Below are 121,896 nucleotides of genomic sequence, written 5' to 3'. Positions count from 1 at the left end.
CTTCCCTTCCCACTCTTCTGTGTGTTTATTGTCCATGCTACAATATTTTAGTATTTTAATATTTTTAATTCTGTAGCATAACTGATAGAGCATGTAATTTCTTCAATTTCCCTTCGGGATCAATAAAGTCTTATCTATGTAAATTAAAAAAAAACATTTTAATAATGCTATACACACATATACTGAATTAACATCAAGTAGCAAACTCTAAATAATACTTTAAACGTAAGGACTAAGATTTTTAAAAATCAACATTCAATTAAAAATATATATATTTTATTCAGAACAAAGGGCTAGCAGCTCAACATTTTGAGATCAGCACTCAATTGTCTTTTTTTGACCAATTTCTTTTTTATTTATTAATAAGGGACATATATACAATGCAAAATATAAACACAATACATAAAAAGAGCTCCATTTATTTCCCCAATAACACATTCCCAACAAACAGCACTCTTAAAATTATCATGAAACCAAGCAATTGAGCTTTTAGACAAACTTAGATTCTGAGTCCTCTTCTCCTTCAGGAGGTGAAGGCCTGTGTTGAACACTGTTAATGATTAAGAGAAATGATAAAAACAGGTGCATATCTCTTGTAACCACAGTTTATTGGCACACATAATGAGAAAGCATACATAAAATACATCAGAAATGACACAAAGACATTTTGCTAGTATTTTACATGTTGTGCTGAACAATATTAATACGAAGATGAAACAAATTCTGAAATTTGTTAGTTTCCTTACAAATGTTCACATAAATACACAAAGATAAAAAAGAAGAAAGACAGCTGATTCTCTTTTATTTGCAAAAATATCAAACATGGAATTAATGACAATACTGATAAGGACTAATAAAACATCAGATTCAAATCAGGTACGATAAAAAAACACAAAAGCCTTTATATGCAGCTGTCTTGTAAGTAATGAGTGCCATGGCTTTAAAAATGTCTGGATCATTAGCTTATTTACAAAGCTTCAACCCTTTTATCAGTGGTCCCAAACTGAAGGTCAGAACCTCTCATTATTTATAGGTTTAAAATGGACAGGATTCAAGGAAAGTCACTTGTTTATCTCTTTAAAACAAAAATATTTCACAATTACCTCTTTTCAAATACCTGTCTTCTTGTTTGCGCTACAGAAAATGGATAGAAGCGACTCAAAGACGCAAGCTCAATGTGCTTTGAACGAGTGGCAAGGAGCTGAATTGGCTGGGCAATCATACTGATCTGGTGAGGTGCTGCAACTAGCAATACTCTTATTCATTGATAGCTGAGACAGGTGTGATGAGGGGGAGATGCAGGTATTTGATGAGGTGTAGTTAAGAGCAGAGTCATGCTATAGTGCTACCTGAAATTGCAGACAGGACAGAAACAGACTAGGATTCAAGGACTGTGGAACAGCTCTTAGCCTGGCTATACACTGGGTTGGCTGTTATGAGGGACACAATAAATTACGTTTAAAAACCTGCAATGTATTTGAGGACAAGGCCAGACTCACATGGGCAGTCTTCTGAAGAGCACTATCCAAGTGATTATTAAGTATATCAATGACACTAACAAAAACATTTGGAAAATAATCACATGTTCCCGTGATTTCTCTGGGTTCATTCACATGAACATGTTGCAAAACTAAACAACATTCATTGTGAATATCAGAATCCAAATCCAAAACATTAGTTTAAAAACAAACAAATATTAGAATTTGGCATCACTATCAGATTCTTTTGCTATAAAATCATACGTACAGATCACTAATGGGAAAAACTAAAAAACAAGAAACTAAAAACAATTCAAGCTTGCTTTCTGAAACTGGGCTTTTAACCAGTATCAGTTTGGGAAACTGTGTTTGAAGACTGATTTACAAAGAAAAACAGTTTACAAAGGAACCTTTCAAACTGTCGGATGACCAAAGATGCTGACATTATGTTTGTTTTACAGTGCTCTCGTATGATTACTTGATACTTACAAGGTCAAAATCATAGTAAAATACTGCTGTGTGTATTGGAGAGGAGTGGGACAGAAACAAAATAAACTAATGTTGAATTAAATGTAAAAACAAAATACAAAGAAGTTTCTAATAAATCCACGAGTGTCACAATGTAGTTAGTTAAAAACGTAATCCAGTAAGATGAATGCAGTAAAACTGGAAGCACGTTGTCAAAGAAAATAATCAAGAAATCCTCTTTTTCCTTTACAAAATAAACACGATCCTAGCTTAAAAATGAGAAACTGTTAAAAATTTGATTTTCTGTACTGTGTAATAAACCTCTGAATGGAATACTATGAGATCAACATTCTTAAACATTTTTACCCTTTATTGTGAGGTCCTTTCTAATATTCCTGTTAAAAAAGACTCTGAAAGAATTGAAGATACTGTATAGCCACACTAACCTGCAGTAGCAAATGAGCTACACCCAAGAGCAAGACGATGGTATTAGATGAGCATGTGTGTGCTGGACTTACCACAAAACTCCTGTGGCCGCTGGTTTGTTCAGACTCCAAAGTCCTGCCTTCAGATACAAGACTCCCAGCTGGGGTACAGTACAGTAAGTACAGGGGGGAAAGTACTGTACTTCTATTTTCCAGCTAATTAAATTAAACAGTTTGTTGAGTGGCATGTAAAAATGTGTATTTATAATATGTATACTGCAGTCCCTTTTTAAATTTTCAGCATTACAAGGAAATGAATTTATTTGTAAAATCTTTAAGAAGCCTTGTAACACCATGTACAGCGCAAAACGTGACACCCAGTACAGTGTGTTGTCAGAATTCAGAGCGGCCCTGGCAGTAAAGGCCACCAGTGGCCGAGGTTCAAGGTGACTCTACTGGGAGGGCTGGGGAGCTGTGCTTTCTGGCTTGCTGTCCTGGGTATTGGGTGGCTTGCTGTTCCAGGGGCTGTTATTGCCCAGCGCGGGGGAGTTATTGAAGTCTTCCTCGTCATCGATACCGTTGGCGGCATCGTACTGGGTGTTCTCCAGCCTCGTGATGAGTCGCTCGTCTTCGTCCCCGAACTCCCCGCCCATGAGTGTGGGCTCTCCCACCACCATCACGTCCTGCCAACACAGTCAGGCACACGGGTCAGTTTGCTCTCGTAACAAGCCCTTGGCCACCTCCAGCACCCTTGGCCCTGGTGTGAGTGTGTGTGCTTTGTGATGCACTGGTGTCCTGTCCAGGGGGACCCACTGCTGCCTGGTTAGGCTCTGTCTTCCCCATGACCCTGTACACTGGATAAAGCAGGTTATGAAAATGATCTTGAATAAGTACTATGCTGGATTATTAGACTGGGTGTACATGAATAACACAAGCACTTGTATTAGCTGTCTTCGGTAATTGCACTGCCTTGTACTACATAATATTACCTGCTACACTTGCTCTCTTCTTATTCGAATTTCTTGCTGTCAACAGTTTCTAAACAAGATTACTTGTTCCTTCCAGGTTAACAAATATTTTTTCATCATACAGTAGATGGGGTGGCTCTGTTGCAACAGCACATTGCAGACTACAAAATCACCCCGTGTACAGTGGTTTTTACTGGGCTGCCTCTGAAGCCTGCAATACCTCAGTTTCCATGCCAACCTAATAGCTTAATGCAATGGCCTGTAGCAGACTTTTACTCTGCTGTTGTGTGTGGCTATTTTTTCTGATGTGGCTGAGAGGCCAGTGATAGCTTAGCTAAGACAGATTTAAACCCGCTCTTCGAGACTGGAAGTCTTGTGAACACCCCTGATTTAAGGTACAGCTTGTAACTGTTCGTTTTATGCTTCCATGTTTTACTTTCAATGACTGAACATAAAATGAAGTTACTGCTTTTCTCTTGAATGTCTTGATCAAGTTTGAACAACACGAAAATGGGTGGGAGTGCTTTTACAATATTAAGGATGACTTAATCTGTGTGTTCTTCGTGATTTAATAAGTGGAAGAATGATACAGAAACTATAAATGGTGCAAAAAGGCCTAGAAAGATTTATGCTTGGAAGTGTAATAAATACACAGAAGAAGAGACAGATAAAGAAATATCCCGTCAGAGCACAAAATACAGCATTATTACAAGAGTGAAGACATTAAAAATATCAAAGAGGCAGATGCACAGCAAAATAAAAATCCCAGAAGAGAGGGATTCCACAGAGACCTCCTATGATATCATATAATAGTCTGAAGCTAATAACATTTCCTGAGAAAACTGGATAAAACATATTATAGATACAAGATTGAAGAACAATCTTGGGGGTGCCTTCATAACATTCTGTCTATCGCCTTCATCCAATGATGGATGAATAAAAAGTGAAGATGGCGAGGATGTGAAATATGTAAATAGTTTGATAACAAATGTCATGGATCCAGGTTACGTGAAATTTGTATACTTTTTAATACCTACTGTATGTACAGTATACCTACAGTATGTCAACCCACTGATATCCAGAGATGAAATAATATGATAAACTCATAGTATGGAAATATTCAGGCAGACTCATGCAGTTTGTAAAACTATACAGTTCTTGTAAGTGGTTTCAATGCATAGCACAAAGGTATAGCGTACTATATACAGTATAGTACTATTGCAACAGGTTCCAAATTGTGTGATTATTTTTCTTTTTAAATCGCCTCAACCTCCTTATCTACCCATCTATTATCAACAAGCCACTCATCCTGCTGAGGGCTGAAGCCAGATGAGACAGAGACAGCGTACACAGGCGCACTGCTCTCCCCCTGGACAGGAGGCCAGGCCACTGCAGGGTCACAGGGAAGGGGACAGTTCAGAGGTGGGGAGGCCTATCACATCTAGCCAGCGTGTCCTCGCAAGGTGGGAGGAAACTGAATCAACTGGTAAATACCCCCGTGAACACAGGGAGACCACGTGAACCCCACATCGGGGTTCAAGGCCTAAGGCTAGAATTAAACCCCGAAACTCAGAGTCTCGAGGAAGGCGTGCTCCGCCCCAGTGCCGCCCAGGTCCAGCCAGGGAAGGAGAAAGAATCCGCACAATTTCTCAAAACACGTCCTGTACGCTCACCGTACAACACGGCAAGCGTACAGGCACCCAGCAAATTGTACTACCACTGGGGAAAGGTTGATTTATCACATTTCTGGTCCCAGCCAAGGTCCGATATTTACATATCCCAGGCAACAAATTTCAGGGCTCAGCGTGTATTCTGAATGAGAGCACTAACTGACCGACACACTCAATTCCTCAGGCCCAACTCTTTTTTTTTGGTCAGGATTTCATAAGATTACTGAAGAAAAAAACTAAGTGGTTTCAATTTTTCCTACTGATGCTAAATTTAATTGTAAGATAAACAGAGCTACTGGATTATGTGAAATCTGTAAGACATATTTAACTGGCAATTAAATCTGTATCAGCTTTCTTTTTAAAAATTCCTCCTTAATGTGCTTTGTGGCTGGTGATGTATTCAATTTCTGTAATTTTTTTTAAGCAAACACGTTTACTCAAGATCGGTGTCAGGACCAAAGGAAAAGTGCGACCTGAGTACTGCCAACAGGCACTTGTTCTGCTTTGTGTCACCCATTGCATCCTGGGACAGGATGGCACTGCCATCTAAGAAATGAAACAGGGGCTAAATAGAAAACACTTCACTGATCATTTGTCTCGACTTGGTATGAAAGCGCTCAATTCCCCAAGCTCTCTTTGCTGGAAGAAATGTAGAACAAGTTTGTTTATCCAAGACGGTAGATCCTTCTCCCTGTTAGCAAGCCAGCAAATCCCCCAGCCACCACCAATACACTTGACGTTCTGCTACTTAATTATGGTAATTAATTTAGGTAAGGTTTTCACTAAATAACAATATACACACTGATTTGACAATTTGCATAGCTAATTAAGTCATTAGCAAAAACCTGCTGATTGCCAACAAGCCCTGAATTTGCCATCTGTTATTGTACGGTGTCTTGTCACCTACCCCAGTAAAGAAACTCTGAGCCAATCTGTGCAGAAAATATACCAATCTGTCCAGCTGGTGTTGTGAGCTAGGAAGATTGAGAGTACTAATTACAATTAAATTGATAATGCTTACTATTCATCTCATTAGCAACTGCCTGTAAGTAAACAGCAACATGAATTCACATTCAAATGATCACTTTACTAGTAAAAGTGTCAAGTTGGCACAAATGATACAATATCCCTTGCAATCTTCCATACTACAAAAAGTGTGTCATTCGTACTGAATTGTTTGAAAGAGGAAACTATGTTTACTCAGAGCACGTCTTTATTTTTAAACATTTTACGTATCACTGACGCGATTTTGGAACTGAATGCAAAATCCCTTTCAATGTGTATGAGTAGAGATTACCAGTAGAGGTCAGTGTTGCATGAGCAATATAATTCCTATCCCCATCAACATCATGCGGGGCTGCTATTGTGTTATTGAAATCACGTAGGCCTGCATTCAGCTGCAAAAGTACAACTTCTCTGACAAGACCACTAGACGTGCGACATGTGTACTCAGTGTGTTACTCTGTCTGCAATCAGGACATGTGTCAACACTTGAAGAGGGGGTGTGAATGCTGTTACAGGCTGTGATTTTACAAAATAAATATGACAATGAGTAATGGCTGAAACCTCATGGCCCTCAAGGGATCCTGACTGCAGGAGCTATACAGTCTCTTGGAAAAGTACAGACAATGAGGGACCAAGCCCTGTTGTTTTCTAACTTTATAAAGGATCCTGATGGTGTTAATATTTAAATAGAAAATAAAAAAAACAAAATATTTTTCATGCACATATCTCTGAGTTCAACACACATTTCAGCTGAAATCTCATGCTTTTAATGTATAAATCTGCAAACTGAACACAAAGTATATCCCTATAAAGAAGGATTACGAATCCCGATATCTCTTCATTGAAGTTAATTTACATGCATAACTGGGAAAAGAAGGATATAACAACACAGAGTATTTCAATATGTGACAAGACCACAGCAGATCACATCTACACAGACTGCAAGTCTAGTGTTTTTTTTTTGCCATGGGTGAGAATTAAGAAAGGAAGGAGAAAAAAAAATCACCTGATGAAAATACTAAGGAGGCGATGGAAGTTCTGCTGTCTCTGAATTCATTCCCACAACGATATCACAAGACATGATAAAACTTTCTTTTTTTTCATCCGCTCTTCAATGTGGAGGAATGCTCACCGAAATCATGTTCCTTGGAATGTTTATATGCAACCGCATGGAGGCAAAAAACTAAGTTTTTTTGAGACTTTATCTTAATGTAAATCTTAGACTAAATTCCATGTATGTTGCCTAAGGACAGAAAACAGTTTGTAGACAGTAAGCCTCCACTGCTATTAGTTTTCAACTCGCAAGTGTGTCGAATTCAATGAAGAAAAGATAAATACATTTAAGTGTGGTGCTTTGAGATAACACTTTGAAATTAAGAGTTCATAGCACAGTTATTATTGCAATTAAGCCGAGTTAAACATTAAAAATTAACAAGGAACAACAGAGGTTAATTCCCACTTTGACAAAAAAATAATGTTTTTGTCCAATTTTTGTCACAGTCAAATATAAAAAACGAATATATATATATGCAAACTTAAAGTTAACTGTTCATGAAAAGCGACTGGAATTCAACTAGTATCATGTCAGTAATGCAGCTGTGTTTTGAAAGCTTTATTTCACAGCTGTCGTTGTGCACCTCTGAGCAGCCAGCCACCAAGACAGACCCTGTAGATACTTCCAAACTGAAGAAACCGGCCCAGCAGCCCACCGTGTGCCTGCAGGGGTCAGGCTAGAAGAGAAGAGAGGATGCTTACAGGTACCTGACTGGAGAGGCTGAAGTTACTGGCCGGGCTCCGCTTCTTGCTGTTGCTGTTGGCATTGTTGCCCACGCTGCTGTTGGAAGCGCTGCTGGCCGAGTTCTTCCGTTTTCTCCTCTTTGTTGTTGTTTGTCTTGTTGGTTCGGCTAAAGAAAGACCGAGAGGGAAAATAAAACCATGCAGTCATGCAGCAGCAAGAGCCAGTACAGCTGGGCTTCCAAAGTCACGGCAGGTCTGGATTGACATACAGTATAACAATAGAGACGTCAGTGTGATAAAATCATTGCGTTTGGACGGTAAACATAGGTATTATCCCACTGTAATTATTCACATAGTTAACACAGCCTCCTCTCGTATGTACTGTACATGTGTACAGAAGTAGTATTTTAACATCTCCCCAGACATGCACTAGTAAGAATGAACAGTTAGTTCAACGTTTTAACATAAATGCTCAAAAACAGAAAGCTAAAAGAAAAATAAAGAATTTTGAATGTTATACTTTATTATTCTTTTCAAGCACCATTCCACCCATTCATTTAGCAGTGTGTCTTCCTATTGCTTCTGAATGTTTTTAAGTGGAAGAACAACATGTTTGGTATCCTGTTCTTAGTCGCAGTTGGCCTCATTTATGAATAGCTTTCTGATCCGGTATCGCTGTGGACTTGCAGGACTTATGAACTGTTCAGAAATGAGCATTTTGATTTAATGTGTGATAGATTAACGAATAAAGAATAGAGTGAAATATTTCACTCACACAGATATAGCCACAGAGAGAATAATTTTCATTTAAATATTAAATAATAAATTATGGAAATATCAGATAACGATTGAGCATTCATGATGTAATCCATAACCTTCCCTATGTGACTGAAAGTAGTTCCACTGAGATCAGACTGTTGGTATTACACTTTGGATTAGAAGATGAAAAAGTACCTTTTTTGTGATTTGTAGGGAAAATTTCCGTTTTGAAGTTCTGTGGATGTCCTGCTGAAATCGGAGCCAGAGGGAATTTTATTTATTAAAGTAATTAATGTCCATTAAACTGTGCAACACACAAAGATCTGCATTATGACAACTGATAAAAATGAAGATGAAACTAAACTTTAAATTGAGACCAATACATTTTTTAAATGTTGCAGTGTCCATAACTGAAGTTATTTGATCAATTCTGCAAAAGACATTTCAAGTGGATGATTTAAATTAAATTTTTAAAGCCTAACATTTTATAAGAAATACCTCTTATTAAGTGAACATAGTTAAGCTAAAATTATTACTATGATGATAACTGATACTAGGCTGAAACAATGTTAGGGTGGTCCAGTCAAAAACTTTCATTTATTTGCCAGATGGAAAAATGTTTAAGTCTGAATGCTAATTATTTTTATGCCTGAATGTTAATTGGTAAACATTTAATCCACAGATGAAACAGGATTTCTCTGTAACCATACAATAATATTTAATAATTACAGAACAAACTAAGAAGTTTGTTTTCAGAATTATAAGAAAGATAAATATTTGTAGTTCTTACTAATCACACCAAGGGAGATGTTTTGAAATCTTCTGAATGACAGACACAAAACCAGGAACCTATTTTATTTATGTAACCAAAAACATAAAATTATACTAGTTTATTAATACTGTTTATTTCCATATAGTATTATGAAATCCATGTCTGTTTAACAATTTATGTTTCACATTACAAGACATCTACTGTACAAATACATCTAAACAAGCAAACAAAACAGTGCACAGCCTTGTAAATTAAAGAAATATATCTATAAAATATTCCTGTAAAATCCCTACATAAAAGAATTGTGAGAAATCTATTCTTATATCATTCTAAGAAAAGAGTAGGATTTCCATGTCTTTGTTTGAAGTTATCAGCAACAGATTCCTGTTTCCTTCCTCACAAAAACAGAAATGTTCCAGTTATGAGGTGAATGAAAAGGAACATGCTAAAAAGAAAACAAGACCAAACCAGCCCATGTACTAAAAAATCACAGATGCAACCAATGATGAGAAACAATGTCACAGACACTAACTAATCTGATTTTATTATGATGGAATTTGTGTAATTTAGTTTGTTTCACAAGGAAGGAATATATTTGCACTTTTCAAAGGGTAGAGCAAGCTTATCCTTCCATCCTCTAGCTGTTTAATCCAGTACAGGGTCTGCCGGAGCCTATCCCGGCAAGCAACGGACACAAGGTGGGGTACACTCTGGGTGAGATGCCAGTCAATTGAAGGACACACACAGACGCACACTCATACCAGGCCAATTTTCCCAGATGCCAGTTAGCGTACTAACATGTCTTTAGACTGTGGGACTGTGGGAGGAAATTGAAGCACCTTGAGGAAAGGCATGTGAACACAGGGAGAACATTCAAATTCCACACAGAGAGCACCCCAGCGCTGTGAGACAGCAGTGCCAATCATTGTGCCACCAAGTCACCTGGTAATGCCTATGCAAAATAAAATCAATCTTTGTATACAGTTTTTCAAATGAATTTTTTTTACTCCAAAGAATGAATTAATAATATGTATGCAGTCAGGTCTACTAAAGTATTTCCTCTCCCACTCCATATTATTTTCAAAAACACTTTTAATTGAAAGAAAAAAAATGATAAGTTGCAAGCTGTTACGAATTTGAAGCCAGCATCTATTTTCAACGTCCTCCTTTTCTCTATTTCGATATTTTTGTGTTCAGTGAGTTATTTTTTTCCCAGCACGCACTGCTCTGCTCTTCATGACAGCTTTGTGCTGAAAAACCTCTTCATCTCCCTTGCTGCTTCGAGGACGGCGGGAACTGGGGTGTTTTAATATTTAATGTCTAGAGCTGACTGTGTTTAATGAGGAATCTAACTGCTCCTCACACAAAGTTTCTGCTGTTTTTTTTTTTTCAACAGGACACACATTACACGACGAATCATTTGTCATGATTGAACGGTCAAGCCAAAGATTCAAGATGCATGCCATGCAGGATTTGGGAATGTGGTTTGCAGGGTATGCGCTGAAACAGGTTTGTGCAAGGCAGAGAGCGTTTTTGTGAAAGATTCTTAAATACCTGGAGGAGCCACCATTCTTTGCCACTTCTGGAACAAGCAGGTTTTCAGACAGTCTCGTGGGCTCAGATTGTAGGTTTTGTGCCTGGACATCAGCTCCTGCATAGGCTCCAGTATGACACACAACTGAAAGCCCGTGGAAAAGAAACAATGGTGTTACTTTACAGGATGCACAATATAACAAGCCAATGCTTTACAGACTTTCAAAGCAACCATATACGTGCCCTTTTTAGAAAAGAAAAATCTTTCCATACCAACTGAATAAAGACTGTAGCAAAGCATTTTTATGCCACTGTACGAACATATTAAAGCTAAAATTCAAAAGTTTATTTATTTTTAAATTAATCTGAATTGAGAAGCAAAATAGCTCAAATCAAATAGTAATAAACATAACGAGGGGATTGATAATGTGGCACTGGGGCTAAGGATCTGCGCCTGTGGCTGGAAGGTTGCTGATTCGTATCCCGCAGCCGGCAGAGGAGTCCTACTCCGTTGGGCCCCTGAGCAAGGCCCTTAACCCCAACTGCTCCAGGGGTGCTGTATACATGGCTGACCCTGCGCTCTGACCCCAAGCTTCTCTCCCTGTCTGTGCGTCTGTGTGTCTCATGGAGAGCAAGCTGGGGTATGTGAAAAAACAAATTCCTAATGCAAGAAACTGTATATGGCTAATAAAGTAATCTCACTATAACAGGGTTGCTGGTATAGAAGTAGTTGAATTAGTGAGGCAGGTTGCTTGTCACAAAGTTCTGAAGACTTGTTCCCCCAGGAAGAACAATGTACTGTATTAAAGAAGCCCAAATATGAATTCTTCTGCGACTGGGAAAGTCCATCCTATAACAAAAAATCTTTTTGCAGAAGTGCTGTGTTGCAGAGCAGAAACTACTTCATGTTAACTGTCAATGAGAGCATTAATGTTTTATGCACAATGAAGATAATGCTATCATTACCACGTACAGTATAACTACGTTTCTGAGATGAGAGTAACTAATGCATGTCTGGCAGTTTAACGCCTTACTAGTTTTTTAATTCTGTTCTTGAAATGAATTTGCTCCTAATAGAAAAGCAAAGCTCTGTGCCCAATGGCATTTTCATATGTGTTTACAACAGCTTGTTTAGTAGCTAACTTTTTGGGATGCAAAGAACGTTTAATTAATAGATAAAGGTTTTTCTAATGAGACAATAAAACCTCTTAATGCAAAATGTTCTTTTTTCCATTTTCAAAAAGAATGGAAAAATGTATACAACTTTTGAAAACATATAAACATACTGACCCACTAAAAATGAGCACCCAATTGAAAAAAGAGCAAAATAATGAAGTTAACCTGGAATGTGTCTCATTTGACTTAACGACATTACATCAAAGATTTAAACACTGACTTATGTTTTACTAATTTGGCCAAATTAACCAGTGTCACATCTTTAATTGGCTGATTCATGTTTCTTTTTTAATAAAAACATAAGGTACCAAAATCTCAATTGAATTCAAATAGGAATTTAAGCACCATGTATTTCAAATATTGAGTGATATGATTATATTGGACTTAAAACAGTAATGGACTTAGTTATTAATAAACTAATACAAATGCTGCAGAAAAAAATGAATTTACTTTACTTTACTTCTCTTAATTAATACAAGAATATGAAATACTACTATTTTCTTTACAAAGAGGGTTGTGAAAGTATAGAATAAGCTGCTCAACTTATTTCAATAAATGGCTAGGTGAGATCCTTGAACCAATTAACTTATTCCAACCAAACAGGCTAGATAGATTGAATGGCCTCCTGTCATTTATAACCATTCTTATTTTTATGTTCAATTAAGATTTGAACCTTTATTTAGATTTGAACCTGAACTTTACATCAACTTGAGACGGACACAGCCACATTAAACCAATAAGCCAGTATCTGTATTGTATCAATGCCTACAGCTTACACTACAAAATACCAAGTACAAAAAGTACAATGTTACAGTATATATAGCCCACTGTGTTATGAAGAGCTCAAATTGGTTATTTTCATCTGACTTTATTTACTATGTCTTGCCTTCTTCACCAGACAAAGACATGAATAAAACGAGGACTGCGACTCTTAACAGCTTATCTCTCTGAATCTCTATAACAAATACTGCTAGTCTTCTTACGCCCTGTTAAAGCACTCAAATCTGTTTAGAAACAATACATGCAGAAAAGTGTAAAGCAGCTCTGGCAATACCAGCACCCAAATGTAGATTGTGTATAGTGTCACAGTAATGTTACAGTAATGAAGCCTATATTGTAACATGTGGTAACATGGTTGGGTTCACTGCTACAGAATTTGATATACTGTATGTATGCAAATTATTTAATCTTTTGATATTTCAGTTTTTATTAATGCTGAAATAATTCATAGAAATATTAAGAGGTGTCTGCTATTAAGGGGGTTTATTAAAAGGTAATTGTAATTCCAGTTCCTGTCTGCCATAATCTGTCCAGTTTTCTCATTACATATCGGCCTACAGTATAATAATAATAATTTCATAATTGCTTACACTTATATAGCGCTTTTCTGGACACTCCACTCAAAGCGCTTTACAGGTAATGGGGACTCCCCTCCGCCACCACCAATGTGCAGCATCCACCTGGATGATGCGACAGCAGCCATAGTGTACCAGAACACTCACCACACATCAGCTATCAGTGGGGAGGAGAGCAGAATAATGAAGCCAATTCATAGATGGGGATTATTAGGAGGCCATGATTGGTAAGGGCCAATGGGAAATTTGGCCAGGAAGCAGGGGTTACACACCTACTGTTTTCGTGAAACACCCTGGGATCTTTAATGACTATAGAGAGTCAGGGCCTCGGTTTTACGTCTCATCCGAAGGACGGCACCTGTTTACAGTACAGTGTCCCCGTCACTATACTGGGGCATTAGGACCCACATGGACCGCAGGGTGAGTGCCCCCTGCTGGCCCCACTAACAGCTCTTCCAGCAGCAACCTTAGTTTTTCCCAGGAGGTCTCTTATCCAGGTACTGGTCAGGCTCACACCTGCTTAGCTTCAGTGGGTTGCCAGTTGTGAGTTGCAGGGTGATATGGCTGCTGGCTGTATACCGCCCCCATCTGGAAGTAACTGCTGTGTCTTTATAACCCAGAATCACACCTGCAACACTCGGATCACAGACCATGCAGCTCCCCGTGTCCTGTGCTCGGAGTGAGCAGCTTTACTGGTTGAGTATCTTGGGAGCACATCTTTGTCAAATGCAAACACGAATAACTTGTCAGGTAACTGTTTAGTGTCTTTGCAGGCAGAACAATTTGTTTCCATGCTCATCTTTCAGGCAACTGAAGAGATGACAGCAAGAGGAATACTTTGTAAGACAATTGATTACCCAAAGACATGTTTCAATGTTTCATGAATGTACTTTTCCATTCAAGTAATTCAAATATCAGTGCTATGTTCAAATACACTTGATCAAAATCTGGTTCATAATATTTTGCAATTGACAATAAATTCCAAATCGTACTAATTGGGTAAAATGGCAATTCCTAATTCTGATGATAACACCTAAAATAAACTTAAGGACCTACACCTCAGTGCCCCGCTAAGTAATACACAATGTTTAATGTTAGACGAGTACTCTTCTGTACTCGTAACAGATTAAATGTTAAATGTCTAACAGCTAGAAAAGCCAGTCATAGTGTTTTATGGTGCGGTATTTCCCTGCCATACTAGAATATGCTATTGTTGCAAAGTGGAAGGAATTAGGTCTCTAAAACCCTCCTTCATGATCTCAACGTTGAAAACTCCAAACAGAAACCTCTCCCATGAGTTCACATACTGTATGGAATATCATCGTTCATGAAGCCACAAGCATTTGTGTACAGAGTAGAAACTTGTTGCAGAAAATGCATAACCTCTAAAGAATGTCCTACTGGGATTTGGAAAATCCTCTGGAAAAGGCAAATGCATCACAATCAAGTACACTAAAGCTATTCACAGATATGAAATCACGATATTTTATATATTATTCAGTATACACTAAAATTAATAGCTACAATCGATACACTTTTTAAAAAAAAATATTCTTGCTCCTGAGCTAAGCATTGTAGCTCCAACACAATTCCTGTACTTTTTTTTTACAAAACAAGGTCTATTTTGAGACTGAATTGAAGGAAGCCTGCAGCATTAATAAATGTAAAAGCTTGACAGTACAGTAACATGCCAACCAAAAAGCTTGGCTTGCAGCCAGGAAACTGCCACTCCATTTCAAATCACTGCAAAACACAGAGGAAATAACAGGTTGTGGTTTATTCATTGGCCCAAGTAATTCAAGAAAGATTATATTTTAATGTGACTGCCTTTTTTCCCCCAAAATTGGAATCTAGTGATAATCATTGCAAACATAATGATTTAAAAATATATACACTGAAGTACTATTTTTTTTCTGTAAATTTGTACAGTATGTACTCTTTTGTGTGAGGACAAGTCAAACAAATCACATTCACATAATTCTTTAATAAACACATATCAAAGGCTCCAAAAAAGAGGAGGACATTTGGCCTGTCTAGCCTGTTTAGTTAATAGCTAATGACCTGAAGATCTCATCTAGCTGTTTCTTGAAAGAATCCAGGGTACTGGCTTCAATAACTTGGCTGGTGTAACTTGTTTCGTACTCCAATAAAAATTGGTCTCATGAAAGATAAGGCAGCATTTGGTTCTTCATTTGTGCAATATTATGTTCTTTCCTGTCTTTCCTTGATGAGAAATTCTCAGTTTCCATTTGATCTGACTGATCTTACTGCTTTAACCAGCACGAGAGAAAAAGCTTATCAATAAACCCTCTAAAAAACCTTTCATCTTATGAAACTGCTAAATCCTCTTTTCACTCAATGAAGCTAATGTGATACAGCCACTTAACCTAAGAGAAGAGGGCTCAGTGTGGTCAGTCTTTGCCTGCCAGGTAACAGCTCAGGAGGTATGTTCTTGGCACAGAGATGAAAATTAATCTGAAGGGAAAAAAAGGCAAATCCAGTATTCTCCAAAAATATGCTCTGAGGCTGCACAGAAATTCATGATCCATTCCAGTAAAAATGAATCTCTACAATTTACTAACTGTACCGGTTGTTCTTAATGTCTTTTTTTCCCCATACTCAATTTGTTTCCCTATAGTCCCAGTTTCTATGACAGAATTCAAGTTGTCCAGAGGAGGGTTTATAGAAGATGGACAACAACCTACTGACTAAGATGATGCTGAAAGTACCAGTCACCATTCAAGCGTGATGATGACTTCTGTGTGACTAAATGAAGTAATCAGACCCGAAGTACAGCAAGAGTTAGACAAGTTACCTGAGCAAGATGTCATCTTTGGGACAGCTGTCAGTGATGATTTCTATGGCTTCTAAAACTTCTAAGGCAAGAAGCATATGCAATGTCCATGCTTCAGAATGACAGTATGTTGGCATTCAGTGTTTGGATGTGTGTGTGCAGGGACACACAAGATATTGTGGGGGTGTCTGTGGAGGTGTTAAAAGCTCAGTGGCTGTCAAAGTTTTCCTCATGAAGCTGAACTGCACAATGAAGAACTAGAATGTGTGACATAGCAAATGACCTTATGTCTGTAAAAAGAATGTTTATTTTTTTATGTAAGATTGGAAGGCGGGGTCTGACATAGCAGGTGTAGACATTTGTACCAATTACTCAGGCTCAGTCAGTAGGATACTAATAACTAAGGTATATACTTAAAAATAAGGTGTGAAATAAATATCGTTATAGGATGTGACAGGCATCCTTATGTTATATATATATTACAAAAAAAACAACAACTCAAAAACACTCCTGCAAATTGTGTCAATGAATCTAAAAACTCTTATAATAGCATATTTCTGCTAAAAAAACAATTTTTTTTACACGCTATTACAAGCCCCTGTGCTCATGAGATGCATAATTAGAAAAGAAAAACTACCGATTCTGACAAATTCTCAGGTGTCCTAAGTGTTCCAGGCCTGGCATACAAGTGACAATGCTGTCCGCTTTCATGCATCACATATCTGAGATTTCGGATTTCCAAAGGTCTGGCGATTATACTCCATAAACATTTTTAAGACTCGAACAACTGCTCGCCTCTGGCATTCCTGTAAACAATCCATTTTGAATTCCCATGTCATATGTTTCTAATCTTTTTTTAACATTAAAACAGTCCAGCTGACATCAGAGTTTATGGCTCTGTACTGTGTAGTATTGTATATCACATTTTAGAAACAGGATTCATGTTTCTTATAGCAGAGCAGAAGAAACAGACAATGTGGTACCTTTGTGATAAACAGAAGTCTTCCTTGATTGCAAAAAAGCACTAGGAAAAGACTAGGGGCAGTAAGGTATGGCTGGTTGAAAGAGCCAACGCAGAGAAGGTCCTGAATGGAAGAGATTTTTTGGGAGACATGCTCCACTGGGATCGGATCGGATCATTATCTCAAAATCAGAGTTAGAGATCAAAAGTGTTCTATATACTTTATTAAGCAACACAGGCATTTTGATACACACGCATTTCTTCTACATTGGCTATACCAAGATTTCTGATAGCACTGCCCCTCTTCTCAAAGGCGGCATGCTCTTCAACGTCGAAGACAGGACTAACACAGGGTAACCTACTGCAGCTGCTACTGAAGCCGAGGCTGCTAAAAGCACACTGACCTCCCTGAATATGCGGTTTAGCAAAACCAAGTGATAAAGAATCCCGTGGGATTTCTGGCTTCAGGGCATACTACAAGACTGTGAAGGGTCAATTTTAACATTGCAGTGTGAGGTGAGGTTGTAATTTGATGAAGTTGTCATATTTGTGTGGTCATCCTTTCGCTGCTGCTACAGTATGTGTCATTAATTAAAAAACAGGAGTTCTCCTGTGTATGTGCTTTGCAGATGATTGGAATCAAATAAACTAAGAACTACACATATTTTGTACTTTTTCGGGGGGGGGAAATGTCTGAGACACACAGCTTAAACCTACGTTTTTTTTTTCCTCCATGCTTATAGATTAATGCTATAGATCATATACACTCATTCTGAAAATATACTTTTTCTTGACAGCACATTCCAGTCTTTATATTGTGACTCAAATGTTTATCTGTTTGTTTGTACAGCAAATGTTTCACAAATATACAGACTCAGAAATGTCCATGTTTCAGAATGACAGAATGTTGGTATCTCTTGACTTGGCTCTCTGGGGGGCTTTTGTGATAAACTAATGTCCAATCTAGGCTAATATTTGTTGTGGCTTCTCACATACCCACATTTGAACTAACATTTTGACCAGAGAGCTGTGCCTGCTGTGAATGATGAGAATTAATTGATGAATAATAGGCCTTAAAGTTGTTCCTCTTTATCCCCAAGACAAAGGCTGTGAAAAATTCTTTGTAACTCATGAATATGTATACATTGATGGAATTTGACAATGCTAAGGGAATTGTGCCCTGTTTAAGTTTTGGGTTTCAGTGTGGTGGACTATGTAAATATCATCTAGAGCTATGTAATACAATATGTTAGTTAAGGCTACAAGAAATTATCTGTTTTTCCCACACTGTACAACATGTATAAAGGTCATTACAAGAGACTTTTCACTTATAACAGCAACACATTCATAGTGATATTATTAGGAAAATCTGTTACTGCAAGTATAGCAAGTTGAGCACCAACTAGAGTATTTCTGTTGCTTTTGTTGTAAATCTCACTTCAAGAACTGCACTTGTGTCAAGGATTTTGTCAGTATAAGTGACTGAGAGGGGATCTGTACAGCGCATCAAAGCTGTGGAATTTTCTCATGCAGGTGTGAAAAAACCTATCATGCTCACGTGTCTGCAGCAGACAGAAAGTACATCACATTTTTTAGTGCCCTTATATTCTTATCTTATGCAAGGTGCACCTCATAGATGCCAAACACTTTTGAAACATAGATCAGATAAGAAGAATGCCTGCTGCATCCTGCCATTGCTCTGTGTTACCACAGATTCAAAATGTAGAAACTATAATTCCTCTGCTAGCTCAGCACTAGTGTTGAAAGTCTTGCCTCTGAACAGGTGATGTATTTTATTTGTTCATTTACAAGTATTTGTCCTCTCGCTTCCTCAGCCTAACCTTAGAAGAAATAAAGCACAGATAAAAAATGTCAAAGATCAAGAAAGAAGAACCAAAAAGTATGAGTGGGAACTAATCAAGACCATTGATCTAAGCTCTTGCATTCGAATGAGATTCAATAGCGTTTGGTTACAACTTCTGATCCAACTGACACAGTTTTGGGATATAATTACGGTGTGGTACTCCGCGCCATCCAGGCCCCAGAGAGTTTCCGAAAAAAAATTTCAGAAAGGAGCAAAAAAACACTCATCCTAAACCTGACATGGGCCCCAAAATCCAGCACTGACCTTAAAAATTGTCAAAGTATTGTGTGAATGCTAACCCTCAACCTACCTGTGGAGTCAACTGAGCATTTCTGCAATCTATATCTGAACTTCTCTGGGCATCGGATTTTGACATGTTCCCAAATCAAATGTATGAGTGGGAAACAATGAAGAACACTGATCAAAGCTCCTGCATTTTAATGAGATTCAATAATGTTTGGTCACAACCTTTGATCCGATCGACAGTTTTGGGATGCAATTACCGCACGATGCACAGCGCCATCCAGGCCCCAGAGAGTTTGCCAAAAATTTTTTTTCCAGAGAGATCCAAAAAAACGCTTGTCCAAAACCTGACATAGGCCCCCAAATCCAGCGCTGAGCTTAAAAATTGTCTACCTGTAAGCAACTGAGTTGTCAGTGACAACCAGAGATCAGACACGCCACTCGCTCTTATCAACTTGTCCCACACATGCCAAGTCAGGGACATGGTTGCTTCTGCATGACTAGCAAAGGACTTTCCAGACGCTAAAAACTCTGTTGCAGAAACAATGAACCAGCTATGTGACAGGAACTCCTAACAACAGTTGATAAGTGGCACAGACCAGACTCAGGCTTCCTGTCTTTATACTGGAGGACTCATCCACCCTGGAGCCCAAGAAAACATCGTCAGAATCAGGTGGAGAACATGCGGTGACAATGGGGCGACCACTAGAGGTCACCAACACGGCAGTGAAAAAGTCTTGTTTTTTTTTGTAAATGCCAGTCATTCACAGATAATATTGTAATTGAATGGAAGATCTGCAACTCTTCTAGTCTAATTAACGGAGGTTATACATGCACAAAAGGAAAGTCAGTAGCTCACTTAGGCGTGAAAAGACGAGGGAAATGGTTTGTGGTGTTAACAACACTATGAGTAAACTCTTGTGTATAGATACAGTAGATGGGTGTTTTCATTTGCTAGTGAAAAGACCCATGCGATAAAGTTAGGTTAGGACTCCATCTGGGCTTTCTTAGATATATTTTCTCTATATAAGCAGGTGTCTCAAAAGTAATCCCTGGTTGACTCAGTGTCTTTTGGAGATGTTCTTCGCCATGAGCTCTCAATGTCAATAATTAGACATTGTTGGTGTATTGAAATAACTGCATAGCTGCTCCTCAATATGCTCACCATTATTTCTTATGAAACAGTTCTAAGTAGCTCAGCAATGTACGCTAATCTGACACTGACAGGAATAACACTGTATCACAAGCTCCAACAGTAAGTGTTTTTTTCCCTACAGCAGAGGTCCAATTGGTAACATTTCAGCCAGCACACCTGAATGAGGGCAGTTCTCAAAATTGGTTGATAGCAAATATAGACCCCATTTGACCTTTTTTGACATAAATGAAAATTTACAACTCTGCCTAGAGTAGAAAATGAAGGCAATCAGTGATTAAACACTCAGCTGGAGGAAAAAAAAACAAAGGAATGGGGTTGGGAACTACTGTTTTTTTGTGTGTGAATTGATCCTGAAGCAGGGATTTTCTAGCATTCTAAGAAATGTGGTCAAATGTAGCAGTGCAAGGTATTTTATTTAGTTGGAAAATGAAATAATACTGCCCTATGTACATGTAGCATAATATATTCCAAAAGGTTATTTAACAGGGCTCGGAAATGACTGGAATTTCAGACTGCTGCTTAAGATACAGGAATTTATCTTTGTATCGAGATTGGACTGAATGAATACCAAGGGACACTTACCCTGAGGTAGTTGAGGGTGAAGTTTGTCAGACCCATTCGGGTGATGTTTTTTGACAGCTGCTCTAACACCTGAGGGTCTTGTGCCTGAAGGGAACAACAAAAAATATTCTGAGAAACATCGAAGGGAATAAAAGTCTGCAACAACAAATAATTGTGTCTTCCTTCTGATGACTGTACAGAATAAAAAAAGACTAATGTCTTAGTGAGGGAACACAGACTTTTACTGACTTAATGGAAGTTGTAGAGATGCTACAGTTACTACCTTATCATAAATACCACCTACATAAACTGAGGCTGACTTATCTCGACAAGCTCCATATTAAAGCAAAAATAATTAGCTTTAAAAGGAATACCTTCATAACCTTGTTCTTTTAAATGTATTTTTTAACATTTGGAAAAAAGTTCTACATGCCGTAGATCTCATTTTCGATGAACTATGACAATATGAAAGGCTTCACATCATTCAGGGCACCCTGACATGCATGAAGATTTTTTTTTATTTCAATGGCAAAGAAAATAAAAAAGTCCAGATACAAGTCTAGATACAAAGACATGATTTAACCACATTTATCATGAACTTCTTGTAATACAAAAACAAAGTAGGAATATGATTATATACAATTTAAGATAATTCAATTAATGGAGATACTTAAAGCAATATGCTGAATAATTAATTAAGCATTGCTGAATATTTACATTCTTTTCTCTTTGTGCCCTTCAATTCTTAACATCAAGCTGTACCAAAATAAATGCTAATAAGTTAATTTGAACATGATATAACTTAATTCCTTAATGTAACACATTACTGGACATTGTATCTTGTTTGATTACAAAGATACAGTTGGTTTAATAACACTTCTAACAAATACAGAATTTCATCATATACCAAGACCATGGCAAAGGATTAAAACAGCTCCTGAAAATCGAACATTATTAACTTTAGCGGGCAAATGATATCTAACTCATGTGGGTCACCACAGTTTGGCTAACTATAACAGAGCTTCATCTTTTATAACTTCTAAGCATTATATCGTAGTTGAAGACAAAATGTCTTTGATGGATACAGCTCTACATTTTAAACATCATGCTTTTTGATTTTTTTCTTAATAATGAAAATGAGAAAAAAACGCTTCTGTAAATAAAACAACTTCTGGACAGATACGAATAATGCAGAGAAGAGCAGTATATAAACTTCCCTAGGCTATACTTAGGAGGAATCTGAATCTTCTGATACAGGTACTATACAGTACTGAGAATGAAAAGTAACTAATCCCTTACAACTGCAGCAAAGGCAATAATTTATAACTGGGAACATTCTAAAATCTGTTTTGTAGCATCTGCAATAATATTTTACACAACACAGAAATAATAATTATATTATATTATTATATGTCATCACAGACAGACTATTGCAACACAAGCAGTACATCTATGCGTGCTTTTCACCAGGTTGTTATAGTGAAATGTGTTCCATTCTTATGGTCAAGCCTGAAAAAGCATGCCTGTTTGCTGCCCTCTGAGTCTGAGATGCCACTTGTCTTCAAGTTCAAGTTTATTGTCATTATACTCATCTACAGGTATATGGTATAACGTAATGCTATTTAGTTAGCTCTCAGACGATAAGTAGTACAAAAAACAACAATACAATTGTATAAGAAAAGAAAGACAGAGACAACAGGTGGTGTGCAAAACAACAACAGGTAACAGGTAATGTGCAAAACAACATCAGATGTGCAAAAACATGCATCAACAGAATTAAATAAAGGATAGAAAATTATGGGGAGTGAGCTTCTTGACATGTGAGGTAGAGGTAGATTTCAATGTGTGTTTGAGTTTTTGGTAAGAGAGAAGGCACTGTGAGGTTCAGATCGTAGGTGAGAGAGGCTGGGAGTTTAATAGTTTGATAGTGCGGGGGTAAAAACTGTCTCCAAGTGTGGTAGTCCGGGCCCGAATGCTCCGGTACCGTTTTCCTGATGGTAGAGGGTCATACAGTCTGTAGCTGGGGTGTGTGGGGTCTTTGATGATGCTTAGAGCTTTCCTCAAGCACCATCTGTCATAAATGTCCTGTATGGATGGGAGGTCTTCTAAGCTCATCCCACAAATGTTCAATGTTCAAGTCTGATGGGTAGCAGGGCCCCACTTGTCAGTCTCTCACTTTTCACCCACTGCCTACAGCTCTTAGATCCCCAATGAGCTGAATTTTACATGGCCTTTTAGAGGAGCTCTGGCTGTGATTTCTTCCTTCCTTACTTAAGCAATCCAGGACCACTATCCTAATGTCTCCAGCTGATGACACCCAGAACTTGTCAAAGTTTTGCTCTCTTGCTCTAATTCTTTCCAGGATCACTGATCTCTATCAGGAGCTTCTCAGTTTAGTACCGAGATGAGGCTTCTTTTTTCCCATGTTACTTTCCAGGCTCCACAAGTTTCCCCACTCGTGTTCTCTGCATTGCACGCTGGCCACCATGTTTCTTCTCTTCACAGCTCCTGTGTTCCCTCAAAGATGCTGAGAATCCTTCGTTTTCCTTCTACCACTGCTGAATCAGGGCCAGGTTGTTCCATTCCCTATAAATATTGCTTCCTTCTTCCTTCGGGTGGTCCAGGGCACAGCTTCTCATTTATCACCAGTAGTGCCTCTGTCCCTCAGTGCCTCTCTGGAGTACTGTATATTCATCCCGTCTTCTCTAATAGCACCTCAGAACACCGTCCCACGCTCAGTACTGGAACAGACTTTCCTGTGCCCTCCCTGAGCATTCCTTTACAGACCTCCCAAGTGGCTGTGCACCTGTGACTAATTCCTCATGAGTATTCTTCAATTAATGACAATTCTCACATGTAACGCCACAGCGCTGTTTGAGCACGCTCCTCCTCAGGGAGGTGCTGTTGCCCCCTTGTGGTTCCTACCCAGAACTTCATGGGGCCAACCTGCCACAACATACCAGGCAATAAGCCATCTTAGTCTCGGTACAGAAAATCACACTAGTACCCGAGGGAAACTAATAATAAGCTACAGAAAAACTGAGGTCAACAGAACCATCCATTCTGGAAAGTAATCTGTTTTTTTAGACATGACAAGTAAATAGAAATGAAACATGAGTATACAGTATAGAAACCATAAGCCAACCACGAGTCAAAATCAAAAGTTGGACTTTAACCAGCACTTCCCACTATACTTTGCTCGACATCTGGCTGAATATGGCTCCATCATCAGTTTTTCCAAGTTATGTGACAGAAAACGAGTCTGTCTCAAGGAGTAGCCAAAAAACCTAATTTGCTAAATGATCTGCAGATTATCATGGCTATCAAGCATAAGTACGTCCTCTCAGGCACTGACAGCAGATGTCTCACCCCCTGAGTGAACGCATGCTGGAGAGCCCAGCTGATCTGTGCACTACTATGTCAATTCAAAACCTGCCCCCTGGAGTAGATGTTTATACACACTGATCTCCTGAACAGAAAGAAGCACATATTGCAGCAGATAAAAAAGAACAGGAAAATGAGACTTTGTGCACACATCCAGCTTCACCCAAAACCTCTCTCCATTATAAACAATGTCATTCACTAACGTGTTCAAAGAAATGCTGTTTGTTGCATTATACTTTTGTCAGTTACATCTTTTGAAGTTAACTGAACAATGATTATTCCTGATTAGCACGTTAACAAACCTGTTCTAACAGAGTTATCACAGTCCAAGTCTATACCTACCTGTACATCTCTACACAGAATTCACCTGGAATTCCAGAAAATGCAACATTATTAAGGAGAGGTAAATATCACTACATAAAGCTTTCTACATACAGTAGACTGTACAGTATATACTGTATACATATCTATTATTTACATTTAAAACAAAACATATGCAAAGTATGGGAAGTCTTGGCAGAGATTATGATTCTTTGTTCAGTTTTCAGCATTAGTAAATACTATATATTGCTTAGGAAATTAATTATGTCAATTCTTTATATATTAAAGAAATAAATTTATTGTACTGCTGATAATACAACTGGTGATCTACAATGAAAGTACCTAAGACATTCCAAAACTAAAAATGTGTTATTAAGCAAAATTAAGGGAAATTCATGCAGGTGTTTTCCCCACACTTCAAGAGCATGAAGACTTTGAATTAAATTGTATAATAGGGCACATATTAAAATAGTTCAGGTGGGTAGCTGTGTCAGCATGCGTAGGCTGCAAAGGAACAAGTAATAGGTTTATTCCATGCTGAAAAAAAAGAAGAAAGAAAACACAACGTTTCGGCCGTGGAGCCTTCTTCAGGTGTGAATCTTCTTCAGGTGTGAGGGACCTGAAGAAGGCTCCATGGCCGAAACATTGTGTTTTCTTTCTTCTTTTTTTCAGCATGAAATAAACCTATTACTTGTTCCCCCAGATATTAAAATGTTGTGTTTCCTTACTAAAAGGCTGTTCAAAAACCAGCTGAACTTTTGAAGGCTACAACGAAGAAACCAAAAATCAATATAAACAAAAGACAATAAGAGGGAATGATCACCTCCAGACAGCTGTGAGGTTGTAACTCTGTAGTGGGCTGGGAAGGAGTCAACTACCAAACAAGCTATAAACTAACAGATGCGTCTTATTTGTACTGTAGCAGAGAGTGGCGCTAAACATACTATTACTGTCTCTTGGATATGGTACCTGTTATCCACATAATACCAAGCAAAACCTAGAGATGTTGGCCCTGCACAGAGTGCACATTAATTTACTCTGCTCTAGAAAGGCAGCATCAATGCAGAAATCTCCACTGGGACAAATACCATGATTGTGATCAGATGAATAAACAAAGTGCTTTGCACAAAACTAGGAGCAGAGATTTGTTGCTATGAATTTAAGAAAGCCATATTACTGTGCCTATAACTAGTCTATATCCATTTTAATTCTAGGCTACAAGACAACAGTTTTAACCTTTTGCATTAAAATATATTTGTTTCATTCATCTACATATTCTACCCTACAACTTTAGGATTTAGGAAAGCTGAGGTACTGTATAACCTATCACCTTCACAATCACACACCAAGTTAATTGGCCTCCACCTATGTTAAACAGTGATTTAAGTGATTAAGTAGTGATTCACATGATGTCAGGATAAATCCAGAAGCTGTTATAGCTTCCATCTAATATAAAGTATAAAGTATATTTGTAGGATATTTGTATATCCTGATTCACATGATGTCAGGATAAATCCAGAACCTGTTATAGCTTCTATCTAATATAAAGTATAAAGTATATTTGTACAGCAGCTGCATAAAGGCACATATAAGGGGATTGGTATAAAAAAATCAAAGTCCTTGAATATTCCCTGGAGCATGGTGAGGATGGTAACAAAGAAGTGGAAGGTGTATGGTCTGCCTAGATCACAACCCTGCCACCAGTCCCTCTAAAGAGGATGACCAAGCAAGAAGAAGACACATCAGAGAAGCTACCAGGAGGCCAATGGCAACTTTAATACATTCCAATGGAACCACACATTGTTTGGAAACAAACAATAATCCACTCATTTTTTAGACCAGACAATTGCCAGTTTAATCTCTTCCCCTTGTTGTGATGTTATAATGTATTCTTTGTGCTCCAACTCATTCCTTTCTTTTTCTGTCTCTACTTATTATCCCAAGTATACATCATTTCCACTGTGCTTTAGGCCTTCTGCAGTATATCATTGTTGAATACATTTTACAGGTCTTCAAGCTTTAGCCTTTAGGATTCTTATCCTTATGTTAATACAGGCAACACATTGTGGGTCAAAGACTTTTGAGAGACAAAGCAATCATATGAAATTTTCCATCCCATTTCATTTTAATTTCAGGTATCATCTTATCAGTTTGAGATATCATTTGATCCAAGTATGTACTGAAATTGCTAATGTTTTCAAAATTTATGCAATTTGAGAATGGTAGGTGGTTTAAGCATGTTCAGTTCCCTGAAAATGTCACTTTTTAAGGCTGTGAAAAGCTTTGCAGACATTAAGTGCATCAATGTACATATTTTCAATGGTTTGGTTGATTAAGGTATTAATACAGATGCTGTGTACAGTTTATTAAGGCAAATATGTTCTCATAGTCACTTAATCCTAAGCATAATGAAATCACATATCCACTGGAAGTTTTAATTATTTGTCTTTCTACAGTATTTACAATTGGTTCATCCTCACTACTTGGAGATGTTCCATGCATTTACATCCTCTTCAAAGTATTGCTTGTTTTTCTGGCAGCACAGAGTCCACTTTTCCCTAAAGTTTTTTTCTGAGTACCTTCATGAAAATCCTGAAGGTAATGTGTGGTGAGCTATTTTTTATTATTGTAAGAACTACCAACTACTCAATAAAGAAATATTTTACATGACATAATTGACTGAAAATCTATTTTAATGAAATTACAATACTTTAAAATAATAAGAATTTCCACTTCAAAGCCTGTCAAATCATATTGTGATGATATGCAGCACATTAGACAAAATGTCTTATGTTTAATGGAAAAGTTTTAGAAATTGTGTCAATCTTACAAGACACACCTGACAATATGCAGAAGCAACTCACAACTGAACACAATAACCGTGACAACATTTGGAAAGAATGCTGACTTGAATTTATTTACATAGAGCCACATTACTAAAGCAAACTTACAAACTTCATTCAAAACCAAACATTTGCCAGAGACTTTTTTAACACTCTCAGCTTGCTAGTTAATTAGTGGAGTGTCAGTTTCAAATGCTTGATAAAAAACACCTCAACAAACATTGGACTGATATGAATACAACATATTGCTATTATTATAGAAACAATAATGAAACTCTCCTAATATTACTTTAAAAGCATGATCAAAACATCACACTGCTGGATATTCTCTTGGGAAAGATTTTGATTTTCAATGTTTTCTACTCACATGAACAGTTACTAGAAAGGATTGGGTTGTCAATGGAACAGAATTTATATAGTTTTTTTATGACTCATAAAAATACCTCTCATGAAACTAAAGCTGCAACTTCAGCATCAGAAAACCTCCTCTTTTTTTAATTTCTATACTATATTGGAAATGATTATTGGAACAAAGGAAAAAATATAAATTGCACATTGTAGATTAACATCTTTTGTGAAAAAATGAAATGCTACTCAATGCAGCATTGTGTTGAGATGCTACAATGTCATTTGTTGTAAGGCGACACATCAGAAAGTGCCACACCTCCTCAAGGCCAACATTAGCAGAGTCAGTGATACCATAGTAGAGTTGACTCCCAAGAAGGAAATTTCCCCATGACAAGAATATAGAAAAGAACAAAGTATATGCTGAAGGCTGCTCCTGTTGACAGACTGCTGCCCAGCTTCACATAGTAGTGTTGTGAAGTGGCAAGTGGCTGAGGTGCAAAACCCCAACTCTTCAACTCTCCAGAAGTAATGCGAGATTCATCAGGGGAAATTCTCTACCCGACACCTGACCAGTTGATCACCTCGGGGATCTGATGAATGAGGACAGGAAACAAGGGTAAACAAGGTTCCAAGGATTCCAGGCTAAACAGCTAAATTTAACAAAAATGAAACGTGGCACTCTGAAGCAGAATGATACACACGGTAACTTCAACATCTTTTTAAATAAAACAAGCCCTGTTAAGGTATTCACTTGTACACTTTCTTAAAATCTGGGGGATCTGACCTATTTCAATATATACTGATCGGAAAAAAAAAACGCAACACTTCCTCCTCCACACTTTGGCCCTCCCGTCTGCGTGGAACAGGCTGAAAAGTGACTCATCTGTGAAGAAGACCTGATGCCACTGCTGACGAGTCCATCGCAGCCTCTGTCTGGCCCAAACCAGTCATGTGTGACGTCTAGGCAGTATGAGCATAGGGGCTCTGACAGGTTGCCTTGCTCTAAGGCCAGCAGCATGGAGCCTCACTGTCCTGTCACTGATGTGGGCATTGTCAGCAGTTTCAGCAGCAGTATGGGTGGCAGATCTGAAACGATCTCTCAGATGGACCAGTCTGATGTTTTGGTCCTGCTCTGGTGTGGTCACTCAAGGGCAACCGGATCTTGGACAGTCATCTGTCCTGCCGGTCTGCTGAAACCTTCTCTGCAGTCGGAACACAGTGGAGCGACATACTCCATAGTGTCTGGCAACGCTGGCACATGACACGCCTGCCTACAGCATGCCAATGGCCCTCTCTCTTGCTTCTGGTAACATTTGAGGTATTACTGAATGCACAGAAAACTGGCTAAGTGTGGCCTTGTTTCTTGCAGTGACCTAAGCTATGAATAAAGGCCTTTTTAAAGGTGACCTGATCAGGCACTGTTCCACCTGGACCTCGTTGGATAAAAGTGCACTCAACGAGCTTTTGTGTGGTTGGCAAGCTGCAATGCCTCACTGCACAAGCTGTATTGCTGGTCAGAGGGCTTAAAACAAATGGACAACTTTTTGTGAAAGTATATAAGCTATAACTATAGTATTCTCATTCCAGAAATGTTGTGTTTCTTTTTTCCATCCGTATACATTTGTTCACAATATCATGTGAGCATTTTAAAATAAATAGTATAAAAACTGTATGGAAGCAGTCTGAGAACTATTTAAGACACAGATTGACAGTATTTTGATGAGTTAAACATAAAGACCGCACAGAATAGGGTGATAATCATAGCAATGAAAGAGACAGACAGCATCGCCAGTAGCAGAAGGTCTCCTTAATGCATTAAAGAGTGTGATTCTCATTGCCACTTTTGTCCACCTCACAGAATTGCCTTATTGTTTTTATGTTTGATTATCAAAGTCAATTAGATTTAATTGCTGTTTGATTCAGCAATTTTATATTTTATATTTTTATTGTGCACCTATGCGCTACAATGCTGTAGAAAAAGCCATGTTAAGATGGTGATACTTTCAACACTGAGACACAAATTTTGCTGCACACAAAAGGTACACAAAAAAACACTAGCTTTCACTCCAAGTAAAGAACACAGAGCAACTAAACGTAAACCAACACAGGGAATAATATTTAAAAAAAGAATGGAAATGGAGAAGCATTGCAGAAGCTCCGGAAAAAAAATAGATGTGCACAGCTGACTTTCATACAAGAAAACAATAAAGATCTTGCAGGCAAGTCAGTGAAGGTAGGACTCTTTTACCTACTACCCTCCTCCAGAACTCCATTGTTCATGATGGCTGCTGGCCTTACAGTACAGGTATGTGACATACTGATATTCCTTTTTCAATAGCACAAATGGAAGGGGCTAACAGATAAAAAGCCCCTGGGATACATAATACACAAGCTGACGCATGGACTATTTTAAAGGGGAACTGCAAAACTATTTTTACATTTCGGGGTTATAATGAATCAGCAATGACGAGTGCATTTCAAACCACACTAAAACTACCAAGCACACGCTAATGTGTACAACCTCCAATTTACATCAAAAAAGAGACAGTTTCAAGGTACAGTATGTGTAGCGCCATACTGCCCTCATTGTCTGCGATTCAGAATGAGGCAACAAAATGTCAGATGACGTGAAAGCAGCCCTATTACACTGTAAAGGTGCTTTAGCTTAAGCAAATCTTGCTTGTTTTGCATTTTTCTCATTCGCTTACAGAGACTAAAGAGCAGGAAGGGCTGCTCCATGTCACGATTCGTGTGAACTCTCCCTCTCATCCTGGCGAGACCAGCAGTTTGCAACAATGTGGCAAATGTACATTACATTCACAAAGTTCACAATTTTACACTTAATTTGAAATTTGTCCAATTTCCAGTTTATTTTGTTACTGAGATTTAATCAACAGTCTGAGAAACTGGGACTGCAGTTCCCCTTTAAAAAAGTTAAAATAAAAACTGTAGTCATAATCATTATCTCTCTGCCTTTTCCTCACTCCCTAAACAGAACCTACAGTTACGCAGCAGAAATACTAACACTAACACTAACAGTCCTTTGCTCAAGAGAATTAGCTGCTGCTGCAGTGATGTGGCTACCAGATGATATTGGTGCCGAGGCCCTGTTGATTTTTGACAGGTACTGGATTTTCAGTCAGGCAGGGTGATATTCTGGTTGCTTAGTAATTAGGTTGCACTGAACCTATCAGAGATTAAATACTTACAACTTACATAACTTATTAGCTGTCAAAATTAACTCAAAGATGATGATTTATACATTAAAAGTTAGACAGCAACCTGCTGGAATTTGGAAGGTAGCATTTTGCTAATCATATAGATTTAGTATTATCCCGTTTTTGGAAGCAGTTTGCAAATTATAAATGTATGCTTTCTTATACACATTTACTGAAAAAACACCTTGTAAAAATATCCATGAAAGAAAAAAAATTAGCTTACATTACTGAACTGAAAAAAAAATAGCGAGCGAGTACATTATGGCTGTCAATTAAGTGAAATAAGTATTTAACTATATAACGCACTTGCATTTCAGTTCTAGAATTGATACCTTGGCTTTTGGCTTCAGGGCCAGCCCACTCCCTTCTCATTAAGTAAAGCTGTGATCAAAAGGAGCAGGTTCATCAAATGCTCAGCATTCCATTGGGTTCTGCAATGGATTTTTTCCCCAAAGTGGGACCAAGACAGATACCCTGAGGGACCAATTTAATGCTTCATAATTCCTTATGAGATTTGACAAAATCACAGGCTACACAGAAACACTACAGCAAACACAGGCAGATCTACACATGTAAATGCTAGCGTTATCTCATAAAGCTAAACTTAGATCTAATGTTCAGCACAATTTAAACCAAAAATTCTTAAAAACATTATTAGATGTTCTTTTTTCTCTCCTACTTTCTACTTTTTTTTCTCAGGAGGTGTTCTATTTAAAATAAAAAAATTGATTGGCAGAAATTGTAAGGCCATTTAGTCAAAGCTGACATTCCACCTTTATCTTTAATGAAGCTAAGAGGCTCTGCACAACAGAATATGCTGGGTATATGCATGGTAGTGGTATAAATGTGAAAAAAATAATTTGAATTCAATTTATTAATTAATTCAATTACATTCAATTATCTCAGTCACATTGATGCTGTCACTGTCAAGTACACTGCAAAAACACATTAAAATCCAGTATTTAACTGTGCAACATCACTGTTCTGTGACCTTTGTGGTCTTGTAAAAAACCTGGTCTGACATCACCAAGGACAAGTCCCATGTCTGTCCTGATCCAAGAACAGACACTAACGGAACACACATGCTCAGTAATGTAAAGGGAATCAGTATAATCTATAAGCATTTCCTAAAACAGTAAAGAATGTTTTGTCTTTAGGTAAGGTACACAACGCACAACTTCATTTCCCAAAATAAAAGGGGCAAAAAGGATACTGACTTCAATATCTAAAGGCATAAACTTCTGGAGATATACAACAAGAATAAAATATGTATATCCTCAGTCCCAAGACTGAACATAGTCTTGACAGATAAAACATTTTTCAGCTGCTCAAGATATAATTTCAGGTTTCCCTTTTGATGGTTGCTACCAATGCAACTGATTTACTGATGCTCTTTCTGCTCAACAATTCTGAAAAGGGTTAATGACAACAGTATTACTGCAGGTGAAGAAAGAAAATCCTGTGCTGAAAGTAAATTTTAAGACACAATCAAGTCACAATCCGCTAAAAGAAAAGGGCAGTTTTACTCAAGAAAGCTGGCTAGATTAAAGGTGTTATAACTGCAGCAGAATTAAATGATGAGCGATTTAACTTTCTGTAAATGGAAAACAAAATTAAGGCCACTGCTGAATGAGTTACAGTAGTTATACCAGATCCACTGAAGGTGTCCATTTCTCATATCCTATAATCCATTATAGTAACCTATAAAACAGGCAAAAAAGACCCACAACATAGTGATCCTACAAATGAAGATCAGAAAAGCCAATACATTTTGATCTGTGAAATATAACTTACCATGGTATTTTATGAATCAAAAAGTATGAAAAAGCTGAAGTCCAGTGTAAAGTAACTTATGTAAAATATAAACATATACTTATCATTGTACAAAAAAGGAGCACAGGCTTAGCTGTAGTCACTATTTTGTAAGTGCATTACCAATATCCAACAGTAAACTAAAAAACAAATACAGTGCAAGATGCATTCTTAACCTGCACTGTGCTACAGTAGTTTACTCTGCTAGTCTCTCCACGTTATTTCCCCACAGACATTATTCTCATGCACATTAAAGATGGAAATCACATCAAGAAAAATACTTTTAGCTCACCTCACCAGCTCAATCAATTACTATTGAATCATTCAAATGAAAGCGATGTGTTTTTCAAAAGAAAAACAGCAAATATCTTACAGAAAACATTATTTCCAAAATTATATATTTCCAACATAAAAATATATAATTCAATCACATGATGACAGACAAAAGCATTATGTGTAGAGAAAACACACATTAACAGAAAAATGTATCATTCCAGACTTTGATAAAATTATCTGGCCACACATACTTACTATTTTGTGTGCCCTCTCTTTGCATCCTTTACAGCACTTTTCTTTTCTATTTTGAACCCAGTCCCTGCCATCTTCTCAGATTTTTTATGCCTATGTTTCTACACATGATTTTTGCAATTGGCTTTGGTTCCCTCTCTGCTGCAGTAGCCCTCAAGACATCCACAACTCTCGATGGGATTCAAGTCTGGGGACTGAAATGGCAAATCCATAACTTTAATCCTCTCTTTTTCCCCCAAAATTTCCCCTATGGATTTCACAGAATGCTTAGGGTCAGTATTCTGCTGGAATACAAATTTCCATCCAATAAGCTCTCTGGTGGCACATAACCCAAGAGTGCAAGGTTTCTCTGTATTCTGCAGTGCTCATTAAACCTTCAGCAGTACAAAGGTCTCCAGTGCTTGGCAAAGAAAAACAAACCCATAACATCACATAACCTCCACCTTGTTTAACACTGGGCAGGGGGAAATTTTTTAATTCTTCCCCTGTCTTCCTCTAGACACATTTAGCTTTCATGGCTAAATAAAAAACTAATTTGGATTTGTCTGACAAAACAATCAGACTATAGTAGTAATCAAGCACCTTTAAGTATTTGATGAGAACTTCTGATAGCTTTCTTCTGTGCATTGCCTTTATTAAATTACATGTTGGTTTTTGTACATTGGTACCACATCTTACAAGTGCAGACACAAGCGCAAGAGCTATCATGGAATCACATGTTACCCTGGCAAACCTTTCATCCTAATCTTGTTGGCCAGAGCCAAAGACAAACATTTGTCACATGCAGATGATCCACCATTGACCACAACTCCACACTGAAGTCTCTAATGCAGTGAAGTCTCTCATCTTATCTGCCCTCTTTGGGTAGTCTATGTAGATCTCGAGGCTGCTCCACACAAACATTACATTACCACAAAAGACCATGAATCTGATAGAGGAACTCTACACAAACTCTACACAGTCAGCTGCAGGCATGTGAATAACCAGTCCACTGACTGGTGCAGTATCTAAGTTTCTTCCATTACTGTTATGGACACTGCACGTCTTTGATCAATGTTGTTCGCAGAGGATACTCTTTATTCACTTCAGGAGGAACATCATGCTGAAGACTGCAGATGGACAGAGTGCCTGGTAATGTCCACTTCAATGGACACGTTGCTTGTGTGGATGCCATAACTGACCAAGCCAGAGCTCAACTAGAGACCATCCATCGCTGGCCATGGGAAATGGAGATGACCCAGGAGAAAAGCATGGTTGATGTGGGCTTGCTTGACTGCGGCTTTTCTCCAGCACCGTGGCCTTGGTCTGTTCTCAGCATGGCAGTGTGGGCAGGACAAGATCGCCTGGCTAAGGTAACAACATTTTGTTAAAGGAACATTACATTGTCTGCTTGTAAATGTCTTGACTATCTTCTCTAACTTCTTGTGTCAGCTTTCCTGTAGTCATCCAAGGACTTTGATGATCCGCTTAAATGATTACATTTCACATTTTGTAGGAAACTCACTCGGTCTTCCACACCTGGAGCTAGTTGAAGTAATTATTTTTCTGTTATTAATACTCAATCGGTGCTTTTGAGAAAGCTGAATCATTCTGCTGTTTTTCTGAGTAGTTTCGTCTGAATCATATATTGAATCATATCACCGCAAATTTGTTTCACCATTTGTGCTGCTCTTTTCTATCATGTTCCCAATTTATTACCTGAACAGACAGTTATATATTTAAGAATAATTACTTTCATGCACAATATGTGGCTTGCCCAGATACCTTTGTCAAAGAATGAAATCAGCTTTTACTGTACCGGTTATTCAGGTTAGTTTCACTTATATAGCAAAAACTATAGTTCTAGATAGGCAGAAAAACGATATGATCCAAAAAATACAAAGTGGTTACTGATAACACCAAATTTAAAGAAAACTTACATGCATCGCTAAAATGCTGCGAGGGACCAGTTCCCTGTACTGCCTGATTGTGAAGTGCCATGCCTTAATCCTCATGAGATCATCAAATGTGAACTCAAGAATCAGGCGTCCTTCTGTACAAACCTGTTGAGACAAAGGGAACTTGCTGTTAGTGTGTTCACCAGCCCTTACTACTGATACTTGGTTTCAGTCTCTTTAATTCCACTTTCTGAAAAGCCTACCTAAGAATCACTTTACCATGAGTATCAAACATAAAACAATTATTTCTCGATATTTTCTTCCAAAAATTGTTCATAAATTACAATAATTCATGCATTAAAAAATATTTGCCATATTCTTTAGGCAGATATTCAAGATAAAACTTTATTTTCTTCTGCCTATTTGTCCTTATTCTGCAAACAACCCAGTTCCTTTTTTTTTTGGACATGTGCTTTTCAAGATACAAGATACTTATTGGGGCTAATTGTAAGTTAAAGCATATTAAAAACAAACAGAAGGCATAAAGCTTAAAGCATGTTTCAGGTCACCAAAGGATTTTTGCAGAAAAAAAACTGACAATTGCCCAACATTTAAAATTAACTGAATAAGTTATAGCAGAAACCTGGTAGAGAAAAGTCACTACCAGACTATCTTCACAAATTAAAAAAATATTATATTTTTTTACATAAGATACAAGTATGATTGTTATTCTAATCATTCACATACACACAAAAAATAACCTTCCAAAAATTACAAAATGTAGGTTATAATAACCAAGAATGACTATGTGGCATGAGCCGCAAAATTTATTTTCTGTAAACAATAGCTTAATCAGGATTGTTTTTTTATTTTATTAACTAAACACCAAGGACTTTACCCTATGAAATGATGTCTACTTAAACATAAATTTCAAAAGAAATGAAAACCATTGTAATACAGTACACAGACTAAGAAAAACAGACACAGAAAACCCATAGCTAGAAGTGTATACCGGTGATTTTTACTCTCCAAAACCCTTAACACTTAAATTCCCCCCAATTTCACTTTGAAGTATACAGTATACATGGATTATAAAATGCAATCAAATACTTGCCCTGCACTCTACAAGAGGCACTTAACAAGATTTTGCTTTGTGCTCCTCTGCCTGAATTTGTGGTTGTCAAAAGTCAAAATGTGCTCGAAAGCTTCTTCATACAATAAACCTCCCATAAGTACCCAACCAGCATGTCTTAACTGCATAAATAAGAGACGCGGGTTCATTAAAGGGTAATATTTTCCCTCTAGCCGTTTCACTAACACAAGTCAAGAAACTTTCCATATTATTTAAAGTAAAAGTAAAATTAAAGTGAGGTATAATATGCTGGGTTTAATTAATTTATAAATGCTGAAATTACAAATCACAAGATATCTAATTTATACTGAACGTCTGTCACAAAAGTGCAGGTCTTGGCTTGTCAACTGCAGTTACTATACTGTATGTTCATACCAGAGCTTTGCCAACAGTTTTGCTTTTTCACTCTTCATGCAATAAAGACTAATGCAAGAAATACAAAGAAACTCTCCTTTTTCTTGCCATTTTTCTATTTTTCTATGTTTTATTATGAATATGAGAGGCAATGCAATATTAGCAGTACAACATTAAGTCATAAACTTCTTTATTTTTAGCACAAAGCAAAAGACAACAGCTTTGCAATCTCCAGACATTTTGATGCTCTTCAAGACAATAGTGTACAATAAATGTGAATTACTTTATGTAAAGGTTTTTTCTTTAATTATGCAGCGCTGTTAGTAAAAGAAAAAATGAAAATGAAAACCTTTCAATCCATTATTAAAAATATGTAAGTTATCTAGACAAAATAGTTTCCTCATTTTTTAAAACTATTTTTACATTTACAAAAATTGTTATAACCAATGCACATTTTCAAGACAAAGAATCTTAAATCACGAGTCGCCAATTAAGAAAACATTTGCTGTTTTGCTGAATTCATGTTACGGTACTCTGAGCTCTGACATTTTGTTGCTATGGAAACTGAAATCAGCTGATTAGTTGGCATGGCAACAGAAAAGATGTAATCCCAGCAGACACACTCTAATCAATGCCCCCAGCACAGATGGTCTCCGGAGGATCAACAAGAAAGAGGCTGGCAGGCATACAGCCTGTCACGTGGTACCACTAGACCATGCCAGAGAAGAAAACTAAAAAAAGAACATTTTTTCCCCTACAAGTAGTGAATATATCATTTAACCCATTCTGGTACTATGCACTCCAAAATAAAATCTGCATCACCTCCACCTTTTCACTGCCTTGTCTTGTATGGATCTTGTGGAGGCTGTGAAATCTCTTTAGGAGCAGTGCGGTTAAAAGAGAGGAGAAACTTTCCGTTTAAGAAATACAATGGACCATTCCAACACAACTTCACAGCTTTATTCAAATCAATACACCGCAAAATAGCGGAAACCTTCTCCTGGTTTCCCCTCGTACCTTCAAGGTCAAGCTACCAAGAAGGAGGCTGATGGTGTTTTGTCAGAAATGTATATTGCTTTCAGGGCCATCTTTTTAATATGACTCAGTATGTAAATAATATACCATATGGATATAATAGCAATATTTTTATGTAGTATTATATAATAAGATGTCCTATAAACATACTCCACTTTGTTTGCAGCTAGGCGTTCTGTAGTATAAAAGCTTTAGCTCAGTGTCATTGCCCATTCCACCCAGATCACACTTGGAAATCTGCAACATTCTTCTTCAGCTCTTTTGTCAAGCTCATTCTGTTTTTTAAAATCTGAAAAAAAGTCTGATTTAAGCAATTTACGTTTAGTTACTCTAGACCTTTGGGGTTATTATCACATTGAAAAACTTAACAATCATCCATGAGATGCCCTTTTATGGATGGAGTAAATGAAACTGTTTTCCATTTTATTATCATCACTTATTTTTGTTATGCTCACCACATTTTTTTTCTCTACGGTTACTGGGTGCAGCTGAACGAGTAAGCATTCCAATACACTTGTTGTATACGGCAAATAAAAAAATCTTGAATCTTGAATTTGAAAGAGCCTGTTGTATGTTTGTTTTCACATCACAGCTCTCAGCTACAAACCCTGCGATCGCACACAGGAGAGAATGAGGAAGTGCAGGTAGACTCTTCCAGCACGCCCACCTGCAAGTTACTTGTCTTTGAACACATCACAGATAACACAGACCCACTCTAAAGGTTTGGCACAGACAGCACCATTTGCCTGGAAGAGCACAGGAGGCCACAGGGGTCGCTGTGCCGCTGAGAACCGAAAGAGTCCTGGCTGATTAATCCCACCATGCGCTTGGTGGCACTCAGACAACTGCACGCCATCACTTAAGCAATCCCAGTCACAGTCAGCTAGTGAAATGACCAAGGCTCAAACCTGCAATTATAATTCTAACCCTGTGCTTAGGAAAGTGCTTTTTACTTAGGTATGTGGGTAAGCCACTTGGAAGGCCTTTATAAATACACATTGTGTTTTCACAATGTCAGATCTTTGTATATTTGCAAACTATCCCTAAGCTCCCAGTGACATATATAATTTGGATTTGTTTGGCAGAGCAAGTGAATCCTATCAGTGTTTGTGTTGTAATTGTAATCACAAATTGTCAAATACATGCAAATTTTAATTCACTTCTAAAAGTGTTTGTCATTACACACTTATAAAAACCAGACTAATTAAATAAATAAAAGCCACAGAAAAAATCAGACTAAAATGTAAAAAAACACAGCAACAAATTGTAAAATTAATGGAGCTTTTAAGAACTTGGGAGTTGGCTGTGAAGATAAAATAACAATGACATATTCTAAGGCAATAATCACACTTTAAAAAACATCAGTCTGCAAGTTGCCTCAACTATGTACTGATTCATCAAGTATGATGAGTCTGCACTAGCTTTCACTTACTACAAAAAGTTGTATTTTTCCTGACATTTTTACTGTTTCTGTAGTGTATTGCACACTAACAGTAAATAACATTCATAGGTATGGTTCTATGTTACATATCGTAATGTGAGTGCATGATACATACCTCACATTTATTATTTATTTACTGTACATATGTAATTACAACTTATTTTTCAACATATTTGAAGAGTTTTACATCCCATAAAGTCTATATCTATTAAGGATGTCAATTCTACCTCAGAAGATGCGTTACTACTATTTTATTAAAAATCAATACAGGAGGCTCTTTGAAAATCTTACAAAACTCATACCATACTCATAGATATGTTAGTATCTCAAATTTCTGATCCAGTAACTATGCAAAATTTCAATGATTTCTTCAGGGATGTTTGTAAAATATAAGGCTATATTACACATATATGTACAGGGAGAGTTATGGCCACATCATTGCAGCTTCAATATCATACAAATACTGTTTGAAGAAGTACAGTGGATTTCAGAAATCAGAATGAGCCACATTATCAATATGGCAACCGTTAATAGACAGTATAACGTGTCTTTTCAAAGCTTGCAGTTTTCACACTTTGAACTAGCAAGTAATATACTGTATATTATATACACAACCTACTCCATACATTCAAAGCAAAAAAGAAGTAAACAGTTAATTAATATGAAAGAAAAATGAAAAACTCAATATCACATAGGTTTTTCAAACCTTTTGCTTTGGCAAACCTAAATTGATACATGTGCAGAAAAAACCTCAAGGAGCCAAATAAAGAGTTGACTGGCCTCTGTCTGTGTGCTATAACCACTGTTCTAATAATGGAATAAAAAATACCTGTCTCTGTGAGGTCTCTTGATCAGGTAGTGAATTTCAAGAAAAGCATCATCCATGAAGACTAAGGATCATTCAAAGTGAGTTAAGTATTGCGAGTTCAGGTGTCTAAATCATCACACATTGCACCACCCAGAAAAGCTGTCTGTCCGAACTGTGTAGCCATTCAAGAAGGATGTGAGATGGTGGGGGATGCCACTGTGATGCCAGCAACAACTTTCAAAGAGCTACTGAGCTACCAGTTAGCAGAAAGGGCCTGTATGGTAAAGTGGAAAAACCACATGGAGTTTGAACAGATCACCTACATGATGCCAAAAAAAAAAGATGTGACAAATGAGGCTAAAGTTGGTCTGATGTCACCAAAGTTGCTAGGTTGCTAAACGTTACTTATGGCTCAGACCCAACACAGCACAAGATCCCTATAGTCAAGAATGTGGCTGCTTCTCCTCATCGGGGACTGGAAATCTTGTCAGGTCAGAAGGAAAAAGATGGAGCAAAGTACATGCAAATACTAGAAGAAAACCTGTATCAGTCTGCTATAGGCTTTAAACTAGGGAGAAAGCTGACCTTTCAGCAGGACAATGATCCAAAGCACAAGGCCAAAATTACCACACTACCAACACTGCAGTGCCATAAGAATTTGAAAGTGAATGTCACTGAGAGGCTCAGTCAAAGTCCTGACTTTAATCCTATTGAGAATCTGAGGAAAGATTTAAAAACTGTTGTCCATAAGCAACTTGAGAGTGTGAGCAACAGGCATAAACTGTACTAGCCAGTGAGCTCAGTTAGTAGAGATTTACCCAAAAATACTGTATCTATAGTGGTTGAGAAGGTTTCCATCAAATATTGAATTAATGGGTCTCAATACATACACAATCAACATATTCAATTTTTTACCTTTAGTGTTTACTTACCTCACCCTTAAAAGTCTTCAGATTATTTAGGCTTTGAATAACATATTAAGTTTGAAAAAACTGTAAGCATAATTTTGTAAATTCAGCATTATAAATTTCAGAAGGTTCTGAATTATTTTGCAAGGCACTGCATATGAACAAGAAATTATACATCAAATATAAAAACATACTGTACGGAGTGTATATTATTTCAAAAGAATGCTGTACATTCATTTATTCTAGGCAAACGATTAGTTACAGTATATGAACAAAAAATTAAAAGTGTTTTCTATTAAGTCAATCTTAATATTTTTTATGTCCAATATAAATCATACAAAACAAATACTTTACTAGAAATATCATGAACAAGCAGGTTTCAGTTAGTTCTCAGGCCACATAAAAATACTGATATCTCCACTAAAAATGTAATATTAACATATTTTGGGTCATGTACAAAATAATAGAATTGCAGTACTCTGAGAAAATCAAGTCTTCTTCAGTTCCAGAAGTTACATTAACATAACTTAGTCACAGTAACTGATGAAGGTTAACCTGAAAAATAACTTCTTAATGTCTTATGCTGTGCAGCTCCTCATACGGTTCTTTGTTCTTATGAAATCGAGAGCTAATGAATAATTTAAATTCAGGATCTGCATGAAGAGGAATTAAGCTGAAAGCAGGGATGATTTACTTGGGGGAAAGAGGTAGGATCTTAATTGGAAAAAAACAACAACAAATGCAACATTTGAAATGAGAAATACAAATAAATCCGTAGGTGTTATTGGTTATACAACACTAAGAGTACTTCACTTAAGAAAACATTTGGAACTTTGAAAGAAGTCTGAAATAAAACTTTTTTCCAATGTTTGTCCCAAAATTACACTTCAAATGTGGAACATTCAAATACAATGGTAAATAATCCAATGGGTAAATAATAAATAAATAATTATTCAGTACTAAAATAACAATATAGAATGAAGTAAAATGAATCTGGGACAATAATGAGAAACCTCTACACAAAAAAGACAAATGGGTAAAGAACTAAATGAGTATTCACTGAGGTGTTCACAATGGAAGAAGTCAACAACAGGTCTGAATTAAGCAGTTTCTTAGTGATTTTTATGAGGCCAAAGGCAAGTTTAAACAGACTGTTATGCGGTCAAAAATAAACACCTAAAACATGTATTGCCGTTATTTTTATGTATTATAATAATATTCTATAATTCTATAATATATTATATATATTATATTCAATAATATTCAATAATAATAATTATGTACAATAATAATAATATACATACTTTACAATATTATAGATTATGTATTGCCACCGTAACAACGGAAAACACCACGGCTTCTTAAAGATCAGATTCATCCCGGCTTCATAGCACAAAATCCAGGTATGCCACTCTATTGCTGCACAGACCACAGTAGGCTCGAGAGCACCGACAAGCTGTTTCTCCCATAAAGGAATCAAAATATCACAAAAACATAAGTTTTAATAAATACCTCAAGATCAAATAAATGAAGAGAAATGAACTCTAACAATTTAAGTAAAATGAAATTAAATGTATTAATATCTGTAAATATAATTAGTATCTGTAAATACCGTATATTGAAAAGCATTACAATTCTGTGCTATTGGTTCTAACACTTATTTGATGTGTTTTTAATGCCTTACAGTATGGATGTACAGAACTTTCAAGAATGAGTTTATTACAGAATTGCACAGTAAACAGTAAATGCTTTTAGATAATAAACTATTATCTAAAAATACTTTCTAATAAAAGTTAAGAACATAAAATTAAGATGGTGCATACACACGTTAACTAAAGTACTATACTTTTATATTGCTTTTGGAAAATTAGGTAGCTTTTGACAGCTCGAGACAGCTCCTTGGACAGGTTTTGCCATATTTAAAAGTCATGATGACATATTTAAAGGTCATGATGGTACAAAGACAATTTCCCTCTTCAGGTTCATTGTTGACAGGAATAGTGTTTCTAATAATACCCAACTACAGGCCACTGACCTACAAGCTGTTTAATTAAAAAAAGATCTCAATTTACATTTATCCTGGACAGGGCAGTTTCAGAATTCTTACCTATTTACCGTGAAGCCCCCTGCATTTTATCAACTTACTCCTGACAGGTGTCTTTATGCTGAACTAATATATCTCATTTGGAGGTTTCAGGAAACAGAACATTTCTTTATTATCCAGTACTTTACTTCAATCCATTTTTGTCATTCCTCCATCTAATGCAAGCATACATGTCCATGCCTTCTAGCAGTACATATCGAACACGACTTACTTTTCTAATGAAAGACAACCTGCTTAGTATCAATAACATGCAATACAAGTTTAATTTGATTTATTCTCAATATATCAAAACAATGAATGCAAAAAGCTGCACACAACAGTGACATATCATACAGAAGACACAAAGAGTTAGAATAAAGATTGTAATTTAGTGCACAGCCTCTGCTTATTTGCTTTGTAAAACCACAGGATTAGAAGAAACACAGACCAGCAGAGAACGAATGCAGAAATGAGCACAAACAAAAAGCCTGAAGTCCTACTTTAACACTTAAAGGTATATACAAACATAATCATGACCCACTGCAGGCAGGCAAGCAGATTACTGCATCTCGCGAATGGGAGCATTGTGATAGTGGATGGGCTCTAACAGTCGGACTGCAGGCTGAATCTCCCTCCTGATGGTACAGGTTTACAGATCTTGATTGAACACAGCAGGGACGGAGCTCTCCTCTGTGATGGGATGAGCAATTGTATCTCCGGGGAGGGAGTGGGGGGGAATAATAAAGTCCCGCCAGTCAAGCTTCCGAGTGTTGTGTTAAATGGGAGCTGTTAAAGGCAGGAGCAGGCGGTGATGGGCATGAGCTGTAGCGCAGGCAACTTCTCCCGACTCCAGCTCCTTTAACTCTTCCTCTTCAGGGTGTTGCTTGCCACCGCTTCAGTGCAAGGTGTTACAGCACGAAGACTATCTATCTGCAGTAGATCGTTTAAGCACTGAACGCTTTTCAGGTAACCATCGTGCATTTTCTAATAAAGGCTACTGCCTGGAATTTGAAAAGCAGCGGGCTACTCTGTTTTGCTAGAAAAGCTTAAAATACGAGTTAATGGAAAACAGCTTTCAGAACGTGCCAGATGTTCACTCCCATTACCAATTTTGAACCAATGTTGTAAGGAGACAGTAAATGCATGCTATAACTTGGTTAAAAGGGGGCGTTCCTTCCTCCGTAATCACTTAACACCCCTGAAATTATTTACTCTGATCGCCCGATTTATCAGGCAAATTGCAGAGCGACCCTCGGTTGAATTCTGAACACGGCTGCTCCTGCATTGGCCATCATGAATAAATTACTGCATCCACTTCAAGGCACTGAGGCAGTGCCCTCAGTGCAGCAGCGCAACAACAACATCATTTGCTCTGCAGCACGGCTGCCTTCCTGAGCTGTGGCACAGTGCGGCGGCAGGGTCTCTCGCTGCTGGCCTTTAATCGCTTGTAAAAGGGTTGTGAACTGTGGGGGCTCAATGTGAATACGAGGCACAGCTCCAGCCTGGTATCTAGAGGATCATTCTTCTCTGTACTCCCTAATGGCAAACCTGCTGGCTCAATTACTGCAGCGGGATCAAGTTTGTCACTTCATTCTCACGAAATGAACGGCTGAAACCAACCCAGCCTGTGCTGCTTAACCCTCACTGCGCTCGGCATTTGCTGCGACGTTTGTTAAGCTTCTAGAATAACTCCTGCTCTGCACACTGAGTAGATACTCTGCTGTTAACTGCTACTACTTTTAATTTGAGTCTTTTTTCAGACATTAACAATTACATATCTCAGACCTCGTTAAACTAGAAATATTTCCTTGACCAAGTGCACCAACTCACATCAGTAACAACCAGTTGAGAGGGCTCTGCATAAGATTTCAATTAAACGGGTTTAGATTCCCATTGATGTTTTTTGTTCATCTCATATATACGTGATTTTATATAGAGAATATCAGTCCTGCATTTTCTGAAACTATCACTTATAGCAATGAAAATACTTGACATTTTTTTTTCTTTTAATTACTGGCTACAAAAAGAGTGTCTGAATACTTCCTTCACCTGTGCCAGAAGGTGGTGATGGAATAAGACAGGATTCATAATGGAACTTTTCTGTGCATTAATGCAGCAAGACAAACCTTCATAACTGGTCACTTATTAACCTGAACGGACAGTAGTAATCATATCTTCCCGACATTAACCTAACACAAACAAACAAGACGGCAGAGATTGCTGTCACTTGTATCTGAAACGCTACAGAAAAGAGGGGTCAAACTTCACTCTAGAACAAAAAGTCTTGAAATTGAACTTGTTAGAATTAAAAGTAACCTTTACCTTTGTAAACATTGGTTTTCCATGCTGAGTGACCATGGTGCATTGATCACAGTCCACGGTGATGGATGAGTTGTGGAATGACTCCTTCGAGTGCTTGAGAATGTAGTACAAGTCAGTAACACCTCCTTCAAAGACGGTACTGAAATATCGAGGAATGAGAGTTCTTCCAATGGCTGTAATGAAAAAAATATATTTCAGCTTCTGCAACTGATGCTGAAACCAGGTGAGAAAAAACGAAACATTCTGTGAATAGTTGTAGGAGAAAAAAATAATATTAATTAGACTTTACTTTATATAATGCAGCCATTCTTCCTTGATTTTATTTAAAAGACTGAAGATAACTATCAGTGTGAACCCTTTATACACGTGGATTAAAAGCCATGATGGAAAACACCCTCTGTTATACAACTTTGTAGCTCTATTCTGAATTTCAACACAACTTCTAATGACATCTTGAAAAGTGCTGTTTGGTCTTTAAAATTATTTTGCTTGTACTGCATCTGATTTAATTTCTGTACAGCGGTGACTCTGGATGAAATGAACTATCCACATAGAAAGCTAGATTTCTTTTGAAGATGTGCCTGGTTAGACAGCACTATAGCCTACTCCAAGGGCAAGTCACAACGGGTTAAAATACAGTATATGCCTTCAGTTTCCTGAACAACATGTACCTAATCTTGATGTACTGTATACTCTTTCATCTTAAAGCTTACTTGCAGCTAGCTCCATGCCTGTCAACTACTGTATGCAAATGATGGTGCCATTTACAGTTCAGATAAATGACCCTAATTGTTGAATCATACAGCTTCAACACTTAAAAGTCTTGTTTTCAGAGATCTGGAAATTATCTGATGTCCTAGCTATATTTTACTATAAGCTCTGATCATGAGATATAAAAATATAAAAATGATTGGAAGTCTTTTAGTCTATCTAGCCCCATTGATAGCTTATTGATCAAAAGATCTCATCCAGCTGGTTCTTGAAAGAAGCCAGAGTATCGGCTTAACACAGCAACAGGTTATTTTTGTGATCACACTCTCACATACATCCCAGGGCTTGGTGTCTAACTAATCTGTAGGAAAAGCTAAAAATAAAAACGCAAAACAATGAAGAACACTTGAATGACAATGGGGTCTACTCTGCACCTCAACTGGAAAATAAAGCAACCGACTAGCCAGCTCATAATTTACATTTGGGCTTCTAAATAAATACTGTACATAACCTGTTAAAACTAGCTCTCGGCAGTTTGAGAACATCGAGGGATGGAAAAACGCAACCCAGTTTGGAAGTGTAAATGAAGGTCTCCAGTGATTTAGAAACAAATAAGATGCGAGCTATTCTAAGAGCTAATGTGTTCAATACTGGAGGGAAGACAGCCCCTCATTAGACCTGCAGGCACTTCTGTGCTGAAACATGCCTCAGTATCTTAAGGAACTTTCCAGACCAGTAGCACAGGGCAGAAAACACGCAGACCTGATGAAACTGACTTCAGAAGAATAAAATGGCAGGCCAACGGAGTTAAGAAGACAGATAATATGATACAATATGTATAATAAATGTGATATTTAATATCTGCCAGTATATTTAAAGTATTGATTGATTATTGATTAAAAAACAATATTCACAGATTTTTCTTATCTATCCTTTACTATTACAGTGAAAGATACATAACGTATTTTTAATTTATTGCCTTTATGATTGAAATCATCTTACACTGCTCACTTATCCTTAAGTTGACATTTATTTACACAACTGGTATAGTTAAAATAGTTGATGACACTTGTCTCATTCCTCATAGAGAATTCGCAGTTTCCTTTCTTCTTTGAAAGCTTTCCATCACCCTCTGTTTTTTGTTTTTAAGAAGACCCTTGTTGATTGGCCCAGCTTCATAAACGAGCACTCAAGAGATGGGATTAGCAGTCACTTGTTTCAGTAAACATCGAGCATAACATATGCCTCTCAAGTAATGTGTATCCAAACACGCAATTTACAAATAATTAACATCATGTTAATTAGTCACATTAATTTATGCCACTTTATGGAATTGTTTCCTCAGAGTCCTCAGGAATGCTGCCAGTAGTTTGAGCCAAAAGACTGTGAAATTTTGCTTGAAGTGACTGTGGTGGCGGCTGGCTGTGTTTTTCACAGCATGAGCAGACGGCAGCTGGGAGCTGTAAAAAATGATTGAGTAACAAACAGCTCTATAGGTGGATAATAGCTGACAAAGCACATATGACAGTACTTAAACAATGGAGGCTAACAAAAGCCTCAGTTCTGCTGGACAAACAGAGTATGTTGATTACATAAAGAAGATTCTTGAGAATCAGGTTAAATGCTATTATTACAGGAATGAAAACTAAACATTTCCAATTCTGTATACAGAAGTGCCTCCTTCCAACTTTCTTTTGACTTTTTCACAATGAGAAAGCAAGAACCAAACAACCACGTCCTCTTGTACCCAAATCCATCAGATCATACAGTACTCATCCCAGGAAAATGATCTTTTCTAAACCCCAAAACTGAGCTGACAGAGGAGATCAAAGTTAGAATCAAAATGAAAATTTTGTAGAAGGACAAAGGACAATGCTTTTGGCGTGTTCAGGAGCATGCGACTATGCACTTTGCTGCTTTTCAATGGTTTGTATAAACAGGCTCTTATAATTCACATCACATCGTTTGCAATGACTGCTTATCCAACTCAGGGTCACGGTGGCCCAGAGCCTATCTTGCGAAACACTGGGCACCGGGAAGGATACACTCTGGACAGGATGCCAGTCCATTGCAGAGCACACACAGACACAAACACACACACACCGACACCAGGGCAAATTTTCCGAGAAGCCAATTAACCTACCGGTGTGTCTTTGGACTGTTGGAGGAAACTGGAGCTCACGGAGGAAATACAAACACGAGACGAACAAACGAACCACACAGCTACCACACAGATAGCACTCCGGGTTCGGAACTGAACCCAGCGTCCCAGCACGGTCAGGCGGCAATGCTAACCACTGTGCTGCCCCCTCTAATGATTTTTATGCACTACTATAAAGCAAATGATTTTTCATTTCCTACTGCCAATAACTATGTCTCTATTTCATACAGTATAAAATTGGGAGTCCAGGACTGCAGTTCAAGCAATTAGAAGTCTTCACTAGACTAGTACATAAGCTTAGTGATTTGCTACAAAGGAGACCATGAATCCCACACTAAAAAAGTCTGTCAATGCTGATGGGTTTTTATGTCATCAAGAGGGAGTAATATCTATTAAGGACACAAAATCAACATCAGACACTAATAATGACTTGAATATTAAACAAATGAGCTGTTCTATTTAGTAATGTGGGGACATTCACATATATTAACATATGTTAGTCTCAAGGGCCTGTTTTTAAATAAAAGTACACAGTGAGGCATAATCAGTACTTCTGCTGAGGTGTAATTTTCATGATTTGCCACTTGTAAGTGGCTACTATTACAATTGTGAGTCTTAGAAAAAAATGATGCCTTAATATTTATTCTTTCTTCACAGTGTGAAACTTTATAATAGTTATTATACACTAGTATGATTAGTTCAATAATACTGTGTTTATGATATTGTGGATGTTCCTTTGACTGCAAGGTTGGAAATTTTTGGGGAGGGTTAAAACTGTCTTTCCATTTTGCCAAAAAAAGGCTAGACATTACAAATAGCTGAAATAAATATTAAAAATGTAACTACCACCCCTGTGTTTTGCACAGGATTTTGGTTGAGTGAAGGACAACAATTTGAAACAAAGTATTACAAAACAATGTTTTAATGAAAGATGAATCTGATTTAGCTGTATAGTGACCTGCAGGTTGAGCACTATTGGAGGTATTTCAGTGAAATTGTGAAATTCACCTGGGGCATACATACTGTATATATGGCACAATAATACAGGAAATTGTACTGTATGAGTCATGAGATTTATGAGTCATGAATCACTATTTCTCTCTCTCATTAAAGACCATTAAAGAAAACATACTGCTGCATTATTTGCTTCTGTAATATGTTAAACAATCAACTATTAAAAAAGGACAACAGATATTTAAATGATCACAGGCAAAAGTCTAATCTTTAATGGTGGATTTCAAAACCCAGCTCAGAGTCTCACCGAGGGTGTTAAAGTAAGGCTGATTATGCTCCCACACCCCCATTGTCTTCATGCTCCAATACGTGCACAGTGCGATGCGGTCCCGCAGGAGCAGTTACCTAGAGTTCTCTTTATGGGCTGGTGGACGGGACTGCCCTAGGCCAAGGCAGCTCTGCCAGTCAGCATGGGGTAAAAAGAAAAGGGAGACTAAAGCACAGTTACTAGGTGGATCATGATTACATCTGAGACCTCTCCTGCTCCTTGCTTTGTGCTAGGACAAGAGAAGCAACAAGCCAGCTAGTGAAGACTTATCTTAACTGAGAAAAGAGAAATCTATATAGGAAGCTATATTTATATAATAGCTGGGTTTGCTGCCATGACTGTCCTTTAGTACAGTATGAACGGAAACAGTTAACAGTTAGAGGACTGAAATTAAGGAATTTAGCTGAAAAATGGGGTTCCAAAAAGATATGTCTTCACACCCACAGTTAAAAACCAAACCTCATTGATATAACTATCTCCAGCAGTTACTGGGACAGAAGATATTAACTGTCATACTGGAGCATGATTTGTGAAAAAATGCTTTCCTCACCTATAAGCATAAACACTGTAAATTCCAGCTGTTCACACACCAATTAGCAATGCTTTACAGGCAGCTGCCACCCCAACCTCCTTTAGCTAGATCTGTTAAAGACAGCTGGGTCAAAATTTGGATTTAATTAAAAATTATAAGAAGATGGACGAAGTGCTACAGTCACCTCCAAAATTCTTGGCACCCGTGATGAAGATGAGCAAACATACATATATGTATATGTGTATAAATAAACAACACAATATTTTATGCTCAAAAACATGGAAAAACTATGTTCTTGTATTCTAATGAAACTGCTAAGAAAATAATGTTTTTGTTAATAATTATGAAGGTCATTGTATATATAAATGGCTCTAGGGTCCTTTCAAAATTTAAATACAAATAATCATTAAGGGATCTATCAAATTAATGGTTCCTAAAAAGATGTTTGATCAACTTTGTTTTTAATGGTTTAGCTCCCTTGTTTTGTGCTTTATGACAAATGCTGGTCCATCATACTCCTCATGCATCCTTACGCTGTTTTACGTGTTTGAAGTGATCTGTCTTGTTTGAAGTGATCCTCCCCAGATCCTACTGTAGGGCTCCCACAGTTCCCCCTCGGAGAAGACAATGCGGAACTCTTCTTTCTGCTAGTCTCCTCAAGCTTACTCTCTCACATACATCATGCACACTACTCTTCTTCCCCACCATCTTTCCATCACTACAAATCATGAAGTATCTTCCACTAATCTCCAGGCACTAAAGTACTGAACTCGACTATCTCTGTGCCATCCAGTTCTCTGGAGGTCCAGCATTTCAGCATTCATATAAACTCCATGGCCCCCAGCTTTTCTCTTACTCTATACTCTCATTCTTAATTCACTTCTCATAAACATACGCCTTCCCTACACACAGAAGGAACCACAGAGGGCAGACCACACTAGCTAGTTCTTTAATAATACTCTCACACAAACTCTCTCAGCTGATCCTTGTCTGACCAACAATTGCGTCTCTGACTCGGCAGCAGCCATTTTGCATTTCTCTCTCTTTCTTTGGAGACAGCACATCTGTCTGCTGATCGCATGGCACAGGGTGTAATGAGGTCTCAACCTCTGCTACCTTGACTCCTCTCTCAGGGTGCAGTCGAGGTCTCCAGAGATGACTCTATTTTGCTTCCAGATGAAATACAAACATACATACCGCATTCAAACCTTTACAATTGCAAAAACAATGACTCTATTAAAGACCCTATTAAGACTTCATTTTTGCATATGGGTGTGGGTTGGGTTGCAGATTGTGTTTGTCATTGGGACGGGTTGCGGGTGATATGTTTCTTGCTATAAGGGTTGTGGGTTTGGGTAGGGTTTGTTAATGTTGGGTGTAGGGCTGGGCGATATGGCCAAAAACATTATCACAATAAAAATTTTCATATCAGTCGATATCGATAATATAATTATCACGATAAATGTCAAATCATTATTTCTTTCAAGTTTAAAGGCAGATTTTTTATCCTGAGTGAAAGCTGAAGAAACCAGACAGTTAATTGGTAAATTAAACAACTCTTTATTTTAAGAACACAACAAACACTTGCCAAACAGCAGAAACATTAAACAAATCTGAGGTATTCAAGTCTTTTTTATGTCAAAATATGCATGAGTAAAATTTACAAAATAAATATCTTAATAGAAAAATTAAATACTGCAGTGTGATAAAACACACATAGAAGATGTCTCAGACAGACTGCAAAGTTTAAAGTGCTCTGTTTTATGTCTGATCGTAAAAAGCCAAAATATCTCCAAATTACCGAAGTTGAATGACCTTTTCTGTCGACGACGTCATCGTCCTCCGAGCTGGTCGTTGGCAGCACTACATTTGCTTCAGTGTCGCTCATTTCTCCGCTCTAACTACAATCCTGTCAGCCATCACCGTGTGGGTAAAGAACACCGCGTTAGCTGCCCGGTCTGCAACACGCACCCGCACTCGCGCAGTATTTTGTGCGTAAGCATAAACATATATATCGAACATTTATCGAACTTTTGTTAAAATTATATCGAGGAAAATTATATCGCAAGAATTATCGTTATCAAATTATCGCCCAGCCCTAGTTGGGTGCAGGTCGGAGGTAGATTTTAGAATAAGGCCCACAGAGCTCTCTTCAGGCCATGATGAAGAAGGAGGGGAAGAACAATGAGCCACTGCCATTACAGCTGGCTCATGAGGAGGAAGACCAGTCAGAGAGCTGGAGTTAGTGAGAGGGGACATGCAGTGGCCCTCACTGTCGTGGCCTGAAGTCTCTGGAGGCCCTGGCAGGAATGCCCAGATAGAGAAGGTGACAAGACTACATCTTGCCCCCTGTCCCTGAAAGTGTTCAAGAGTGTCCGATATAGGAGGAAAATGGCACTTAGTCATTCCATCAGGGACTTCAGAGTGTAAAGACATCAGGTCTCAAAGGGAAAGGAAGGTGATGTAAAGCCAAAAGGTTTCTGCCCCCAGTGGGGGAGGACATCACCCTGGCACCTTGCCCAGCATCTCTGGAGAGGGAGGACTTAGCAAGACCAACAGCTCGCTTCCCACGGTCCCTTGCCTTAGGGCAGCTGGGGTGGCCCATGTATTGTATGACCTTAAGGAAGAAACATTCAATCCAGAAGCGGTAACCCTCCTGTTGCTGTGGCCTGTCCTGCGTGCACAGCCGACCCACTCCTGGTCTCAGTGCAGGCCTGGACACAGCTGTTGGTGGGGAAGCTGGAAAAGGAGAATGGATTGAAAGGCTCTGGCAGGCTGCCTACACGAAAGGTATAGCTACAACAGGTACATCACTAGAGAGCATCTGGGAAGAGGTCTCAATGACTCAATTGAGTATATATACAGTATAGAAGGGCATCTGGTTGTTTATATTTGTAATTGCTTGATCATTAAATTGTATTGGAATGAGGGATTCCGTAAACTTTGTTTTGTCTAAAAATGTTGTGTCTAGAGGAAAAAGAAAAAAATCAAAGAGAAACTGAGTATTTCTGTTTTATTGAGGAGAACGGTATTTATTAATAAAGTTCTTACCTGGTCTCTGGCTCATTAATGTCTCAAAGACCCACATATCCTGCATATATATATAAATCATATATGAAAATTGTTTTTACAGCACTCTGCAAAGGATTCTATCCTTGAAATATACTAAATAAATCTGTTCCATTGATAAAGTTCAAGTAAGTAACTGCATCAGCATGTGTAGGCTGCAAAGGAACATGTAAAGCTTTATTCCATGCTGAAAAGAGAAGAAAACAAACACAGCGTTTCAGCTATGGAGCCTTATTCAGGTGTCACACCTGACTATTAAATCAATCAATTTCTCAATAACTATACTCATATTTCTCAATAAAATATAAATAACTGTTTTAAAATGCTTTGTCCTTAGTACTATCACACATGGTGAATACTATTGGATGATATTGTTTTACCATTGTTTTAGCCTTAGGTTATCCAATATAATTTATAATTTGGAGTGTGAGAAAAAGCTTAAGATCCATATCTATAGTGCTCTAGTAACTGGTTATTTCCATTATCCAAGCATAAAAAACCACATAATAGATTTTACTATATATTTGTAAAATAAATTGTGAACATAGAGCTTATTTTTTTAAAACATAAGGTGGATAAGAATCAATGGGGTCAGTGCATCTGCTTTTGTTGCTAAGAAAAGGGCTATTTAGACTTTACAGTTCTGACAGAAATATAAAGTAAAATGTATTGTAATGTACATTGAACACTGTAACATTTCGCCTACTGATGGGTTTAACTGAGGACAAAACAGTCCGTAGGGGCCTCCACAGTAGCCTGAGGATATATAAAGCAGCACAACACATTCATTCACATTAAGGAATTGCTGATGGCTCTGCTCCACAATATCACGCTGTGGATATTTTTGCCATTTTACTACTTGCCAAAGAATAAGAAAAGGGGATGTTTGAAAAATCTACTGCATTCTTACATTTCTTGTCTGTGTAAGCGAATCCTGTTACCATTTTTGTGTACAATTTCTTTTGCAACAAACTACAAAACAAGGATGGCAAAATATGGTGCACAAAATCATTAACTTATAGTATATTTCTTTTACTTTTAATTATAAAACTTACAATCCTCTGTTACAGAACAAATCCCAGGAAATAGTACTACTGTATGCATTTTCAATCTAATAAAATTTAGCACATTTTACCTGCGAGGGTCAGTGTTTCAATCAGCCCTACATACCTCATATAATCTTAATATCTGATGTTGTTTTGTACCATCCAGCCCTTTGGCCCATGTAAGGCAGTATAGGTCAGATTAGTGACAACCTCACACATTCCAAACCTGACCTCTGTGCTTCATCATTACTTTACTGCACCTGCAGTGTTCAATGTTATCTGAAAAACACTGCATTGCTATAGGAGCAGAGTTAACATCTAATGTGTTCTCCCTACTGGTGAATATTATGTCTCCTGCAATTTTGAAAAAAAGATTAAAAAAGGAAAGGTAAGATCTTTCAAGGCATCTTTTACCATAGGAAAAGGAAAATGCTGCTACATTGCATTGACTCTCTCCATTACTGCCCTCAGATAACATCGCCTCCCTTGTTCTCTAGTGCTTAGCTTGTAACTTGAGTTGCTATCTGAGTGATGTGCAAAGAATTGCAGACTGCTTGTGATTTTGTGAAACGGGGCTTCTGTCCACTAGGAGCTGAGGTCTATCAAGAACCCTGCTTTGAATAGGCCTGCACAAGCCATTGATTGGTTGCCAAATTTCAGTTCTGAGATAAAGGACTAAGAGGATTCATATACTTAGCATGAAAACAAACTTTTTGTCATGTACCTTTTTAGATTTTTAGATGGTTTTGGCATCCTTTTGATTAACTGATCATTCATGAATGATCGAGTGCCACCGACTGTTGCATAAGCACTAAATTAATTAGCGAAGGTTTTGGCACAAGCGACAAGGTCATTTAACACCAAGCCTGGTGAGAAACACGATAGAAAACACGAAAAGGAATCAATACGCCCTATCAAAACGCTTATCAAGAAACTGACTCTGTTCCAAAGGTATGCTGGATGTCAGTGCATTAATGTTCTGTGGTGCTCACAGCAATTTCAAATGTGGTAAGATATTCCAGCCACATACAATCCACCAATGAGGGGTCATGATCTTTGAGACCGTAAGTCACAATACCTCTCCAAGATCTATGCTCCATCTTTGTTATGATTTTTGCCTTCTAGTACCACTGCTCCAGAAATACCATGTTGCAACAACACACCCCTCCTTTGCAGAGAAGATGACCACCACTGTTCCACTGCTCACTGGAGCTCACTGACGCAACTGAATGAAGTGTTGTGAGCAAAACCTTGGGTGAACCTTTGTAATGAATCAAGGTTTTATTTGGACCACCCTGACAGATGTCTAGTCTGTCCCACAGAGTCATCACTGTGGATGTTGTATGTAGTTACAGGTGTTTTGGTCTGGGACGAAGTGTCTCAGAACCCTTCTTGTAGAGATTGATGGCCACCTGTGCTCACAATGCTACCACTTCTGTGAACTCATTCTGATGTGATATTCCAGCAGGAAGACACATGCCTCCAGCTGCAAGGCCTCACAGCAGCTGCATACTGCTATGGCTACTTGAGAGATATTTGTCAGACTGGAGAACCATTGAAAAATCGTGGCATGAACTGGGATGACGTGTGCCATTGAGGGCTCAAAGACCAAAACCAGTCTCTCTAGGCTCTCAGAGAGGAACAGGGGAGAATACCACAAGTAACTGATACCTGATATACACAATGCACTGCCACTGTACAGGTTGTATTGTTTCCAGCCACAGCCACACACACGACCAGCCTGTGATTTTCACACTAGACTTCTTGTTGATCAACCCTGTAGATCACAGATATTAACTGCTATAATGAATTTGTATTTGACCTTGGTCATATCTGATGTGCACCTAGTTTACGTTCGAATGCTTCATATATACTGTAAATGGTATAAAAAAGCACTAAGAGGCATGGCTGGTCAGCTGTAACTCAAAATTATTTGACACAGCCATTTATTTTTTTTCCTAAATACTTCAAAAACTTTCCTTAAGAAAGAACCAAGCGCTTCAGCCAAATTGCTTGTGCTCATTAATGAAGTATTCCCTCGAACAGAAAATGAAACTGGGCCAAAAGTAAGAAAGAAACAGGCCACAGAAAGATGTGACCATAATTTCAACAGCAAAGGTCTGGTTTAAGCCTCACAAAACCTAATGTGAATTATAAACAACGTTTGCATTAAGCATCTTGATTTCTTGATGTACAAGGTCTCTTCCGTTTTATTCTGAGGCTCTATTAAATACTACTTTGTCATGCTGAAAGGTAGCGTAGGACAAAAAGCCAGAAGAAAATCATTCTGGTTGAGGAGGTATTCATATTTTAATCCCCTACATGTTTATTGAATTTTTCTACTGATCATTAGGGCGAGTTTCTTATGTAGTGGGACTTTGTTTTTCTAGGTATTGGGAGTTATGTGAGAATACCTGTTTGCCACACAGGGGTTTACACTGAGAGAATAACATCAAATGATGGCTGGATCTCTGGGGCCACTGCAATATTTCAGAAAGGAATGAAAGCAGACAGACCCAATGGGAAAACCTTTTGTTTTATTGAAACCTTTGCTTGGCAGTATCTGTGTACAATTGGGTCTCGGCTTTTTTTTTTAAATATGAAACTAAGTATGCAGTGAACGGCCAAAACAATATTCCTCCTTACAGAAAATCCTAATGAAGGAGGGATGTAGGAAACTGAGTTTACTATAACTCAACAGTCACCCGAATGAAAAATTAGCTTAGATCTGAGACCCCACAAGCCTTTGAATGTACCACAGAGGAATGGTACTAATCATTTTATTTATGGGAAATGGGTTTGGTTTTTAAAAAATTTAACTCGAATTGGTACAGCACATATAATGTGAGATTTTCATTTCAAACAGCTCTTGCAGAGCAACATTCTGACAATAAGAAACAAGCCCAGCCTTCCAGTAATGACCTCTCAAGGGACCATTACTCAGTGAACTGCTTTAACCAAAAAGTTATTTTTGAAACGTATCAGAACCCACTTTTTAAAGCTAAACTTTTTGCCAAAAGAAGTTTCATATAAAAGCTCTCATCTGCATTTCGGCTAATACAGGAAGTCATTACAATTTGTGCTACGCCAACAAGAAAGGCCAACATGAGTTGGACTCTGGTTGGACTACACTAGGAATATACACCCTCTATGTACAGTATGTATACATACTTTAAATACTGTACATCCTCACACAATCCTGGGTTCTTACATCTTTACAGCCAGTAGCAATTATAAATTTAGGAGAAAAATATTGGTAATTTATTGTTAACACAAAATAGGATAAGGCAGAATAAAGTTAAAATAAATTCCATTATCCAGATACAGGCTTTTTAGCTGGAATGGGGATATTCATCACAATTTCTTTGCCTACAAAAACCTTATATAAAATGCAGAGGATCCTTAAAGCATCAGCATAATCTAGTACCTTGGTCCTATGCATCCTGTCTGGAGTGATCTATATACTCACAGGGCTAGTTTCTGTAAAGCAAGCACAGAGAGTTTTATGAGAAAACCGGACCGCTATGCTTGGAGGCTCACATTTTAACACAGCAGGTCTCTTTTTATGGATTATTATAGTACCAGGATTCTCAGCCTTGGTCCTCAAGACCAGCATTGCCTGCTTTAGTGTCTTTGCTCTAGCTCAGCTTTTAATTATCTAATCGAAAACTTAATTTGTCTACTAATTTGCCAAATTAACCACTTTAAATTATTTCTAAAAGTTCCTGCAATTTACAACTAAAAAGTGGTAAATTGCGGGAACTTTCAAACTCTTTGCGAGATACAAATGAAAAGGACCTCAGTAAGCCAATTATTATTTTCATTTAGATTTCAAATTAGGTAAGACTGTAAATGGAACAAAAGAAAATTTCCAAAGGAAATTGGAGTTTTGAAGGGCATGACAGGCAACCCTACACATAAATATACAGCAGTTCTATAATACATACAACAGACAGCAACACGCCTTTTAGTATCGCCATATTTCCCAAATATCACTAAAATAACTAAAATAAACCTCTCCATGTCCTCTGTGTTTAAATGCACTTCAGATCTCTATTTCTTAACTGAGCCCTCTATTATTAGTGTACTAGGTACCATTTACTTTTCTGAACTGAGGTACACACAGTGATTATTGAAATATACTTTTTATGTCTCAAGAATGTGGTCTTTAAGGGCATTCAGTATACACAATGTTAAGATACAGGGAGTCCAGATTTTCAGGAACACAATGTTGAGCACTGCAAATGATTTACACTACAAAAAAACAACAACTTTGTAATACCACTCCTTATTTTTGTCTGTTTGTTGTCAGATAATTCTTTTAGAATCATTGTAAGAACAGTCATATAAAAGAGATTTTGTGTGGATGACAATCTGAGGTAAAGAGAAATATGGTGGAAGGACGATGGGGAAAGTCTGGCTGAGGCTGCAAGGAATCTAAATCTGTCAAGAAGCAGGGCACCCAGGCTTTGGAGACAATGTGGAGAGACAAGAGAGGCTGCTTGAAAATGTGTCCAAGGCTGTCCCGAGACCCCACAGAGCCACTACGGTCAGACAGTAGTGCTAGACTGCTAGACAACTAGACAACACATGAAGGCTATCCGCAGGACGTTCTGTGTCCCGGCAGACTGTTATCAGAAGGCTTCATGGTAGGGATGTCAAGTGGTTTGTGTGCTGCTAATGTCCTCCCACAGAAAGGTCCATTCACCCTGGTGTTTCCAACTCTGGGTTATCTGCTTTGTGGTGATGACTGATCTGAAGTCACAGTACCATGGAAATGGACAGAGATAGAGAGGTATGCTGGGATGCCACACAGGCGTCCATGACTTTTACTGTAAATCCAATCCGAAAACCTTACATCCCAAACCTGGAGCCTAGACTTTATTACCGTAATGCTCGTTATTAGAATTGTCCTCAATCTGGACATTTTGAGTATTATCTCACAAGGAGCTTGAGAGACTAGAAGGGTCTGAAGTTGTCACTGGCCTAAGAAACACAAGAAAAAGCCTTATTACATTAAACAAAAATCAAATGCTTACTTAGACATACTCATACTGTTGAACCAGTTTTGAAACTCTTATGTTAGGCTCAATATGAAACCTGTAAATTCACAGATTATATCTCCATGTACATGGATTTAACAGCAAAATGGTGGAGCTCACATGGAGAGCTTCATGGCTAGAGGCATCTGTCTGATGTACAAGTTGCAGGTTGGTGTCAACTGGCTGGGGAGGGAATTATGTGCCATTAGGGTCTGAGCCACTGTGATCACAGCTCTGAAATGGAAATGCCTATCCCAGAGCAGCTGAGCGCTCTGAGAGCCAAACAACAACCTCTGCTGCAGTGTGATCAACACCGCTTTTAATTATAGCACAACTAACTGCTCTAAATTACACCTATTTCACAGAAGAGAGGTGTGTATTTTCAGCAGCAATTATTTTCAGAGACTGTGCCAGTTGTTGTGAATGTCAAGGATCACTCTGCTATGCACTCAACAATGCAGGAAGGGGTTAAATAAGCAAAAAATAACAAAAAAGAGAAAAAATACTAAACTAGAATATCAGCATTATTGCTTATACCCCAGACCATGAAATATTAATCATGGTCATGCAACTTTAATTTTTTAGTCCTACCATACACTCTGTATGCCATTTCACTGGACTGTCAATTACATTTCTTCTCACTGCTTTTCCTATGCATGATGAATTATTATGAATCCTAAATTTAAGCACAATTTCTTAAGAACACAACACAACCAAAAGGAAGATGAAAGCTGTCAATAATAAAATGAACAGTCGAAAAGAAAAGGTTATTTTGTTAAAAAACAGTTTTCTGTATCTGCTTACATTACAGAAAAAGCCAGTGCAACTGAAAAATAACGTGGGGTCTATAAAAACAGACAATTGACAAATCGTTTTTACACAGCTTTAGGGTCCAGCAATAAGACTTGCTTCCGCATTATTTTACAACAGTCTCTCCTTTTCCGTTTTGTGAGAATCCAAAATATTAGACATCATTTCTGTATTTCCTCAGTCCTTCCAAAAGAGAATACACAGAGATCAATAATTTAGACTGTAGGTCATTAATGGGAAATACTGCAATAACACTGAGTTCAAAAGTTTTACGACAACTTTAAAATATACTGTATAGCATGACAACCATCCCAACATTTAGTTAATCCCTCGCCAATAAAAACAGTGATTTACTACATACCATAATACTACAACTATTTACAGCAAATAACATGCAAAATATTTTAATTACAGGTGTTCAAAGCAGCAGAGACAACATGGAAAAATTGAGTGCCTCTCATAAGTGCCTCAAAATTTCATAATTTTGCTGTTACATGAAGGATAAGAATACAATATTTTTTTCAAGTTATGATTGATTAATGCATAGCAATACATTGATTTATGTCATGACATAATATTTAGGTTGAGAATAAAAAATGGAATTATGCTATCTTACAAAAACACTACACTTTGTCTCTCTCATATAAATACAATGACATACATTAAATATATATTATATTGTCAGCACTGAATTCCAGACAGGATCTTCAAGACAAGTGTTTTAATACTCAACCCTCATTTCCTTATTTATTCCATAGTCAGTTTGACCCTGGATTTGTTGACACTTACTGATGCCCTGGAATATTTAACACACTTCAATACAGGAGGAATGTGTTAGAACATTTTCATATACTATATATTCTATTTGAACGTTTCTAATGGCTAGTTGTCCATCACACAGATACTGAAAAGTATTATTAAGGAGAGTTTTTTTTTTCAAATATTCGGTTTGAAAAGCTCTCGCTTCTGTTTGGAGTTCCTTCTTAATATTCTTGCTTTTTGGTTTTAAATCAGGAATTTTATTTATAAAAAAAACAATGCATCTCTGTGCACAAACGTCTGACACAGAATAGTCAGAGAAAAGAAGACTTGTCACCCACATTCACCCTTTCCTATGCTTGGCTTCACATGAATGGTGCTGGAAGAAGCACTGCTAGAGAAGTCCCCCAGTCAATAATTCAGCAGGCTTGGTCCTTTGCTGATGTAGCTCTAATTCTATTCCACAAGGCAGCCTACAGGGAACCCAATCCAACATTCTGGGGGAAAAGTACAGCACATTCAAACACAAATGGTTACTGCATGGTTTTGGGACTATTTTGCCATTTGCCTTTGGCGAGCATAAACAATTGGGAAGATTGTCTGGTGAGAACTCATTTTGTATTTTTCTTCAAAAGTAGTGGGATTCCTTTCAAGATATGTAAGGTTTTAAGTTCATGAAATGAGGAAGCAATAACGGTTGAAAAGAGAAGAGAGAAAACACAACGTTTCAGCTGTGAAGCCTTCTTCAGGTGTGAGAAGGTGTCAGGTGGTCTTCACACCTGAAGAAGGCCTCACAGCCGAAACGTTGTGTTTTCTCTCTTCTCTTTTCAGCATGGAATAAACCTCTTACTTGATCCTTTGCAGCAATAAAGGTTAATGCTTTTAGGTTTTACTGAACTTCAGAAAATTAGGAACTATATAAACTCCTAAATTTCCTCTTCACTGTTTATAAAGCTAGACAAGGGGGCTTTGCTGTACCTAAAACACAGTTGCCAACAAACACACAGCAAAACACTTGCAAGCTGGTGAATCTGAAAACTGGTGTTTACTGTTAATCCTTCCCTGTAATCCACCCAATGAATACACCAAAATGCACCACTGTGAGCACATTAGTATTAGTGCTTGTTTTGATTAGGGATTATCTGAAGCAACAATGAACTAACTGCTTTGTCGTTATCATTGATTTCTGCACACCAGGAGTTAGACTGACATGAGTGCAGCTCAATCAAACAAGAAAAGAAAAAGATGAAATAATACAGTATAAACATTTAAGATCTTGAGTGAGTTCAGAAGCTTTTGAAGCCCACAATGCAGATTCTGAAAGCTCCTTCCCGTTCTTTCTTCACAGAGTTCTGCCTATAATGATCGTTTTATCAAGGTTTCATTTTATACTTCTATAGTGTTATCAATATGTCAAACATCTGATTGATCAAATGTGTCCTGATTTAACTTGACAAAGCTAAACTGCATTTATTTACAGGTTCAAACATCAGACGATTTACGTTCTGATTATAATTAAGGGTGGAGCGGTGGCTCTGTGGCTAAGGATCTGCGCCTGTGGCTGGAAGGTTGCCGGTTTGTATCCTGCAGCCGGCAGAGGAATCCTACTCCAATGGGCCCCTGAGCGAGGCCCTTAACCCCAACTGCTCCAGGGGTGCCGTATAAATGTCTGACCCTGCGCTCTGACCCCAAGCTTCTCTCCCTGTCTGTGTGTCTCATTGCGAGAAAGTTGGGGAAATTGTATATGGCCAATAAAGTGATCTTATCTTATTTAAACAGGTTTTCGAAAACATTTTTACCAAGCAAAAACTTAGATTTTATAAATACATGCTGTTTCTTTTGATGATACATGCAATGCATATGTGAAGAAAAAAACACATCAGGGGTTTTGAGATATGCTAAAAATAATTTCACTGTGAATTTCTATTTCTGCTAAATATGTCAATTTTTCTTGGTTTCCAATACTTTATATTACAGAAAAGGCAGGAATAATGTATTGGAGTTTTTATCAACTTCATTGTAAATGTGAATTGAAACAATCATAAACATCTTTATTTTTAAAGACATCTGACATTTCGTACAAAAAACATGTTGAATAACACAAGACCTAAAAAAACTGTTTCTTGAAGGCACCTCTAAAATAACTGTACTGTATATTTATTTCATGTAGAGTTATGTGTATTAATTAAGCTTTAAAATAAAGAACTAGATATTCCAATGAAAGTCAAAGAAGGGAAACCTTATTATAAGCTGTACAGTATATATAAAAATATCATTATTAAAAAATAAAACAATATATTAACCTGGTATTACAGCGTGAACCAGTCTTCATCAACATATACTGCACCTGGCCAGAGAGAAGCAAAGCAGCATATAACCTAATTCTTTGCAATGTAGTGCCAGTGTATTCAGCCCATATTACTACTGATATGCGATGCACTCTTTTTCAGTCTAGCTCATTCAAATACCCTAACAACAGGGTACGCATATGACAAGTTATTCAATGATAAAACTTTGTTCTTTCAGAATGTGAAATTTTGAGTTTCTTCTGGGTTTGGAGTCAGGGTAATTACCCTATCAAAAAAGACTGCCCATCTGTGAGTTCTGTCTGGCAGGACGGCATGATTTTCTTTTCAAATATACGTTCTGATTTGACTATATTTCCTGGAGATATACTAATAAAACAGCACTTTCACGTTTCCAGCTTCATGTTTCATTTAGTGCAACATTCTGACACTATCTCCCTTGATTTAGCTGTCACAAACTGTTTCCTTTTAGAACTGATTAGCTCTGATAATGTATTTGTTCCTTGCATTTTTCTCAACTGCTTTTTGATCAATTTTTACAGAGTTGTCTTACTTTAGGCATTTGTGTCACTTTCCTTCTCTGAAAGGTTTCCAAGCTGTGATTCATCCTCTATACAAGCTTCTCAAAGACAACTTTTTTTCCCATTGCCTTGGATAGAAAGACATTACATGTGGAATTCAAATCATCAGTAAACTCAACCTTGGACTTACGGTCTTCTCTTTAATTTAGTTTCCTCTTATTTTTCCTTTTCCTTTTTTTTGAGTAGCTACTGGTATTTTTGAATCTTTAAACTGCAGTCTGACCTCCATTATGCATAATATTGACTCCTTGTGTAATTATCTCATGAAGGGTAACTATGGTTGTATCCTCATTAAACTGAATCTCCATCTTAAGGGCCATGGACACTCGGTTAAATTTGTGTCCCCTGAATAAAAAAAACGAACTGCTTGCACCAATATTTCAAAGCAGTCTAATTTCTATGTGGGTGGACACATGTAGTTATTTTGTTCCTGTGCATGTAAAGAATAAAGAGAAGATTATATGAAAGGGCTCCTGGGACATTTCTCAATACAAATATACACATCTTACAAAATGTCCAGGCAAAGGCAATAAATATTTCTCTACTAACGATACTCAACCAATTAGTTTTTCAAAAATCAGTTAAAGGTTCTGTACTTTCTTTGCTTTATGTCTAATTAGCCTAATTAGTAAAACATGAAACTCACCCAACTTGTCATATTTGTCCTAACAGATTTTTTTAAATAAACTAAATACGGCTAAATGCAAAGTGCAAAAATCGCTCAAGTTTTAATTTTATTGATAAAAATGGCAATTAAAAATTAAGTAATACCCTAAATATTACATACAATGCTTTTTTTTATTCCCCCAGTTGTGTTCCTCTGAAGCTCACACGGGAACTGAAGAAGAATTCTAAACAGCACTGCGTGGGGATTCAACCACCATCTGATACATTTCCAAATACTTCACTTCTAAGTCTATCAAATATTAACAAGTTCTGTAGTCTAAACATGGCTGGTTTATCAAAAGGCTTCGCAGAAACATCTTGAGGTTTAGTGTCATGGGACGGTAAGATAAAGATCATTCCACTGGTCTCTCAGTAAACATGTTTACCAGGCCGGGCTGAAGAACAAATAAGAAGGAATCACCCAAAGCCAATGATTCAATCCTTTTACCATTTGGGGTCACTCGAAAAACAAAATGTTGACATTTGGATGATCTAAATCACCATTGTTAATCAGATTAACTGTTCAGAGCAACTTCATTCAATTTACTGCTGAAGTACTGTAACTCACAGCAAAATTTCCAGACTATACAAAATTCTGCTGTAGAACTCATGATGTTCTCATTAGCAGTTGTTGCTTGCCAGAATTGCCAATACAATCACCTTCAAGATTCCAGTGGAGAGGGGACCGAATGCTCAGATAGATTAGATAGTGTTACAGAAGGCAACCCTCACCAGATACTCTGTTTCAATGCTGTTTCACACTTTCCAGGAGAAACAGCGTAGACAGTAAAACCGTTTCTTTAACTGTGTAATTTCCAGATATCCTTGAACTTAATGGCTCTTGAATCCAAAAGCCCATTACAGTATATGTACAACATTTTAACTCAATAGAATAATTTTCATATATAATGTTCATCATCTTTGTTACAGTGTACACATGAGCAGGAGAGTGATAAATGAAATGCAATAATACATTCTAGTCTCTTTTTTGATATTGATCAGTTTAGGTTCTTGTCCAATGTGAAACGTGAGGAAGCACCAAACTGGTTTCTTTTCCGTGGAACCAATCTGTATAAAGTGGAATAATTTCTCATGTATTGATTAATTCCTTTCCTTTAAGTTCATTTGAACAGCTGTAGAAAAATGATCTGCTCCAATGCAACTGCTCCCAAATGCTGAAAACAATTTCAGTGACTACAATCTCATACTCAGGAAACAGGAGTCAGGAAGCAGTTTCCCAAAACAAATGCCCTGCTCAGTTCTGTAACAAAGAAAAGAGTAGCCTGCTCTCCACATAGCTCTGAGTAAACCTCTGAAGACTGATCACCAACATAAAGGTTGAGAGCCAAGCACTGTATGGTTTCAAATGGTCCTTTCACATTCAGTGAATTTTAGCAACAGAATTTCAATACCGCTGAAACAGCTTGCTGAGCACATTGTTTCTCCCTTGCTATGCTACCACAAGATCAGTGCATGCTGGAAAGGGGGCAAATTTCAAATGCAATGGCAAAGTTTTGCAAACTACAAGATTATTTTTTAAACAATTCACCTGTCTTGTAAACAATCACAAAGCAGGAATATAACACAGTATATCAGTGACTCATGGTCTCCCAGATCATGGCCTATTATTGACAGACTGTGTTGGGCAGGACTGTCATGCCAGGTAAGAAATGATAGAAATGACAGGCTATGAACACTTCAGAAAGTGTGCTGGCTTAGTCCAGAATCCAACATACCAATGGCATACAGGTGTTATTTTGGTAAGAGAGCATTGTAACACCTTTCTGTGTTTTTATTTATTGCACAACAGGCTTGGCATTCAATGTGTTAAATCACATCATCAATTGTGCCCAATCAGCTTCGTTCAACAGCAGAAGAAGGCACTTACTGTAAAGTCTCCCAGATCAGTCATATATAATCAATTAATCAAAATGATAACAAAAACATTTTAACATGATTCAAAAATGGTATTCTTAGCTTTCTAAAAGCTTCGATTGAAAGCTTGGAGCACTAAGTTTCATTTGACGCTCACTGTAATACGTCACAAATAGAACACTTGAGGGAAATCATGTAATCTGCAGAAATCAACTTAGTGAATTCTAATTGGAAGACTGCAACTCAATATTTCCAAGTCTTTAGATAAAATTGACATTAGCAAAATATAGCAACTCCTGTTGAGACAACAATGGTGCAAAATACAGACTTAAAGTAGCTGGGGCAACAGGAATAATGTGAAACACTTAATTATGTGAACCTAAGATACTTCAATAATAAATGCGGTAAATTGGTCTCACCAGCAAGTAAAGAGAGTTAGAAGATATACCACTGTGAAGTACCAATTATAGTGCCTATGTGGTAACAGCGGCAGATCAAGGTCAATGTGGGGGGGATTTTCAAGTAACCTCTGGAATAAATTATTGGTGCAATTCTGAGCATAGAAGAAGAGAATCCAGAGGTAATGGAAATTGTTCCCAATCTGCTCGGGAAATTGTTTTTGTTTTTCCTTGGGAAACAAAATTGTGAGAAAGCAGGAAGGCAGAAGCAGAATAATCCCAAACAGAACTGATGTGTGATCAGCAGGATTTTCCTTTTCCTGACTCTTCTGTCGTCACTACAGTTTTGGGGGCCTTTTTGTTATCTAAAATCCTGTGAACTGCTAAAATATTGCTGTGGCTTCAAAAGCGTTAATCTCCACATCCTGGTCTATCTGCAGTGCTGCAAAGCGCTCTGCATAAATTGCAGTCGGCGTGCTTCAGCCTCCCAGCTCCCCTGCCTGTGGATGTCAATCAGCTGTCAGTCAGTGTGTGATCAGGAAGACTGTCAGGGCAGCAGCTGAGCAGAGTCTGCTCAGACCTGCCAATCATACTCTGCTCTCCTATCTGCTCTAGCTCAGCTTCACTTCGAAGGAAATCAAAGAGCACAGGAGCTCACTCGTTCCAACACCTGAATCACCCACTGTTGTGTTTTCCAAAGAGTGAAGGCATCGGAACATACCAAGATGATAGATATTTATGCACTATTGCTTGGGTGCCTTCTTTTAGATCTATTTAATAACATATGCTGGCTATCAGATCTTGTGCGTGCATCTCGAAGGCTGAGTTCCAGATCGTTCTGTACAAGAGAGACAATGGTGCCCCAGAAGTATTTTTGCAGCAGGTTGGCAAATTGCTGAATTAAAAACAATACAATGAAATGGAAACTTCTACAGGTCATTCTTTTTTACCTCGATTTTTTTAACGCTGCATGCACAAAAAAATCAACATAATGCTAACCTTAAATGTACAAGCGTCCATACCACCTCAGAGCACAGGATTTTTGTAAGAACAGAACTTTACTGTAAAATATTTTAGAAAATGTAGTACTCAATTTAAAACTCTTAATGGTAGATGGTAATACTGTACCTTCCCAACACCTGATCATTGAACATCCTCTTCACAAAAATATTTTTGGCTACTGTTCTATAAATCTAGAATTGGCATCCAATCCAGGTCTAAGGTCAAGGATTACACCCATTTATTATTATTATTATTATTATTATTATTATTAATAATAATAATTTATTGTGTGACCAGTGCTTGTTAACATTACTTTCAGAAAATATTGGGTCAAGTATGGAAGAAAGAGGAAATGAGATAATCTATAAACTTGTGTTCCTCAGCTGTATTATTTTTCACTGGAGAGAGACAATCTTCTTAATGCTTGTGATCCTCTGACTGCAGCTCCAGCTCTTTGGTGTCTGGGAGAGGGGGGGTAAATATTGCTCCTTCCAGAGCGCAAAAGAGAGAGACAAATGAGGGGGGATGGGATGTACAGAGCCTGGTTTAAGACTGTACATATAATTCACAGAAACAAAAACGTTTCTTACTCTTGAAGAATTTCAGTGGTTGGCTCTAACTACACGACCTATAATAACACATCGACTTCCTTGTGTCATCTGAACTTCAAAGTTGGGTAAACTGTAAAAGAAAATCTCTCTGTTTAAGTGGAATGGAAATGGAAGAAACAATATGGGGAATATTTTCATCTTATTATCTCAGAGTAAAACACTATCCTCATTTCCCCAAAATAATAACAGACCTTTACCTACAAGTAGAATATAACGAGATAATATGTACTGTAGCTGTTCAGACAAAAATAACCACATAAAAAAATACTGAACTGAAAGGGAATACATGCAGATATATTTGGGAGTAAACACAAAAAACATGGTACAGAAAAGAAACTTGAATGTGTGGTACAAGACTAAGCCACAGAAACCTCAGTTTTTATTTAGGACAAGGAGTTAAAAGTCTGTATCTTTGAGGCAACTGAGGTACATTTACAAAACATATGACACTAAACTGGATGGCACAGTGGTGCAGTGGTAAGCATTACTATCTCGCAGCATAGGGACCCTGGGTTCAATTTTGGACCAGGGGTTCTATCTGAATGGAGTTTGTATATTCTCCCTGTGTTTGTGTTGGTTTCCTCTGGGTGCAGGTTTCCTGCCACAGTCCAAAGGTACAGTAGGTAGGTTAATTGGCCCTGGTGTGAGTGTGTCTCTTTGTAACTTGTGTTATCTCTTTTTTTGTTTTTGTGGGATATTTTAAAGGAATACACCTGAAGAAGGCTCACAGCCAAAACATTGTGTTTCTTTTCTTCTTTGTCCATCGTGGAATAAACCTTTACTTTAAATTTAAATTTAGTTTAAATTGATATATTTTCATATTTTTAATGTGCCGTTATTGGAGATACACAGTAATACTGTAGCTGTCTTATTGAGCTATTTCATATCTGGAATACTTATCAGGAAACTGACTATTAAACCAAAATAATAGATTTCTCAATAACTATTCTTATATTTTTCACTAAAATATAAATAACTGTATTAAAATCCTCAGTACTATCACACATGGGGACTACTACTAGATGATATTGTTTTACAATATAGGCTTAGCTTATCCAATATAATTTGTAGTGTAAGAAAAAGCTTAAGATCCATATGCAAAGTACTCTAATAACTGGTTACTTCCATTATCTGACCATAAAAAAATCCACATCACCCATAGAAGGCTCAACAGTCAAAATGTTGTTTCTTTTCTTCTCTTCTACATGTAAAGCAAGCAGACCCAATGTCTGTGAGGAACTGAACATCTTTGACAGAGTACTGTAAATGTTGTAATGTAAACCTTGAGAAAACACAAAGAGCATGTGATTTATTCACATACTGTTACAAACAACATGAGAGACCTCGCAAGGTGAGGCAAGAGTAGCGCCACTGAAAGTGGCCAGCTTTCATCAAGAAGCACTTTGTGACGTAGCTGAAAAAACAAATCAAAACACATATGCAGTGAAACTCTACAACCCGATTTTATCAAACTACAGCTATATTTTCCAAAGCCTGTGGAGGTTTTTGACTCAAATCAAGCAAACGCTTTCTGGACACTCCATTATGTGAACATAACCCCAACAACAATACTGAAGAACAACATACTGTACATGCAGTGTTTACTGTGAAATTTTGAGTGAAATAAAATATGACAATGTTTATCCATTCCAGAAGAACATATCATCAAGACTTCCAATATTTTGCTGTAGTTGCTACTAGGAGTTTTAACAGTACCAGAAAACTACTGATGCTGAAAAATAGTCATTTTTCATCAATACCAAAATGTTCGCAATAAAAACCAATATGAACAATAATCTCGAAAAACTCAATAAACATAAAGCCACATTTAACAATACTAAACAAAAAACAAAATACCAAGGCAGAAATACAGCAGATCCAGAATCTTTTTGACACAAAGCACTCAATCCCTGATTTATTTTGGGATGGCGTTCCAGAGATTTGGGAGAAAGCAACAAAATGCCCAGTCACCCATAAACAAAACAGTGGAAACGTATTAAAACTAAGACAGCAGTGATGTGACCACTTGCACACGATTTTGTGTCAAATCATTTTAAATTTAGGTGCCCGGTGTGAGTAGTGAGGAACTGCAGAGAAATCAGTTAGTGCGAAGCTCAGAGAGAAGAGTTTTGGGTCTTTTCTGCACTGTAAATAAAAACACTTATTTTGTATCTTACAACTGCACTTGTGTCGGATTTCAGGACATGCCTATACAGTACAGTGTACAGTAAGATGACTGTAATATGGCGCAATTCATTTTTACATATCGGCTGATATTCCCATCGTGTGTTGGGATTCATTCACACCCATTTTGCTTCTCAGAATCATTTCTACTATTGCATATGAATACACAGTGCCAGCCCTTGGCTTAGGCGAACTAGGCAACTGTTTAGGGCCCCAGAGCCACCAGTGCGCCCCATCAATGTGCAACTCAACATATTTTTTTAATCAAACGGAAGTAAAAAATTCCATCCAGCAGCTCCTTCTGTTGCTGCCGTGCTAATATAGGCTGTTAAAGGTTGCTAGTTATAAGTTAGGATCTTATTAGTTGTGAATGTAAGTGTAGTGGTTTATTTCACTCAATGTAGTAAATGACTCATCTTCACCGTAAGGTGTTTTACTAGAAGTTCAACAGCTTCAAGTTTCACATTATTACTTTTAAAAATTAAAATCCATGTTATCTTTGTAAAATGTGTGCTTCTTGTTCTTGTTTGGTAGTTATTTATTATGCATTCTTCAAAGCTGGTTAATAACATTTTTCTAGTTTCTAAATGAAAATGTATTTAATTAATTTCATTTTTCTAAACAGTAAAATAGCTCTGGGGGGAGCAAATAGTTGTGTATGTGTAAAATTGTGATCTGGAGGGGCCCCTTTGCCAGATGTCGCCTAGGGCTTCCACAAAGCAAGGGCCTGTGAATATATACACACAGTATACTTGTGGCAAACACTACTTCTTGACACTAAGTTTAATTGCAATTTTTAATCGCATATTTTGGATTTTTCAAATTAATAAAATGGATTTATTGCCTGTTAGATCGGTGATGTTTATTGGGTGCTCTTTACAAGATTGTGAAAGCACTTTACTGTGATAATCATTGTGTAGATTCTAGATACCCTTTTCTATTGCTGTATGGTTTCATAAAAATGACATTTTTCTGGTAATTACGTATTGAACCCTATAGCTCTAAACTACTTCCTTTGTGGGAGATTAGTTAAGGAATTATTTCATCGGGGGCTTTTATTACAGGTGTGTTCCTGTTTGATATTGTGCCTTTGTGACCAGAAGCATATCTGCTCTTCTACAGTTAGTTAGTGTTGGTCTCTATGGCCAGTTCTGAGGTTGCTAGGAGTATTATGAATTGAATTTTGATTCTTCAGAAAGTAGGACAGAAATGCAATTCAACTGAGCCTTCCCAGCTCTGTGTGCAATGTAAATTTTTTTCCTGGTGTGAATTTTGGGTTTTATCTTGCTTATGACTTCTGTTTTTTGCATGTATGTCACCAATCTGAATTTATAATTCTGTTTAATCAAAGCGATCATTTTTGTGTTCATTTCACATAGTTACAATGTTGTTTAAGAAAACCATCTTTTTTTCTGAGGTTTAGAAAGAGTTTAGCATTGTATGGTGTTTCAATGCAGGTTAATCTGTCAATATAAAATTATTGAATTTTATATATAATATCTAAAGCATTATATATAAATGTTACTTTAATTCAATATTTACATTGTTGCACTACACTGACCCAGAAATGTTGTTCTGTCTTATCAAGTTATCCATTTAGTTAGGGTCTAGCACTGGTGGTCAACACAGAATGTTTGAACATCCATTAAAAACCTCATGTATTGTCTATAATGGCATGTCCTGAGTTTTCTACAACATGCATTCAAATCTTAAATCAATAAACTCCACTAACAGATGTAGGTTCATTGTAATGTAGACACACATCTAAATTAGATTACCTCATTGTTATTGTCATTGTTGAATAGCTTGAGCCTACATAAATAGAGGACTCACTGCTTACTAAATTGCCATGTAATTATTTCAATATGTTTAAAAAAAACTTCAAAAACAATTATATTTCATTAATTTATTAATTTCTTCTAACGCCTCCTGACATAATATTACTGAACTCAACAGATGCCAAACAAATAATGATCAAAACTAGTAACCAGATGGTTGTAGTGTATATAGCAGACTACCAATGATATCTGCAGTCAAAAAAGTACATTTTTTAAATGCATTTTATCCATCACCTTTTTAAATAAACTGTTTTGTTTGGCTGGCCCACAATTTCAGATCTTGTGCACTATGTCCAAGTAAATAGAACTTTATGTGAATGTATTTGTATGACACAGAATACATTCTGATTTACCCAGTGGTTCTGAAGAGGACTTTGTAAAATGCACATTTTGAATGAAAACATCTTAAAAATTGAAAATCAATTTCAAAAGTCTTAATTTGAAAAAATATAACTGATTTAGATCTCATGCTAATCAACGTGAGAAAGAAGTATGTGGGTAACATATTGAGTTTTATAAAAAACAAAAGGCATGTCAAGGAATCAAATCTGTCTCAAAAATCATTGTGATATGAACTGAAATAAAAGCACTGTCACACAAAAATGAAGTTCTCCCTTCTCTATCACCCCTTACACTCAAAACAGAGAGCTGGAAAAATCACAGCACTTTAAAACACACCTCACCTTTTTTTCTTAGCAAGAAATTAAGCGACCATCCTTCGGATGAGATGTAAAATCGAGGTCCTGGCTCTCTGTGGTCATTAAAAATCCCAGGGTGTTTCTTGAAAAGAGTAGGGGTGTTACTCCGGCATCCTGGCCAAATTTTCCATTGGCCTTTCCCAATCATGGCCTCCTAATAATCCCCATCTATGAACTGGCTTCATAACTCTGTTCTCCTCCCCACTGATAGCTGGTGTGTGGGGAGCATTCTGGTGCACTATGGCTGCTGTCGCATCATCCAGGTGGGGCTACACACTGGTGGTGGTGGAGGGGAGTCCCCATTACCTGTAAACTGCTGTGAGTGGAGCGCTGTATAAGTGTAAGGAATTATCATCATTATTAGTTAGCAAATCAGTCAACATCTTGTAGTCCAAAATGAGATTCCTATTTCAACTAAGATGCTTTCTATGACCTTTTAATATGCTACCATTCAAGGAAAATCAATTAGTTGTTAGTATAAAAAAGTCAAAAGGTCAAAAGATCAAAGAAAAAACCTAACATAAATCAAAACAGGCGCAAATTCGTTCAAGTGCATTATACTGGTCTACTGCTGGTCTGAAAACACAGAAACATTCAAGAGATCACAAAAATACTTTTTAATAGTATGGTACCAATGGTAATGGTTTTACAGTTAGGGTCACCAACAGTTCCCTTCCAACAGAGAAATGCCTACCCACGTGAGGGGGAGTGACTAGCAGATCGATCTGGAAGCAGCTCAGGTTGGGCAGTCAAGACAAAATATTTCGCTCTTCTGTAGGGGACCTGAACTCTTATCCTCGCTCCCCTTTGCTGTGTCTTTCCTCGGCGAGCTCCCGCTGAGCCCCCCCCCCCCCCCGAAGACCCCGCACTTGGCTTCCAGCCACTAACCCTCCACAGCCGCCCACAGCGCCCGGCCGCACTACTGCCTCACGTCAACGCATTCGGCCTGGCGCGGTCTGCAGCACACTGCCGCTTGGTAACCGCTTAGTTCACCACCCCTTCTGCAGTCCGAACACTGCATTACTGTGTCTGAACCTTCACCAGCCTGTGTTTGTACCAGATGCAGGCAAGAGCCATGGTGAGATAGCTTATAGTGACAACACCTTCCAGCCCTCATACAGGCCACCCGCGGAAAACGTCATTCAAACTGTTCTGTAATTTGAGTGACTTTTTTCCCCGCCTGTTGCAATTGTGCTTTCAGCTTGTTCACACAGGGAGTAAACTTTTCCAATCATCATGACCAGAGCAGTGCAGTCTTGTCTGAAACTGAGGACTGTGTTGTTCTCAGGCATTGGCTCACTAGCGTTAAAAAAATGTTGATGAATGACACCATGTACCACTCGTAACTGACCTATTTGCCTTTAAAAGGCATGTGAATGCTAAGGAGGTTAGGAGAGAAAAATAATTACACCTGAGTTCTATCCCAGCAGTGCAGTGATATCAATAAAGCCAGAATGAACAGGTATTCAAGGAAACAAAATGGGCTGTACATGAAGAATGTACCTTTTCAAACACAGAAGATGTATTTCAACCTCTGACAAATTCCCTCATGTATAACACTATTCACCAGAAACACAACTGCAGCTGATCTAAGTGGACATTAATTGCTTTTGCGCTGATCTATCTGTGCCTTCTGAAGTGATAACATAGCTACAAAATCTGATATCTGACAAGTTGACTGACCCTAATCAGGGCAGATCAGTTGTTCCTGATGCCACTACAGGGTGTAATTTCAGCGCTGCTGATGTACCTACTATATCTCGGCGAATAACAAACACATCAAAGCCACTTTTCAGACCTCAAAGTTAAAAGGCAGAAATAAACCAGTCCTGTGTTCTGCGAAATATAAATCATGACTTGCAAATGGATACAATCAGGAGGCCTGCCACTTTTATCTGACAATGTAAATGCTGCTACTCTAAACTCCACTTCAGATTTAATGCAACAGTATTTACACAATAATGCAACTCGTGCACCGTCGGCTGCTCAGATATAAACATGAGATTTATTTATATTCTGTGATTCATGTGCAAAGTACTAAATCATATACCATAAAATTGGTATTACCCGTCTGCATTACATTATATTTGCTATTGCGTCTTGGGGGTCTCAACTGATTTCTAGAAGGTTTACTAGGGGTACTGCATGTAAACCCCTTTCCTCCTTAAGTTTTATGTGTGTGTCTGTTGATTTTGTGCTCATTTACTGCTCCCTGAACATGACTGGAACCTTGGAAAAGACCAAGACTTTAACAAACAAATTCCAAATGCATGGTGCAACTAATTCAAACTGATGGCTAAGTAACATGGCAAATTGCTGGATAACCAAACAAATGTTTTTTTTTTAAATGTAAGCTTGATAAAAAAATGTTTGAAATCTTAAAATGAAATTTTGCATCCTTTGTATGCTATACAATATTATAATATTACTGGTACTGTGCTTAAGGTTAGGTAAGCATTAGTGGGATAGGTGAAGTTATGGCAGTTCCAATATGTATGCATTGTTTTAGAAAAAATAAACAGATTCTGGATATTGATTAAATGTTTTTTGACATTATTTTGTATTAGTTGAGCATTCATGACAGAGTAATACACGAGTGACTTGGTTACATGAGTACTAAATCACTTCTTTAGTAATACAGTTGATTGGGACATTGGAATGAGAAGGTTTAACTTGCTGAATGTTGGGCTTGAAGGAAATTGCGAAAGAACACAGAAAGGACCCTTCTTGAACGAGATCGACGACTTCATGCCATTACTCTTGTTTTGGAAGCTTCACTAAGTCAGCGCACTGTCACTCTATGTCTATCCAAGTCCTCCTTAGAGATGAATCAAAGTTTTGTGTAAACGTCCTTGTCGGGCGTCAACGGGCGTGGCACAGGCATGCAGAATGTTACGCTCGATCGCTGGGGAGGTCCGAGAGTGCTGGGCTGGGTAGGAGTACATCTGCTACAGAATTCCACTTGCAGTCATTGACGGCAACCTGACTGCACGGCACTACCTCAGTCTAGTCCTAGGAGCCCAACTGCTGTCTTTCCTGTGGCTCATCCTGATATGGCAACATTCCAGCAGGTAAACTCACGTTTTCATGCTGCTCGTGCAGCAGGGCTCAGAGCCCTGTGAACGGTTACTGTACATGCTTACCCAGGCTCTCAAAGAGACATAAGACATAACTGCACCCTAATGCAAAGCTTGTGTCACAGATTCTGTATGTAGCTTCTATGGATTCCACCTGCAGCCACACACACAGCTTTCCTGTGACATCTATTGCAGACTTAGAATACCACATTCTGATGATGTCATATCTACTCAACAAAATATGAGACCACTACTTTTTACATAATTACGAAAATATTACTTTTCTTCAATAATTAATTGCAGGTAAAAGTGATATTGTTCTTTTCTTTTGATGCTGAGTATACATATTTCATGATAGAAGCTTTAATTCCTTCAAACCTATCTCTGGAAATACCATGCAGAGAATACAGTATATTTGAGAATACATCTATACACAAGATCCTACAGTGTTCCAACATTAACAGCTCCAGAGACATTTATTTCACACAATTTCATTTCAAGTCTATCTCACACTATCATTAAAAGGGTAAAAAATGTTTAGGTTCCTACTGCAAACAATACTTTCCATTGTTTCCAAGAACGTAACAGACAAGATTGTAAATGTTTTTTTTTAAAAATGCATTGTAGGTGAATCAGTTGTTAGTTGCTCTGCATAAGAAGTATCAACACAGTTGGTATACTGTATGTTAATTAAAATAATTTAATTATTGTGAGCTTTTTATCAAGCTGTGTTACTTAGCAAGCAAGTATTACATTTAATATGATTTATGAATACTTTGCTCCCTATGGGGGATAGAAGAGGAAATGTTATCATAAAATAAAAGGACAAAGGTGATCAATAATTAATGGAGCTGTTTCATGTTTGGAAACAATGCTGCATATGTCTTTACAAGAAGTTACAATATTGGTTATTTAATTATAATAATTTTAACTGAAATGGTGCCATCAAGCATATGTCCAATTGGTTCCATTGTGTGCCTTCTCTTACTCACATACAACTAAAATATCTCTGAAGGACCTTAAAATTTAAATTTAGGAGCTTTTTAGGAAAACCATCTCACTCTACTGTTAAATGTCAATTCACAGTTAACATGCAACACACTCTGGGAATGTGGTTTAGTGTCATCGAGATAATTTGTAACCGGACATTAGTGGAAATGACTTGGATGACATCAGATAAGAGCACAAGAAAGGATACAAAGGATCTCATCCAGCCATTTTTTTGAGGGAAACCAGATTTCCAGCTTCAACGACAAGGCTGGGTAGCTTGTTCCATACTCCCACTACTCTTTAGGTAAAGAAGTAGTTCCTGCTCTCAGTTTGAAATACACTTTTATGTAGTTTCCACTTGTGTCCTCTGGTTTGTGTTTCACTATTCATTTTGAATAATTCAAGTGCACTGACTTTGTCTATACCTCTGAGGATTTTGAATACTTGTATCAGGTGACTTTTTAGTCTTCTCTGTTCAAAATGTTTAGTTCTTTAAATCTGTTAATTAAACAATGTCTACATAACAATCCTTGATTTGCACTCTACACTACACTTATAAGTAGTCTCTTATAGCCCAGTGTTTCTCATTTTGTATTAATTGTTTTTGAATTTACTATACACATGCAAAATCCTGCACTTGTCTACCCTCAATGTCATCTGCCAGGTGTTTGAAACGTCTTAGTATGGTTCTTGTGTCCAATTTCAATTGTTGCTTCTACACTGTTCATTAATCCTTCAGATTTAGGAGAGGTCCTAGTACAGATTCCTGTGGTACTCCACTAATTACATTACCCTCATCTTACAGTATATGGCATATGCTTTTCAAAGGCCTTTTAAAAATCTATGAATCTCATATGCTCTGTGTGTATCCATTATAGTTGTGAAACATCTGCATACTCCTTTCATTTAAATTTGTTCATGTACAAAAGATGCAGTATTTTAATCCACTTACATCATTAACTGATTAACTGTGGCAGTTTTGTAAACTGATATTTACAAATAGTAAATATTTATATATAAATAGACATAATATCTATGTAACAGTATAAAGAAACTATAGCTTGGAGGGGTGAGAGGGGGAAGATTAGGGCATAGAAAGAGGTAGGGGAGATAAAAAGGAAAAGGAAGAATTAAAGATAGAAGGTGGAGAAGGGAGGTGAATTATTATTATTAATTATAATAATAATAATAATATTAGCATACACAAGTTTAAACTATTTTTTTCTTACTCATCACATCAGCATTTTACAGATTCACAAACCAAGAGCTGTGGAGTGTCTTACAAACTTTTGTCCGTGCATCTAAGGGTTTTAGTTTTGTGATACGAAGAAATACTAAGGAAGTTAGAGCACAGCCCTCTCGTGAGGATCAAATTTTGCTTTGCTTGAGTATCATCCCTTTAAAGCCTCTGCATCTGTATGACCACACAGTAAAGCTCTGACAGTTTTTGCCATTTATAGCTCAGATATTCCTATCACCAACCCGTTTTCCACAAGAATCTATCTTAAGTACTGCTGTGCTGTCGAGTAATAGAGCTTATCTTATGTCCTGCTGCCATTATAGGAATAAAAAAAGAAAGAATCGTATACAAATCTAAGAAATAACAATTTCTTCCTAAGAAGTAAAGCAATTATTGCTTTATTCCCATGGACAATACATTTTTAGCAAAGGAGGGGACTCAGAAGAAGACGAAAATGTGTTTTGTTGCTTCTTGTTAATGATTATCATGTGATTATCATTATCATGTTTTGCCAAACCGCTTTATACTGTACCATACGGTGTCGCGTGAAGCCGGAGCCTACCCTGCAAGCAACGAGCGCAAGGCAGGGTACACCCTGGACGGGGCGCCAGTCCATCACAGGGCAAGTGCAAGCCAGTCATACATGGGGACAATTTGGAGGTCACGGTAAAGGCCGAGGGGGGAAACTTGGCCTGGACACTGTGATAACTCTCTACTCTTATCAAGAAATGCCTGGAGAACTTGTGAGAGTCAGGACCTCGGTTTAACGTTTCATCTGAAAGACGGTGCCTTTTTACAGTATAGTGTCCCCGCCACTATACTGGGACATTAGGAACCACACAGACCACGGGGTGGGCGCCCCCCTCTGGTCCCACTAACACCACTCCCAGCAGCAGCAATAGCTTCCCAGGAGTCTCCCATCAAAGGTACAGACCAGGCTCACACCTGCTTAGCTTCAGTGGGCTACTAGTTGAGAGCTGCAGGGTGATACAGTTGCTGGACACAATGATCATCATATGAACTATAAATGTACAAAATATTAATCTACTTTCTTTCATGTTATGAAGCATAATGTATTATATTCACAAAACAATTAGAAAATTATTATAAAACATAATAGTATATTATATATAGTATATATAAAGTAACTCAACTGCAAAAAATACAATATATGAGAAATTACAATTCACATAATATGAAAACTGTGCATTTGATGGATCTCAAAATACTGAATGTTACAGTATCATCTTCCCTATTTCACTGTGCACACAGCTGTGCTAGTTCATGCTGAATTTTGAAGATTGTGTTAGTCAAATCTGGGTCTGGCAGATCCTGTGTGGAGCGCCTTTTATCAGACTGCACAAAACAATTGAAAGGAAAACAGATCTGTGAAAAAAAGCCTCACAAGTGCTCTGCTGTGGTTTGATCCCTTTAGCTCTCTCTGCATTCTACTCCATAATCACCTTGGCAAAAACCTCCAGCACACAACAAATGCCCAGATATCATGGCTTACTGCTTGTGCTACAGCCACAATATGAAACACAAACTGTGAAAAACCTATCCTGTTAGGAGACCTTCTGCCATAGTCTTACTTAACGTGTGGCTGCGACACAGTCTTAAAAAAATGTAAGAAATGTAATTTATTAAACTTCTGCTGGTAAAAGAGCAACCTGTGCTGGAAAAAAGCAACAAAATCACGACTATTGTTTGATCACGATCCAAAAGATGTCTGCACTGTGAAAAAGAGCAAATGTACTCATGGTACTAACATGCCTCTATTGCTTCTTTCACCTTAGATTTAAAACACTATTTCAAGTGGCCAAGAGCCCCTCAAATGTCTGAATTGATAGATACAAAAGGGAATTACAAGAAGGACAAAACAGAGAGAACTGTTCTAGAAACTATCCATTCAAAAAGCTACTGTATATAATTTTCTTTTTGTATTTTTAAATCATGCTGTTGCTCTTTAGTGTAACAGAAAAGCTCTCTCCTATTTGTGCTCAGCTTGGTCAGAAACTTCAGATGCAGAAACTCATGATCCCTTACTGTATCTCTTTGGTCCATCTTCCAAGCAGAATGAAAGAGTTAATGTGGCATCGTCTTCGAAAAACTCTGTTGCAAAGGCATCCCACCACAAGTTGTCACTTTCCTACAAAGAAAAAACAAAAGTAGAAGGTGACCACTACTTACTAAAAACAAGAATTACGGAATTCCAATTTTCCCCAATCTTTTCTTCATCTTTTCTTCATTTTCTAACGGTGACAAATGCAATCACATCTCTATTGTAAAACATCTTTAATAAAGACGGGACATCATGAAATAAGACCTCTACAATCAAAGTTCCTTACAGATTCACAAACTTAATATCAGTATTTTTCCTAATCTCTCTGTATTTTTTTGCATTGCACTACTTTCTAAAAATATATTAGCTACTAGCTGCATTAGGAGCTATGGAAGCAGAAGACTCACAAATTAAGGTCCTATACAGTAGTTACCCTACAGAATAATAGACAATTATATTACACATGAGTCAGACTTCAAGTGTGTTTTCATATCCTGTGCTACTTCACTATCATATTTTGTTCTGGAGCACAATCCTGGATCTGTATGATTCACGGTATAACCGTGCAAATGTCTCTGCAGTGGACTTACAGTAATTGACCGAGTAGTATGGGCATGTGGACCTACTTCAGACAATGTAGGCCATGAAAAAAGGGACACGAAAGTTTCTCATTACATGTCCTGTCCCTCTCACTAGGGGATTACTTGGACGAAAGAAAAACTGATTACTAAACCATTCAAACCCTGTACCCTCAAAAACGTGCTAGCAAAAGGGAACACCAAATATGAGAATATATGGAAACTGACTCAATTAAAAATATTTAAATCGTTTTCTTAAGGAAATCATGATTTTTATATTCATACAGTATGTCCTGGGTGCCTTTTGCAATAGATTTGTGCTTATTTCGAAGTATAATATATTGCATTCATTTAGATTTTCATATATACATACATCATATATATAGTATATTGTATATATTCCTATATATTTCACATATCTCTGTAAGAAAGCTATCTTGGTCCCATGGTCATTGTTATTCCTCTTTTCTTACTAAACAAGGGAAAGATGGCATAGCCACCCTAGGCTTTTCCACAGCACAGCTAAATTCAAAATCACTGAGAAAACAAATTATTATATCAATTATTAAGTTACTTTAAATACATTTTACTAAGTGCAAAGGCAAGAACTCTGGTCCTGGAGAGCCAAAACCCAGCAGGTTTTAAGAGCCACTATTAAATAATCAAGTTTTACAAACTTAGAACAATTTGTTTGTGACCAACTAAATAGGTCATTTGTTGAATTAAGCAATTTAGAGATCATCTAAATGTGAACAAAACGTGAATATTCTTCACACCACATGGACCAGAGGTCTCTTAATTAGATATATTACCTGCTGAACTCATCAGTGCTTTACCAGCATTGTCACTTTTTAAAAACAGGTCACTTATAATACACAGTACCTATATATGGGTTATAGAACACTGATTTAAAGACTTCCAGACACTTTCTGTGCACTTATTATTAACAGTAGTAGCTATATTTATAATACTCAGCTCCCCAGTCATCATCAAAAGTATCAACAAAATCTACAACATTATCATAATTAATTTATGGAGTATCAATCTTTTATTTGCTATAGTGCCTTTGCAGCTGTTTGCCACACAGTGTTTTACAGAATTACGGTATACTGCAGTTAACAATACAGTAACAGAGCCCCTGGTTTCAACCCACCGTGCAATGAGGTTTAGGGACAAAAATTATAATAAATCAAAGCCAAGGGCTGAGATTATGCCGTCATGGGTCTGTTGTGAGGGTTAACAGAAAAAAAACTGCTTTAAGTTAAATCATTTTCCTTCTTGATTTAATACTAATAGTATTGTACCTTTTGTCGCAGTTTAAGTATCATCAGAACTTTGCCTGCATTTTATTTAGGGACAAATGATTCATGAAAAGTGTTTTGCCTTTAATCTTATATAACGTCTGTAATAATTTAATTATCTAAAGTGCACACTTTCTTATAATTAAATAATATATAGCTCGATTTGATGTTGGAGCTGTGACTTTATTTAAAACTATTTTAAAAGTTGACTTAGTTGGAAGTATTCTATTATAAATTAAAACAATGTTCCACCTGATAAAAAACAAATCAAATTAGTCCTAAACTAAAGTTTGGCAAGACAAGTGACTGTCTAAAACAAAAATACAAGGTCTAATAACCTTCCAGAGGATTAATTAATTTTAATTAACTTAAAAATATTAATTCAAAGGAAGAATATCAATGTCATTTTAATACTAGTTTTTAACAGAGGAAATAAACTGTAAAAAGCATTAAAACAATGGAGACAGATTTTCACATTTTAATAAATTCACGTAAGAATATATAATAATCACCCCCAATATCCTCCAGGAACCAGAGAAAAATTAGTTGTCAATAGAACACACTTTTCCAGATTTTTTTTAAATTTAAGATATGATCAGTCAAATAAACCAAAGTTTGTTTTTTTGGCACTGGAGCTCAGGAACCCAGAGGTTAGGTAAATATCAAATATATACAGTAGAAAAAACATTTCGGATAAACAATATTACCTCAAGCTTGTTTTTTACTCCCAGAAGTTTTCCTTTCCTCTGAATATAATATTAATTTTGAGTTTATATATTATTTACTGTGTACATTTTAGATCTGAGATCTGAACCCACGGCCTGCCAGTTATAAATGAGTTAAAAAAGACTAACCCTCCATGCTACGCTGCCCCATTCAAAATAAGAAAGTTGCTAACAAATCTCAGGACACAGCATGAAGAAGTCAAGCAAAGAGGCGCAGTGGTTACAGCGCTCGGACCCTGGGTTCAATTCCCGACGTGGGTACTATCTGTGTGGAGTTTGTATGTTCTCCTCAGTTTTGCACAAGTTTCCTCTCACAGTCCAAAGACATACTCGTAAGTTAATTGGTGCGTCTCTGTTTCTGTGTCGCCCTTGAAACGGACTAGGCTGTTCCTGCCTTGTGCGTGTTACTTGCTGGGACAGGCTCTGTCTCCCCCACAACCTTGAACTGGATGAAGCAGCTAGAAAAACGAATGGGCAGACATGCAAACCTGGAGCAGCCTAACCCTTTCTTAAGTAATTTAAGGGCAAAGTTCTACTTATCCTAAAATAAAAGCAATTCCAGTTATACTACTGTAAATTCCTCTTTGGCTGGTGTTACAGTATCCTCCAAAGCTATTGGGACGGCAAAGTGAAAAATTATTTTTACTTTAAGGTTAAGAAATATGTATTTGTGATCATGAAATGAGAATAGCTTACAATTAAGCTATACTATATGTGTTATTATTTTGAAAGTCCTTACATACACTACTTATCATATTAGAACTCTGTGTGCAACACAGTGATTTCTTGGGACAAATGATTTCTTGGGACAGTAGAAAAGCAATATATTTCTGTTTTGCAATTACCGAGCTTTAAACTTCAAAGGTTTGATTTTTCAACTTCTGTGGTTTTTTTCTTTCAGCAAATCTTCTGCCATTATTGCAGCAGCAGAGTGGTTTGGCTTCACCGTTTTCCATTATTTCAGGGCAATAAAGGAAAGGCTGCTGCTGGATCCTATCAGTCCGTTGCCTGCATGTTGCTACATTACCAACTGTGATTTTCCTGCGCATGTGACCCCACACTGAGAGACAGACACAGTGGAAACAGCTGTCAGTCATGTGTTGCCATAGACAAAGCTGCCTCGGTGACCAGGCCATGGTAGAAAATCAACTGCATTTATCAATATTTGTTACATGAGAAAAGTGCACATCCCAATGCTGCAATAATCTCAATGACATCCATTTTTTTAATGAAGTGAAATGGATGCAAATTGCAAAAAAGTCTGACAGATTAAGGTGAAAGCACCTTTTATGAGTGCATGATTCAGAAGGAAATGTGATCTACTCTGGATTAAAAGATGTCAGATGATAACAGACATATCAGTTGAAAAATCCGGTCATAAACGTCTTGGAATTAAAACAAACCACTTAGCAAACTCTGAAACTATGAATGTTTTCTCATCCCCGTGGTAACAAAAACACCCTGTCAAAATAACGTACATCAGCATTTTACACTTAAAATATTTAATAAAAAACTGCTTCCTGCAAAGTAATAGTAGTATAGATCTAAAAAAAATCTTGCAACTGTAAAAAATACTTCTTAGTTTTTATGCATAATGAGTTTCAAGAGTACGCTTTGAATCAGATTTACTTGGACTGCAAGTGGAAAGCGAATGCCTTGTCAAATGATTTTGATTTTCGAAGGCATGTTTTGACAGGCTGAGTTTTTTTCATATTGTTTGCTATGAGAGGGCTCACCCTTCCAGCTGTTTACAATTAGCTCTGCAGACAGGCATAATGTCATGTTTAATAAAGGCTGGCAAGACATACAACACTGTCTGTATCATTTCTCATTCACCTTTCACTATCCGATAATTTTCTACAACACCAAAAACAAAATGATGGAAAAGGGAATCTACTTTATTATGAAGAACAATGAATGCATATACAAAAAATAAAGCAAAACAACCTTTTCAAGCCACAATAAAATAAAGTGTATTTTTAATGCTATTTTATAGTGAAAACTAAAATGTTAGACTGTATTAAGGACAATACTATAGTCTGCATTTTTATTTATCGGGCTGCTTTGATTTATAAGAACATATGATTTACAAAAACAATTACACATGACAGCGGGCAATTTGGACTATCTAACTCATTTAGTTGCTTGTACATAACTGATCTGTGGATCTCATCCAAATGTTTATTGAAAGCACCCAGTGTGTCAGCCTCAACAACATGAGCTGGTAATTTGTTCCAGACTCCCACAACCCTTTGTGTAAAAAAAGGGCCCCCTGATCTCAGTTTATAATTGGACTTCCAGGAAGTTTACCCAGCATCTACTGGTTCCTGTTCCACTGTTGATTCTGAAGATTAACATCCTTGAGCCATTTCAAAATGCAAATAGCTCAGACAGTGCAACCAAGTCAACTCAAATGAAACCCCACTTTTTAAAACAGCCTTGAGATATTTTAAATCTGTTTAAACCCAAAATTATGTTTTCCAGCCAAAGTAATTTGCTGCAATAAACATTTTTCTCCAGCAGGGATTTGATGATTATTTAGCAAACTGATAAGGAAAGGAGATCAGAAGGCAAGCCCTAGTTTCCCTCAATTGTCAGGATCCTGTGTTGAAAAAGGTATCTCTCCAGTTCCTATCTCCAGGAGTTCTTTGATCTAGACTAATGAACCAATTAACCAATTTCTAGTGTACTAGAAATCACCTATCATACAATCTTAACAGCTCAATAACTGCAAATTTAGACAGCAGTGTGAAAGAGTGGTTAGGAGCTCTGTATTGCTTTGGACATACTGTAAGCATCAGCTGAATAAATTAATAACACATTTCAAACATTCTTAATTTAATTATCATTATTATGGAGCTAAGGAATTTACAGTTTTGTAATCTTTAGAAAAATTATAAAATATTTACTTGAACAAGAGACTATTACAGTAAATGTTTATGAAACTGTAATGCTTGGGTAATTAAAATGTGTGTAAAGTTAATTTTGCTAAAGACCTCTGTAATCTGTTAACGTCTGAAAGCAAGGAAAATACACATTTTGGACAGGGTCGGGTTATTTCATGTAATATATATTTTATATACAGTATATGTATTTCAGTTATGTCATATAATTGAATGATACACATAAAAAATGATCAACTGGGAATTAATGATTTTCACAGGACGGCTCTAACGCTAAATATCTGACCTCGTTATCAGAGGTTTGAGTGGGCAGCAGTAGTCATTTCTTACCTAATGACTAACTATACTTTCCACTATTTGTCTGGTTGAGAATACTGATGAATCTATAATTAAACACCTACAACAGCTCAGCAGGTTGTAGAAGATAACTAATCACTGTGACAACAAAATCTTCCCAAGAAGAAAACTAGGGCACAAAATGTGGCAGCTCACTCATTTAAGCATCTGGTATAGAGAACACTGATGCTATGATTTACAATTCTAATTTATTTAACAAAAATATTTGTTTAATAATAAAAAGATCTCATATATCATATGGTACATACTTTATACCATATGATGCCATGGTTCTACAGGAAAAAATACCCGAGAGTGATAACAGCAGGCTTTTACATAAGCAAGTACATGTATTATAAAAACAGCTAAGCTAAACAGTTGACTGACTGAATCTTTTGTAAAACACAGATTTTTTCTTGTAAAACTACCCAGCACAGAACTGACACATTCTTCCCTCACTCATTGCCCTTTCCCGTGAAAGGCAGTTGCAGATAAACAATTATTATCAGCTTTCTTGGCCAATCTTTCTAATATTCTTTCAGGCTTGCTATTTAAAGGAACCAGGCAAATCAGATGCTACCTTGTTCTAGGTTCCCAAATGGTTGTCTTGTCTTCTGAGAAGGTGATGTACACAATAATGTCTTGTGGGTAACTGAAGTAATCTGACAGGGAAGATTCTTTATCTGCATTGGAAATGAGTGAAACTTTTTCATAGTTTACTACTTATTTTTAGTTACTTTGCAGCAGTCTTCACTTCAACACCTTTAAAACCGTAAGTATGAAGATAGATGGTCGCGTAATAATAATAATAATAATAATAATAATAATATACTTTATTTTATATAGTGCCTTTAAAGGTGGCTTCTCAAAGCACTTTATAGAATGACAACAACAATAAGAAGAATACACAAGATAAAACACAAATTACAATACACAGAGGAGATCGTGGATGGTGGTACTGTAGTATTGTAAGTATTGTAGGAGTAGAGGGTAAAGACTGGAACCAGTTGAGTAAAGGCTCTTCTAAAGAAGAAGGTTTTGAGTCTGGATTTGAAGGAGTTTAGAGAAGGTGACTCTCTTGATATCCTTGGGCAGAGAGTTCTAGAGCCTGGGGGCATAACAGGAGAAGGCCCTGTCACCCATAGAATGTAGACGGGCTCTGGGGACAGTAAGGAGAGCAGAATTAGAGAAGCGAAGGTTCTGAGGTGGGGAGTAGGGCGATAATAGCTCAGACAGGTACTGAGGTGCCAAGCCATGCAGAGCCTTATAGGTGAGCATGAGGATTTTAAAGTCCACACGGGCGAGGATATTGCGTAGTGAGGATATAAAAACACGCAAATGGGAGGGAAGAAACAGAAAGTGATCTTCGGTGTGGAAGAGAGGTTGAAGGAAATGGTGCAGGTGTCTGCGGGTGAGGATATCGTGGACGTACAGTACAGTAGGTAAACCCAACCTACCTCGGGACATTAGGAGTCCTTTCGTGAAAAGCCTTTGACATTTAAGCAGAGTTTTTGTTTTTCTCTGGTTTGGATAATAACTGGTCGGAATAATGTGGATCTGGGGAAGAACCTCATCATTTTTTCCACTTAACTTTTTTTCTTTTTTAAAGCTGTTTTTGCCCCTTCAACATTTTAGATTACTTTTTTCCTCAGAGAATATTTGAACCTAAAACAAAATGATAGTACTGAAGACCCGAGACGAGTCCTTATTGGTCTTTAAAACCACCACAACACACCAGCACCATGTGATTAGAATTATCCTTCTATCTTGGGACTTTATTTTTCAAGTTTGACAGACATAAGTGTGAGCAAAAACAATACAGAGGACAGGAACTACAAATCCGTAACTGCAATTAAAAGCCTAGGTTAAGCCGAAGAACAAACCAGTAGATTCTTGTACATTAAAATATCAAAACGATAAGCCCTAATACAAGAGTTAGAAGTCTCCTCACCCGTCAGACATTACAGTTCAGCTTGCAGTTCAGAATTTCCTTTTTTTCCCCCGATTACAATTCCATATATATCAATACTAAGTACTAGATGTAGACATTTGTAAAATAAATATAAAGTCAGTATAGTATAATAAAATATCACAGAATAAATTGTTATATAGTAACCCTGCAGGTCTTTGTTTATAAAGTTATATAATAATAATGTGTTTGATGTGGATTGTTTGAATCTTTTCAAATATTCCACATCAAAACACAGTTCAGCATTTCCATCAGCAAACGTCTTGCATCAGCAAAAGGTACATCCTTTGATACACTTTTTGTTTTCACTAAATAAAACGTATCTTTAAATGTTTTAGTTTTTTCAGAAATGTATCCAAATATGAATTTTAATTGTTCCTCACAGTTTGACATACAATAACAGCAAGAAACTCCTTCAGGTTTTTTAATAATCTACCACAGTACTTAGTTGACCTTAGGTTAAGTACTAATCTATCAATACAATACAATTGCCAAGTTTCTCCTTCAGCACATTTAGTTTACATTACGAGAGAAGTCAATACTTTTTCAATAGCTGGAGCAGCACACTTCCAGTTTCAGGGTCAGTATACGATTCCTTAACCTCCTGAGTTCCTGTTTATGTTCATTACACCAGACTGCCGCTTCTTCTGTACTTCTTACAGTCAATGCACTCTCAGACAATTTTCTACTTGACTGTATTCAGCTGTTTTTTTCACAGCCATTTATCACAGTCTTAGTGTGATTTCTGCTAGGTTTCTTGATCTGAGATCTGGGATCTGAGTGACATAAATCTAAATGACTTGATTATTAACATGATTTTTTATTTCTGACTGCATAGTCAAATAAAAACAACACAGGAACACTGACAAATTTAATTCTGTATTAATTTTGTAATTTTCTGGCCACAAAGGCCTGCAGCATGTCTTTCTGTCTAAAAAGACACTGATTACAAACTCAGTAACTGATAGTCCCTTCTTTAGCAGGAACACAGCAATGTCTGATCTGTTACCAACAAGTTATTTGGCAAAACTTCCATAAAAAAATTCTATGTATGTCTCGCCTTGGCTCCTTGGCAGCCGAACAGTAAGTGGCTGGGTCAATTTTGCACATATGCAAGAGAAACAGCAGGTATACTTGTAAGACATTCGTGGTGAGGCCAGTTAACTGGGAATTTCCTCTTTGGCAGACGCATACTGTAGCTTTCTGACTTACAAGCAGCAGGTTATTGGACTGAATCCCTGTCTTGGAGAGTAAAACTCTTCACAAAGTCAAGCAACTAATATGCTTAAAATTGATGAAAAACAAAGCATTTCCCCAATTAGTGCCACACATTGTATAAAAAGCCTTTAATGTACTGCTGCAGTGACAAATAAAGACAAATGTAATTTGTCTCCCTCCTAAATTGCTGCAAATTAAGGAATACACTTAATAATAAAGGTGCAGTGTACAAACATTTCATTGTAGCTTTCTGTGACTTTTAGCATAATTCTATATACATTCTTCGATGTAAGCAATTTTGAGTGCATTTACACTGAATTAGTGGCTACCAAAGCATTCTGCAAAATCACTTATACCATTTCAATATCCTTCTATTCCAAACCCCTGCTCTTTTACGACTGAAGCTATGGCTCATAGCCATTAATACCAGTAGGCCTTCCTTCAGTCAAGGGTATGTCTTGGTGTAGTTGAGTTTCCTCGAATTTCATAGTTATGAAATCTCACAAGATGCCAAGATTCTGAATAAAATTCAATATTTGTTTAAAAAGTAATAGCAAGTACCAAAGACAGGTTGACAGCAATAGTTTATGCATAGCTCAATACTTTAAGACTTTTAGGATTTATAGGAATTGCAGTAAACTATAATTTTCTAAAGAGTATTTTAAGATTGTTAAATTGAATTGTTATACATCTACTCAACCTTCATTAATATCAGATATGACATTAACAGACACCACTAAATATTACTATGCAAATAAAACAGCAATCTATGCTTATAAAACAATGAGCTGGCATCTCATTTTGTTTGGTGCCACAAATTATCCTATAACCTATCCTGATTCTTGGTAATATATGTTTATATTGGTAATACATGGTAGCAGCATATGTACTGTAATATGATGCTGTCCTTCAAAAAACTACTCTTACAGCAGAGCAAACAGAAAAGGGATTTCATCCTCAGTACTTAGAATAATATTTAAAAGAAGTTTCTAAAGAGAATAATCCCAGTTTCCACTAAAAGAAGAACTACAGCAGAATGTATTTTTAGGTTTCATCATCACACACACAGCATGCTGAAAATTAACTTACCAGAAACGTCTCTGGACTTTGCATCTCATTGTATGTCTTTAAGAGGGTGCTTGCCCCCAGAAAGCATCTACTGATCACTTTGCATTGTAAGGAGGTTTAGGTTCTTTAAGGTAGACAGAACTATTTTAACACTTATCTTACAAAAAAATATTAAACATGACTGAACATGCTGTCTTATCTGTTGGTTTAATAACAGCAGTACAGCAAATTGTAATACATGGTGAAATCTAGCAAACAGCTGTATGTACCCAAATCATTGGAGATCAACCACTCTACAAACACAGGGTCCTAAAGAAGGCTAAAGGCATTATAAAATGTGTGTCACACCTCCTCCTCTGTGAATTTACAGTAAACCATCTTGGTGACACCTTTATGCCCCTTGGTTCAATGGAAATAGACTTAAGAAATTGTTTATCCCCTCTGAAATATTACCGATAAACAATATACAATAATTGCTCATTAACTGAAATCTTGCGTGTCCTGAACTTCTTGGTGATTGTTGTTTTCATTGTACTGTTTTGTTGGAGCAAAAATTTTCTCTAGGGGATAATAAAACTTTGAACTGATGCATTTTGCTCTGGTCTTATCTATATGTCTTCTATTTTAGCAGATCTTGGCTGTTTAGATTAGAACAGCATTCTTGAACTCCAGTCCTAAAGAGCAACAATCTAACTGAATTGATAAGTCTTTTTCCATTCTTAATAGCTTTGTAAACTTTAATTGTTAACTGTTTCCTTGTACTCAGTAAGTGATTTGCTTAACTATGGGGTTTAAGTCACAAAATGTGTACAATATCTTGCATTTCTTTGACGCTACCTAAAACTGCTATTTTGAACTTTGTCCCTCTTGTAAACAACCTTAATGTCCACAGAAGTCAACTGACTTGGATACATTGAATATCAGTGAACATTTATGTCTATGCCTGGTGTTAGGTATACAATACAGCAATACATACAATAAAGTATCTATTGTAAGTACTGGTATTACTTTAAATATCCTTACATTAAAGTAATAATGTTAGTTTGAACTTTCTGGCACTAAATAAATCTTGTTCCATACAATTTGTGCAAGAACCCAAACATGTTTGTTGTTTACTATACAATTACATCTCAATCCTAAATGGCTTGACACGTTTTCAAATCATAAGAGAACATTAACCACTGAAAGTTATTATCCAAAATATCCCCAAAAAATCCAAAAATAAAAAAGGACTTCAGGCCCATTACAGCCCTGTAATGAGATATAAAACCTCTTTATGAATGCAAGAGCAAAGGTGGCATGGAAGTAATAAAAAAAATCAACTAATGAGGTCACAAAATAAATAAAAAATTAACTTTCAGCTTTGTTTTTTTTGGCAAAACATGGTAAGAAAATTGACAACTATATTATCTACGTAGCCAGACTGTGCATGTATGCTGGTCACATGCGTTCAAAACGAAGCTCTTGCAAAAAAGCTAACAGCCAACAGGAAGAGGATGTTCAGACCTGTGATACATGGCAGAAGTCTTTTAGCTCAGGAAAGTCCCTGAAGTAGAAAATAAAGCCATCCCAATAGGTCCCCTGTTTATCATAAAAACTCAAATATATTTTAGCCTTGCAGGGTAGCTGCTCAGCAGCCAAGTGATTTTTGGATGTCTGAAGCTGTATTATGGAGGACTATTACGAACGTCGAGAGCTGGAGAGTATAATATTGACACAAAACCGAATCTCAGCAGTACAGTTCAACAAAGGATAATGTAGACGCCATCGTGGTAGAAAATACTGATGGAGTTTATAATGAAAGGTTGGGAGGGATGAGTTCCATCAGACTCGGCTGTCAGTAATTCGCAATCAGTCCCGATGTCATTTCCTCACCTAAACATGATAAAACACTACACATGATCCACTTCTCCTCCTCGTATACGTCTTTCTGCACCTCCACCCCATCTCCACCTCTGCAGCTGCCCCTTGGTCACCTCTCGCTCTGCAGGGGGTCCCAGCCTCCTCGTCCTGCGGCCAAGAGGTTAACTCTCAGTCGAGCAGGTTAAGCCAAATTTTGATTAAAACACTCCATAAACCTCACAGTACACTTAATTCTTGGGTGTTATTACTAGTGAATAGTGATATGGCTATGACACAGGTTGAAACATCTTTTAAAATATTACAGTTTTTAAATAGTTTTTCTTATAGGTTATTAAATCTCTCTGATTACGAGATCATTTAAATTCTTGCTTACTTTAAGACTTTAGAAATTCTCAGTCTCCTTAAAAGCTCTGTATAATTGTGAATATTTTAGAATTCGATGCTTTGAAGAAGAGTATTGTTCTTACGATCATTATATTATTTTTATTGATAATTACCATCCGTTTTGTATAATGCTCTTCAGTTGTAACTGTACAGTGTCCTGCCCATTACAGCATTTCATATTTTTATTTATGAGTTCGCTACACATGATTTCCAGATATGGATTATGATATCTTTCAGTGAAGTTAAATCCTATTAAAAATCCAAATAATCACAAAAGCAAAATGTACTATGCTGTTGTAGAGCTACAGTTGTTAGGATGAAATCAAGTTCGGTCTTGATTTATAAATATTTAACTATGTAATATTTAAACTCTTCTGCAGTTTTCTACCGTACACTGTCCATAATGCTGTTTGAATAAACCAGTGTGAGGCTTCTTAACTCTACAATTCCATGCCTGGTGCCAAATACAATAGAGCATGTACTGTACATATTTTATACTTGAATCTAGCAAATTACTCAGCTACGGGAAATGTGCGGAGCCTTAGGTGAACTCACACGACAGCCTCGAGAAGCCTAGCTGGTAAACTGATATTGATTTTACATATCGCCCTTGTCAAAGGAATTTATTGATGTGTCAATGCAAGTTCTCATAAGGATCACAGCAGGACAGCTGGAAGGATTTATGCGGAATCCACAGGATTTGAAAGACCCAGCAGTAAATAACAATAACTACATACTGACAATACATGCTTACACTGAGTACCTGACAGAGGACAAAATAAGCTATTCACCTTAATATCAGATTCACATTTTCTTCCAATATGCCACCTGGGATTGAGCTCAGCTCTGCCTTTAATTCATATGTTTACATGTGAAATGCCCATGCATTTGGAGGTTCTGCATCCTTATATGATGGATAATTTGGTGGCAAACCATGTCTGAAAGTTTAATGTCTTTGTATTCCTCCATTGAAGCAGTCAGAGACCTGTGAATCTCAAATGTGAGCAACAGCAGATTATATATTTTACCAGTTGTCTGCAAATTGTAACTGCAAGTTACCTTCGTGGGTGAAATGTACGATACAGACGTATGAGAATCAATGTTCTATTATACTGCAACTTCCGTGTATTTATTTAACATAACCTTAATATAGGAGTCAGTGTTCAGATTATAAACATATATAGTACTGAACAAGGCTATAACCAACAGTGTTCACAAATGGATTTTCAGAATAAGCTATGAAGGGTCACCTTCATCCTATTTTCAACCTTGCTTGGAAATCTAACAAAGGTAATCTGCAGATTCACTGATCAAACAAATTAACAAGTTTAATAAAAGCATCTTTACTTTGTCTTATAACTTTTCCACAGGCTTATTTAAGGTGAAAGACAAACGCAAGCACTAAAATTCTATATTTATGAAATAAGGTGCTCCACTTCTCAGTTTTCAGCAGCTATTTTGACTCAAAATCAAATTTCTGAGCAGACTTTACAGGAGATGCTAATCACTAATCCTAGAGATGGCCACATTTTAGTTTCCCAAATACCTGGTTGTTTATTTTTTAACAGTTATTTGAACTGTTAAAAACAGTATTTTTAAACTCTTTTAACAGTATTTGAACTGATATCCTGATAAATATTATTTGCAATGTTAATGATATGGTCATTAATAATCTTCATCCCAGCACCAAAGAAAACCAGGTTGCTCCTACAAAAGGTGTTGGTGTGTTCTCTTCCATCTAGACCTGAGCTTCCAAAACCATTTTCCCCAGATTGGTGAACTAAGATTTTGAGCTATAGGAGGACCTTTAAAGGAGATGTGAGTTAATGACCGCACAGTCATTAAAGATCATAACACTTTTTGCAAGTATATGGGTGTTCAAACTGGTGTGCCAGCTAAACACCACTTGTACAATCTGGCCTAATTAAAGATGTTCCTTAATTTTACATTTTGCTTTTGTGAAAGCACTTTAAAATGCAAGCTCATTATACTTCAGTGAAACCCAAACAACTGATCCTTACCATTTTAGGGAAGGCACATAATTACAAAATACACACTGAAAATGTACAGTTCTACATAGAGTTGTGACACTTTTCAATCCAGTGAATATTAAAACCACAGAGAACCAAGATAATTACCATAGGTCAACTTAAATGGTGATTTGAAATAAATAAACCAATGATTGATTTGTAGCCTAAATTCATAGCATTTGAAAGCAATTGCTAAGCATAGATAATAACGGGGTCTCAGGATCTATGAATAGATTTGGGGAAAAAGAACCCAACCTCATGTAGAAGCAGAAGGTCCAGCATTCACCATTCATTAACTGTTTTTAACATCCATTCCACAAAGCAAAGTCTACAAAGAACACCCACACTGCGTCCCTTAAAAAGAAAATGTGCTTTTCCGAGCACTGTCCCTTTCTTTCTCATACTGCAAATGTTTTTGAATTGCTCAGGTTTGTCACTTCAAACAGACCAGAAAGAATCCCAAAGATAAACAAGAGAAAGAGTTCATGGTCAGGGTCTCTGAATCTGCTATTTTAATCTGAGACCATATTAATTTTAACTTTCAGAAAATCTTTTTATTGGATTGTAAGTGCTGTTCCTATTCTTTTCCTCATACGCTAAGGGACATAGCCTAATGCTGAAGCTTCACAACCAACTAGAACTCCAGACCACAGACTTGCTTGAAGCAATTCTTAAAGGGCATTAAACTGTCTGATATTGAACGAGAAAAAAACAATGCCTAATGGGAAATACTTAGACTCTGCATTAATCATTTTTATGCTACATTGCCTTCCTCATGCTGTACTTTCACAATGTTTACAGCTCTTTCTTTCAAAACTTAAGGACTGAAAGTGTATTACAGTGTGCTTAGAAAACCAGTAATGCATTAAGGTATTGTGACCTGTCTTTTTGCTAGACCAGACCTCATTAACAAATTATTAAGTAGCAATCGATCGGAGTAAAAAAATCCAAACAAAACCCACAACCTAAGTAAGCACCTTTTTCACAAAACACTACACAAAGAATATTCCAGTTTGGGCATTTTTTTTCTACAGTTCAAAGATTTGGACATTATCATGCTTGTTTATTTAGGTTGTGACTTTTGCAGCAAACCCTGCAGTTTTAAAGTCCATTTATTAAGCATTTGAAGATTCACTGAAAATTTTAGTTTTAAGAAATTATTAAACTTTTTTTATACTCTACCAGTTAATCCTCATATGGTGGAGAAGGTGCAATATGTGACCATGTGCTTTTTGTCCTTCAGTGACTTACTTCTCCTCCTGTTCAATACATTAAAAAAACTTTGGTCTCTTGAAGAACATGAAGATTGGCAGCCCTCTGGAATACTCTGCTTCTTGGTTTTAAATGTCATGCCTTCCTCCAACTAGTCAGATGACTGAGTATCGTAGGTCATCCCCAAGTGCCTTCTAGGGAATGTAGTTTCAGACAAGAACCTCCATCTCCATGTCTTACAGCTTATATGCGACACATGATTCTGAGAGCAATATGAATTAATATTCCCAGTTTTGACAATTAAAAAAAAAGTTATGCACTGCTAATAAGTAGTGAAAAGTCTATTGTGACTGTAAGGATTGTTTTCTCCCACTTTAAAAACTGGGCTGCCTGGCAACTTCATACTAGATGGGTACAATTGGACAAATACATCATCACAAGTGCAAGTTACCATGATTGTTTTCTGCCCACAGTTTCTTACACAAACTGCTCCTCTTGAAGGATTGTTTGGCAATTAACTCCAAACATGGAAGACATAATTGTAATGACAATACAGTTAACATATGGCAAAACAGACAAAACACAATGACCATCCGACCTCCGCCCACTGCACCAACTGGCTTAAAAACTGATTTCAACTGATTCACCCAGACATGCTTCAGAACTGCACCTCACAGATTGCACCACTACTTTATACACCCACGCCTGCTTGGTGAAAAGAGATTGATAATACCAACTCCTCTTCTATAAGGAGTCTGTCCAACGAAGTCTAATCAAAGCCGGTATCATACTAGTAACAGTGCAGTTCCAAAATGGTGAACAGGGTTCCCTTTCATACTGCGATGGCCCCTAGAATGTCGTTGTCTTCTTTTCATGATATGCATCCCATGTGCCTCTAATCAATCCTGTGCAATAACCCTTTTAGCCATTAATCTCCAAACTCAATAGGTATTATTCTAGTGAAAATACCATTAATATGTCAAAGAGGTATCTCCCAATTCAAACATCATGGCTGATATTGCTGCAGTTTTGTTCTCAAACTGTAGGCGGCTTTTGTCATAGGAACTATTAAAACAATTTACCCTCACACTAAAACCTCTTTCATACTGCCACCTCACTTGTCACTGTGAGGTGACATTTGTCATATCCTATTCTGGGTATCACCTGCAGGGTGAAACATGCCCCCACACTGCTACTGTAGCTGCTCTTTTCCCAAGTATGTTTGACCAATGAGCTGCAAACATGGTAGGTGTCATTCTAATTTCCTTAGTTTACCTGCGGTTAGGAACTTGCTTGGAAGCATTTGCTTTGCCAAGAGAATCCTGCCCTACAAATCACATCCCTCCGACACAGCTGAGCCAGTTGTGCGCTGTCACTTGGGAAATCTCAGTCACAGTCAGCCAGGCACATGAGTGCATTTCTTAATGGATTAACTGATATCATGGGTTAATGCTTACAACACATTAGACAAGATTACAGCCAAAAACATGTTGTCTTTACCTGTTACAAGTCTAAATGGGGACAATGCAAACTGAAAGAATATAACTAAATAATTATTCCAATGCTAATGTTCTCGCTGGATTTTAAATTACAGTTACAGCTGGTATGAAAAGAAAAGCATTTCTCTATTACCACTAAGTGTCATAACTAGCCTCTCTTCCCAACACTAATCTTTGTTGCAGTGCATTCCGTAAATGCATGTTCTATCAATTATTTATGAATGATGTTCTCCATCATGTTTCCTGCCATATTAAATAGCTGCAACTGAACAGCTTAGAAAAGTAATTTTGAGCAAATAGTCACCCCACATAAAACCCAATAAACTATGATCTCAGACCAAACTGTAAATTTATCTCAATCAGAGCTCCAACCCTAAATATTCCTCTGAAAGGCCCTGGAGGTTTTGGAGTGAAAAATACTTTAATAAACGCTGAAAGGGAATCTCTTTTCCATTTTAAATACACATGAAAATAATGCTCATTTCCTGCTGCCCAAATACAGCACTAGGGACGCACCTCTGACTTCTGACCTTTGGCTGGTATACAAAGCTACAATACAGGGCTTCTCTGAGAGTCTCTCTTTCAACAGCTATTGTACATGCCCTGTGGGTGTGCCCCAGCATAAAGGGGTCATTTCCTCTGTAATTTCAGAACTCCAAAAAAAAAGACTGGTCCATCTCTGATCAGACAAAGCACCAGGCTGGCGATTTTAACAAAGAGAATTTCAACATCCATGTTGTAAAACGAACCATGTCAACCAGACAATGTTCATCTGTGGTCCCTTCTCCCTCCCAGCTGAACTGAACTGAACCCTCTCAGTGGCCAGCTGGTGTGGTGAGGATTCTGGCATTCACACAGTGTGAGGAGGTTTTGAATATTTGCATAGGTAAGAGAAGGCATGCCTCCAGGCTAGTGAAGGACAGCATGGAGTCACAGACAACACATTAAAGATTCAAAGCTGCCAAATGATGAAGATTAAATAAAAATTAACTTAAAGAACTTGAATATGACAAGTTATATTCAAAAACTGACACATACTAGATATATGTATGGAATTAAAATACAAGAAGGCCCATTATACTGTAAACAGTGTGCAGAAATATCAGGACTACGTAGCACAGAAATAAAAAAGTAATGTTTAAGTAGGCTTTCCTCTACTCCTCTGTATTATGGTTCACAGTGGAGTTTCAGCAATACTGTACCTTTACTGCAGTAATAACTGCTATGCCACTGGTTCAGCTACAGTATGCACATCCTGCAGCAGTATACAAAGTCATTTTCAAGTACTATAGATGGATTATTTTTCTAATTTTTATTAATAAGTTTGAATTTTTACATGCAAATACCTAATGTTTTATTGGGGAGGTTCTTCAACTTCAGTCACAGCATGTTTGGAATTTACTTCAAGAACCCTTTTACATTACAGAAGTATTTGGATTTTATGAGAAACAGAATATTTGCCATGATTGTTACTTTTTTAATTTAGTGCAAAACATATACAAAACTTACTGATGCATCTTACACAGAATTCTTCACTTTTTTATAATTTTTCATTTTGTACTCAACCATATTGAAAGTATTTAATTTAATTACTGCTTCAGGTCCCATTTCATAGCAACAACTTCTGCACTGCAAGGTGAAAATGGAGAGGTTGAGACCTGTTCCTCGGGATTGCCCATCCATCTTTCAGGCACGCTATGGGCTCCGCAGCACCCGCTAGGAGAGCTGCCCCTGACTGGAGGAGCAGTGAATCTCTCACTAGTGTCACCGTAAGCCTGCAGGAGCCCGGGAAACCCGCAAGACTCACTATTTGCCACAAAACCAGGTCCCAGGTGACTTTGGGACATGGCACGGAGCCATTCACTTCAATTAAACTGTTCCAAAATCCCATGTTACAGTATATACACGGTTACTCTCTGGGTTCCAATTGCAAGTTGGAACTTATGTGTTACTATGTATTATGTACCGCTTTGTAATGTACTGCCTACATTGTGTGGTGTTGCCTGTTGTACTGTGCATGTCCTGAGAGATCAGCACAAATAAGAAATCCAATGTACATGTGTACATATGGCAAATAAACTCCTTTACCTCTATTCTCAGTTGACTTATCTGGTTGAATAGCGGATTAAGAAAATAATCATCTTGACCCTGGTACCGATGACACCGCCAACTCACCAGTGTCACTTACGAAACATCGATCACACTCAGCTAGTGATAATTTCTGGATCACAGTATCTGCGTTTGCAGCGAGTGTGTATACTGGTTGAGCCACTCAGAACCCTGTTTCCCAGAAATATTGCATACAAAAACTCCTGCTGGACACAGCTATAAAAATCAACTCACACGCACAGGAAACCCCCAATTCACCAATTCAACAGTAAATGGTAATGGTTCAGGGTATTGCCATTAGAGCAACAATCATTTTAAAGGCAATTGTTAAAGTTTTAATTTCACATGTTTTAAAACTGCTCATTTAATTGTATTTCATCTAGGGTATAATCTTTACTGTGGAAATGTAATTACTGAAAAACAAAAAATGATCAGATTTACAAAATATGCATAAAGCATTGAATTTACATTCTCTTGTGTGAAGGAAGGAGACAAAGGGAAGCAGACAGGCAATTTTAAACTGGGAAAATCATGGGTAAATTGAAAACCTTATAAAAAGAGTGAAATGTTTATAAAATGTTGTTTAGTGATTGAGTTTCTTAAGGTAGTGTGAAACCAAAAGTAACAGGTCTGATACAGTCATATAACTTACACAGAGTAAGCTAAAACACAAACAAAAGAACATTAGATATTATTTTTTTCCAAATGTACCAAATGCTTCTTTGGGTATGTATTATAGTATTTGCCTCCATTAGCAGTAAGATGGCTTACTGGAATGATTGATTTTCTAGTCAGCGCTTTGACCTCAAGCGCTGTTTCACAGGGGGGAGAAACCATGAGGTGTGCAAATCATTTGCCTTCACAGGGAATTATGGACTGAGACCATGACTTTGTTACAGAGACCTTTTCCACCGAGTTTCATTTTCTCACAAGTCATTCTTTGGGGCTATAAATCAGAACATCTGCCACAACTGCTACATTTTCTCACTCCAAAGACCCACAAACATGAGAGACAGAGCGCCACGGCCATGCATGCTGGCTGCTGCCCCACAGCTCCTGGATCCCGGATTCAGTTCCGCACTTGGGTACCTTCCTAGTGGAGTTAGTATGTCCTCCCTCGATGCTCCTGTTTGGACTGTGTACATGCCCCGAAATGGACTAGTATCCCATTCAAGGGGTTACCTTACGCCCTGTGCTTACAAGGTGCGGTGACCCCTACCAGGAAGAAACAGTATTCTGATAATGGAACAAGTAAAGGTTTATTTCACGCTGAAAGGAAAAAAAAAAAAGAGAATATTTCGTCCACGGAGCGTTTTTCAGCCGCTGCTCCACAGCCAAAATGTTGTATCTCTTTTCTTTTCCGTTCAGCATGAATTAAACCTTTACCTGTTCCTTTGCGGCCTACACATGCTGATGCAGCTACCTACTTGGTATTCTGATAATGGACAGCAAATTGAAACTCGCCTCTATTTACTGGATTACTGTACATGCTTAGAATTCAAACTCAATATTGTAAGAGCTCTATCTTGTTTAATTTGCACTTAAGTCTTAAAAACATAAACAAATGTTAAAAAAGAAAGTAGCTGGCAGCCAACAGGTGTGCTAAAAAGCATGGGGAAATCCTTTTTTCAAACTGCAGCCGTAAACTAGCTGCCAGAACTCTGCCCTGTCTTGTTACATCCATCACTGCCTACGGCACCTCACTCCGGCCGATTTGTTTTTCACCGCAAAGCGGAGTCAATAATCCTTCAATCAGAAACTACTGGCCTGCTTATCTCTCTGTCCTCAAATAACCCCACCTCTTCCACAAAAAGGATCGAACAAAATGTGTCCAAACCGAACGCGAGTACAACGTACAATACTGTAAAAAAGGTGCCGTCCTCCAGATGAGACGCAAAATTGTGGTCCTGACTGTCTATGGTCATTAAGAATCCCAGGTTGTTTGTTGAAAAAAGTAGGACTGTTACACCAGTGTCCTGGCCAAATATACCCCAGGTCTTTACCAATCATGGCCTCCTGATACTCCCAGTCTAACAGTGGCTTCATTATTCTGTCCTCCTCCACACTGATAGCTCATGTGTGGCAAGTGGACTGCTATTGCATTATCCAGCTGGGGCAGCACACTGGTGACGGTGGAGGGGAGTTCCCATTAACTGTAAACTGCTGTGAGTGGAGTGCCCACAAAAGCGCTATATAAATGTAAGGAATTATTATTATTATTATTATTATTATTATTGAATCATCAAGGTCAAGGACCTTGAAAAATATGTGCAAAAAATACAGTAGTTGTCCTAGAGAAAAATATACATTAAATTGCATTTAAAAAGGAGCAAAGCAACTTTGGAAAAAGCTGTGAAAACTAATAAATCATTCTTCTATCAAAGAACATAGATTGAAGACAACAAGTGTCTGGACCATAACTAAAAATCAAATTAAGAGGGAAGAGAAAACAGATACATTGAACCAGATTTAAAAAAAAAAATTTTAAGGATTTTGGAAAATGGTCAAATGTTTCTGGCATTGTTTTTATTGATTTTTTCAGGAATGTCCGGAATACACGGTCGCAACTTTGGCTTTTGCATAAGCACTACATCACTTCATTAGTGAGTGAATTGATTAACCATAGGGGGTGAGGTAATTTAACCTGCTGTATGTCAAGACAGTCAAGTAAGAAAATGAGAAAATGAACATATTAAGTGAACAATGCCTTCATGCCATCAGTATGCTAAATGCTGGAATGCAGGAGGTCAACACACTGTTATTGGCAAGACTTTAGAGCCAAAGACAACCCATCAAAGACAGGCCATGATCTGGCAGACCATGAGACATGGCACCTCAGTGTGATGGTAAGGCCAACAGTGACCAAGTAGCAGACCTACATTTGCTTGATTTACCTTCAACTGACAACGCTACATTGATCGATCAAGTCCTAGTGCAGTATCTCACCTGCGACCATTCCTGTGGGCTCATCCTGTGACAAATTCTTGCAGGACAATGCAGGTTCTTGTACAGCTCATGTAACCACTGAATATTTGTGCGAGGGCTAGGCTGACAGAGAGAACATACGGCTCAGTGAACTGGCGCATGCTTATACAGGCTCCAGAAGATGAATGGGACAGAATCCAACAAGATTAGCATTACTGGCAGCACAGATCATTTCTATTGCCTGCAACGGTGGCCATACACAATACTGGCCTCTGACTTTCACAGCAGGTCCCCTGCTGATCAACCATTTTGATGACAAATAGAAAACCTTTAGACACCTGTTACATAAACAATATCTGACGTTTGCTGCAATCATACTTTATACTTTTCACATCTATATATAAATATGAACTTGTTAAACTGAATAAATCACGTCCTATATTGATTAGATACAAGGAGTAATGGAGGTTTATTAAGACACAAGAAGAAAATAGACATTCAGCTCATTTCAGTGAAAATTCAGCATGTCTAATAATATTTTTAATGCCAAAATATATAACATCAATAGCAAACAACATACATTTCACATCCCAGTACACTAAAGTGTGTATCTATATGAACATACCTGTATAATATTTTGATGATCAGTTATAATTTGAATGTATAAATTAATTAATTTTGGGATAATTGCTGTATATATTTAAAAAAACAATTTCTAAAAACGAATTTAATGTTACATAAATTCTAATATACACAATTCATTATCAATACTAAAGAAAGCTTCTGTATTAAGTGTATGAAGACAATATGCTTCCCTTAGTAGTAACAAAAGATCTACTCTTTTAAAACAGTCACAGTTTCAATACGCAGAAATCAGAGAGAGAGATCATGCTTAATTTTATTGAAATGTCTTGCAGCTGGGCATCGTTATTATTTACATTGTGCTTTTTTAGCAAAATTGAGAAACTCAACACTACAAGTTAACGTAGTGGATTACCTTTTGACACACAAACCAGTATAGTGCTGAGAAACAGCTTGTCACTCCTAGTTTGTTAGGGATGACAAACTTATTCTCAGCACTGTACTACTGTATATCATGTACAGGTTTGTGTGTCTTTTCAAGTCTAAAAACATTCCCTGTAGTGCCGGTGAGCCAATCAAACCATTTGCCTTGTCCTTAGTCTGTATTGAACAAGGAGACTTTCAAACTTAGTCTTTTTTTCTTTATGGAATCTTACCAAACAGACTTATACTTCATGTATAACATTTATATAGTTCAGGTGGGTAGGTACGTCAGCATGCATAGGCTGCAAAGGAACAAGTAAGAGGTTTGTTCCATGCTGAAAAAAAAAGAAAGAAAACACAATGCATATGCCAAGATTTATTTTTAATTTACATAAAAAGGTCTATGCATAAATCCAAACTGTTTGTAAAACAGGTGAAAATGGCATGGATAGTAAAAGGATTTAGGGGTCTGCAACTTTTCAGGAAGTCAGCTAGCTGGTGCAGAACTGCTACAGTAAATGTGAGAGTTTGATGTTTGGATAAGACACTATTTTCTCACAATATGCAGCTGTTTGTTATGTAGAATTATTATACAGAACAAAAATCCATATTTCTCTTTGGAGAATGTGGAATACTATGAGCTACTGTACACATTAGAAAACAGAACATTTTACTTTTCAAGCCTGAAGTTACACAGGAATAGGTTTTGACAGTGCTTGGAAGGAAGACAAAATTGGGATCATTCCAATATGGCAGCATCAGACAGCTAACGACTTTCAGCAGTTTGTGAAAATGGAGATGCATACATAGAGCTGTGGCACTAAACAGTACACTGGAATCCCTTACTTTCAAGCATACTTTACAAACATTTGAGGCATTCATTACAAGGACTATGACAGGGCATTAAAGGGAAGCATGACACTATTAGCATGCTGTTAAGCATGAACTATTATATATTTATTCCTGAAAAAGTGTCTGTTTGGTCATGTAGTACTGGGAACCACAAAGAGGTTCACATTTATGTCATGTCCAGGTTTAAAATGGAATATTGTGAACTGATAAAAGTGCCTAGAAAAGGACAACAGAGTTAAAAAAAACTGAGCCATCAGCAGAGCACACTAATTTCACATAAAAATATGGAAAGCCATCAAGACCAAGAACAAATGTTCTATAACACTTTATAAAATTAACAATCTACTTTAAAACCAATGTTGCATTTAATCACTTATGCAGAGCATGAAAACTGACCTTCTGAGTATCCCACACAAGAGAAATGATCACATTAGAATACATAAAAATACCCTTTTTCTTTCCTACTGTGAGCAACTGTAAGCAGCTTTAAAAGTTGCAGAAGGGATAAAACTTTTCATATATTTTGTGTGAAATAAAGTTATAATACTGATTTTATTGAAGAACCTTGAATTTAAAAATATATATAATTAATCAAAAAGTTTATGAATTGCATGCCAGAACTTCCAGATCAGAAATCTGAGTTTTTGAAAAGGAAAAACAGCTAGTAAAATAGAATTCCTTTAGTATTTCTTTCACAGTAAATTCAACATCTCAACTATTATTTATAATGAGGGCAAAAATATTTTCAAATTAAAGGAAACCCCGAGATCTGCCAGGAAAAACCTTCAAATAACCCTTTACAGAAAATGAATTCCAGAAGAAACCGAGTCATGAAGCCAAGTTCAGTCTTTGAAATGTTATATAAAACATTATAAGCCTCTGTATTCGGTATGTTTCTTCACTAGTACCATTGTATTCTCAAGTGGCTGGAACAATCATATACTGTTCTCCTATTCCTCATCAACAGCAAGATTGGAAGTGGCTTCCCTTATATACAGTGTGTAACCAAAGCTCTACTTATTCCTTAAAAGAAAATCAAGCAACATTGTTTGGGCCTGATCTGTCAGGCAAGGATCTCAGCATTTCAACATATTACACAATGTATGGGCATTTTACAAAACAGACAGGGTATTCTATATCAGCATATTTCAATTTTAAGACATCTAATATGCTTAGTGAAGTCACAGCTTAACTCCTCAATTTAATTGTAACAGTAAACTTATTTCTTCTAAAAATGTAGCGTTAACAACACACAATAAGCTGTAGTAAGAAATCACATTGTCCACTATTGTTCATCACTGAACATAAATTACATGACTCCAAAATGTATTGGGATTGCTGTAAATTGGTAATGCAATAAGTTTAATTCTCAGTAAACACAAGCTGTATTATCATGATCTATAAAAACAAGAGGGAATGCAAGTTGCAGGTGCTAAGCAAAGTTTTCAACAGAGGCTTACTGAGGAAGGCAATTAAATTCAGTGTACTGCTGGAGAACATTCGACAATGTTTCAAAAGGAAATAATATTTTTGTAATAATGTGACATTTAGACATACTAATTAAATATTCAATTAAAAGAAGAATTTCATTACTCTCTTAGTGTAGTTCTCATTTTAAAGAAAAAGGCATCACATGTCATTTATCCCTTTACTATATTTACCGTAATTCTTAAAAAATAGGGGGTTTTCTTCTTCAATCGTTGGATGTTATGTCTGCTCAGAGAGATCCTAAGGGTCCTACTGCTTCTTTTTCTTTCTTACTTCATAAAAAGTCACAATTTAATGATGCCTCTTATTAATACCATGGCAAGTAAGTGCTCCTGGAAATTCATGCAGCACTTGTTCCCTGAGCTGGTGTCAGAAGGTATATGGGTTCTATCACCTACTTCAAACTTTGTTCTCCAGTTTAATAAACCATAATGGTAATGACATGAGAATACAGAAAAGTGACAGTACAATAAACAAGCACTGAAATAAGTATGAAGTACTAGAATATAATAAAAGCCATGTTTCCTTCGGGTGGAGCGGTGGCACTGTGGCTAAGGATCTGCGCCTGGAAGGTTGCCGGTTCAAATCCCATGGCCGGCAAAGGAATCCTACTCTGTTGGACCTCTGAGCAAGGCCATTAACCCCAGCTGCTCCAGGGGCACCGTATAAACGGCTGACCCTGCACTCTGACCCCTAAGGTTCTCCCCCCCTGTCTGTGTGCCTGTGTGTCTCATGGAGAGCAAGCTGGGGTATGCGAAAAGACAAATTCCTAATGCAAGAAACTGTATATGGATAATAAAGTGATCTTATCTAAATTAGGACAGTAGGTGGACAGTTCTTGTCTAAACCACATACCCCAGAGAGCACTGGAGAATGACCTGCCATCCTCAGTCACCTGAACAACTGATGGAAGACTGGCTGACTGCTTCACCCATCTTTCAGTTGTAAGACTATCCCCACCTACTACAATTACAAAGTGGTAAGGATTGGTCATTCCACAGCCTTTCTGTTCCTGTACTACTGTCCTGCTACACACGCTGCTGGCTACACAGTATCAAGATGAATATAACAATTTATGTCCTACAGTACGTGGAGAATCATGTCAAACTGAATACGGTAGCATACTGTTTCAGCTACTGGTATTTCTGAACATTCTCCCCCAGTTGAAAAACTAATTTACCTCCATAAACCAGAGATGTTAATACACAGTTTTGCTTTGTCTAAAGTAGCCACAGTTAATTTGTCTTGTACCTACGACCTTCTCATCATCATACTGAGTACTACATATTAAATCCATAACATGTTAAATTCACACTAAAGTGAATTATAAGAACAATGTCCCATACAACATTTTTTTTTAAATCACTCTTTTCTACTTTATCAAAAATTACCTGCTCACTGTGATCCCCAATGACCCTGTATTAGATAAAGCGGTTTAAAAAATGGATGGATGGAAGAATCTAAGATTTTTTAAATTAGACAACATAAAAATATGCACCGTTATCATTGCTGGACCTCAGATTTTCACAGTAAAAATCAACTGGGAAATTCTGGGTATGCTGATCTCAAAGTGTCATTCACTCTTTCCTTTAAAAAATGATCACTGTCAAACAAAAATAAAAAAGTGGACTTGGGAAGAAAATTATCACCCTCATAACACTGTCAATAGCTGGTAAATAAGATCTTTATTTTGTCAGGAGAATGGAGACAAACTGGTATGCTGTCCTAGAGCCAGTGATGAATAGACAAGTCAATTAACTATAAAAAGCTTGGCAGTTCATGTAAACTAAACTGGCCAATCACAACTGGCCAAATCACACGTTTATTCAGGATGAGCCTGTTGCCAATATGCGCTGAGCACCTAAACTTTGCCAAGACCATTTTTTGTCCTTTTATTATTAATCTAAGAGTTTTCAAATGCAATTAAGTGAGATTTTGGGAGTTTTACGTGTGCAGCAAGTTCCCAGTACAGCGTTTGTAATCTCTCCGATTCAAACTAGTACAACTGGAAGCACATCCTGCGACATTCTAGTCTAAATCTCAGCCTACATAATGCAAAACTGAAGATGAAAGCCATTTTGGCTTTTTGGAATACTTTGTTAATATTTTTTTTAAAAGGTCAATGTCTGAGGATCTTAAATGTTCAACGTTCAAAAATCATTCAAATTCTGATGTCTCATTACATTCCCCTGGTCTGGTATCTTGCCAAAGAGAATAAGGGGCCACTTTTTATAAGTAAAACAAGTGTTACAAAACTTTTGCATCTATTTTGAATCCATTGTAGTTTTAATAGTTAAGACCACTTACTACTGGCAAAACTGTAATATTTAACAACTCATGAAAGAGAGAGATTGATCCCTCTGCAGAGTGATAGTCTTGCATCTTTAACTGCATGTCAGATATTCCAAATTTCTAAAACCAATTAAAAATGCACTAAGAAAGAAAATGTAGAAATTCTTATACTAATATATTAGCAACAAATGTGTCTGAAACCTTCATAAATATACAAAAGAAATCACACAATCTATCAGCTTCATTTGACGCTATTTCACAGCTAAATCTTTATAAGAAATGTAGCATATGACCTGCCATTGAACCTCAAGGTCTAATTTCTTTCCTAAGTCTTAATTACCACCTTGGCCACTTTGGCATAAAATTAATTTATTAAACATGGTGACTGGGCAAGCATAACTAAAATCTTTTTTTTTACTTCAGAGTGAAGAATTCTGCTTTTTAAACTACTTTTTTAGGGTTAACCTTCCACAAGAAAAAAAGGACAAGATTCAACCCATTAACTTATTCAATACATGGTAATCCAAAAGTAATGTCTACATACTACAAACTAAATTTAAAAAATTGAAGCAGACTAAAAACTAGGATAGTCCTGTAACTTACAATAGTCATTTCAAGATAAAATTGAAAATAAATGTAAACAATTTCATCCTTTACAGACATAATCATATATGAAAGCAAAGGTTACTGAAAAAATTGAATTTCTGCTATCAGTTCAAAGGAGCAGTTCATATAATTTTTCATGTTAATTCAGTTATTACTTGTTGCACATCTTATGTTTCTCGCGGCAAGAATGATTTTTCACACTAATTACTCCAAGCCAGAAAGCTTCTCAAAAAACTTCTCACAGGCAAAACTGATTATAAGAAAGTCTGTTTCTGAAATAAATTAGCATCCTCCAGTTAAGTGCACATTGGTGAATCACTGTGAATTTATGTTATTAGCGTCTGTACACAAGATGTTCTTGCAAAGCCGCAAAATGAAGACAACTGACAGATGTAGGCTGCTGTTGTGGCTTTTAAAAGCAGTACCTCCAGTATGCTCTGCGCATGCTGCAAAAATACTTATTGAAACCAATCTGAATCCCTAAATCCTCTTGTTTTATCCTTAGACTGCAGAAAGCTTACACTTGGATGTCATTCAGAAAAAAGGAATTGACTCATGAACAACGGTGTACTAAAAGAAAGAAACAATTAGCTACAATACAGATTTGAATAAAAAAGGAGTTCATATGGTGGTTAACCTGTTTATCCTGCAGAAGCAGATAACCACAAAGTATGAGCCACAGCAGATAGTAGGTCAGGTCAGGTCAATGGAGTACAGAAGCCTGCAAAGATGACCAGGTGACCTGACATCTACTGTACACTGGCAGTCCCCATAACCCCTGAATCTGACTGCACATGTTCAGCTCCAAGGAATAAGGAAGTAAATCTTTCTCTAATGAAGATAGATTTCAAGCCATAGCCTCCTGAAGTAACCACTGCTATCGGCTGTAGTATTACACTGATTTTCACTCCACTTTGTTTTTTTAAATAGGTACCAAATTTGTATTGTTTAATTTTTAAAGATGAAAATCACTTCAAATCGGTTTGCTCTGAAACCCATTTCTTTATCCAAAGAGCAGATTTTAGTTGCATGATGGAGTCTTACTAAAAGGGCAAGTTAGTAGTGGCTCCAGAAACTTCTATTCTCATGATTTTTTAATACTTATAACTATTATAAATTCTGAATAAATTCATAATTGTATTTATAAATGTCTACTTAACATAGTGATCTTGGTAACCAATGTCAAAATATTCCTGTGAAAGCTAACAGAACTGTTTTTAAAATAAAAATAAAGTAGTTATTCAGTTGTACAGGCAACTAGGATAATACCACAGAACACTGAGATACCAAATCATCGTAGTCACCATTTTCTACAGAATATAAAAATACAAACCATATTCACAGACCGTTTATTCTAAACTTGCAATCTTGTCAAAACGAGAAAGCAGGCCTGCTGTGGTGGGTCTTTAAAAATATTAACAGAACTTTTTTTTCGTTACATTTTCAAATAAAAACAGGGTAATCACTATCATATAATGTATTTTTAACTTTCTGTCATTTAAGTCTATAAAGTGGGTTAAGATATGTTTTAACTATGACCAAAAGTCAAATAGTTAAAAAAATACAAGATGAAACACTGAAACAAATATATACTGTACATGGAACTCAACAATTATCAGTAAACAAAAAGATATTTCTATTTGTTCACAACACTTGATTCAGAATAAAAACTGTAAATTCCATCTCTGAATAGCACCATTAGGTAAACACCAACTTAAAGGCAAATAGAATATGCCACAGAAAAACTGGAATATCATTATTCTGCCCTTTGTATAAAACAGTATTTAAAAATTCAAGAACCAAAGCAAGGTGTTAAATAACATATACCACAGGGAAAACTGAAGAAATTAACAGCCTACTATGTGAACAACTGATATTCTGTAATAAGATCTTAAGGTGCCTCTTCTTTTCACTGAAGTCTATCTTATGCTTTAGGTCATAACAACTGTTAAAGAGTACCACACATGACTTTTTAGGTGTGCACAGTCACTACTGCAGTTGAGGGCATCAGCAGCCATATAATTAGATTTGAGCTAGCTGGATTTGTATTTGCTACATTGAAATAATTAAGCCTAACACCTTTTTTCTAAAATACTCAAATTATTCTTTTCAAATTATTCTTCAAAATTAAGTTTTACCTTTTTTGGTCTTAAAAAAAAAGTTGTTAAAACATTGCATTTTCTACAGGATTCAAAATACTGCCCTACCTCGATAAGCAACATTAAAATGAAGCAAACCTGAAAATAACTGAAATTAATCATAGGTTTTCCCTTTTTTTTGTCATACGTTCAATTAGTTTCAACAGGAACTACAGCTGTGGGTCAGCTACAAGTACGACCTGAATTACACAGCATATTTCTGACAAAGAAATAAATTAAATAAAGGCTTCTCCCTTATCTGTTATCAGTGCTGCACTGTTGGTGGGGAAGGAACTTTGGGAAAGTCACAGGAAAAAGGTGGGAAGCATTGTTAGAGTTTCCTGCTGGCCAGCCCGACACCTTATTGTTCGGTATATTTTTTTAGTCTATCGCTTCAAATCATGGCCAGTCCTGCAACATCCTCTTTCCTCCAGGAGCTGATACAATATTTATTGATTTGTGGCAAGTGTGTCATTACTAATGCTTTTTCTGTATTAGTAGCACCAAACACACTGTAGTACAGAAATCCAGTGGTGAACATGAATATTGCATCACAAAACGTTCTTTTTTGTGTCAGCGCGACCTGCAGAACCTTCACAGCAAACAGCAAAACAAAATGATCTGACTGTGCACGCAACCGAGTCCCGAGCACTGCAAAGACAATATCCAGTCCCATCTGAAGGAAAAGCTGGCCTCACCACGATGGAGGCTGACAAATTTAGACATAGGCATACTTAAGGGAAAATGTTAGAAGTTGTTAGCTATTTAAACAGCATTTCTACATTAGACTTGAAAGAATTGATTATGTGATTATTGAGTGATGATTATTTTTAGCACTAAACTGTAAAAAAGGCAAGATTTGACTTCTCTGCTTATAATGTAGTGACTTGATCTCCCTACCTTAAATATGCCACTGTTCCTTTTCATCCAGCTGAAATCCACTGGCACTGTAAAAACTCATATGGGATCCTACATCCCTACACAAGTTGACAAAATAAAATATAAAAACTGCTACAGTACCTCATTAGTTCAAAGTTCACACACTCCAAATGAAACTGCATCAACCACACAACTTCATCTATGTAGAACACATAAATGAAGTTTTTTTTAGAAGAAACAAAAGAGCACTCTGCTAAATAAAATGAACAGCTCTTGCCACGACTGCCCAGCAAAGACATGAGGCCCACAGCCAAGATCCCTTGTGCTCTACAGCAGGGAAAGAGTACATTACATCAGTGGACCCGACAGGACTGACACGGTTTCATTAGGAGAAGAAACCAGCTGAAAGAAACGACACGCATCAGATACCCTTCGGTAAACCACTGCACAATGAGCAGGTGTCAGAGCTGGTTGGGAGAAATCAAATTTGTGTTTGCTGTCATGTAAAAAAAAAAGGCATAGTACGAAACAAAAATGAACAAATGCTGAAATAGATCTCGACTCAAACTAACCATAATAAACTCATTGGCTTAGTGTTTTTGAAGCCGTGATAAAAGACACCTTGGAGTGGATTAACCCTTTATCGATCTATTTACAGAAGGTTAAAGCACAGGAATTGTAACATTAATAATTCTGATCATTTACATAAACACATTAAACACAAACACTTTAGGCAAGCCTGATACCAATCTCGAATTCTATTAAAAGGTGTTGTTATATCCATCAGCTCTATAGTCTCACAGCTTTATTTTTATTCCTCATCACTCCCTGAATGCTAACAAGTTCTATGCTAATACGCTTTGCACTAGTTGAGGTCAACAAGGCTCCTCCTCTGAATGTTAATCTGAAGCTTTATTTGTATGCAGAGAGGTGCTGGTATTTACAATACCTATTTAGCAGCAAAACTTCCTTTGCAAATGAACTACAAATTGTCCTAAAATTCATAATAAAGCCTAAAAAGTAGCTCGCAGGATATGTTATCCCAGAAATGGCAAATGTGAAGGGGAGTTCATTCAATTCAACAAATACACAATGTGTACCTATCTACTGTTCATACTGTATATATGCATGCAAAAACCCAATTTATGTTTTGATTTTCCAAAATTCTCTCTTAAAAAAAAGTGGTACCATTATTTATAACTACAAAGCAGTCTTATTCTCCTCAACATCTCAAGGTTCATGGTCTCAAATATGACTTTGTAATTAATCAACATCTTTCTATTACTCAACTCACAGTTAAAGTGAGGAAGTAGATTTGTTGAACCACTTTACAACAGACTCACCCTGCACATATTCATAATGCTTTACTGTTTATCCACTCATAGATACAGTACAAACAGACATAGAGCTTCCAAAATAAAATAAATCCCAAAATACATGCATCGAAGTCTTTATTTTAAAACCAGCAAGATAAATCATGATCCTTAAGTGCAAAAATAAATAACATCTAGCTATACAGTATATAGCCCTTTTCAACAGCTATAAAACTCAAATGGACTCAATATTATTCCAATTTTAAATGAGCATACGTACTTTCATGTTTATGCAATATACACTATAAAAAACTGGTCTATTTTAATTAGAGTTGGTTTTGGTATTGAGCTGAAATTGGTCTGAGAGAGATAGCTCCGCTTCTTAAACTTAGAAACCACCCTTAATACCTTAATACAGTATATTGTTTTAACAGTTTTGTTTCACCTTATATTCAATTAAATTGACAAATATTGATCCTCTCCTATTTTTTCTCATTTCATTACTGCAGATAATTAACCCCCTAAGTATACAATAAAGAGCATGTGTTATTTTCTCACAATTTTCTGTGAAGCATCAAATACCCTTGCAAGCAAGATTAATACGAGTTAGGCCGACTACTTCAACATTTCATTTGATCTTCTTAAGAATATTAACCCTTTGTTCATTGGGCATTATGAATATACATTATACATGGGGATTAGATACCCCATATTAGATATTTAATTCTCTCTACATGTTTTTGTGAATATTTATTAATATAAATACTGCAATGTTCATGTTCAGTCAATTAGAAGTCAGCAATTCCAGGCTGTGATTTGCAAGGAAGATCTTTGTATTTCTGAAACACTGCAATGTTTCAAAATCTCAAGTAAAATTACTTCTTGATAAAAAGCGTGTTTTACTCTCTTTAGACTGACTGCTTTACAGGCAGGTGCTTGCAGATAAGCCATTTAAGAAAGGACATTCTAACAAAGTTAATACTTAAGAATAAAATGCGTGTTTTTTTTTCCTTGTCACATTCTGCAAGCACCAAGGAACAAAATAAGAAGGCATGGGATTAACCAATCAGAATTAAGTTAAATTGTTGCACAATTGCATTCAATAAAAAGACGTCCCCAAATTAAATATTGCCACATGCAGTGGAAATCAGAAGGCATAAAATGCAGTGAACAACAGTTAAAAAGAAATATTAAGAAAATAAATAAAACTGTAAATTCCTGGTGTGCAGAAAGCGCAAATTAGAATTGAGCAAACCTAAAAATTGTGTGTTTCAACGGAGACATAAGTATGAGAGAGGGGACGTATTTTCTTTGATGTCCCTAGAAAGATGATCCCATAACTTTGAAGTCCTAAAAGCTAAAATGCTGAAGTCAACCAATGATATCTGTTCAGGGACTGGGAGCATGAGAAGGTCTAGGTCAGGGGATCCCTGGGAACTAGGAGAGCCAGGAGTTCTTTGAGACTGTAAGACAAAGACATGCTGAGAGTTATAAACTGAAGTTAAGATTCTGGCACCAGCAGAGGCAGAACTCACAGGGAGCTTCTGCGCTGAAAGAAGTGCCAAGGTCCTCCAACTGCAGGGTGATCCCAAGGACTCGAACTGCACCATCGTGGGCTCTTACGAAACCTATGAATTTCTGCTACAGATCTTTAATAGTTTAACCACAACGACTTTCACTAAAAACATTCAGATTGATGAGAAACCACTCCCCAGCCTTTTCTAGTTTGCCTGAAGTGAGATCATCGGAGCAGAAAGTCATACATACACCTAAAAGCGTAAAATGTACAAATAAAAAGAGCAAGACAGAAATTGGGAAATTTTTTTCTGTAAAAAATGCAGGTCATATACAACACACATTCAAAATGTGGGATATTACCAGAGATGATTAATTAACCCTGACCTTCATTTCATTATCACCACAGTTTAATCATTCCCTCTGTCACCTAATGCTGATTGACTTCCAAACTGAATTCATTAACTCCAGCAGGGGGAGTCCTTAGTTGCTCACTAAGAGATGAAGTAGGAAGATGCATATCTTTATTTTACTTAAATGTTACTGGTGGGTTCTTAAATTTGTTTTACAACAAAAAGTGGAGATAATAGCTCTAGTTCTGATTTACAAGTTCTCAAAGTCACTGTCATTTTATCTTATTCCAAATATGCATCAGTGCTGTGAACCCATTAGTAACAAACGTTACAATAATTACTATACCATCAGCGATCTGGGTGTTGTTGCGTTATTGGGTATTATCTTGTCTAGTGTGATATTACTTTTAAGACACAGAGTGTAACAGATCTGCTCCTTTATAATAGGCGTTTTAACACAGGTATGTTTTAGTCTGGTGGTCAATATTTGAGAGCTTTGTTCAATATAGAGTATAATCCAAATAAAATGATCACAAATTTATATTGGAGGGGTCTGTGTTCTGTAAGAAAGAGATTTGATTTATTGAAATGAAGTTAATTTATCCTGAACGGAAAAACCCAACTCATATGGCAGTCTACCCGGGGCAGCAAAATACACTTTGATCCAAAAGAATATTTCAGTTTGCCTTCAATACCCATGTGAAGAGGAAATCTGGTTAAAAATACACTAATCTGGAAGAAAAAAAAGATTCCTACCCCTGATATTTTTAACATACCAGTGCTAATGCTTCTTTCATAAGTTATGTACAGTATTATAAGTCTTCAGGGGCTTGCACCACTTCTTTTGAATAATTCATTATGTTGTCCCAATGTATCTATGCTGCTCTCCTCTTCTTAAAGTTGCAGTTTACTAAATTACAGTAAAACAAAAACTTTAGAAGTACACTACAGCCTTTGCCTTTATATGTAGTGTAAAGATGTAGTGTACTTCTAAAGTTTTTGTTTTACTGTATTTTTCCTTAAAGATACGTATACATAACCATATCAATAAATGCTTTATTTGCAAAATCTCAAAACAGCATGGAATGGCACAGCAATAAGGAGTGTACTTACTTTAAACCTGCCATTTAAGGAAACTTCATGATATTTAAGCAAAGGAAGCAAAAATAACACCTACTGCAGTAAATATGATGCATTTATCCAGAAAAACCTCAAAGAAAGTATATAAAATTTTCAATATATAAGTTATTACCTTACTCCCTCTTTATAAGATTTGTCTTTCATTTTCTGCAATAGGGCTATGCACATGATACAGCATAACAGCGTTAGGCAGAGAAGTCAAATCCTAGTCCAAAAGAGCCAGTCAGTCTGCAAGATATCACTGCAATTCTTGACAACTTTAACCACATCGTAATAAACCGACTTCTCCCTGCTCTTCAGGTGCTGCTGCTTTAAAAAAGACACACTAGGGTCAGATTTAACAGGCCTGATAAAAGGTTTTGGCACTGGCATACACTGGTAAACAATTTTCATTAGGTCTTCATATCCAATCATTAATAACTTGGTGGCTTATTAGGGGAACCCTGAAATAATATAAAACTCGCTGTTCTCTTGTGAAGTCAGAAATGCTCAGGTTACCATTTCCATCCTTTCCCAAGGGTTTTTAATGACATAGCATGTGGTTTATGGTGACACCCATCCCCAACTCTTTTCAGCCTCTGAGTAACTGGACTCATCTACCCTACCATGCATCATAGTCAGTGCTTACCCGTTTTCATCAGCACACAGATAGAGAATGTCTGAAATGCAAGTATCCTGAATATTGAAAATTGACCACAAATGTAATGTCAAAATGTCCAACTCTGCTTCTAATAGAGATATGTTTCAAATGCACAGTATAAATTTTAGAACATACAATTCAATTCTATGTGGATACGATAAATCCACCTTTCATAAATAAATGCGTAGCCGAACCCCTTTCCTAAAGGCTATTTACTAACTTTCATATGGTTTTGACCCCTGTACAAAAGTGACAAAAGCAATCTATACCATTTGCTACTGACATAAATAAAGTAGCACAGATTAAGCCTCCCTGGTGTAGGTCACACTGCTGAGTGACAAATCATCCTTTTTAAATCCACTGTGTGACCTGATTCAAAGACATCTAAACAGCTAACATAACAGTATATGTTCCAGAGTCAAATTAGCATATAAAATAATGTGGAACAATGCCTTCTTGTTGCAACTTCAGAGCTACACATCAAAGTAGAAGACCCTGCTTACCCTTTTTTCTGATGTAACAGTAAGTCGTTTCAGATGTTGGAACAGACACAGTCTCTCTCCCAGTTTTTGTGTCAACAACATGATTGTTATCGATGAACATCTTAATCTTTTGCTACTTTCATAAAGTACGAAAACAAGAGCTTGATAACATTCAAAACATGAAAAAAGGGCATCATGTATAAACTGCGTTTTAGATGTAGTGACTTCCACGTTTTGAGCATTGTTTTCAGTAGCAAATGAATCAAGCAGAGAATTCAGCAGCATGACACTCATGGCTAAAAAGGGAATTCTGGTAAATTTCAATAAGAAGCAAGATTAACAATTACTATTGATTCAAAATAAGAGGGTGATAGAAAAAAATAATTTTATTACTAATGATAAACCTTCTCCTACTAAAACTGAAAGGCGGTTTGTCGATAATTGCACCTATTTTGTGAATAATTTCACCATATTTTTAAAAAACTGTTGAATTCAGGTGGGAATAATATTGTACAATGTTAGGACATTAGTACATCACAACTGAGTGCTGGCAATTTCATCCAGACCTCAGTGAAAACACTATGCATCCAAATTATGTAAGAAAACACATTTACCTCAATTGTTTTACACATTTTTTTTACCCACAGCAAATATACTGGCCTCCATGTTAGTCTTCTTTGTTCAAATTGAGCTAAAGTGGTGGTCATTTTTAAAACATCAAAAATATCTGCATTCTAGTTTGAGGGAAAACGGGAGTCCCTTAAGTGTAAAGGTCTCCCTGATAAACATGAACAAACAAAAAACATACAAATTAAAAATCATGATGCTTTTACTTAATGCAAAACCAAGAGACAGGGAAAAGCATATCATTTTCAACAAAGCTGTCATAATACAGGAATATATTTGAATATACTTAATAGATATAAAAAGACTCAGTGAAACTCTGAATGCACAGAGAACTCTACTAAGCCAACACATTTCAAAAAATATATTGAAAAGGTTCACCATAAAGAATCCATTAACTCCACAGGTCACCATATGTTGACCCTTTCTTAAGGTGAAATGCAAGCTTAAAAGAGCACCTTTATTAAGGAGAAATAATACAAGAAATAAATTGAATGTATGAAAAGAAACACAGAGCAAAATAAGGGCATTTGGAAAATTCTGAATATTTAGACTTAATTTTAAGTTTTCTTAACTAATATTAGTGCTTAAAATGACGCACAACAATGACTGCAACATCAGTGGGTCAATGCGTTTTAGATTTTCATCTTTCACACTTGGCATTTCAGGTAGCAATTCTAATTATTACTTAATTTGGAATTTTGTACAATTCTTATAGTACTTTGCATCCAGTTTTTTCTTCATGAACATAGACATTTTCGCCATATTCAGTTTACCAAAGCTGAAATTAAAATTTCAGGAACATATTAAAATGACATGCATGATACTTTCTTGTTTTCTCTATTATTTCTTGGTCCACATAAACAGACTTTAATTGGTGTATCTGTACAGTGCAATTTATTTTACTCGTTTTCATTATACTTGTTTAAGGGACACCAGCCAGTAACTTATAAAAATCAACAAATCAATACATATTAATTGTACATATACACTGCTTAATTTACACATTATTTAACTGAAAGTACAATCAATGAATAAAAGCAGTCTATTTACAAAGGTTCACTGCAAAGTTATTTCAACATTTTTTCTTCCACAAATCCCAGTATTACAAAAAATGTGCGTCCAGTTAAGGATAATTCATTCCAGTCATATGGTCTTTAGGTACAAATAACATTTATGCCCACTTAAGCAGAGATCTATTAGTACCTTCTACAACTATTTAACTCTCTCTTTGTTAGCAAGTAACAAATTTCGTGATTTACTTTCTTTTCCTCAAAATATACATTAACCCATCCCTATGATTTAAACATTTTAAAAGAACAAGAAAGTTTTCAAAATGATAGAAGGCCTTTCACCCTGTTCAGCTCATATGGTTTTCAGTAGCTAATTGATCCAAGGATCTCATCCAGCCGTTTCATGAAAGAAGACAGGCTATCAGCTTCAACAACATGGCTGGCCTTAACTTGTTCCATACTCCCACAACTCTTAATGTATTATGAATGTAATAATAAAAGTGACACCAGTAGTAATTGTACTAGATACCATGTAGCTCTTAAAGAAGAGGTGACATATGTACTATTGTACAGAAAGACATACCTCCAACCTGTACTCTGAAAATCTGTACTTACCATGCTGGCAATAAATAAAATACAAATCTTTGCCTTGGGTGTACATCACTGTTTCCGTATTTCAGTAAACCACGTTTTAATAACTTTTGGTTCTGATAAGCTGGCCCCATTTGAGCTATTTAAACGAAATAGCTTATAAATTATGAAAAACGCAACTTCTGAATCGAACTTCTTACATTCATTGTGGTCACGTTTAAGTTATACGCAGAAAAGAACGCCTCTTATCTGAAACGGTTCATAACCATTAAAAAAAAACTGTTTTACAGTTATTTCTACAGAATCCCGTTCTGGCAACTGAACGTTACTAAACAGGCTACGTTTTAGGAAGAAAAGAGTAGGCTCAAATTGAGCACCTAAAACCTCTGCGGAATTTTCTTACACTTCGTTTTTGAAATTCCCCTACAGTTCACGACAGAGAGAGAGAAAAAAACCTCGAACCCGTTTCTACCCAGACAAGCCCCATCGAAAGCACAGCTTAAAAATGAACATGATCAATGTTCGTAGTTAAATACTTCTAAGTTCCATCCATAAAACGTGAACTGAGGCGTCCTACCTTTTCCAAAAAAAAAATCCCTTACCCCCCCCCCTCCCTTCCAGCAGATAGATACACACACACACACAAATAAGACGCATTCAACACTTGATAAACATCAAAGCAGCTTTTGCGAAGGACTCACCTCAGTCCGAGACTGAAGCCGTTTGTTCATCTCGTAGATCCGATACTCTGGCTGTACCATGTATGGCGTGTGTCTCCTGTAAAAAGGTCCAAAAGGAGAGGAGTAGAAAGGATCATGAGGTGTGCTGGACATCTTGCCTGCTCGCCGAGGTTCAAGCTACACAGCGCAACATCAACATCCATACAGAGCACATGGACTGCGATGCTCTGTATACACTGCCAGCTACCCAGTATCCAATCCTAGCAGCAGACACACGGCGCACGTTGAGAACTGCTGAGCAGCCCCGCTGCACTACAGCAGGAGAGGGAGGAACAGACAGAGAGACCGGATAGCTTCAGGCTGTACTGTTTGTTTTAAGAGAAGCACTTTGGAGAGGGGTCATTTCCTGTCCGTTCTCGGGACTAACTGGAAAACTAGAATTCCGCAAGCTGAGACACACGCATCTGAGGTTTGGTTTTAATTTTTCCCAGTTAGGACCCCTCAGGAACCTGGCAGCAAGGCTTGTTAGCATATAGGTGGTTAAGCAGCTGCCTGCCTTGCCAACAGACGCCCCCCCCTTCTCCTTTTCCACCCCATCCACTTTTGAAAGAATTGCGCTGGTGCTTTTTAAAAAAGTTTTCCTGCTTTTCAGCCTTATATCACGTTAATTGATGTGCAGAGCTATACCTCCAGCGCAAATGCTCAGCCACAAAGAAAAAATCACCGTTACTTAAATCTGACACTTAGAGACAAAAAAAATTGCCTAAAAATCAGAAACGTGTTATAGAAGCGTGACGAGACAGATGATAAAATAAGAAGGGGGCGTATTTTTTTTTTAAATTGTGTTCCAGAGTTCACTTGAGATGTAGCAAATGTTTACTGTTACTGGAATATAATGAAGCACCAGAAAATAATTTTAGAAACTAGTTCAGAAAGCTTTATCTCGTACGATGTACCGCGGGCAGAGGACGTTTTGGTTTCTCAGCTATGATACCTAAGAGTGTCACATGCGGCATCTGGAAGTGTGAAGCGGGAAATTCTCATAAACGTCCAATTCTATTACAATTACAGCAGACAAGAATTGCTGGCGTGTAATGAAATGCGGAGTTAAGCAGATCGAAAAGAAGCACATCTTTAATGGGAAAACAACCTTCATTTGAGACACAGATGAATAAAAAACACATGTTCGTGTTTAAAGTTGGTCTCCGATGGGGCTTATTAATTGATATAAAGGTTAAATTAATAAAGAAGAAACATAACTGAGCTAAACGTTGTAAATAAAAAAATAATAATGAGAAAAAATTCGAAACTTTAGGTTTGTTAAACAATGAAAACGTGATCAATCAGAGAATTTCTTGATTGATTCAATTTGCTTTCACCGTGGTAAAATAGTTAATTTCTATTAAAAATTTGGATTTTAAACAAATATTTTGCATTATCTAGCAAACAGCAGTATAAATTCGTACCCCAGTCAAAAAGAGGAGAAAAACATAAATTACACTGTTGATGAATTCATAATACATATAATAATATTTTTTCTCAAAATTCACCAAAAGGTATATTTCTTTGTAAGGACATTTGCTAAATAAAGCAATATTTGTGGTAATGTAGATGTGGTAGACAAAACCAAAGCTTCACAAAGCTCCCTTGTGAAAAAAAAACACAAAGCCTCTTTGTAATTTAAATTTATAATTATTGTTTTTAAATTTGACTTGACATTAGTCAATACTGCATGTTCACCCAACCGAACTCTTCGAAAGTTACAAAGAAGAGATAATGGGGGGGAAAAACAGTTAAACTTTCCAGGACGAATGTCCAGAATAGGACTGAGTTTGGGTTTTCAGGAATGTTTTCTGAAGGATTGATTTTTTTTTATAAATTCCAGT

General features: G+C 37.0%; 1 protein-coding gene across 5 annotated transcripts; it reads right to left on the bottom strand.

Moving 5' to 3' along the window:
• Nucleotides 1–589: 589 nt before the first annotated feature.
• ldb2a (LIM domain binding 2a) lies at nucleotides 590–120,476 on the bottom strand. 5 transcript variants are annotated; one of them, XM_088917858.1, is made up of 9 exons: nucleotides 120,032–120,476; nucleotides 80,264–80,366; nucleotides 45,340–45,512; nucleotides 35,299–35,421; nucleotides 20,947–21,030; nucleotides 10,837–10,960; nucleotides 8,706–8,759; nucleotides 7,770–7,918; nucleotides 590–3,054 (listed from the first exon to the last, which is right to left on the bottom strand). In XM_088917858.1, the coding sequence occupies exons 1-9, from the start codon at nucleotides 120,161–120,163 to the stop codon at nucleotides 2,824–2,826; spliced, it is 1,173 nt and encodes a 390-aa protein (XP_088773984.1). In that variant the 5' UTR covers nucleotides 120,164–120,476; the 3' UTR covers nucleotides 590–2,823. The 5 variants fall into 5 exon arrangements, with proteins under 5 accessions (XP_088773984.1, XP_088774001.1, XP_088773992.1 ...); XM_088917875.1 differs by having other exon boundaries at nucleotides 7,776–7,918; XM_088917866.1 differs by having other exon boundaries at nucleotides 8,706–8,756.
• Between the last annotated feature and the right edge of the window lie 1,420 nt (nucleotides 120,477–121,896).

This window comes from Atractosteus spatula, chromosome 1, assembly GCF_055471065.1.
Source record: "Atractosteus spatula isolate fAtrSpa1 chromosome 1, fAtrSpa1.hap1, whole genome shotgun sequence".
Classification (NCBI taxonomy): Eukaryota; Metazoa; Chordata; class Actinopteri; order Semionotiformes; family Lepisosteidae; genus Atractosteus; species Atractosteus spatula.
Note: the sequence above shows the minus strand (reverse complement) of the source record. Positions and strands in the feature narration are given on the sequence as shown.

What these genes read in the sequence shown, in the direction of transcription:
- ldb2a (XM_088917858.1), bottom strand. Translation starts at nt 120,163, where the DNA reads ATGTCCAGCACACCTCATGATCCTTTCTACTCCTCTCCTTTTGGACCT. An exon ending in GGCTTCAGTCTCGGACTGAG is followed by an intron (nt 80,367 to 120,031) that starts GTGAGTCCTTCG and finishes TTTTCTTTGTAG; the next exon opens with GAAAGTGACAACTTGTGGTG. An exon ending in CCCTACAAATCACAAAAAAG is followed by an intron (nt 7,919 to 8,705) that starts GTACTTTTTCAT and finishes GTCTTTCTTTAG; the next exon opens with CCGAACCAACAAGACAAACA.